Below are 144,179 nucleotides of genomic sequence, written 5' to 3'. Positions count from 1 at the left end.
TCAGGCCCCTGTTTAACCCTTATGTTGCTGGGGGTCATCGATGTCCAGGTCAGATTTATTTATGTATTTCAGGTACTTATATAGCACCGTCAATTTACACAGCTCTTTACATATATATTGTACATTCACATCAGTCCCTAACCCTCAAGGGGTGTACAATCTAAGGTCCCTAACTCACATTCATACTTGGGACAATTTAGACAGGAGCCAAATAACCTACCAGCATGTCTTTGGAGTGTTGGAGGAAACCAGAGTATACCCGCACAGGCACAGGGAGAACATGCAAACTCCAGGCAGGAGTTGCCGTGGCTGGGATTTGAACCAACGACTCTAGTACTGCCAGTTGGAAGTGCTAACCATTTAGCCACTGTGCTGCCTAAGATTTAGCAGCATCTGCATGCCTTGATTTCACTATTGCTCTAGGAGTACTCACATTGTTTACACTGGGTGAGGATATAGATGGCTTTTCTTTAATATATTTTTTTTAAATTAATGCTCAACTCAGATGCCTTCTTATAAGATGACAAATGGGCAAAAATGTTAAAAAGAGAAATGTTTTACTCTCCAGCTTATAATAATTTTTAAAACTTTTTAAACACTTTTTTTTATCGGTTGCATTACAGAATTCCAACATGTTTTAAAATTCTGCTTTGTATAAAGAAGCCGCCTCTAATGATTGTAATCCCAGGTCCAGTTTGCTGCTGTGTAGTGTAAACATGATACAAGATTTTGATACCAGATACTAGAGTGAGAGCTGGCACTGTAATTAAGTGTTCCAGCTCGCATACAGTGCAGGAATCGTGTGGGGTGGCTGCCCTCTTCTCTCTTCCATTCACAAAAAAACTGTATTCTGTTCACAGAAGGCAAAGTGTTCTGTGAATGGATAAAGGAAGGGAAAGGCTAGTAAATGGCAGGATCTCCCTTTGTCCATTCATAGAATGCAGTGCTTTCTGTAAACGGAATACAATGCTATTTATGAATAGATGAAGGGAGAGGAGGGGATGTGTACACTATACAATCCCCACACTGTGTGAGAGCCAGAACTCTCAGTCACAGTGTCTGAAGAAGAGCTCTGACAATAGCATCCAGCATCAACAAAACTATTATTTTTACACTACACAGAATGACCTAGGATTACCTCTTAGATTGTAAGCTCCCAGGATCAGGCCCTCCTAACCCTCTTGTATTGAACTGTATTGTTGCTGTATTGTCTCCCATTATATTGTAAAGCGCTGAGCAAACTGTTGGCGCTATATAATTCCTGTATAATAATAATTACCATCATTTAAAGTAAGTAAAAAACTTCCTGGAGTTCCAGTGCCTGCTGACAACTTCTGTCATTTTGCAAGACACTAGAGTTGGATGCGAATATTGGACGTTTGTATGTTCGGCCAGGTGCAATGTTTTGATGTTTTGGCCAATCACAGCACATGATCATGTCACAAGGGGGTGGGGCCAGCTAGTGACATCAACCCGGTGACCATGCCCCCTTGAGACATCATCACAGTATTTAAGAACTGTCAGTCTGGCGTAGCTGTCAGACGCTGGGAGCCGGCATCGTGAGTGGAACGTTTTTATTTTTGTTTGTTTGTAATAAAGGACTTGTCAATGACTGTCTTCTGTCATATTTTCAGTACACTTTTTTTCTTCGTGAATGAGTATCGGTACCAGGTACTGCATACTCATTCACATGGGGGGGGGGCTGGGATCTGGGGACCCCCTTCTTAAAGGGGTCTTCCAGATTCCAATAAGACCCCCACAACCACCGGCCACAGTTGTGGGGAACAGACCTTTGTCCCCATCAACATAGGGACAAGGTGCTTTGGGGGGAACCCCCCTGCCCCAAAGCATCCCACATGACTGCTTGTGGCCTGGTATGATTCGGGGGGGGGGGGGCTCGTTTGTCCCCCCCCCCCCCGCTTTCCTGACTTGCTGGGCTGCATACTCGGGTAAGAGACTGGTATGGGTTTTTTTTTGCACACCATTTTTAAAAAAAAGTTTGCATGGGGGTTCCACTCAAAATCCATACCAGATCTGAAGGGCTTGGTATGGATGAGGGGAGGGACCCCACATTGTTTTTTTAAAAAAATGTTAATTGCCAGCAATTCTTTTTACATTCAGCTGTCAGCAGAGAATCCCGCTGCCAGCTGAAACATTAAAGTATATTTTCACTACTAAAATACTGCATGACTTAATAATATAACTCCTGCGGTATTTTAGTAGCTGTGCGGTATTTTACTGCATACTCGGATGTGGTAAGATACTGCTTAGTGAATTGTCCCTGTTAGAAGTCAGCAGTCGAACTTTCGTTAGTTTCGAATGTTCGACAGCGAACAGAACAGGGGGTTGTTCTGCACATCTTTACAAGACTCAATAACAGTTCTCCTAACACTTCTGACAAGTTCTCCTGACACCAAGAGAAAAGGGGGGACAGAGGAGGGCGCTCCAGCACACAGCCTGTGATTGATAGCCTTAGCTCTTTTCCTGTGAGTTGTGTGGAAGGGTGTGTGCCTCTTCCCTCCAATCAGATCTCTGACCTCTGCAGGGTGTAATTTCAGCTCTCTGCCCCCTTTTTTCTGAACTCTCAGACAAATTTCAGAGGTACAGAAGAGAAGACAACCTATGTGGGAGGAATTGTTTCAGCTCTGTGTATCACATGAGGCCAGTCACTTCACTAGGCATATGTAAGGGCTTACAACCACTTTAAAACAAGCTTTTTAATACATGAAGCCACACATACAGTACATAAGCTGAATTACAACAAACCAATCTCTTTTACATATATCTGAAAACAAAAATCCCCCAAAAAAGCAATAAAAAGGTATATGTTACCTCTAAAGCTGATGACACAAAGACAATTTTTTTGTTCAGAGTTTAACGCAGAGTTCCGCCCCCCCCAAAAAAAACAAAACTAAAAGTCAGCAGCTACAAATACTGTAGCTGCTGACTTTTAATATTAGGCAACTTACCTGTCCAGGGATTCAGTGGTGTCCTCACCCTGAGCTGATTTTTCAGTCAGCTGTTGGGTGCTGTCGCTGCCATCTTGACTAAGGGAAACTGGCAGTGAAGGCTTGCAGTGTCACAGCCAGTTGCCCACTGTGCATGCGCAAAGCGTGCTGAGCTTTGTGAGAGGGCTACAGTCCTCTGGGACCTGTGAAGTGTCCCAGAGAGTTGGGGGTGAACTTCCGGCTTAGTTCACTGCAGCGAAATGAGCCGGAAGTGGGAGTAGGTACCTGTCAAAAACAAGTACCCGCTCCCCAAATGTGGCAGCAGAGGAGGGGAGGAGGCAGAACAGCAGAGCTACCACTTTTGGGTGGAACTCCGCTTTAATCACTACTAAATAATTGCTAATGTCAGCATGGTATACCTAGCGGTTAAATTGCTAGAGTCGCTAGGCGATTGGCTACAGCATTGGATTGTACTCTGTTACTAGTCAATCTTCTTCAGCAATTAGTAGCTAAATATCAATTTCTATGACAACATTTCATGAAAAGCATTAAAAGCAATTGTCGCTAATTATTTGCCGCCAAACTGAAGCGCCGATAAGCCTCAATCACTGAGCCACATAGTGTCAAATCACTTTAAAAGTTTCACTGTTAGCGATCCTATAGAAAATTATTGGGGGGGGTGGGGGTATAGTGGTCGCTGCAAGAAAATCGCCCGTATGTCATCAGCCCAGTGCTGTCTTTATTATTTTGCAGGGTGTATCTGCAGGATTAGAGAAAGTTTAAAAAAACCCATTAGAGTCATGTGTTGCTTGTTAGATTTACAGACATATTGCAGATTCCATAAAATGTCATTCTCAGGCCAAATGAGGAGGGCCAAGAAATATAGACATTTTCTGGCGTTGATGAAACTGGCAGATTCTGATGACAGCTCAAACATAGAGCCAGTATCTGGATAGAGCTTAGCGATGTGCCATTAATGTTAGCAGAGATTTGCAACATTGTGATTAGAAAGATATTTTGTTGCCTTTTGCCAACAATCAGAGGCATTTACCAATCATACTGCACGCTGTTGTGTCACATGACTCCCACATGAAGCGTTGGATGAGGATGTATTGAATACAACAGAAAAATATATACAGTCTACCAGAGATGAGATCTTTTTTTATGAGATTTGTGTGAGTGGAATTCTTATATTTCATTTAATTTCAGGTACTTATATAGCGCTGTCAATTTACGCAGCGCTTTACATATATATTGTACATTCACATCAGTCCCTAACCCTCAAGGGGCATACAATCTAAGGTCCCTAACTGACATATACTAGAGCCAATTTAGATAGGATCCAATTCACCTACCAGCATGTCTTTGGAGTGTGGGAGGAAACTGGAGTACCCAGAGGAAACCCATGCAGGCACAGGGAGAACATGCAAACTCCAGGCGGGGGGTGCCGTGGTTGGGATTCAAACAAACGACCCTAGTACTACCAGGCGGAAGTGCTAACCATTTAGCCACTGTGCTGCCCTACATATTTAAGTATATAGTTACATTTTGTGTCCCATTCAAGAAAATAGGGTTGCAGCATGGTGGTGTGTTCTTTTGGTGGTTAAAGCAGCCAACATAATACCACCTCACTGCCTGTCAAATGCCCTCTCAAAAGCAATCCACCATGGATTGTTCTTCATAGGGCTATTGATAGTATAAATATTATTAAAGTCTTAAACTGTTGTAAATACTAAAAAATACCCATTGATTCTGCCAGTAATTTAAGCTGGCCATACACATGTAGATTTTCTGACGAGATTATTCGTATGAAAAGTCGTACGAAAATTATTTGAACATTGGATGAATGGACGAATGTCGTTTCAAAATTGACTTACTTTTAACATTTAAGTTTAAAACTAATGTAATTTCTGAACGATAACGACATATGCTGGCCAAAAATTTGTTTGATCAAGAAATGTTTTCCTTCCTGCCCCTTCGAATTTTCCTGTCACTGCAGTCAAAAGCAAGCATCAATTTGACCCCACTAACAATTAGAAAATCAAACGATAATTCTTGAAACTAAAATTCTTGAACGAAAATCTATACGTATATGGCCAGCTTTAGTGTACTTTTAAGCAGGGACGGACTGACCCGAGGACCCGGGGTCAGTACGGGGCCCCATGAAATGCCCCTGATACCTCCTTGTGGGCTTTTTTGGGTATGCTTTGAGTGTAGGCAAGGACACAGGGGCCCCATGATCCCCTATTGCCCGGGGGCCCCATGAGTTGTCAGTCCGCCCCTGCTCCTAAGATTGCATTCACACCTGGACAGAGAAATTTAATCTCCAAACACAGAAATGTTTCTTCACAGTGAGAGCTGTGAACATGTGGAATAGACTCCCTCAAGATTTGGTTCTGGCCATCTCAGTGGATTGCTTCAAAAAAGTCCTGGATTCTTTCTTAGATACACAGAATATAATGGGATACTAACATTTATAGGTAAAGTTGATCCAGGGAATATCCGATTGCCTCTCGGGGATCAGGAAGGAATTTTTTCCCCCTGCAGGAGCAAATTGGATCATGGATCATCAATATAACTTTTTTTTTCTATGGTTGAACTGGAAGGATTTTTGTCTTTTTTCAGCCAGACTAACTATGTAACTATGTAAGAGTGTAATTCTGAAAACTTTTTTTTCAGGTATTTTAAAAGTGTTTTTTGCCATGTATTAAGCTTCAGGTGTTTGTTTCCTGGGCTGGGCAAGGGGAGGAAAGCAGTTCTATAGGACAAAAGGACCTCTTCTGCTGTAAAAACACATTGATAGCTATCTTACAGGCATTCCCATTGATATCTCTATCACCAAAGTGCCTAAATGTGCTAACAAAAAAAGCTCATGTACATTTTGGATGTAGAGCAGAAGGCGACTGAGCAAACATACGAGAACAGGGACAATTTAATAAGAATGAGATTCTTCATGTTGAGCAAAGTCAACCTTCTGGTTTTAGCTTACAATGCAAAGTGGTTGATTTACGAAAGGCAAATGGGCTGTTTACTTTGCAAGGTAAGTTGCACTTTGCCAGGGAATTATCCCCAGAGGTTAGTAATTGTGCAAGAAAAATGCTATTTATATTTTATTTTCTAGGTACATGATTAGGTATTCTTTGTAAAGTGGGATTTCACCACACCAAAAATTGAAGCACCAGGCAAATAACTGCACTGCAAGGAGCAGGTCTTGAACCTAAGGATGTCTTGATACATAAATACTGCATTGTCAGTGTTTCAAATGATTTGTGCTGATTTTTTAAAAAGATCTGCAGAGAATAACCTTCCTACAAGTTAGAAAATAATTTTCAGCTATATCTCTATAGTGTGTCTTCAGTTTTTGCTTTTGTAATTTGGAAGTCACAATTTTAATTCAGGGCAGCACAGTAGTTAAGTGGTCAGCACTTCCACCTGGCAGTACCAGGGTCGTTGGTTTGAATCGCAACCACAGCACCACCTGCCTGAGTTTGCATGTTCTGCCTGTGTGGGTTTTTCTCCAGGTGCTCTGGTTTCCTCCCACACTCTAAGACATGCTGGTAGGTGAATTGCCTCCTGTATAAATTGGCCCTAGTATGTGTATGTGCGTTAGGGACCTTAGACTGTACACCCCTTGAGGGTTAGGGACAGATACAAATGTACAATATACATGTAAAGCACTGCGTAAATTGACGGTGCTACATAAGTACGTGTAATAAATTTTAAAAATAAATAAATGTTCACAAAATATTTTCCTTGCGCCAACATGGCATCATACTACCACATGTCTGCTGCCTAGGAAAAATGTTGCTAAATATTTGATACAATTTTCCATTTTTTGACACCATAATGTGTCTGTTTTAAGCTCTCCACCTTATCATTCTGCTTTCCTTATCATCATGACTTCTGTGACATCATGGAAGATGAGTTTTTCTTCTTTCAGTTGTGCTCAGCTGTAAGATCCTGAAAATCAGGAGGGGCCACACATAAGGGCCCCAACTTTTTTTCAACATGTCTTTTGTTTGTTGGAGGTATGAAAAACCTATACTGTAAACAGTAAGCATTTTTCCTGAGGGTGCACTAGTTTTATCGGCTTAGTTTTGCCTCCACTGGTTTCTCCCTGCCTCCCTTTCATCTACACTGAAGTTACAGTGAGATGTTTAAATAAAACCTTTTCTCTTTCTGGCATATCCCATTATAGACCCAGTGATGTCATTACTGGGCTTCTGTGCTTTCATATGCAAGGCAAGGAGATCCTGGCTTGTGGGAAGGCCTGTTAGGGTGAGAACATTATAGCACCCTTCCTCAGTACACCTCTCAACCCTGAGAGCAAACCCCAAGCAAATATTAAAAGGCTTTGATGGGTGAATGTCAGTCTGGAGAAGTGGAAGTTTCTAAGCAGACTGAATTTACATGCAACTTGCCTCGGTAGCATCCACATCCTGAACCTCCATGACTGAAAGAACAAAATCCAATGAGTAAAAGGTGCAGCCCAACAACAGCCTTGCTGAAGAGGCAAATACTAGATGATACTCGATGTCTTCACCCAGGAAATGAGGCAGGCTTTACCTAACTTGCTGCAGCTTCTGATGCACACCCTGATAAGTTCACAGTGTGCAATGTAAGCAGAATAGGTGATTTCAGTGCAATAGGAACCTGTACATCTGTGCAGGACTAACGGTAAAGCTGGAGTAGGCTCCATGCACACTAGAGTTTCTTTTAGGTTCAAAAAACACTGGTAATAGTATTTTTAGTAGCGTTCAGAAGCGTTTAAGAGCATTAGCATTTTATTAGCATTTTACAGTACATGTAGTGGGGGAAAAAAGCTAGAAAGCTGTTAAGAGTGTTTAGTAGCATTTAGTGTTTTTTTCTGCTGGAAAAACGCTCCAAAAAACTACTAAAATGCTAAATGTTCCTAAATGCTGCTAAATGCTACTAAAATGCTCCTAACAGCTTTTACTAGCTTTTTTTCTACATGTACTGTAAAAACACAAAAAATGCCAACACTCCTAAAAGCTTCTAAAATGCTACTAAAACTCTACTTTTAAAAACGCTATTACCAGCATTTTTATCCAGTGTTTGCTTTTTTTCTCCAGTGTTGTTGGAGCTTAAAAAAAACGCTAGTGTGCATGGAGCCTTAAACAATGAGAAGGATAGTCCGATGTAATAACCCAAATCATATGTGGTTGAATGGTGGCAGTTACAGAGGGCTCAGCAAAAATATTGGATCTTAATATGCTGTAGACAGAAAATTCACTCTACCTCTCATTTCAGGTTTGGTTCCAAAACAGACGTGCAAAAGAAAAACGGCTAAAAAAGGACGCAGGGCGGCAGCGCTGGGGACAGTTCTATAAGAGCGTCAGGAAAACCCGTGTAGGGAAGCCTGGGAAGGAAAGCTCTGCAGAAGATTGTGGAGTTAGTGACAGTGAACTAAGCTACAGAGGTAACTATGAAGTCATTCCTTATCTATAGAGCTGTATGGGATCCATGCTTAGGACAGCTTTGTGTGTCCTTACAGGCTACAAGGCTTTCCAAGAAAGTGTAATCCATGGCAAGCAGAAGTCATCTTTTAATTGATCTGAGTGCAGAAAACTGCAATGGGAATTGCTATAGGTTCTTGTATTGTGTACATTGTCATTGCTTTCTCTACTGTCTGATAATAAAAAACAGAAAAACCTTTATTTAAATATTCAAAGAACAATGTGCTGTACCCAATCAATTATCCTCTTTCATAGGGCTGACTACACTGAACTGTTAGAAGTGGATCTCTGGGTATTATAATGTGAGCTATTGCACCCCAAAACTTTTTAGTTGGCCACATATGTTAAACTCTGTACAATCTTTATACTTACTCCATGCATGAACATACACAGCCTACAACACATAAATTGGTCCCAGATGTTAAATGCACCAAGGACATATCTAATGTGCTTGGTGCTGCAATGGGGCCTAAATGCGGGTCTACCATCTGCAAGAAGAATACCATTGCATATGTTTTTTGGATGAATACGTGAATAGGTAGGCGCTAAAATATATCATAAGACAAAAATAGTTTTCTATCAGTGACATAAAATAAATAGTCCCAGACAGAATATAATGAATAGTGACCATATATTGAGTGACAGTCCCATGGAAATGTAGTCCTGTAGGTCAAGAATTTTCTTTTTTACCACGTGTAAACAATAAGTAAATTTCTCACTCACTACAATCTTTATATTTACTCCATGCATGAACATACACAGCCTACAACCCATAAATTGGTCCCAGATGTTAAATGCACCAAGGACATATCTAATGTGCTTGGTGCTGCAATGGGGCCTACATGTGGGTCTACCATCTGCAAGAAGAATACCATTGAATATTGTTTTTGGATGAATACGTGAATAGGTAGGTGCTAAAATATATCATAAGACAAAAATAGAGTTTTCTTTCAGTGACATAAAATAAATAATAGTCCCAGACAGAATATAATGAATAGTGAACATATATTGAGTGACAGTGCCATGGAAATGTAGTCCCGTAGGTCAATAATTTTCTTTTTTACCACGTGTACACAATAAGTAAATTTCTCACTCACTACAATCTTTATACTTACTCCATGCATGAATATACACAGCCTACAACCCATAAATTGGTCCCAGATGTTAAATGTACCAAGGACATATCTAATGTGCTCGGTACTGCAATGGGGCCTACATGTGGGTCTACCATCTGCAAGAAGAATTCCCTTGCATATGTTTTTTGGATGAATACGTGAATAGGTAGGCGCTAAAATATATCATAAGACAAAAATAGTTTTCTATCAGTGACATAAAATAAATAGTCCTGGACAGAATATAATGAATAGTGAACATATATTGCATGACAGTCCCATGGAAATGTAGTGCCGTAGGTCAAGAATTTTCTTTTTTACCACGTGTAAACAATAAGTACATTTTTCACTCACTACAATCTTTATACTTACTCCATGCATGAACATACACAGCCTACAACACATAAATTGGTCCCAGATGTTAAATGCACCAAGGACATATCTAATGTGCTTGGTGCTGCAATGGGGCCTACATGTGGGTCTACCATCTGCAAGAATACCATTGCATATTTTTTTTGGATGAATACGTAAATAGGTAGGTGCTAAAATATATCATAAGACAAAAATAGAGTTTTTTTTCAGTGACATAAAATAAATAATAGTCCCGGACAGAATATAATGAACAGTGAAGATATATTGAGTGACAGTCCCATGGAAATGTAGTCCCGTAGGTCAAGAATTTTCTTTTTCACTACGTGTAAACAATAAGTAAATTTCTCACTTACCAGACTTATTGACCCCATTTAAGGTAGTCAAATGGCGCTTTGTAATCATAAATGTTGACAACCAGCAGCAAGCTCTCCTGAATCAGGCTTCCTGGTCTCCTAATATGGGATATGGATCTAGGGGGTCAAAGATGACTGCCCCCAGTTAAGTGATCACAAGACTCTGGATACACAGATAGAGGACGGATTTCTAATCCCAGGCTCTCCTCAAAATGAAGATATTGCTCCAAGCAGCTCATAAAACATTTCTCCTGCCTCACAGGTGCCGATGATTTGAATGAATTATGAAGCCCCTTTTTCACATACGTTTTTTAGACTTGAAGCCAAACTCCAGGCAAAAATGAAATTTAAATAGTAATTAAAAAAACTAAAAGGGGTGGGCAGGGGATGTAAAGCCGGGGAAGGAAGCAGTAGCTTCTAATGCACACCATGATAACCTCACAGTGTGCAGTGAAATCAAAATAAGCAGTTTCAGGACAGGAGATTGTACAACAGTACAAGACTAAAGGTCTAGAGTTCATATTTAAAATTTACCAGCAAATGTGAAGAGAAAGGCTTACTCTTACGTAATTTTATTGATATCCAGTAAGGTAGGGCCTCACACCACATAGTTGTTGGTAAGTGCAAAGTATTTGAACAATCAAATCTTACTGTTTGTGACCAATGCTACACTGGAATCTTGTGTGGCCTGTCCATGGATCAAATCATTGGGGATCCTAGAAATGTGTCTGGTTTCTAGGACTGTCAAACACGGCTAGATACATCTCTTTGAAATTCTTTGTTCCTTAGGTTATGATATGACATGTATAACATTAAACTGGCCAACCCATTCTCCCATAATGCCTGTGGTTGGCTAAAAATCAAGACCAGTAACAGCTGGAATGCAGAATGAGTCCTTCATTTAAAAAAGTGCAAAGCAATTCACCAAGGCGAAAAGTTACAGTGAATTATGGCAGTGCATGCTGTGTTGTTATGAAATATAGTGCATTGTAATGAACTTTGTATTTGTCAGCCGGTTTGCTGGGCTGCTAGAAAGTTGTAGGTACGACAGAGCTGACAGCCATCGGTAGTTACAGCTTCCTCTCCATCTCCAGTAAATACCTGAGTAGTATTCCCTGCAGTCCATTTGTCAAACACGGCCGTGAACTAGGCAATTGATCAAATAAATAAGAACGGCGAAGCGGCATTAATCATACCTCTAGTTCAGCCATCAACTGGTTTATGATGATTTTGGTGTGTGTGGAATATTAAGCAGCTTATAATTCAAACTGGTTGCCTATTATTTGATATCAGACTAATTTCTTCATTATATCTATGTTTTAGTGTTCTATAAAGAAGAACGTTAAAGGGGGACTTGTAATGTTTAATGGGACACTAAGGCTACACTGGAATTTAACACAACTTAGCATAAGCAATATTTTGGCTTTGGGAAACCCTTTTTTATTGGCTTATGTTTATAAATAGCCGTTCTTTTTCTGTAGAGATCTGATATTTTAAAGGAAATCTGTCATGAGGGCAACATGAAGCTTCTATTGCTCGATTTTTATTTTAAAAATGATGGTAGCCTGGCTGGCATGCTAATCATCTTGCTTTAGTAGAGATTCCCTAAAATGGAACAAGTATCCAGATATGGAGCCCTGAATTTACTCTGATTTTTTCAGAAGGAGATCAGTAATGACCCCCCCCCCCATATTTTTCTCATGATAAGTTTACTTTAATGCTTGGTGGACACTGATAGGTTAAAGCATCTGATGATGCTTTATATCTCACAGGGACCTCCGAGGATATCTTTCTCTTCATGGCTTCACTGTTATATCATGGCTATTAGGCTTCATGCACACTGGTGCTCTTCTAAACGCTTTTCTCCTGGCAGGAGAAAAACAACTATAACAGCTTCTAAGCCGTGCTCTTTCAAACGCGTTTAGGTGCTTCAAACACTTCAGTGTTTATTAATTTAATTGGCATTAAAATTAATTATTATTCAGGACAAGAGGTGCTAGAGGTTCCAAGATGTCACGCTTGTAGCATTGTCTGTAAAAATGGAAAATACTCTAGTAGATTAGTCTTATTGGATGGACAGAGCTAGAATGTCAGTAATCTTCACACATTGAACAGAGCCCCCACAAGATATACACTATATTGCCAACAGTATTGGTCAGCCTGCCTTTACAGGCACATGAACTTTAATGGCATCCCAGTCTTAGTCCGTATAGTTCAATATTGAGTTGGTCCACCCTTTGCTGATATAACAGCTTCAACTCTTCTGGGAAGGCTGTCCACAAGGTCTAGGAGTGTGTCTATGGGAATGTTTGTCCATTCTTCCAGAAGCGCATTTGTGAGGTCAGGCACTGATGTTGGACAAGTAGGCCTGGCTCACAGTCTCCGCTCTAATTCATCCCAAAGGTGTTCTATCGAGTTGAGGTCAGGACTCTGTGCAGGCCAGTCAAGTTCATCCATCCCAAACTTACTCATCCATGTCTTTAAGGATCTTGCTTTGTGCACTGGTGTGCAGTCATGTTGGAACAGGAAGGAGCCATCCCCAAACTGTTCCCACAAAGTTGGGAGCATGAAATTGTCCAAAATGTCTTGGTATGCTGACGCTTTAAGTGTTCCCTTCACTGGAACTAAGGGGCCAAGCCCACCCCCTGAAAAACAACCCCACACCATAATCCCCCCCTCCACCAAACTTTACACCTGGCACAATGCAGTCAGGCAAGTACTGTTCTCCTGGCAAACGCCAAACCCAGACACATCCATCGGATTGCCAGACAGAGAAGTGGGATTCATCACTCCAGAGAACAAGTCTTCACTAGAGTCCAGTGGCGGCGTGCTTTACACCACTGCATCCGACGCTTTGTATTGCACTTGGTGATGTAAGGCTTGGATGCAGCTGCTCAGCCATGGAAACCCATTCCATGAAGCTCTCTACGCACTGTTGTTGTGCTAATTTGAAGGCCACATGAAGTTTGGAGGTCTTTAGCTATTGACTCTGCAGACAGTTGGTGACTTCTGAGCACTGTGCACTTCAGCATACGCTGACCCCGCTCTGTCATTTTATGTGGCCTACCATTTCATGACTGAGTTGCTGTTGTTCCCAGTTGCTTCCACTTTGTTATTATACCACTAACAGTTGATCGTGGAATATTTAGTAGCAAGGAAATTTCACAGATGGACTTATTGCACAGGTGGCAACCTATCACGGTACCACGCTTGAATTCACTGAGCTCCTGAGAGCGTCCCATTCTTTACCAATGTTTGTAGAAGCAGTCTGCATGCCTTTGTGCTTGATTTTATACACCTGTGGCCATGGAGGTGATTGGAGCACTTGAATCCAATGATTTGGAGGGGTGCCCCAATACTTTTGGCAATATAGTGTGTGTGTATATATATATGTATATATATATATGTATATATATATATATATATATATATATATATACACACACTGCTTAAAAAAATTAAAGGAATCAGAGTATAGCATCAAGTCAATTAAATTTCTGTGATATTAACAACAGGTGCACTAGTTAGGCAACAATGAGACGACCCCCAAAACAGGAATGGTTTTACAGGTGGAGGCTACTGACATTTTTTCCCTACTCATCTTTTCTGACTGTTTTTCATTAGTTTTGCATTTGGCTAGGGTCAGTGTCATTACTGGTAGCTTGAGGCGATACCTGGACCCTATAGAGGTTGCATGGGCAGTCCAACTCCTCCAGGATGGCACATCAATATGTACCATTGACAGAAGGTTTGCTGTGTCTCCCAGCACAGTCTCAAGAGCATGGAGGAGATTCCAGGAGACAGGCAGTTACTCTAGGAGAGCTGGCCGTAGAAGGTCCTTAACCCATCAGCAGGAAAGGTATCTGCTCCTTTGTGCAAGGAGAAACAGGATGAGCACTGCTAGAGCCCTACAAAATGACCTCCAGCAGGCCATTGGTGGGAATGTCTCTGACCAAACAATAAGAGACAGACTTCACGAGAATGGCCTTAGGGCCCAAAGTCCTCTAGGGGGCCCTGTGCTCATTGTCCAGCACCAGAGAGCTTGATTGGCATTTACCTTTGAATACAAGAATTGGCAAGTCCACCACTGGCACCCTGTACTTTTCACAGATGAGAGCAGGTTCACCCAGAGCACATGTGACAGACGTGAAAGGTTTTTGAGAAGCCGTGGAGAATGTTATGCTGCCTGTAACATCGTTCAGCATGACCGTTTTGGTGGTGGGTCAGTGATGGTCTAGGGAGGCATATCCATGGAGGGATGCACAGACCTCTACAGGCTAGACAATAGCACCCTGGCTGCCATTAGGTATTAGGATGAAATCCTTGGACCCATTGTTAGATCCTACGCTGGTGCAGTGGGTCCTGGGTTCCTCCTGGTGCATGACAATGCCTGGCCTCATGTGGTGAGAGTATGCAGGCAGTTCCTGGAGGATGAAGGAGTTGATATAATTGAATGGCCCGCACGCTCACCTGACCTAAATCCAATAGAACACCTCTGGGATATCATCTTTCAGTCCATCTGCCGCTGCCAGGTTGCACCTCAGACTGTCCAGGAGCTCAGTGATGCCCTGTTCCAGATCTGGGAGGAAATACCCCAGGACAACATCCATTGTCTCATCAGGAGCATGCCCCGACGTTGTAAGGAATGCATACAAGCACGTGGGGGCCATACAAACTACTGAGTACCATTTTGAGTTGCTGCAATGAAATTTTAGCAAAATGGACTAGCCTGCTGCATCATTTTTTTCACTTTGATTTTCAGTGTGTCTTTGAATTCAGTCTTCTGTAGGTTAATAATTTTCATTTCCATCAAACAATGGGGCATCCTTACATTCCTAACACATTACTCAGTCCATATCAGTATAAATATCCAGTATGATATTATTTTCCATTGAGATCTGATGTGCGCGCGCACGCACGCACGCACGCACACACACACACACACACAGACACACAGACACACACACACGAGTTATTCTATATTTATACCAGTCTAAGATCAGTTAGGTTTTTCCCTACCACAGGCATCAATAGGCATTATCATTAGGCCACAATAAATTATATTTACTTAAGTTGTATTCCAGGACAGTACATGAAATATAGACTTTTCACACTTGCTGTCCTAGTATATTCTTGAAAATGGACTTCTCAGGTAGCTAGATTGAATACAGGTATAAAATAGACAATGAGACTTTATAGATGTGACCCCTCAGTGAATTATGCACAGGGAATATAAGGTAAAACCATTACCGTTATCAATGCATATAGACACACATAGTATAAAATATTTGTTTGATGATCATACCCTTGAAGAGGCTACATCAGAAGCCAGTGAATATGCTGGCAGGGAAGTTCCACAACCAGCACTATCACAACAGCTTCCCTGCCTAGCTTTGCCTGTGTTGGCAGACAGGATATGATCTACTTGTCAGCTTCCTGTGACTGACATGTAAATCACGACGGAACACTTAGGGACCTCTCATGGAACCCTGGAATTCTGTGGAGCCCCAGTTGAGTAACCCTGCCATAAAGATTGGAGACAGAACACCAGCACATTAACTGTGGTTATCTAAAAACTTAAAAAAACCATTAAACATGCTTAAAGAGTCAAAACAGGGATCAAACTAAATATAGTCTAAATATTACAATGGTAAATCCCCACATCACTACATATGAAAAAATATATATACAATATATTGGCAATAGTATTGGGACAAATCATTGAATTCAGGTGTTCAAATCACCTCCATGGCCACAAGTGTATAAAATCAGCACCTAGGCATGCAGACTGCTTCTACAAACATTGGTGAAAGAATGGGTCACTCTCAGAGCTCAGTGACTCCAAGCGTGGTACAGTGATAGATTGCCACCTGTGCAATAAGTCCATCCGTGAAATTTCCTTGCTACTAAATATTCCACGGTCAACTGTTAGTGGTGTTATAACAAAGTGGAAGCAACTGGGAGCAACTGCAACTCAGCCACGAAGTGGTAGGCCACGTAAAATGACAAAGCGGGGTCAGTGCATGCTAAAGCACACAGTGTGCAGAAGTCGCCATCTGTCTGCAGAGTCAATTGCTAAAGACCTCCAAACTTCATGTGGCCTTCAGATTAGCACAACAACAGTGTGTAGAGAGCTTCATGGAATGGTTTTCCATGGCCGAGCAGCTGCATCCAAGCCTTACATCACCAAGTGCAATACAAAGCGTCGGATGCAGTGGTGTAAAGCACATCGCCACTGGACTCTAGTGCAGATGTGTTCTCTAGAGTGATGAATCCCACTTCTCTGTCTGGCAATCCGATGAATGTGTCTGGGTTTGGCGTTTGCCAGGAGAACAGTACTTGCCTGACTGCATTGTGCCAGGTGTAAAGTTTGGTGGAGGGGGGGATTATGGTGTGGGGTTCTTTTTCAGGGGTTGGGCTTGGCCTCATAGTTCCAGTGAAGGGAACACTTAAAGCGTCAGCATACCAAGACATTTTGGACAATTTCATGCTCCCAACTTTGTGGGAACAGTTTGGGGATGGCTCCTTCCTGTTCCAACATGACTGCGCACCAGTGCACAAAGCAAGATCCTTAAAGACATGAATGAGTAAGTTAGGGGTGGATGAACTTGACTGGCCTGCACAGAGTCCTGACCTCAACTCGATAGAACACCTTTGGGATGAATTAGAGCGGAGACTGTGAGCCAGGCCTACTTGTCCAACATCAGTGCCTGACCTCACAAATGCGCTTCTGGAAGAATGGTCAAACATTCCCATAGACACTCTCCTAAACCTTGTGGACAGCCTTCCCAGAAGAGTTGAAGCTGTTATATCTGCAAAGGGCGGCGCCAACTCAATATTGAACTATACAGACTAAGACTGGGATACCATTAAAGTTCATGTGCGTGTAAAGGCAGGCGTCCCAATCCTTTTGGCAATATAATGTATATGGGTCAAAGGTGTTGTACAGGGGGCAAAAAAGGGTACAAACTCATGATCTCCAAGCAAGGGTAAATCATAACTGAAACAGGGGGAGTTAGGGGAGAAAGTATTACTATCACCTGCACCAAAACTTGATATTACTTTCTCCCCTAACTCCCCGTTTCAGGTATGATTTACCCTTGCTTGGAGACAGACAGATAAATGTCCTTAGTTCTTAGTTCTATTGAAGCTGCCTTTTTAGCTAGCCTGGCAAGCAAATGAATTATACTTTTTCAAAAGCTTTTGAGCACAATATGTACAGTATATGACAGTAACTCATTTAACCACTGTATTTTTTCAACAGATGACCAAATTTTGTCCGAGCTGGGATCTACAGGAGGCATTTACAGTGCAGGAGGGGACCTTGTAAATGTGCCACTGACCAATGGAGGCTTCACGATAGATGCTACTGGACAATCCTACCAAGATCTTCATGATGGTAGTCCGTATGACATTCCTCAGTCACCCTCTTCTATCTCCTCCCTTCCATCACATGGATTGCCATACAATATGGACAATTCAGGGGGGCTTTTACCCCATGCTCCTTTACGAGCACTACCAGCTGCGCCCACATCCGATATTTCCACAGAAAGCAGCATGGGCTATCCAGATTTTCCTACTAGCCCAGGTTCCTGGTTAGACGAGATGGATCATCCTCCATTTTAAAATAAACAAAGAAAGAATCGAGGTCAGAACTTATAGACGATCACTGAGTTTGCCAAACTCTACAGACACCATACTCAGCCTTCAGAAAACTATCAAATAAAACCACAAGCTCCTTCTTAAGAACAATACTATCAAACTGATGCAAACTGCACCAAATCCATCATGTTGAAAATGGAATTGTACAAGCAAGTTGGAGGAGCCTTCAGAGACAATAGATGGAAACACAATGTGATAACACTGAAATGGAATGTTTGCACTTTTGTGGGTCAAGATCTCCCTACCTAATCCTGGGGGGTTTCAATAGACATATCTTCCCACTCTTCTTGGGTCTCTAGGGGCCACATTAAACTGTGCTCATGAGTATTTACACCATCATGCCACGTGAATACAGCTGATGGGTAACCCGGACAATACTGCTGGTCTTCCTAAATGGCATAGACCATTAGTTTTGACATGCAGCCGACAATCTTTACCCATTTTAATGCAGCATCTGTTGTGGGCTAGGATCATATCGTTCCAAATAAATGACATAGAGGAATATGTTTCAATATAGCACCTCATTGTTCACTGAACAAACCTGCAAGACATTTTCATTTTGCTCTACAGCTGCTATTTGGCATCTGTTTCCTTTGAAGACCACAGAACAGTATAGACTTCTAATGTTAGACTGCTGACAGTGATCCTATCACCCAAATCTCAGTTATTTGTTGGAAGGTCAGATATCTGCATAATACATTGACAGAACAATACACTATTTAAATGGGGTAACTCATCTAAACCTAAACCAATATCTAATCTTTTATCATCAAGCATAACCTTTACATAAATGAGCACCACCATACCCAGTTCCTTATTTGTGGTGCATTCATAACACATCTGTACATGAATCGTAATTTATTGGTCTATGCCCCGTTATAGTTTTCAAAACTATGATCTCTCAATACAATACATCATTTTTTGGTTGTTTTTATTTTATGATTTAAAACATCACATTACAGCTTTGGGCATTCAGATAGAAAACATGACAATTACCCACCGTAGTCACAGACTTACAGTATAGAGGTTGTCCAAAATATACTGAAAATGAACTTCGGAAGTTTTGACCGCCTCCTGTGCCATCCCAGCACCTTTGTTTTCTCTAGATGAAAATGGACATTGCAACTTGTCTATTTGTTTGTGAATGCAAATATAGATTATAGATTGATGTTTGGAAGAGATGTACCAAGGTCAAGCATTTTTTGTGATGGCTGGGCAAAGATCAGGCTGTGCAGGAAGTCGCAAATGGGAGTAAAGGGAACAAGTATTTTAGATAGTGTTTGTCAACTGTCAACTGAGATGGAGAGATGATTGCAGCGGGTCCTTTTGGGGTATATATATGTGATCACGGGAATCTCCTGGTTTTTAGTGAGACATCTGTCTCTTTACAGCCAGGCTTAAGACACCCATGAGATGACGGACGGTTTGGCTCTTTTTGTCTGGTTTGGAAGGCGATTTCATAGTTCTGGTGGCTAGAATATCTGGCAAATTCTAAACCCCTCTTGTAGCTACTTCCCCTGCTGATAGGCTGGTGATGGTTTCCTGCTTCTGTCTTCTTTCCTCTCCATGCACATAAACTGTAAAGTCCGCAGAGCCAACTTTATGAGTGTATGGATTGCTCTGCATCACTCTGCAGACAACTAGGCCTGGAGGCGACTGGGTGTTTCATGAACAGTCAGCCTTAAAAGTGAAAATAAAAGAAAGAAAAAGATCTACTTTATATTCATTAGGGAATCCCTTTAAAGTTTTTTTAAAAGCAACATTACAGAACCAGAAACAAATAATAACGTGTATAGGGTTTTATGTCGCCTCCTCACATGCTCTATGCATTATAAGGAGGTTTCAGATAGATGATGGTCAATTAGGAGAAAATTTAATACAATTTAGCCACATTACCTAGCAGGGTCTAATACTGTGCCCCTTTGAACCGTAGTTTATAAATACACATTTTCTGAGCATCACTTTCTCCATACATTTCTGTCTCTTAATAGCACATTTCCACACCCATTCCAAATAACATGTTAAAGTGCACATCCCAATCCTGACCTAGCACAATTTTGTCTGTTCGCACAACTACCCACATAATACAGCTTCTTCTGCACAGTGCTGCCCCCTGTCTGATAACACTTGCATTGAAAATGCTGAAAAAGATTTTTATTTTTGGTTTAAAGAGAGCCCTGGGGATATAAAAATGTTATATTTATAACACTTTGATTTGTAGATGCATCACAGTAGGAAGGATTCTTTCTCTCTTGAGCAGTGGGTACTGATGTGCTCCACCCACATGCACTAAGGCACATTCAGCAGTTATCTGCCTTCTCTAATGTGTCTTCTTGATGTCCAGGACATTGACCAGGTTGCACAAAGTGTCAGCTTTCCTCAATGTGTATATACTGTACAGTCCATGCAGTGAAAGTCTTGTGATGTATTTATTGCTATGTGTCTGAGAAAGTACCATATGTGTCTAATCCATGTAAATAAAACACAGTCTTCTTATCAAGCTTTGCCTTTCTTGTCCATATGCCCGATTGCACTCGGAGAGGACTAAAGTTACCATATGCACTGAAAAACTATACGTATATTGAACAGCTAAAAGTATGTAAAACAGCACATTTAGTCCATCGTACATGTTCTGTTATCACCAATTTGTAGAGGACCTCTTTAAAGTTGCTAGTAGGCTAACGGTAATGTGTTTTGCATTATGGCAGCCTAATTTCTTAAAACTGGCTCTTCATGCTGGTGCGTCTTTTGTTTCCTATATACACTATAGGCACTGGTATGCCATTCAAAATGAATAAGAAATGGGGTGTTTGGTGTGCTGGATCCCTGGTGAAGATGGGTATCACAAAGATTTTTTTATTTTTTTTAATAAGCAACTATGGATAAGTTGTCTGTACATTGTCTTAAAATTGTAAGAACAAGAGGGCCAAGATATTTTTGAAGTGCAGAATAAGTTTATTAGACCCAGTGTTTATTGAAAATGTACATTTCAGGGATTCTAAATGGGCCCTCTTCATCAGGACCTAAATGTAAAAAACAGGAGGATTTGGATGAAGGATTGATATTCTGGCGTTATTAATCCAATTACACAATTTGAACGAATATAAAGAAAATAAGAGGGAAACTATTGCTGACCTCCTGCTTAAATGATCTATAGCAGGAGAGAAACCCAGACTGTGTGTGCTATACATCCATTTCCCAGCAAATCATGTACAACTATGAACAAAATATGTAGTCGTGGACCTTGTGTGGACATATAGAAGAGAAACTGAGTACCATAAAAACAAATTTATTATATGATTAAAAATCTATTTCACAACATTAAAAATTGCTCTCCACATAGGGGTTCACAACATGCAAATATTCCGATTGCAATTCACATGCATTTTGGGAGTCCATCTGCAGGAACAGAGTAAAATCAGCCCGTAGGGTAGACAAATTCATAGCATGTGCATATTGCCCATAGAGGTGCAAATAAGAAGACCAAGGTAAGGCCACTGCGTCTCAGGTGGGAGCCAAGGTAGTCAAGGTGCATATATTCCAAAGACGGGGCTCTTAGAAACAAACTTAGTTCACTTCAATCCAGTCTGTATTGGGTCTGGATTCAATGATTCAAGGTCAGAGGAAGTCACACAGCATGGAGTTTTGGAAGTACAGTCCTAGTGACCCTGTGAAGTGTTCTCAGTATTATGGCTGTATCATAGCAAATTAAGGAAAATTGAGAAAATTGTATGACTTAACCACAGTTGCAGTCATTGCTAAATAGCATCAGTGGCTCAATGATGTTTCATTTGCTGCTTGGATTAGCTCTTGAAGGTACTAATCAACCTTAGCTGATGATGAATGATGGTTAAGTTGAGCAGCCAAACATAACTCTACGAGCACCATCAAATCTTAGACACTGTTGTGGATTATTCATGGGGGCAGCTGACTGATGTAGCCTGCTTGATAGCTACTGCACCCTCAAAATAAGACGGGTCTTGGATGTGCGCACATAGAACAAAACACACATTAACTGAATTTAATATATGTGATATACTGTATATAATTTATGGTCAGTTGATTTACTTATGTCCAGCTGTGCTGGGACATGGGATTACTAAGAGAAGGTTGCCTGTTTTGGCACAGGAAAATACAGAGATTTAATTAGACACCCAAAGCCTTCCAGTGTCTACATAGGTGTGTTTTTGCTAGTCTATACATAATACAAACCTAGGGCTTCCCATACAGCGTGGAAGGCGTATATTTAGAATCAATCTCTAAGCTTTTTGGAGTTATACATTTTAATATGAGAATGATACCGTGCATTAGATCGACCTATTCGGCTCCATGTACACGGGGTATTTATTAACGCTGGTAATGTTAGCTGTGTAAAGTCATGTTAAAAATGTGAGTTTTTCAGCGGTTTTTAGCATTTTTCTTTTAGGGTTTAGTGGCGTTTTGCCACGTTAGCTAGTGTCTTTTAGAGGTTTTTTTTTACCAAAAAAAATTTCTTTTTGGTCAAAAAAAGGTCCAAAGACTCGATTTGACACAATTTACAGTGCTTTACTGTGTTTTTCAGCATTGGAGAATTTTTCAGCTAAAAAAACTCTAGAAACCCACTAGTCCTGGGTTTTTTTTCTAGCCAAAAAACACCCCTGCCAAAAAATGTTGAAAGCACACAGTCTGTGTGTGCATGGACACATGCTGGGGAGTTTACTAGCTGTAGAAAAAAATGTCAAAAGCCAAAAACAGCCGCTGTAAAAACGTCCCGTGTGCATGAGGACTTCAGGTGTTCAGCTAAATTTAACGCAGAATGTGTCTTTTTGTGCACTAAATAATTATAAGCAGCAGGGTACTAAGCAGTTTCATGTCAGGAGCCTCATAAGCCTCTGGAGAGATTCAACACTTCCCCTCCTCCCTCCCATATCACTGCAGATGCTGGTCCCGGCCTCTCTTTGGGTTTTATTTATATCATCTTTTTTAATCATTTTAACATTTAATGCTCCTCAATTAAAGTGTTTTTAGAGTGGATCCAGCTTAAATTGTGCATTAAGCACTTTGGTTAGCGGTAGTTAAGGGAAAGGAGAGGGATTACAGCTGAGCATGTGTGCGTGTCAGTGTATAGATGTTTGCAGAGAGCTCCGCTGTAAAGCAGATTATGCTGCAGCATTTGCAATGGTGAGGGCAGCTCACAAGCTGCATGCATATGGCTCAAGAGGGAGATTAACCCTTTAATGGTAGGTAACAAGGATACACAGTGCTGACACACATAAACAAACAAAATAGCTTTTTCTGCATGTCTGGGATTTTCAGACTACCCGTGTTTTATGCAACAGAGGAAATCACTCAATACAAAGTGCCAAAGTCAATTTAAAAGCACTGCACCAAGGTGAATTAAAAGCCATTCTTGAAAGGGCACCACTTGTGGGAAGGTTTGCTGGCAGTGAAGTTGCAGTCTAAGCAATGCTTTAGAAATTGTTTAATATCAGGCTTATGCATCAAGTGAGCAGATGCTTTGTGTTAAAGTGCACAGGAGCCTTCATTCGGAGAGGGGGGGAGTAGTATGTGAAATAATGATCCTCAATTGGCATTGCTGCATTAAAATAGCCCCTATTCATCTCTGGGTTGAACATAGCAAGTTGAATATAGTACACTGTGTGCACAACTATCAGGCAAATCGTATTTTTGAGAATTAATTTTATTATTGAACTACTACAGTGCTCTCAGTCAATCCAAAATGTTAATAAACCTCAAACTTGATTATTTAAGGAAGTAAAAGTGGTTTTGGCTTTTTTAGGAGAATAAAAATGGCTTGAAAAAGTATTCATATTCCTTGAAATTTTCCATACTTTGTCATGTTATAACCAAAAACATAAATGTATTTTTTGGGATTTGATGTGATAAACCAGGCAGCACAGTGGCTAAATGGTTAGCACTTCCACCTGGCAGTACTAGGGTCGTTGGTTCGAATCCCAGCCATGGCACCACCTGCCTGGAGTTTGCATGTTCTCCCTGTGTGGGTTTCCTCTGGGTACTCTGGTTTCCTCCCACACTCCAAAGACATGCTGGTAGGTTAATTGGCTCCTGTCTAAATTGGCCCCAGTATGTGAGTTAGGGACCTTAGATTGCCATTGCGTACCAAGCGCAACTGATTGTACGCCTCTTGAGGGTTAGGGGGGGGGGTGTGTGTGTGTGTGTGTGTGTGTGTGTGTGTGTGTGTGTGTGTGTGTGTGTGTGTGTGTGTGTGTGTGTGTGTGTGTGTGTGTGTGTGTGTGTGTGTGTGTGTGTGTGTGTGTGTGTGTGTGTGTGTGTGTGTGTGTGTGTGTGTGTGTGTGTGTGTGTGTGTGTGTGTGTGTGTGTGTGTGTGTGTGTGTTTGACAGCGCTATACAAGTACCTGAAATAAACTGATACATAATTGTGAAGTCAAAGGAAAATTATAAATGGCTTTCAACACTTTTTACAAATAAATATTTGAAAAGTGTGGCGTGCATTTGTATTCAGTCCCCCTGGGTCAATACTTTGTAGAACCACCTTTCACTGCAATTACAGGTACAAGTCTTTTTGGGGATGTCTGTACCAGCTTTGCACATCTAGAGAGGGACATGTTTGCCTATTCTTCTTTTCAAAATGGCTCAGGTTCTGTCAGATTGGATGGAGGGCATCTGTGAACAGCAATTTTCAAGTCTTGCCACAGATTCTCCATTGGATTTAGGTCTGGACTTTGACTGGGCCATTCTAATACATGGATATGCTTTGATCTAGACCAGGGGTGGGCAACTGTGGCCCTCCAGCTGTTGGTGAACTACAAGTCATATCATGCCTCTACCTTTGGGAGTCATGCTTGTAACTATCAGTTTTGCAATGCCTCATGGGACTTGTAGTTCTACAACAGCTGGAGGGCCACAGTTGCCCACCCCTGATCTAAACCATTCCATTGTAGCTCTGGCTGTATGTTTAGGGTCGTTGTCCTGCTGGAAAGTGAACCTCCGCCCTAGTCTCAGGTCTTTTGCAGACTAACAGGTTTTCTTCTAAGATTGCCCTGTATTTGGTTCCATCCATCTTCCCATCAACTCTGACCAGCTTCCCTATCCCTGCTGAAGAAAAGCATTCCCACAGCATGATGCTGCCACCACCATGTTTCAGGGTGGTGATGGTGTGTTCAGGTTGATGTGCAGTGTTAATTTTCCACCACACATAGTGTTTTTCTTTTAGGCCAAAAAGTTCAATTTTGGTTTCATCTGACCAGAGCACCTTCTTCCACGTTTGCTGTGTTCCCCACGACTTCTCACAAACTGCAAACTGGACTTCTCATGGCTTTCAACAATGGTTTTCTTCTTGCCACTCTTCCATAAAGGCCAGATTTGTAGAGTGCACAACTAATAGTTGTCCTGAGGACAGATTCTCCCTCTTAAGCTGTGGATCTCTGCAGCTCCTCTAGAGTTACCATGGGCCTCTTGGATGCTTCTCTGATTAATGCTCTCCTTGCCTGGCCTGTCAGTTTAGGACAGCCATCTGTTGGTAGGTTTGCAGTTATGCCATACTCTTTCCATTTTCAGATGGATTGAACAGTGCTCCTTGAGATGTTCAAAGGTTGGGATACTTTTTTTTTTTATAACCTAACCCTGCTTTACATTTCTCCACAACTTTATCCATGACCGGTCTGGTGTTTTCCTTGGCCTTCATGATGCCGTTTATTCTCTAACAAACCTCTGAGTGCTTCAGAGAACAGCCATATTTATACGGAGATTAAATTATACACACGTGAACTCTATTTACTAATTAGGTGACTTCCGAAGGCAATCAGTCCCACTGGATTTTACTTAGGAGTATCAGAGTAAAGGGGGCTGAATACAAATGCACACCACACTTTTCAGATATTTGTAAAACATTTTAAAAATCATTTATCATTTTCCTTTCACAATTATGTGCCACTTTGCGTTGGACTATCACAAAAAATCCCAATAAAATACATTTACATTTTTGGTTGTAACATGCCAAAATGTCAAGGGGTATGAATACTTTTTCAAGGCACTGGTATCTATGTGTGCACAATTATTGGGCAGCTATTGGTGTGCAGAATTATTATGCAACTAAATGAAAATTTTCCCATCTCACTTGTTTATTTTCAGCTGTTAAAGTGAGAGTAATAAACAACTCAAAATTTACAAACATTTCAAAAAACAAAAAAATCAGTAACCAATATAGCCATCCTTTTCATAAGCCTTCCATTCAAGGAGTCTGTCAGTTTCTTAATCTGTCACCTTCTTTGTGCAGCAGCCACAGCCTCCGACACTGTTCAGAGAGGTGTAATGGTTTCCTTCACCATAAATCTCACGTTTAAGAAGGGCCCCAAAGTTCTCAATCGAGTTTAAGTCAGGTGATGAAAGGAGCCATGTCATTATTCTTTCATCGTTAAGGCCTTTACTGGCTAGCCATGCAGTGGAATACTTTGATGCATGCGATGAAGCATTGTCCTGCATAAATATCAGGGTCTTCTTGATAGATGCAGATTTTTCCAGTACCACTGTGCTTGAAGAAAGTGTCTTCTAAAAACTGGCAGTAGGTTTGGGAGTTGATTTTGAGTCCATCTGCAGCCCAAAAAGGTCCAAGTAGTTCATCTTCAATACCAGCCAATACCAGTACCAAACCTCCACCTTGCTGACATCCGATTTGGTTTGTCCCCTGGTCTACTAAAGGTAGGTTTATAAATATTCTGGTATTCCAGCAGTTAAAGCAAACTCATGGCCCACTTTTATGATGGATGTAAAGGTGTGGGGTTTTTTTTTTTTTTTTTTTTCAACCCTGCCTATTTGCAAATATGGGTACCAGTTTTTTGCCATTGCATGGGCACACACAATTTTAAGGCTTTAAATGTTTGATATCTATTCATTTGGTGCAAGCCCATCTTTCATATTTTACCAAAAAAGTGGGTATTACATTGTATTTGCAAGCACTCAAATTCAATTAAATTATGTGTGATTATATGTGCATGATTATTGGGGGGGGTAACCTTTCTGATGCCACTGACATATGCTATACTTGGGGGGGTTTACGCACACTCCTGGCTGTAGTCAGGAGTGTTTGTAAATCGGACAAGCCAACTGTTGGCTATGCAGCTGCCCATTTGTTTTGACTAGCTCCAACAAAGTCACCCCCCTTTTATTTTCCTCACTAAGGGAATTTTTGTATTCCATGCTATGAAGAAAAAAGAAAAAAAACTATGCAGAGATTGTGCAAACATTACTTATTGCTATGCAGGCTGGACTAAGGTAAATAATTCTAGGATCATTATTCATGATGAACTCTAAACCGATGACCTGTATGGGGTTTTAAAGTGTCACCTATGAAGAATTTAGGGTACCAAACTTTGTCGTCGCACAGAATTTTAAGGCTTTACACGTTCTGTATCTATTTACTTGACAAAACTTTATCACTTTTACCCAAAAATTGCATAATATATTATGTTGGTGTGACACAAAAAAATTGGAACGACAAGTTCATTCTCCAGGATGTATACTTTTCTGAAAATACATAATGTTTTGGGTATTTCAGTAATTTTTTTTAACACATGTGCAGCTCTGGAAACAAAGGTTTACAGCAATGGTTTAGTAAAAAAATGCCAATTTTAACATGCATGCAAAAATGCTTAAAATTGTCCTGGTCGAAAAGTGTTTAACCATTTCAATACTAGGCACTTTTACCCCCTTCCTGCCCAGGCAATTTTTCAGCTCTCACACTCTGAATGACAATTGCGCGGTCATACAACATTGTACCCAAACTAAAATTTTATCATTTTCTTCACACAAGTAGAGCTTTCTTTTGGTGGTATTTTATCACCGCTGGGATTTTTATTTTTTGCTAAATTAACAAAAAAAAGACCAAAAAAACCCAAAAAAAAAATGTTTCTTTGTTTCCGTTATAAAAGTCTGCAAATAAATAATTGTTCTTCATAAAATTTAGGCCAAAATGTATTCTGCTACATGTCTTTGGTGAAAATAACCCAAATTAGGATGTATTATTTAGTCTGTAGGAAAGTTATAGAGTTCACAAACTATGGTATAGATCTGAATATTGATCAATCCTGAAGTACTGACAACCAATCTAATTTCTTGAGGTCCAACAATGTCAGAACGGTACAGATATCCCCAAATGACCCCTTTTTGCAAAGTAGACAGCCCGACGTACTTCATAAGAGGTATGGCAAGTTTTTTGAAGTTGTATTTTTTGTCATAATTTTTCGGAAAATTAAAATTTCAATTTTTTTTTTTTTTTTACATACTGTCATCAGTGCAGTACAGCATCATCATCTAACTGGCATGGCGGTGATCAGGGACACGGACTGGTGACAGTATTAAAAATAATAAATTTTTTAAAGTATATATTTTTTCATTTATTAAATTTTTTTCTTTTTATTAAGATTTTTTTTTCACATTTCACTATGACCAAAGTAGTACAATGTTACCATAGTACTTTGGGGAAGTGATCAGTTTTTTTTATTTTTTTTTATTTATTTTTTTTTTTACACAATTTGCTTATAGCAAATAATTACATTGCTATAAGCAAGCATTTACCTGAATGACATCAATTCATTCAGGGGTTTTTTTTGTGCTTAGCTGTGATTTGGCCACGGCTAATCACATGACACAGGTGGGCTGTGATTGGCCCAACTTGTGCATGTGATCGCTGTGACCAATCACAGCTAGACATACTAGTATACAATGGATGGCATGAATGAAGCCATCAAGCCATACAATGGATGGCATGAATGAAGCCATCAAGCCATACAATGGATGGCATGAATGAAGCCATCCATTGTATACAACTGTCATGTGACCTTCTGTGATAGGTCACATGGTACCGGCAACCGGGCCGGTACACAGATCTGTCATCGGCAGTGTCCGAGGTACACGGCCGGTAACAGATTGCGCCGCTGCGTAGCTCTGCAGGAGCATAAACTGCGCATGTCTGGGAGGACACCATATGGCGTCCACCCGGAATGCTGAGGGATTTTGCCAGGCGGCAAAATGTTAAAGTGCTATTAAATCCAAAATGTAATAAATTGCAGTTTTTCTATCATTAGATGTGGTCGCTACATTAGAATTAATTTGTTCTGCTTTTTTTCTCCTGTTTTCACCTGGTGATCCGGCCAGTAACACCTCCTGTATTAGAGTGCCCCCACTCTAGATGGAGTCCAGGAAACACCTTTGGACAACAGCATTGACAGTTTAAGGGGGGTGGGAATAGGAGAGCGTTGGGTGAAGTTTGGCTTCAGTTTTAGTGTCTCTGAATCTGCTAGTACACCCAACATTTTACAAGCAGTTACAGCTGTTTTTTTTTTTCTTTTGGGATAAAGGTTTTACTTAAATAAAAGCTGATCATTGTAAGCACGTGGCTAGTGGTAAATGGTTTGTCTCACCTCTGTAATTGATACATTCTGCCAGAGTGTTTTTTTTTTCCAAAAGAACAAACAAAACTTACTGAAAGGATAACCAGGTGAAAATAGATGTGATGCCTTTAGGATTGCTTTCTTCTAAGAATTGGTAAGCTGCAATGTAGTAAAGGTTTGCTTTTTGGTTTTATACTACTTTAAAAAAAAGGTCCATGGGAGAGAAGTCAACCTCCATGGACATGGCCGTAAGAAGAAAAAAAAATCGACCCCGGACTGAATAGAAGGATACTGAAAATTCTACACAAAGGAAAACTTCAAATGAGATACAAACTGAACTTCAAGGTCAAGTTACATCAGTAGCTGATCGCACTATCTGCTGGTTTTTGGGTGAAAATGGGATCAAAGGAAGATGACCAAGAAGAAATCCACTGTTGAAAGAAAAATAAAAAAGCCAGACTGGAATTTGCTAAAATGCACACTGACAAGCCACAATGCTTCTGGGAGAATGTCCTTTGGACAGACGAGACAAAACTGGAACTTCTGTGAACATAGAGCTGATTGAACTTGTCAAGAAAAAAAAAATAATTGAAGCGTTTTGAACATCTATGAAAAGAGCCGAAACATGCAGTCTAGATAAGGCAACCTGCAAACCTGAGACAGCTGGAGCAGCTTGTTCAAGAACAGAGAGCGAAACTACTTGTTAGCAGGTGCAGAAGTATCATTGATATCTTTAGAGGTAATCATGGCAAACATCTGAAGCCCTCAGATAAGTTTTTAGATATTAAACCTGCCTGGATGCACATTTATACCAAATGGAAGCAGTGTAGAATAATTTACATGGGTCTACATAAAATCAGTTGCATACCTTTTGGATATTCCTATATGCAGATTTTCAATTTGCACAAATACTTGAAAGGGTGTACCCCATGTAAATCTTTCCACCAACAAGTTTGTGTATAAAATATTCTCAAATAAATAAATCAAACATGTATAGCTTTGAAGACACTTCCTTTATTATTCATAACTTGATCCTGAATGTATAAAAGTAACACACAAAATATGAATGGAGACCATTGACAGGTCAGACACATAAGGTTCATACAGAGCAATAAAAAAACACCACACTATAAACTAGGGCAGAAGATAGACTTGTATGTCAGCTTTATTTTGGAATTTAAAAAAGGCTAGGGGGCTTGTCATGTTCCCCAAATGAGGCATGTTGCTTAAGCATATCTGAAATTGGCTTGCTGTCTGTTGCCTCATGTGGCTGAAATCCATCATTGTCCACAATAGAGGGGTCAGCACCATGGTCCAGAAGAAGGTCCACTATATCAGTAAACTCACAAGCAGCAGCTGCAAGACACAGAACAGTTTACAGCACCACAAAAAGCAATAAAATTACAAAATCAGTAGAACATTGAATTACCAGTTTATCAGATATTAGGAGTCCCCATTGTGGTATCAATCAGTTCACAGTCCCAACAATACACATCATTTTAAAAGGGACATCACCACTGCAGACTTTCTTCCAAAATATGTAGACTGACCTCCCTCTGAAAATACTATTTGCCTGTCCATCATGCTGATCCTATGACAATAACAATTTCTCAGTCACCAAGCTAAAACAGTTAAAGAGGTAAAAAGTCTGGACTTTGTTTACGGCATACTCGTTCTAGAATACGAGATCAACTGGACAGTTGAATAACCATCTGTTTCAGGTCAGGGGAGGGGATGGAGTGTCCATGTTTGTCGAATGACAGATTTCCCTTAACACAAAGCTGATTTGACAGTAAATTTCTATGCATGTTAGCTTACCTGATTATGTAAAATGTAGGAGATACAAAATAATATAGATGGTGATCATTAAGGACCTAAATCGCTCTCAGGGGCTATGGTAGCTATGACCTTTACAACAGACAAGTAGTGTTTCACTTTCCCTGTTGGACAGTTTATATTGTAATATTACAAGAATAAAGCATGAAGAATGCAGCAAGAGTTCAGAAATGGGCTCAAAAAAAAAAAAACATTTAACATCTGCAAGAAAGCATTTAGAGCAGTCCAGTCTTCAACTTAAAAATGTAATTAAGTCCTCAGGGAACAGCCTGCAGTTCAAAAGTAATGTACCTTCAGTCTAACATTGTGGAGATCAATGTGATCTTTGTTCAGCACATTAGATGCTTCCCATCTTTTTCTATGCACACCTAGAATTATCCCTTGGGTAGCCACCACATTGTGTGACGTAAATGACCGGGTGCTCACCCACAAGGAAATATCCAAACAGGCATAGAGGCACTCATGGGTCTCGTAGCCAAGATAAAATCAAAGCAACAGCAATTTGTTATTTAGATGGCTCAGTCCATTTTTCTCAAGACGCTCCTAGAATTAGAGAGTTGTGTAGAATATTTTGTGCGTGAACGTTAATTAGTTTGTCAGAAAAGACATGCCCTTTAAGACTTTATTTTAAAAAAGGCTATTGAATCTATAGATACCATAGTGTGCACAGATGCCTCTGACAATTTTTATAGGTGCCTTTGAGCTCCACTAATTCTGTTGGACAAAAACTGGTAATACAGGAGCTTTGGCGTTCACCAATATTGTATTTTGTGTACAGTTGTGTTCAAAACTTTGCATACCCTGGCAGAAGTTGTGAAATTTTGGCATGAATATTGAAAATAGAACTGGTCATGCCAAAAAACTGCCTTATTTAATGATATTGATCATATGAAGCCATTATCACATAGTTGTTTGGCTCATTTTTAAATCATAACAAATCACCCAAATAGCCCTCATAAAAATTTTACATTTTGGTACAGTCCCACAAGGTTAAAATGGCAATTAAAGGTTAAATTTTGGTTAAATTGCAATTAGTGTCGGTGTACAAACAGTCAATAAGTTGCTATCTGTGCAAAATCATAATACCATTCACTTAATACAAAAAGATGCAATAAGCCCAAAATGTAGTGAAACCTTGTGTATACCTGCACCATATGTGTGCATTGCATTATTTTTGTAGCTGCCCCTTTAAGAGCACCTTGGGTGCTCCTAGTTGTAAAAGTGAAACTATAAATGGGCGCTTACCTACCCCATAGACACCCCACACTCAATCTCCAAATACCAGGAACCAAATGCAAATTAAAAATATAAGAGATATGGTGCCTTTCCTTCAAGCTAAATTGCTAATTAGCAATTACTAGTAATTTAACTTGGAGGAAAGGCACCATATCTCTTATATTTTTAATTTGCATTTAGTTTATTTGGCTCATGGTATTTGGAGATTGAATGTGGGGTGTCTATGGGGTATGTAAACGCCCACTTATAGTTTCACTTTTACAATGCGCTTGATTGCTCTCGTGTGGATGCAGGCTAGATACTGAGCCATGGGGAGCAGAAAAGAACTGTCAAAAGACCTGCATAACAAGGCAATGTAACTTTAAAAAAGATGGAAAAAATTATAAAAAGATATCCAAAGCCCTGAATATGCTAGTCAGTACTGTTCAGCCTCCTTTTAAGAAGTGGAAAATTCAGGGATCTAATGATACCTAGCCATGGTGGTCAGGTAGACCAAGATTGCAGCCACTACTGCCAGAAGAATTGTTCGGGATACTAAGACAAATCCACAGATTTTGAGGAGTCATTTAGTAATCCTGGGTGTAATTAGGTGGAAATGATGAGAGTGGTGGGGGAGCGTTTTCCTCCCACGTTGATTCTGGCCTAGTGCACAAGGCTTGTCCCCAGTTGTAGGCAAGACTCTCATCAAGCTAAGTTCTGATGCCTTTCTGGTAGGGATGGGGCTACACTGGTCTGGCCGAGGGCCGGGCTGAGAAAGAAGCCTGTAGTGTATGTGCCCCTGGAGTGCAAATACACCAGAGTATGCAGAGCCATACAGGAGCTGACAGGGGAGAGATCTGTATTGTTTACATACAGGTCTCTCCCCCGTCAGTGATACTCAACAATTGTCGGCTGCTGGCGGGGAATCACTGACCGGGAGCTGGTGATCGACGGCTGAGGCCGCGTATGGTGGGGCGGCACATGCCCCCCTACCCGGAAATGCAAAAACACACACACTATTTTGGGCAGGAAGTCTGCCCTGTAGCATTGTTTCTGCTATAGGGCAGATTTAAAGTGGTTTAGTATTGACAAGCTGTTACATTTTTGTATTTGTGTTTACATTTACTACTGCTTTAATGTCACTGTTCACATCGATGCATTTTTATCTAGTACATTTTGCATGCTGAACAATAACAAAACACATCTCTCAAAGTGAGGAGCAGACTGCAAAGAAAAAATCACAATGAAGGAAGAAAAAAAAAAAAAAAAAGCATTCTGATGCAAAAAATATTTTCAATCTGGAAAACATACAAATATTTCTGAATATGTAACACATACTATAGCATGTATAACATGCATACAAATGCAAGTATTATGGAGAGTAAAATGGTGAGCCAGTGTCTTTCAGTATCTAAACAGAATTCTAACAGCTCACTGTCATACAGAGAGTAAAAATTGTCTTGACCAAAGCCTGGCTATGTATAATATATGTATATATTCTACTTATATTTAACAATGTGCATCTGGTTGCAGCACTGTTACTATTCATTTTTGCATCTTCAACAGCTATATATAGATGTACAGCACTGTTGGTAATGTGATGCTCATTGGATGACATCTTTAAAAGGCTGCTCAAATAATATTGCAAATATTCTTTGGAATAGATTTTTTTTCCCCTAAGCAATGCAGCCGCTTTAAAATCCTGATTGCACTTTTCACAGTGATGACAGGAGAGATGTATATTGCCTCCTCCCCATACCAGATGGGTACTGGTCTGATATCAGCTCTCTAGCTTCCAGAGAACGCTGATTTCCACTGGGAGATCAGGAAAATAGTATTTCATACCCCTATTTCAGGGGATTTCCAGAATGGAGGCGGCAACTGGAGGGAGGAGAACTCTATGCTGACCTTGGATAGTCATAAGGAAGGAAGATGGATTTACAGCCATTTTATGGGGTGTGTGACCTTTGCTATTACCACTTGCTGTCAGGTTGCAGATAACTCATGAGAGCGGAGCTGCCCAGCACATAAAGAGTTTAGGGACAGGCAGATGTTACTTCAAGGTCCTGCTGTACAAAGACCTTAAATTCTGAGCAACAGGCCATTGCAGAAAGAGGTATGCTCAGTGCTACCCAAACATCCAGAAATCATCTTCTCCACTGACATAAAAAGTACCATGAAAGAATATGGTCACATTCTTAATTCAAAGGTTACCTCTACTACAGAGCCACTACTAAAGATGCCCTGTTTTCAGGTCATATTCCTTTATTTGAACCCATTATTCAAAACTGCAAAAGGAACATACTGTGTACCAGATAGTTTCCTCATCCCCTTATATTTACTTTCTGCACCTGGAGATTCATATAATTCTGGGAATCCACCAACCCTCAGCCACGGGTTCCAGCAAGGCCTGTCCTGAGGCAGACAGCAGAGCCACTTGAAGGCAGCTGTAATGTAAGCCCAGCCATCATAGGGCCCTGCCAGGTGTGGAGAGACTCCCTTTAAAAATTAAATCCGAGAATTAAGTCAGATCTCCATGATGGCAAACCTTTATTTACAGCTAGATGTCCTGCAGTCAGTATCAGCTTGAGACTTTGTGGTAGTGGATCCAGCTCCCTGCAGGCATGAATCGACCTCTGAGTTTCTCCAGAGCACTGTGCAAGCAATATTTTGCCGTGTCATTAGATTCCGACACTTCTGTAATTGTTGGATTTTTATTAACTTTGCAGCCATTGTCACAAAAAGTAATAGGCAGAACAAGCAAATGAGAAAACTATTGTAGACACATTGTATATAGAGTATAAGGCTTTCACACTGGTGTGCTTTTGCGGTGCTTTTCCAGGGTGACAAAAGCACAAGAAAACTATTTTCCATTACATGTTATGCAACTCTTCACACTGCAAGCGATGTGCTTTGAAAAGTCCTGCATGATGTATCTTTGGTGCAGTTTTTTTAAAAGCATCTTCCATTGTAAGTCCATGGGAATGCATCAAAAGCGCATAAATGTGAAAGGGACCTTAGTTTTGCAGCTTTGAATAAAGGATTCAAAAGAAAGTCTTCTTTAACTTGTACCAGATTTTGGATGTGCTGCGCATGCCCCAAAACAGCCATCGTTATACACAGGACTCGTAGCATGTGCATTACTTCTGTCCTACTGCCAGGACCCCCTCCCAGTACACAAAATTCTTGAGTCTGATTAACCACTTCAAGTCCGGACACTTTCACCCCCTTCCAGTCTAGGCCAATTTTCAGCGCCATCACACTTTGAATGACAATTGCGTAGTCATGCAACACTGTACTTATACAAAATTGTTAGCATTTTTTTGAGACAGAAAAATTTTCTTTGTGGTATTTATTCACCACTGGGATATTTATTTTTTTTGCTATATAAATAAAAAAGACCAGACGTTTCTCGTATAAAATTTTGCAAATAAACAATCATGTTTCTTCATAAATTTTGGTCAAAATGTATTCAGTTTTTTTTTTTTTTTTTTACAAAAAAAACAACCCAAATTAGTTTGTAAAAAAAACAAACGAAAAATCTAAAAATGTAACATTTTTTGAAACTTTTTTTATATACTGTCACCCTAGCAGTACAGTGTCACCATAGTGACACTATACTTACTTGTGGGGGCTGATTTTTTTTTTTTTTTTTTTTAAACACAGACCTATAAAAGGCCATAATAGCCTTGTGATCATTCACAGATTTCACAAGTAGTAAACAATGTCAGGAAGTGACATCTTGTTTACTACTGTTCATGTGATCATTGATTGGCCAATCAGTGATCACATGAATCGGGACAGAGGTCCCATACAGCGATCTGTGTTCCGATGTGTCTGGCGGATCGTGGCGCTGCACGCTCCCAAGGTGCGCACACAGGCAATGGATGCAGGGGGATGTTTAGAAACGTTAACCTGCATCCTGTCTTCCCATTTATCGGCATGTGCTGGACAAGAAGAGGTTAATCAAAACCAGAGTTGCCCTGTACTCAGAGAAGCCCTTAGCAAAAAAAAGAAAAAAAAAAAAAAAAAAAAAGAAAAGCAGCTGTCCGACAGTGTTTATCGACAACACTGTTAACCTAAATAGAAAGACACAAAATAGTTACTTTTGTATTTATTCTGTTCATTCATCTGCAGACCAAATTCGATCTACAGATGTCAGTTGAAGCAACCTGACAAACAGAGGAACATTTTATTTAAAAAAAAAAAAAACTCTGTTTAACCCCCTATTAACCGTTAATTTACTCTAATCGGCCCTAATTAACTCATTCTCCTTTGCCATTTAATTAATATTTTCCTGCCGATTTTATTTTTATTTTATTAACAATTAAAGCAGTAGTAAACCGCCCCCCAAAAAAACAAAATAATGGGCCCCCTGCAGGTTTGGGTCATAATATACTAGTATGCACTGCATACTAGTACATTATGACAGACTTGCCTGTACACGGAGCCCTCCAGTGCTGCGTTGTCACGGCTCCCCAGTGCTGCCATCTTCAACCGGTCCTTCCTTCTGGGTTTACTGGCTCCGGCAGTATGAATGGCTGGAGCCGCGATGACGTCACAATGTGCCAACCCTTCAGAGTTCATGCACCACTGACATCACCGGCTGCATGCTGTGTGAATATCTCCTGAACAGTACAAAGTTAGGAGATATTCACTGTACCTACAGGTAAGTCTTATTATAGGCTTACTTGTAGGTACAACTTACAGTGGACATTACTTCCACTTTAATATCTAAACATATTTACACAATTCACATTTAAAAAAGCTTAAAATTGAAAAGAAATACACTATTTCATTTGTAAATAACTTTGCAATGCTTTGTACCAGAATCATAATTTTAGTGTCATTTTAAAAAAGGCACAAAGTAATCATTGTAGCATGTAAAAATCAAAAATATTTTTATTAAGATTAAAATTGCACTCACAAAATGCAGGTGGATAAGTGTGGGAATCATGAGGGACCACTGGAACGGAATCAACAAACCTTGATATGGCCATCAAGAAAATTGAAGCAGTAACCAGGCACTGCTGGTTGTTATGGACATCAACCAAAAGGGCACTGTGACAGGTATACAGAACCTGGAACCCTGACATCCCCTTGTGGCTCTCTTGACTCTCCCTTGATGGATTGGCTGGGGGGGAAGTTTCAAGAGAGCCGCAAGGGGATGGTCAGAGTTCCATATACTTGTCACAGCGGCCTCTGGACGCTGTTCATAGCGGTCAGCCCCACCTGCTTCATCCCCAAGGCTGGGGTTTGTTGATGCCCTTCTGACAGTCCCCCATGATCTCCATACTTATCCGCCTGCACCTTGCCGCTTTTGTGAGTGCAATTTTAAACCTAAATAAGTTATTTTATTTTTTTTATATGCTACACTAGGATTTGTTTGAACCTAGTCTTTTCCTGATTCCTCAGCAGCAGCATTTTCACTTTCAATAAGTTTTTATTGAAGTTTATACAGGATACAGAGTGCCAGCAGCATTTTCATAGTCCGAGTAGTCACTCGGAATTAGTTTCAGGCATACCCATGCCCATTTAGGTTATTGGCTCCTATGTATGTTTACACTTACACACATGTACATATTTTTTTAGTGGTGCGTTTGGCTGTTCCTTCGACCATATTATTTGGGCTTTTATGACACCTTCTCTACCTGTCACATAAGGCTATTCTGGTGAGCACTGTATGTGCCATTCTTTTTGAATGGTATAAATTAAATAAAATGTGCAATCTTTTATCTGCCATTACATTATTTTTAACACAGAAAAAAAAAAAGTTAAAAAAAAAAAAGGTTTCTTTAAGGATTGTGAAAAAAAAAAAATTACTGCAAGACCATATTCATGAAAATAAAGCCTTGTTTGTCCTTAAGATAACAAGGTAATATGTATATTGCTTTTTAAGCAATGACAAAGTTATCGGCAAATAAACAGGTCCATAGCACAATTATAAAAATTGCTCTGGTCCACAGGGAGTGAACAGGTTAATGAAACTACTCCATCCAAATCACTGCAGTCAAATATGAACATTCATAATGACTCATACATAACCAACCTGTTGTGTCAGTCAGTGTTCCCTGGTTCAGAGTGTTGCATTCTCACTTACGCAAGGTCTAGTATGTCACAGAAGATTCCTGTGCCATTTGTCTGTCACCTCTTTCTGCAATCTACTCTATAGGTGAGGACAGTTTCACTGTCTGGTAAGCAAAGAAAGCTGAACAAGAAAAAAAGGGTCACTTTCCTAGCTGTGTAGTGTGGCAGAAGTTTGTGATTCACAAGAACGGCTGATCAGATGCAGACACCCCATGAACAAGCCTTATGTGGGGGGGGGAAGAAATAACAGACAGCCAATCAACTTCTCTCACAGAGAGTCAAGGGTATCACTAGGAAGTGGTTCTAAAAGGCAGAAGGTTTTTTTTACCTTCATGCATTCAGGTAGAAAAAAAAAAAAAAAATCTTCTGGATGCAGCTCCCCCCTCAGTCCCCATAATACTTACCTGAGCTCCATCTCGATCCAATGATGTGTATGAGAGCTGATGCTCTCCCAGGTCGGTCTCTCATTGGCTCACACAGCGACAATCACAGCCATTGAGCCAATGAGGAGATAGTTGTGGAGTGGGGGCAAGCCGTGCTCTGTGTGTCAAAGGACAATGTCCATTCACAGGAGCACGGCTTGGAAGGGAGTCTGCTCGAGTGCCCCTATAGCATAAGGCTTGCTATTGGGGGCACTTGGCAGTGGGGAGGAGCCAGAACCGCTGATGGGGGACTAAAAAAAGAAGAGGATCGGGGCTTCTTTGTGCAAAACCATTACACAGAGCAGATGAGTATAATGTTCCATGTTTAATTATTTTTATTTCTTATATGTAATTAAAATGCGCAAAAGCTTAGAGAGAAGAAAAAGACCTTACTTACCATAATGCAGAGGTGTCTGCCCTTCTGAATCCTGGGAAAGAAAAATATACACAGATCAATTGCGTGTACAAATTTAAAGTATAGTTGTGCTAAATGGATTGGCAAAACTCCTAAAGATCCCTATAAGAGTTGACCAGGTTCAATGTTTATTGATAAAATGTCACATCAGAGGCCAGGAAAGCATTAACGTATTCTGGTTCCCCAGTTTGGAGAACGATACATTAGACTGATATATTCACAATCTGAAGCCTTCTCCTAAATAAGCTACAAATTGTATTTAAGAAAAACAAAACAAAAAAACTTTATATTTTAAATCAATGAAACTGCTACTTAACTGTAGTACCACATTAGGGTTGTTATCAAATATAAATGTAGTAATATTCACCTGTGCATCAAAACCTGTTAGAGCAGACACTGGCTCCAAATACACATATTTTACTAAAAATACCCCCTTTTGCCTTTGACAGACATCTAGAGCAGCAGCACCATGGACAGGGAAGACCGTTGTCTTTACACAATTTTATTAGATCCTGCAAGTGAAAACTGCTAACGTACAGGAAAGAAAAAGAAAAAAAAAAAAAAGTAAGGATGCTCCACCAAATTCCCATTTACCTTCTCCATGACAAAGGGTTTTAGCTTTTACACAATCCAATAAGCACTCCACAGCAGATATCAAGGGGGGCCTAGTGATCAGTGTTTTCAGTACAATATTCCAGTTCCTCTCTCCTAGCATTATCGCAGGAAAGGGCAAAGACCAAACCCGACAAGTTAAACATAGCATACAATGAAAAATGACAAACAGAAGCAACCTTCCGTGAATAACCATGAAAACATCTAGCAGATGCAGTGAAGCAGGCAATGAAAGTTATATGCAAATCTTCCCTTTTTCTGTAAATGTCGTACTTGGTCACAACCCCTCTCCATCGACCGAAGTTGTGAAATAAAATGGCATCAACAGGAAAGTTTTGTAAGTGTGACTGAACTCACTTTGCAGAAAAATGGAGGTATTTACTAAAACTGGTGCAGAAAATCTGGTGCAGCTGTGCATAATAATGAATCAGCTTCTAACTTTGTTCAACTAAACTTTGACAATAAAACCTAAAAGCTGATTGGTTGTCATGCACCGCTGCTCCACATTCTGGCTGCTCCAGTCTTAGGCTGGCCATACACTATACAATTTCCTGTTCAATTTCTGCCGAATTCCCTTTAGATTTACCTTCAACTACGTAGTGCAAGGGCCTGCCTAACTGGATACAATTGAAAGTGTTTAGAAAATTGCTTTAGATTTACCAAAAACCATATAATATGAGGTCAAACCTAAACAAAATTGTATAATGTATGGCCAGCCTTAGTAAAATACCCTCTAGGTCTATCTCCATATCCATTTTAAATAGTCCTAGTTTACACCCCCCCTGCAACCCCTTCCCCCCTCTCCCAAAGCACTTATCAGTGAAAACATACCTACCCCTGACTACCTTACTAAAAAGTCCTAATACTTTAAGTGAGATGCTCAGAACACAGTATCACAAATCTCAGGAGAAGATGCTACAACACTGTTCAGGAATATCTTTTTTAGGAGTCCTATGATCTCACCAGCAGGATCAAGAGGTCACCCATGACAAGGTGCTCCAGGTGGAAACCAGGGGTAAGGTAAGTATATTTATTAACCATTTCACCGCAAGTGTATGGGGATGGAGGCTCTGATTAATAAGCAGGCTTTGGTTTTAAGTGGAAGGTCTCCTCTGAGAACTGATTGTTTTAACATGTGTGGAGAACTGCCCATTGTGTGCCACAATTCCAATTATTTTTTTGTACCTACTGCTGACAGCCTTTTCTTTGTTATATAGACAGACATTCACAATGACTGGAAATTCACAAATATTTATATTAAAACTGAACTAGAGCCACATATAAAACTAATTTTTGTTCTGTATTTATGAAAACTTCCTTCAATTCCTTGCGTACAAGCACTGTATGTATTGTGCTGCAATGCTCATGTGCTAACAAGGGACATGCTGACAGAAGAAGACAGCAAAGTGACAGTCTGACTGGACAGTGAAAGGCAACATACTGTACTGATTGTCTCATCTCTGACAGAGGAACAAGACCTGCAAGTGTTCCTTAAATGCTGCACAGAAAAATAGGCTCTCCTGCTCTGCCAGACAGGGCTGTGTAAATCTCAGAAACGAATGAGCAAAATACAAATCCTTTGGCAGGTAAAACAGTCCAAGTTCAACTCTGGCTATCCTATGGAAACATTTTGTGCAGTGGGAGTACAATATGCACAAATCATTTTTACATGTACTTTTTCTGTTCTTTCACTGTGGCTATTTCCTAGCAACAATAACTTTACATTAGGACATATATTTTACATACCTACAAACAAGTGCTTGAGATTCAATAATAAACTGCTTATTGTGTGTATTGTTTTAAATCAGATCAAATCAGTTACAATGACACGAACAAACAATCAAATTAATGTGATCGCTAGACTGGAGGAAAGCCTTAATTGGTAGTAATAAGAGCATTTACATTCAGCTGCGCATAATCCTATATAAAACCTAGAGAGCTTCTTCAGTTCCTTGTGTGAAAATTAAAATTCAGCAGCTGCAAAAACCGTAGCTGCCGGCTTTTAAAAAACATGCACTCACCTGTCCAGGGATCCGGCGCCGTGCTCACCCGGGCCACTTTCTTCACTGCTAGTCAGTCCCCAGAGCTGACATCTTAACTGTATGCAGCTGACTGACTACTTGCGGCTTCACAGCCGGCTGCCTGCTGCGCTTCACCTTGTGAATGTTCCCGCCGTCTCCTGTTACGTTTCCCAAGATACCGCGGGGAGAAGCAAACTTCTGCTCAGATTGTCTAGGCAGTTAGAGGTACCTGCCAAAATGAGGAGAAGGAACAGCGGAACGTCCCATTTTGTGTGACATTCTGCTTTAAAGATTTAGAGGTTTGTTTAGGCGTTTCACTAAACTTTAAATAGTTCATTTGGACCAAGCTGGTCCAAACAAACTATGTAATGCACTAACAGCTGCATCAGCTGGAAGCGCTGTATAACCCGTATGTAGTCTCAGCTACACGTAGTATTCAGCACTATGTTCTGGCAGCAGGACGGGGACTGTCTCATTCCCAGAACAAAATCAAGTCAGGCTCAGCACAGCAACATATTAACACATGTAAGGATAAAAAAAAAAAAATCATACACATAAAATGCTACAGCTCTATTGTGTCACAAATGCTTTGTACAAGTAGCAGTGCTACACTGAAAATACTGACAGACTGCAGACCACCCAGTATCGCAGTGGTTAAATTAAACTGACAGCAGCTTTAATAGGTCGTCCCAAGAGCATGATCACAGAGGTTAATGAATACAAAGATACACAAAGCTGCACAGTGCTTGTGAATTCCACCTGACCCAGGCGGAGGGGGAGACAGAAAAGGGGACAGATGATGTGGGTGGGAGGATGGGACGGGAGACTCGTGCCAGCCCTTAAACAGCCAAACATCTGAAGCTTGCCACGCGTTCCTGATTGGATTAACATCTTAGCTCCCAACAGACGAAGAGTGTGTCTGAAGGGATCACGGGAGGTAACAAAGGTCTTGTCCCATCATCTACTGTGCATATGGCCTGGGAATTGCAGAAAAATAATTTCAAAATGGTCTGATGCTGCTAGTGAATTTACCAGAAATACAAACACATTAAGAACTAAAGCTGACACTTTAATCAGTAAACATCAGAGCTTGCTTAAAAACAAAAAATAGTTTAGATGATCATGACAGTGGCGTGGTATAGTATGGTATAAAAAGAGTGAATTCCTCCCCTGCAGAAGGGTATTCGTCTTTCAATTCCTATAAACTACATTTGCATTGAAGAAAATTCTGACTTTAGAACATCCCCTGTACAAAAGCCTGAACCCAAAATGCTGGATTTTCTCGGTCAATGAAAAAATGTCCTAGGTCAAAAAGGTTGTCATATTTAGAACGATAGACAAAACTAATGCAGACCATAGACTGTTTATCGGCCAAATTTTCATCCAAAAGAATAATCGGCCGATATTTGCACCGTTAATGAGGCAATGTCGTTGGCCGATTTTCACGGTTTCTCCTCGTTTCTTTTATCGGTCATGCTGCAAAATTTACGAAAAACGGACGATTTTCGTAAGCATTGGTGGCAACAGAACGACCGATTTTTTGTTTTTCGGCCAATTAATGCACTGTCTATGGCCGGCATTAGTAGATAAGGTTTTGGATCAGGTGGTTTACTATACCATGGGCAGGGAACAGTTTTGAAGAGATCATCCATTATACTGGACATATTTCTAACAGTTTTTGTCTATTTTCATTAACCAGCCTCATTTCTCCAGCTGTTAGAGGAACTCTTAGTCTGTCAATTTCTAGAGTAATTTCCTGCCAGTTTTCCACCTGCAAAGATAGTAAATAAGCATGTATAAAGGGGAAGCAGCAGCAGCTCATTGGCAGAAACCTTGATCTATCCTTTTCACCATACCTCACTATAAATGCACTGAAAATGCATGTGCACCAACATGCATTTTTATAAACAAGGCCACACAAAGCCAGCCAGCCTGAGAAGAGAAGGAGGAATGCTTTGCTGTCAGGTTATACATTGAAGGCTGGCCATGCACTATGCCAATTTAAGCTGGTTCCCAATGAACGAAAGTCGCTCCCTGGGTAACCCTGTAACCACCCTCCCACCTACTAATCTTTAACTGAAAAAACAAAGTAGCAGGGCAGACAATTGTTGGCTGAACAGCAAATGCATTCAATCGACTGCAGCCACCGTTTGGGTATTCTGACAGCCGCTGGTGCTGGCTATTAAAAATACAAATGGCCACAGCAGGAGATTTGTCCATTTGTGCTGTATAACACGGCAGGAGGATTCGGTTAGATTATTTATTGTTCAACCTGTGGGCTGAAAGGAATAAAAAATCAAAACTGTGAATGGTCAGCTGATGAGAGGTTTGCTGCTGGCAAAACATGGGCAGCAGCAGAATTACCAAAGAGAAAAAGACACTTCCCTTAATGGCCAATGACAAATCTCACTAATGTGGAAGTGACATCTAGTTGGTCTAGGTAGTCATGGAGCAACTCAATAGCAACAAGTAAGAGCTCGGTTAGTGATCCAGTTGCTGAAAAGTTGTCGGAGACAAGGAGGACATTAAAAAAAATAAATACATAAATACTTACTGGGGTTTTTCCTTCCCTACTCTATTTAAAAACAATACAGTTTTTGCTTCAGTACTTAATATTTTTTACAAAAGGTATTTTACATTAACATAAAGGTACATAGTTCTAAACATCTAAAATAATAGAATGTGTAAATCCCACAAATGTTACTTTGCTCCTATTTTATCTATATGAAGACTTCTTTAAGCTCAGAAATGCCCCATACAAATGTTTCACCAATCTCTCAAAAGAGACAATAGTTCTTCCTAGAAAAAGTGGTTTGTTATATAAACAAAAAAAAACATTTTAGTAGACAAATCCATTTTAGTAAAAAAAAAAAGAAAATAAAATTCTGGATATTTTCTTTTATAATAAATGTGTAAGTAGTTCAATTTCAAAAAGGGAATTCAGCTTTTCATCCATCTCTAATGACATTATCAATTTTTCCAGAAACCACAAGACCAGCAATTCTATGAGTCCCTCCAAGAGAAAATAAAATACAAAAAATCTCCCATTCCCAAGAAACAAATTGAGTTGCAGAATTACATAAAGTAGCATGAGATCATAGAATAGACTGCTGCACGGAGTATGGTCCATACAAGTAATATCCTAACTTATCAATTACATTGTTAGATCCGATAATCTAAAGGGCAGGAATGGCCAGTCCAAAATGACAACATTTTTTCTATAGACTTCTAGCCCACAGACTGGTCTAAAAAGTAACAGGAGAGACTTGCATTATCTCTGCAAGAAAGGTGGCACAGGCATGCAATGTCCAGTCATGCTGGCACAATCTGTCTGCCTGGCTTGGCTGAGCATGCAAGTTTAGTGAACTGGGAAAGGGGTAAAGAGAAATTACTGATTTCAGGTTTCTTGGGAAACCAGTTAGATGCAATTTGTCTTAGAGGAAAAGACTGTTCCACATGCATGAAATCAACAGTTGACTACCTGTAAGCTAGCCATATGCTTGAGATGACAGCCAGCTATCCCCTGTTTCTGCTTACGACCAAAATAAATAAATAAAAACATAAAAAAAAAAAAAATGCAAAAGTATCACCAACCCTTGGTTCTTGCTGAACACTTTGGGGGAGGGTTTACCAAAACTGGTGCACAGATAATTTGGTGCAGCTGTGCATGGTAACCAATCAGCTTCAAGATTTTATTGTCAGCGCTTAAATTGAACAAGCCGATTGGTTACTATGCACACCAGATTCTGAGAGCTCCAGTTATAGTACAACAAATCTCCCTCTTTGTCATCTTTCCATTTGGATTACCTTCCATAAGATCAAGAACACAATTTGCCACAACATAAAAGCTTGGCAAGTGAAAAACACAAACAGAACATTCTCCTGCCACAGCAGAACCACTCATGATCTTTATGTTACGGCATTTTGACACAAATCTTTACCTTTGACATTTGCAGTAATGACTAATAGTCGTACGATCCTGTGTGATGCCTTTTGCACTGTAACAGCTATTTCCATAAGACAACTCTGGTCATTATAGGAGGAGAAGGAGTACACCCTACGTGGGCTGTTCACATTGATGGTACTGTCATGTCTATTTGTGGATCAGCCTATCTTGGTATGAGAACTTAACCACTTGCCTACTGGGTACTTATACCCCCTTCTTTACCAGGCCAATTTTCAGCTTTCAGCGCTGTCGCACTTTGATTGACAATTGTGCAGTCATGCAAGATTATACCCATTTGAAATTTTTATCATTTTTTTCTCACAAATAGAACTTTTTTTTGGTGGTATTTAATCGCTGCTGGGCACTTTACTTTTTGCGCTATAAAACAAAAAAGTAGTGTGCAAAAAATTAGAAAAAAAAAAGTCTGTTTCTATTATAACATTTTTCAAATAAGTAATTTTTCTCCTTCACTGATGTGCGTTGATGAGGCAGCACTGATGGGCACTGATAGGTGGCTCTGATGGGCACTACTGAGGTGGTACGGATAGGCGGCACTGATAGGCAGCACTGATGAGGTGTCACTGACGATGGGTACTGATAGACAGCACTGACTGGCAGCACTGCTAGGCACTAACTGGTGGCAGCACTGCTGGGCTGCATTGATGGACACTGGTGGGTGGCACTGGTGGGCACTTCTAGGCACAGGTGGGCGGAGCTAGTGGGCAGCACTGCTGGGCACAGGTGGGCGGAACTGGTGGGTGGCGCTGCTGGGCACCGATCATCAGGGCACTAATCATCAGTGCCGATCCCTGCTCTGACGACTGCTGGTTCTCGGCAGTACTTTCCTCACGCTGTCAGAGCATGAGGAAAGTGCAGCCAAGAAACGGCAATTGCATTTTCCAGTGATCAGCGTGTCATTGGACGTGGCTGATCACGTGGTAAAAGGCCGCTGTGATTGGCCTTTTACCACATCACGTTTGCAACCTAAATTTGGGATGTTAACATTGATACTAGGGATGCACTGAAAATTTCAGTGGCAGGAACATTTCGGTCAAAAACACCCCTTTTAGCCATCCGACGAAATGGGGAAAAAAAAAAAAAAAAAAAAAAGCACTGATACAGGTGCTGAAAAAACCCCACCCCTCGCTGCCGCAACTGGCCTCTGCTTGGTGGTTCAGCCTTACCAGAGAAACCATCGATTCCAGCACTGGGCATAGAGATGTGTGAAGGAAAGATGGCCGCCACACATCTCTATGCCCTTGGAGGACCAGAGTGATGTCACTTCCGGTTCTGGCCATTTTTTTTTTTTAAAGCACTAGATCAATGCTTTTTTTTATCCAATGCTTTACATTGCAGAGGAGAGATGTGGGGTCTTATTGACCCCATATCTCTCCATAAAGAGGACCCGTCACTAATTATTTCTATCACAAGGGATGCATGCATTTCTTGTAAGAATAAAAGTTATTACAATTTTTTTTAAAGGAACAGCGCAAACAAAAAAACAAAAACAAAACATTAAAAAATTAAAAAAAAAAAAAAAAAAAAAGTTTAAAGTCCCCCCGTCCGCGCACATATTGGTGAATGCATACGTAGGCCATGTCCACATAGCTAAAAGGTGTTCAAACCACACGTGAGGTATTGCCACGAACGTCGGAGCAAATGAAATAATTCTCGCACTAGAAGTCTATAAAAAAAAAACCAAACCAAGCAAAAAAACACAAACAAAAACAACCCAAACTTTACACTGCTAACCTGTAGAAATTTTTAAAGCATCACCCATGGAGATTTTCAAGTACCACAGTTTCACGCCATTCTACAAATGTGCACAATTTTAAAAAGTGTGACATGTTGGGTATCTATTTACTCGCTGTAACATCCTCTCATATTTTACAAAAAAATTGGAGTATATATTGTTTTTTTTTAATACAAGTGTATTTTTCAAAAAATCTTTAAAAACTGCTAATTTCGGTTTTCGGCCAAGTGCATTTTTAATTTTTGGTTTCGGCAACAGAATTTTCATTTCGGGCACCACTAATTGATACCACCTGCAAATCATAACTGCACTGAACATTTTGTGATATTCTATTCAGTTAGGAAGGATATTGGTAATTTCTACTGTTCAGTTGATTATTTTCTGTCACAGCATATATTACCTTCTGTCAAATATAAAAGTGGCGTTATACACATGGTTCTATGATATGACAGAAAAAAACATGGTCTCTAAATGAAAAGCAAGTGCCTGCAAACCATCAGATGCCATGCCTGGTTTAACCCTGACCTGCTTATACTAATCGCTACAAATTGGTCTGGTGTTCAGTCTGACAACACAGAGTATACGCAGACTAATTCCTGCAATAGTCCTTTTGAATAAAATCTGCAGCATTTACCTATATTCAGGTCATATTCCTTGACTTGCAGCAGCCTTGAATTACAACTGTTCGGAATACTTGATAAGGGCTTATTTACAGCATAGTGCATAAGAAAATGTGTGTTATAGTGCATAAATGTTATAAAGGTTATGGCGGTATACTGCCAATCATTCAGATTTGCACTTAATGCACATATACAGTGCACTGTATCACATGCTTTGTGTGTTGCATTCCAAAAATTAGTGCAGGTGCCATTTTGTATTTAAGCCCCATTGATGGTCTATTCAGTGCTGCCTAATGCAACACGTCTCAACAGGAGAAAACATATGCACCTTAACCACTTGCCCTCCAGAGGATTTACCCCCCTTCCTGACCACGCCATTTTCTGCTGTTCGGCACTGCGCTATTTCAAATGGTAATTGCGTGGTCGTGCAATGCTGTACCCAAACTAAAATTTATGTACTATTTTTCCACACAAAGCTTTCTTTTGGTGGTATTTGATGACCTCTGCGGTTTATTTTTTGTGCTATAAATTTAAACAAAAAAAAAAAAAGAAAAAACAAACAAACTATATTTTTCACTTTTTGGCTATAAAAAAAATATCCAATAAACTCAAAGTTAGTCATAAATTTAGGCTAAAATGTATTCTGCTACATGTCTTTGGTAAAAAAAAAATATCTAAATACATGTATATTAATTGGTTTGTGTGAAAGTTATAGCATCTACAAACTACGCTATATATATATTGGAATTTACACAGCTTTTACGCTAAAATGCCAGGACAGTACAACCCCCCCCCCCCCACCCAAGGATTTGGAAAAGTAGAGACCAAGGATTTTGCAGAGAGGCATGTTGAGTCCATGGAACATTTTATTTTTTGCCACACAGTTTTTGATTACTTAGCAGCCTACCTACATACAAGCCCCCAAAATCCAATGACCACCTCCAGGTTTTAAATGACATATTTCCTCATATCACTTCCCCACTACCTATCACAGTTTCGGGGGATCTAAAATAATCCAGGATAGTACACCCCCCCCCCCCCCATGACCCCTTTTTGGAAAGTAGACACCCCAAAAATTGATAAGAGGCATGGTGAATATTTTACAGATATAATTTGTCACAGGTTTTTGAAAAATAAAACAAAAAAAGAATTTCTTGGTTTTCCAGTAAAATGTGGCAACAAATAAGATCTGCAAAAAACACTCATCATGCCTTTTAGCAAATACCTTGGAATGTCGATTTTCCAAAAAAGGGGTCATTTGGAGGGATTACTTCTACTCTCCTGGCATTTCAGGGCCAATATTAGAAGCTTATGCCACACATCACCCACTCTTGAAGACCAAGAGTTCTCTGACACTTTGTTCACATGAAAAAAATTTATTTTTTTTGCTAGAAAATTACTTTCAACCTCCAAACATATATTTTTTTTTTTAAAGCAGAGGCCCTAGAGACTAAAACGATGGGTGTTGAAATTTACTATGTCACAGTATTTGCGCAGCGATTTTTCAAATGCAAATCTTTTGGGAAAAATACACTTTAGAATTTTAATGCACAAAAACACAATATATTGCCCAATTGTTTGATAAAATATAAAAGATAATGTTGCGCTGAGTAAATAAATACCAAATATGACATGCTTTAAAATTGCGCATGTCCGTGCAATGGCAACAAAGTACAGGGGGGGTAAGGGTGCTTTTTTTTTTAGTTATTGATTTTTTTTCTTATATTTAATCACTTTTAATGCTATCACAGGGAATGCAAATATCCCCTTTAACTTCAATGGGCATTGTCAGATTCATTGTTTTTGTTTTTTTTTTTTTTTTTTTAGAAATCTGGGGTCTAGCAGACTCTAGATATCTCCTCTGCCCTTACATTGTCTAATCTCACCAAGATCGGTGTGATCAGATGTTTTCCCAATTTACAAATAGCGCTGTTTATATCCTGTGAAACTAAAGTGATGAAATGCTCGTAGCTCCCGATTTTAGACTACAGAGAGGATTGGAGCCAGTCTGGTCTCTGACCAGCTCTATGGTCAGCCAGCTGAACTGCCGGCTGAATTCTCGGATTCCCCTGTGGGACAGGAGAGACCACGAAAATTGTGGAAGGCAGCAGAAAGGGGGGGGGGGGGGGGGGGGGGGGGGGAGGTGTCCCTTCCCGCTGCTCCTAAAAACAATTCAGCAGCTAACTGGCCACTAGGATTGCTTTTACATGAAAGCCGACTGCCAGCTTAAAAAAAAAAAAACAATACCAAGATGATGGCAGTAGCTGCAGGCATCATCCTGGTATAACCATTCAAAGTCCAGCGACGTACCAGTACATTGCTGGTCCATATATGTAACAGAGAACACAGGCATATGATGAATTGGCTCTGTGGATCAATATGATCGCAATTCATTCTTTTTTGTAATGTCCATGTTGAGGGTTAGGCACAAACGAGTTTTAAATTCAGAAACCTTTCTATGCAAATTGTCTGGCAAGAGCTGAATTTGGATGGGCGGCGATGTATTGTTGTGCATATAAAATTGCCTTGGCCCACAATCAATTGATACAAATCTTCCGTGAAAAACAGTGGAGGGGCTAAACACTAGTGTTGGCAGCGAACGGGGCCACTATACAAAGCAGGCACTAGCATAGTTCTGTAAGTGATCAATATTTTGATCACTACAAACACTATACTAGTAATGGCGGTGATCAGCAACCTATAGCATGAGTGCGAGATTGTGTGGGCAATCTAACGCTAGCTGACCCTGGCTAGGTGGGAAGCTTACTGACCCTGACGTTATCTGATGTAGTTAGTGGCAGTAATACAGTGATCAGTGAAAAATTCTATATACTGACACTGTACTAATGGCACTGGTTGGGTGATGAGGTGATCAAAGGGTTAATAGGGGGCGATCAAAGGGTTAAATGTGCTAATCTAATGTGCGTGTAAAATGTAGTGCTTTTACTCAGTGTCGTGTTCTCTCTTCTCTCCCTGGACCAATGGGTTGGGGGGCACAGGTGCGTTTACACCCCAAAATAGGAAGTGACCCAAGATTATATCGCATTGCCAAGAGTTGCTGCTCGCCCGAATAATGCAGGTAAGCGGATTGCAAGTAGTTAAAAAAAATTGAGAATTTTATTTTCAGAGTTTTGTTTTGTTTTTTTTTTTTAATACTTTTATCAGAATAGTACAATGTTAGCATAGTAACATCAGGGATTTTTTTTAAAACACTTTACTTTGCAGGAGAAATAAAGATAATTTCTTCTGCAATGCAAAGCTTGCTGTTATGAACCTAACTCATTCATGAACTGTCATGAATGAGTTAAATTTTGACAGCTTAGGATAGTGATCTGTGATTGGCTGTAGTTGGTCACATTGTACAGGGTGCTGTGAGTGGCCCCATTATGTGACAGCTGTGGGCCAATCACAGCTCACTAGGAAGAGGAGCAGAGCTGTTATGAATGAGATTGATTCATAACACCTTTGCTTACGCATAGCGTTCACATGATCACTGGGTCCTGTTCACCTGGATCTCCATTCAGCTGTGTCCGCTGGACACAGCAGTCGTGAGGGGGGAGTGCTACACGCCCGCTTGGGTGCTCAGCACCACCTTGTGTTATTACAGCCAGAGGGACACAGGTACGTCGCTTTGCCTGTAGCTGCCAACCTGCCGCAGCACATTGCGGGTGGGCAAGAAGTAGTAAACACACACGGTGTGAATTGTAATTATAGATCCAGTTCTACATCTTCTTTGCACACCAGTAACACAGCACATCTGCACTTTGCTGTTTTTAGTAAAAGGAGTACCCCTTTACCATTAATTTGGTACTGACTAGTATTCCACTGTTTCTCTTCTCCCTCATTCAGCTAACCTAGTCCCAGTACTGATGGAAAGGGGCAGGGAATGGGCAAACAAGAACATCTTCAGGATGGCAGCTGGCCCACATGTTGCCCCAGGTTGTAATGTAGTACAAAAGAAACCCGTGGGTTGTGTAACAAAAGAAAGGTAGGCGGCTTCATCCTGTTTTTTGTTGAAAAGTTTTGGGCAATTTTTCAACCTTTTGCCAAGGCACCCCTAGAAGATCCAGAAGGCACCCTGGTTGAAAATGAGCTGGTCTATTATCAGACAGGATCGATCTCATAATTGCTGTAAAATAAGGGAATCTGTATACATACCCCTGTGTACTTCCACAATGGATGAACTTCAAGCTACGCCTATAAATAATGTTTTTCATACATACGTAAAAGGATACGTTCACCTTTTCAGGCAGTATTTCACTTTTCATAATAAATAGAAGCGTTTTCCAATGCCATTTCTGGCACAGCCATCCCAATGTGCTTTTCTCTCTCTTACCTCATCCACAGGAGCTTTAAAATATTTGCAGTTTATTTGCATTTTTTAAATTTTAAAGATACCAGCACTTGTAGATGGCCTCTCAGCATTCACTTCCCGTAGGCCATCTCCCAGAAGCCTTCACTTCCTTGTGGCATCACAAGTGGGTGTGACAGGGTGTGTTCCCTCATTACAATACTACCTTCCACCCACTTTCTATACAATGTGATTGTACAATCTCCTTTAGAACTACCATCAGATAAACAGTACAAGGGCCTGTGATTTGATACAGATTGAATAGATTGTTCAGGTGGGCCCTCCTATTCCATTGTTCTGATAAATCTAAAGGAAATTGTATAGATATTTTACAATCAGATTGTATGGCCATCTTTATAGAAGTACATAGGAGGGAGTGGATGGAGACACTCATTTGTCAGGCTCGGTTTGCATCTCCATATAGTGAAAACTCACATTCCTGCATGCGGTTGTTTTTGAGCATTTTCACTTGTCACACAATTGCCCCAGGGAAGCTCCAGAACTTTTTTTTTTTTGGAGAGAAGTATGACGCGTTAATGCAGTTTTTGGTGTGTTTGCCACACTTGGGGTGCCTTTAACATGTAATGACAACACAAACACGATACACATTTGCAGCGTATTTTTGAAACGCATGGCAAAGAATGCATTTTCTGCGCAGTTTGCCATGTGTACGAAAACACAAAGATGTGAATGGAGCCTCATTCTTGTGTAAACAAATCAATTTCACTTTCAGGCCCCATTCACACCTAGGAGTAGTGGGAGCACATGCTTTTTTTTGGCTCCTTTTTCCAATGACACACATAGGGCAACCAGTGATTTCAATGGGCTGTGCTACACGTGGCAAAGTAGCTCATTGGAGTGGTGTGAGTTGTACGTTTTATACAGCATGTTTTGCTGCATTTGTCAGTTTTTTTTTTTTTAAGTGGTAAAATGTGTGTTTGCTTCTGTGTTTGGTGTGCCATTAAAATTACCTAGTTGTGCATTCAGTGTCAATAATTGTTAGGTGTTTAAATTTGTCCATACGCTATACAATCTGATTGTACAATCTCCTTTAGATTTACCAAAACTATATAAATAGGAGGACACACCATCTATGCAATCATTCTGTATCCAATCAGGCAGGCCCTTGCACTACATCAGGGCTGCATGTGGTCCCAGGGAGTTTAACATGAGGCCTGAGCCAATCTGAAGGGACGCTGGGGAAGGCAGGCAAATGCATGCATAGAGAGATGCCGGGGATGCCGTGAAAAAATAGCTGATGGGTGAAGGGTGTGCGTTTTAATGAGGCCAGTGCAAGAAGGGTGTGCGTTTTAATGAGGCCAGTGCAAGATTTGTGTGTTAAGGTCAGTCCTGGGTCTTACTGGCTTCTCCATCCTAAATCTACATACCAGCAAGCGATAAAGCTTTCTAAGAAATACAGCAAGGGCTAAGGTAAGGCCTTGTTCTCAAAATCAAAGATCGCTTTTATTTTTCTGCAACCAAGGGACATTAAAAAAAAAGAAAAAAAAAGGAAGGGAGGTGCATGCACCTTTTCCAAGGTACATCCGCAAGAAAACTGCCTGGTCCTACTGACCATTCAGTATCGACACCCACGATTGGCTGTGGGCTGAGATGCACGGGGGGGTGCCATTCAGAATGGCAGGTGGCTGCAAGTGTGGGAACAGGTGCGATTCCTACAACTGCAACCTGCGGGCTAGTGTGAAGCTGGGTAAGGGTCTAAATCTCCCTTACCTCTGAAGCCCAAGGCTACGGGCAGGCAGTGAGGAAGCGAAGCAACCCCTCCTCACCACCCGTTTTAACTCCAGTTTTGCAGACAAATGCGCCGCAACTGCATGCAGTTGCAGGGCGTTTGTGGTGCTTTCCCATATAGTCCCCCAGGATTTTTTTTGTGTGTGAAAAACAGATTTCATAAACATTTGCCCAACTATTCCGGGGCTAAAAAAAAAAAAAAAAAAAATAAGTGCCACCTTTTTTATCCTACTGGTCATGTGCTTTCAGAAAATATATGGTTTGGGAGTCTTACAAACTCTGAAAGCTGTAAGTGAAAAATTAAAGCCTTAGATTTTTAAACAAAGTTTTGCGTACGTTCAATTTTCACCATTTCAAAAAAGGCACAATTTAAAATTTACAAATATTTGTGATTTATAAGCGCAATGCAAGTGAGGCTTTTTATATTTAGTACGAATTTAGCAGGCATTTTGAAAAATTGTGTCTAACTAATAACGATTTTAGTATATTTTTAGCAAAAATATTGTTTTGATAAACATTTGCGCAAATACTGCAGGGCCTTTAAATTTAAGTATCACCTTTTTATTCTACTGGTCATGTGTTTGTATCTGCTAATGATTTAGTGTATTTTTAAAACATTGTTTTGATAAACATTTGCGCAAATATTGCAGGGCCGTAAAATTCAGTAGTACCTTCTTTTTATTCTATAGGTCACTTGCTTTCAGAAAATATATATTTTTTTAAGTGGGTCTTTTACAAACTCTGAAAGCTGTAAGGGAAAAAACAATGGAAAAGGAAAAAAAATGACAAATATGGTCTGGCCACATGAGTTTAAAGTTTTACTAAACCCAGGACCCTGCATTCACTATATCTGGTCTTCCACAGTATACAGAACATGAAAATGCAATTATGTTAGTAAATATAAACTGCTAAATACCTTTTTTCATCAGCATTTAGAATAGTCTTGTGACATCTATCAGTGTCCAGCAAAGCACTGGTTACAGATTGTAAGAGGAGTTTTAATTCTGCTGTAGGAGGCTGCAGGACCCCTGACCCTGTTTGGAGAGTGCTGATTGGCCCTGTGCTGTTCACATGCACGCTCCCCAACCCCCCCCCAAAAAAAAACTCTAGCAATACACACCAAACTGAGCATGTGCAGCTTGCACCTGAGCCTGTTCTATCAGGAGATATTTGGGAGACACCGGACGAAGGGGAGGATCATTTGTTTATACAATGTGGATTAACCCCTTAGGTTCCACCGTGAGTAGAACAAGCATGCTTTACAGACAGATTACTGTTGTGGGATTAGTAACACTTTAAAAGTGGAGCGCAGGACCTGGCAGCCAAAGGATTAACATGATTCTAAAAGCTTAAATTAAATAAAAAAATAAAAATACATGTCTATACTTACCTGCTGTGTGCTGTGGTTTTGCACAGAGCAGCCTGGATCCTCTTCTCTGGTCCCTCGCCAGTGCTCCTGGCCCCTTCCTCCTGTTGGGTGCCCCCACAGCAAGCAGCTTGCTATGGGCGCTCCCAAGCATGCGCACTCCCCAGCCGCTGCTCCGTGTGTCCATTCACACATGGAGCGGTGGCTCGGCCCCACCCCCTATATCTTCTCATTGGCTCACTAGCTGTGATTGACAGCAGTGGGAGCCAATGGCCACTGTGGTCTCAGCTAATGAGGAGAGGGAGTCCTAGGATAGCCGAGACTCCATTGCACATCACTGGATCTAGAAGGGGCTTAGGTGAGCATTAGGGGGCTAGGGGAGATGCTGCACAGAGAAGGTATTTTTGCCTTCATGCACGAAGGCAAAAAAAAAAACAAACCCTGGAGCCTTTATAACCACTTTAACAGCTTTACAAAGTCAAAACTTTCTTTTCCAGTCATGGAGAGAATGGAGAGAGGTTAGAACCACTATTTTACTGCCAAGACCTTGTCCCCAACAAAGGCAGTGAGAGAAAATATCCATTAGAAATTGTAAACCCCCCCCCCCCCCCAAAAAAAAAACAAAAAAAAACACAGATGGAAGTTCTAGCCTTCCCCTACTTTCCCTAAAAAAAAGGCAAAATGTAATTGCTGTATGTGTCCCTGTTGGAGATTTCACATTCACTTCATGTCCCGGTAAGATCATTGTGATAATAGGGAGAACTGATAAACCCCAAACTGTGTAGGGAAAGTGGAGAAGTGGCACTAAACACCATGCCATCCTCAATTTCCCAAAATTTTTAATTCATTTAAGTCTGTGTGCGCTTATGCAGCCATGAAAAATCAACACACTTAAAAGTATAACTACAGGCAAAAACTTTTTTAGTTTTGGATAGCGCGAAGAAGGAATAGAACACGGTCAGTTTTTATTGCCGTCGGTGTCCTCATTAAGGATTTCCCTTAATTTGCAATGGTTTCCTTTCACTTTCTGTTTGGCTATGGGACCAGAAGTGAAGGAAAATCTCAATAGGACACACAGATAGCAAAATAAAATATCTAACAGGGGTTATAGCCTTCCCCTGCTCTATCAAAGATGTATTTGGCTATAGTTCTACTTTAGGAGGTTAGTAGAAGTATAGGTTTAGCGGCAAAAAGCCTTTTTGAAGCTTAAATTAATTTACGGTCTAAAAAAGGAATTCTGATGAGGCCCTGTCAAATGGTCATGATGAATGTCATGAAGGATAGTTTTCACTGGGCATTTTAAAACACTCCAGCACAACCACACACATACCACTCAGACATTTTGATAGGATAAGGAAGAGGAAGCTCTGATCACCGTACTTCAGGGATAAGAAAAGCTGACTTCATGGACTAATGGAACTACAAAGAATTACTGAGAGGCACTATGTGAGGGCCAGTAACTCTTGCAACTTCAGACTGGACTTAATCTTTAAGTGATCCAAATTCTGTACCAAAAGACCAGATGGACGATAAGTATCTTTCAATATTTATTTTAACTTTATTGCTGATTAGGTATGTTTTGTGATATTTTTTCTGTAAATATTTCTTAAACCTCTTTTCATTCTCTTTTTATATAACAAAATTCCAAAATCATTAAAGCCCATCTCCAGGCAAAACAAAAATTTCCCCATGCAGTGGGGCTGTGCCCACACGGCAAGGGTCAACTGCTCATTTTGTCTAGGGGGTGACCAGAAAGTTTATACTGACCCGATCCTTCGATCCACTGGAAACAGCGCTCCCCAACAGTCCAGCGGTGGACTGTTCCTGGTCTATGGAGCCTGCTCTGAAGTGGTAATGTCAGGAACAGTCCACTATTCAAGACTGCTGGAGTGCAGGGTGCCAGACCGTCTTGTACTGGGAAGATCAGGTATGTATAACTCCGCCCTCCTCACAAACAGAAAAAAATTAGCAGTTAACCCATGCAGTGTGGGCACAACTCTGGAGTTGTGCTTTAAGCCTAATGGTTGACCTCTAAGGGCCAGTTGTATCTATCTGTAACACTATATAAATGTATCTACGATTTATCTTTATTAAGTCTTAATAGACTTAAGTTGTGAAGGGCATGTTCACACTGGCATGGATCCCACCAACACTCCTGTAGCAGATGATGCAGGTTTGAAAAGGTGGGTCGCGTACCACTGGTTTAAATCCACAAGAAACTTTATTGGAGACAGCTCAGATAGAACATGGTTTGCTATGCTGTTCTGTCTGAGCAGCCTCCAATAAAGTAAGTTTCTTTTGTATGACACCAGTCGTATGCTACCCTCTTTTTCAACAAGCATAGCATTGTATTCCCATAATTATAAGCAGATGTCTAGAGCACCCCCCCCCCCCTTACATCAGATGTCAAGAGCTCCCCCACCATCAGAAGTCAAGAGACCACCATCCTCCCTTGCATCACAGTACCCCCCCCCCCCCCCACCTTGTGCTGCTGCTGGGAAGAAGCTGGGGGCGGAGATGTGAGACAAAGTACAGGATCTGGAGGAAGACCAGAGGAGAGCTGCCAGAGCTAGCTGAATGCTGAGAACAGGGGAGGAGAAGCAGAGGGGGAGTTTGGTCCTGCACTCTGCTGGCGACTGCCGAGATGGAGGGATGGCCTTGGGCATAAGACAACCTTGTCATTATGAAGTATGAGGAGAAGCTTTTTAAAGGAAAAGGGCTGGCAGTTCAGAAACACATCTGACAGAAGTCATGGTGGCCATAAAGTCTATTTTGCAGAAGAGATATTCCAGGGGAATATACCTGACAGGCTCAAATGGGGGTTTCTGCAAGGCAGAGATCCAAGTAGAGATCCCAAGGAAGCACAGATTGCTGCAAGGGAAGCTTGAAGAATATGTAAATCCAACATTTCATATTCCTGATATGTGCTTGCTGTACCATGTACTTGTATGAGAAAGTATCCTGTTCTCTCAGTATTGCTTCCTTTGTGTGAAATCCCTAGTGTTCCTGCTAGACCCTCTGCTTTCCTCCTAAAAATTGACTCCACTAGGCAGGAGGAGAACACAGCCTGCTTTCCTCTAGTGCTTAAAGGGATATTATAGTTTTTTTTTTAAAGCAAATTATATAAAATATTAAAAATAAAAAAAAAAGTTATACTTCCCTGTCCTGTGCAAGGATATTGCACACAGCGGCCCCATACATTTTGGAGTACCCTGCCGGTGCTCTCCACTCCTTCCAATCACCCCCTCAGCACCCATGCAGGCACGCTCCCAAGCCGAGATATGTGCATCTATAGAGACACATACACTGTGGCTAGGCCACGCCACCCACTCCCTTCTGATAGGATTTGGCTTAGAGAGCCTCTTGTGAGAAAAGAAAGAACAGCGCTGCTGCAACTACGGAGAGCACTGGATCATGAAAGGGCTAAGGAAAGGGGACCAGGTATTGGAAGGTTTTTCTGCTTAATGCAGAGAACGCATAAAAGGTAAAAAAAAAAAAAAAAAAAAAAAAAAAAAAAAAAACCACAAATGCCCTGCAGGTTCATCTGAAAAAAAAAATAAAAATAAAGGCACATTTTTTTTCCCTGCCAAAATACATGCATTATTTTTTTCTTACAGGTAAAAAAAACTTATACTTTAAAAAGGCCAGATTTCTATCTGAGGAAATGTGAAATACTGTAGATGCAGAGAACTCTGCTTTTGTCAAATAGACCACTAATTGCGTGCCTGAAATATAGCTAGAATTGGATGCCAAGATTGGTGTTAAGCTGGGTATACAAGTCTCAGATTCCTGCATCTACATAAGTGATGTGGATGCAGGAACTCCCCACTGCGCTATTCTGACAGTGGTGACTTTCCCCACTCAAAAAATACATTGATCAGTGGCTGACTGGATGCTTTTTTTCCCCAGCAGGACCATTTGACAGACGCTGGTCTAATAACCGGTTTCTGTTGAACAGACAGGGCTACACACTGGTTCCTGCTGAACTGGCCAGTTTTCAGATATGTGTATACCCAGCTTTAGTGCCAGCTTCTGCTCCAGTGCAAGGAACACATTGTCACTGTATACGTCGAGTGCTGTGCTGGCCTTTGGCAGAACAAATATTTATCTGTGGTTTTGCATTGACTCCCTTTCACATTTTCTCGGTCATAGCTACAAGTGAGGGTATTCCCCTGTGGGGTACTCATGGAATAGGGGGCAGAGTATAGGGTAAGCATGCCCATTAGTGGTAAAAGGTAGCACCTGAGCACCTTGTAAAGACTCTAGGCAGAAGTGGCGGTAAAGTGTGCGACCAGAGGTGGCATTCAACATCTGGTAATCTACCTAAGGCTTAGTTGAGTGGTTTAGTTTTAGCACCAATTTTAAAAAGTTTACACTGCAATCAAATCCTATTTTTACAGTAAAGGTCAAAAAGATACAAGGTAACTCTGCCCTACCTGTATACAACCCTGGTCTGTATGTAAAGTCAAGGCTTTACTTATCACGGTGGGCATACACCCAAAAGGATTTTCTGGGACTGGGTTCCATAGCAATGGACCATGACATTGGAGCTGTATAGTGCTCTTTGGCTAACTCAATGCATTTCACGAAGTGGCATGATAAGTGCCCATGCAGGATTCAGTGCCTATTACAGGCCATACCATTGCGAGGTCTGGATGCACTGCTTGTATGTCGACAAAATAACACATATAAGCTAGTTAAGCTAAGGGTATTGTTCTCCATGAAGAAGGAAAGGTCCATCACCTTCAGGCACTAGCACACTGACCAGTGCTGACTGGTCTTCAGCTCCCCCCGTGTCCTACTTGTTCCTGTACAATTCCTCCGTTACCGACTCGGCTTGTTCCTGACCAGACTTCGATTACTCTAATGATACTGGTTCCTGACTTCGGCTCTGCTCCTGACCTTGGCTTTTCCTTCTAATTCTGCACCGTGCTGCCCGACTGTTGATGACCCTGGCTATTCCACGACTCTGCTCCTGTCGCTTGTCCTCACTACCTGCCTTGCTCTGCTGCACGCCTGGCAATCTATAAAACCTGCTCTGCTTATTACTACAGTGCCCAAATCAGAGGATCATCAGCCTTCCAAGGTCATCATCTGCAAGAGCTGCAAACAACCACTAGCGCTCTTGTCCCCCTGGTCCCTAGATTCCCTCTGTTCCAACTTCAGCGGGATCGGGGCTAGTGACACAAGTGAGGCTGACCTCGGCAATTCAGTCTCCCATCAGGTACGTGACAATACCACCTAATTTACCTTATTCTGTGTAGTCCCATGTAGCTAGATCAGTGGGGTTTTCACAGAGCATTTAAGTGGCACTGTAGCTTCTGGTTCACATACTGTATAACAATGTGTGAGCTTGCAGTTGGTGAAAGAGACCTCATTGTATGAAGATACACATACTCTACAACCAGATTCAGTGCTATTCAGAACCATGGTACCAGTAACTTTTGTAATTAGCTGCCAATGCAACCACCTACATACATTTAATGGCAGAACAAAAGCTAGACCTGGCTGAGTCATAATTACTTTGTGATTTTACTTGTCCTTTATTCAGAAAGGGACTGAACCCCCCTAGAGTCTGTTACATCATCAGCAAGCCGCTGATCTTATGAAAACTATTTTGATGGCCAAGATGGAGAAAGCACCAGCATAATTTCACCCCAAATAATCTGCTCTCCTCAGCCCTGAATCCAGGACACAAAACGGGGGCAAGAGGAAGATAGAAGGAGGGGACAGGTGGGAACTGCTGGGAGCAGACTGCAGCTTTTACAAATACATACAGAAATAATTAAAATCTAAGGGGTTTAGAAGGGTTAATCTGCTTTGTATAATCTGAAGCATAAAGCCAGCACAATCGCAGCTCAAGACCGGCTGTGCCATATCAGAGGCGGGAGCACAACAGGAGGGGGGATAAGGGTGTAGGGAGGATTAACAAAGCCTGGAGAAAGGCAGGGAGGCCTATTAGAGACATATATTCAGAATGAGGTTGTGCTGCAGTGTAGCAAATGACGAGAGCAACGGGTGACCTGAGCAGCAGTGCTAGAAAAGGGAGATGAAGAGGCTGATGGGGTAGCAAGGTACGCTAGCCCATATGTAGCATCAACAGACCCATCTCCTCGTCAGGCTCAGCAGCAGGTTGAGGGGGTCAGCAGAGAATAACTTTCATCCTGTGGCAGCTGAGAGTGCTCAGCTTCTGCAGATGGAATCATGGAAATTGGATTGCGCCCATTTACCATCCTGAAGTAAAGCACTGTATTTATCCTATTACCAGGGACATTGCAAGAGCAGTTCCATTACTTCCCCCCCTCCCTGCTCTGGCTAAGTGCTGGGCCCCCAGCAAACCTGTCACACTCACTGAATACCACTCCTGCCTTAAAGAACTCTAAACAAGAACTTTGACATAGTTTCTGGCAGAAGCGTTTAGAGCTCGACATATATCCAGTTACTGCTATCCACTTTTAACGATAGGAGGGCTGTTAATACGCAAATTAAAATTATTTACTAAAATAAACTGCAGCAGAATAAAAGATTGCCGAGAATCATCGACTGCGTTAGCCACCACTACTGCATCATCACAAACAAGACATGAAGTGCAGATTGGAAGCTCCTACTGGTTCAATTTTCTTATTCAAAAATTTGTTTTTTATAGATTTCAGTTACGGTCAGCTCAGGTGTGAGAAATGCTTAACAAAATCCCTGCAGATGGGTAACAAACATGGTTCTGAAAACCAAACCAAATGAAATAATGGATATATTGGTCACTACAATTACATTTCATCTGTCAAATGTAACAAGAAATAGAGGATACCTCCATTTTTAACAAATCTCTTCCCTACAGCATAGTACAATACAGCAAGTCATCTAAAGCAAGTTTTGGTGGAGTCTAAAAAGTTAATAAAATCACACACAGTAGCACACACGTAAATGGTGTAGGTTTATTTGAAAAACATAACGGAGTACATTATCCAAAAAAGGAGTGCCAAAAGCCTAAGCTTTATACTGCAACGACAATTTTTCACATATCTTAAGCTGAGTTTACACTGTTGTGCCACAGTAACGTGCACATAACCGCAGCATCCAAAAAAATGGATTTTTTTTTCTGCACACTTACCTGAAAAATACATTTCTTGGCGTACATCACGGGACACAGTAGGCTATTCATGACTATGTGGGTTCTATGCCTCCTATTGGTGAATGGAAACTGGCCGACCAATCAGAGAGGAGGTCCTCCCCTATATAACCCCTCCTACACAGGATGTACTTCAGTTTTTGTAGCAAGCAAATAAATTCCAGAAAGGGGGTGGGACCTCTGTGTCCCATGATGTACTCCAAGAAATGGATTTTAAAAGTATGTAGGAAAAAAAAAATCCAGTTTTCTTTATCGTACATCACTGGACACAGAGCAGGCTACTCATGACTATGTAAGAGGTCCTAAAGCAATAAACAAAATTTGATGGGAGAATGACACCTTGATAGCCACTGACCTCAGGCCAAAGGTAGAATCCTCTGCGTCCCTGACATCCACCTGGTAAAAAAAACTTGTGACTATATGGACCGAAGACCATGTAGCGGTCTTGCAAACCTAAGCCACTGACGCCTGATATCCCAAGACGCCCCCACACTCCTGGTAGAGTGTGCCTTTACCAGAAAGGGTAGGACCTTACCTTTCAAACCATAGGCTTGCATGATTAATAGCACGTAGCACATCCAAGGTATGCAGAGATCTTTCTCTTGGTGACTGAGGCCTAGAAAAGAATGAAAGCAAAACGATGTCCTAATTGAGATGAAAACTAGAAACCACCTCTGGTAAAAAAAGTCGTTTGAGGTTGCAACACCACCTTATGATGCAAAACCAGAAATGGTTCTCTGCAAGAGAGCTGTCGGCTGCAACACCCTTTTTGCAGAAGTGATTGCCACTAGAAACAAGACCTTAAGAGTCAGGAGACAGGACCAGTGGAATCTCCCAATAGGTTCAATGGTGGTTTTTGCAAAACCTCCAAAACCAGGTCCCAAGGACACAAAAGGTTACCTGACAGGAGGAGCAATACGCATGACTCCTTTAAAAAAGTGCAAACCAAAGAGTGAGATGAAATGGGCATCTGGGAAAAAAAACAGCTAATGCTGAAACCTGGCCCGGTACAAAAACAGCCAATTTTTTCTCCAACCCTGTTTGAAGAAACTACAGAATCCTACCAATCACATACTTCAGGGTGTCATTTCTGGACCTCACACCAGGAAATGTAAGCCTTCAAAAGGTCTGTAAATGTTCCTAGAGACTACCTTTCTAGCACCCAAAATGATGGAGATGACAGAATCCGATACTGCCCTATCCTTTAGGATCTGGGTTTCAATAGCCATTCCGTCAAATTTAGTGACCGTAAAGCTGGGTGCAATATAGGGCCTTGAGACAGCAAATCTGGCCGATACGGCAGGGACTACGGCCCGTCTACTGTCATCTTCACTATGTCCATGTACCAGGCCCTCCTGGGCCAGGCCAGGGCAAATCAGTATTACTGGAATAGACTCCTCTCGAATCCCACGTAAGAGACGTGGCAGTAGCTGAATAGGAGGAAAAGCATAAAACAGTGAAAACTGGTTCCAAGGAATCTACCCCTGCCATGCGAGAGTACCTTACCCTGGACACAAAAAGACCAACCTTGTTTTTGAACCTGGATGCCAATATATTTATGTCCAGGCAAACCCATCACTGGCAGATTCCCTTGAAAACTTTGGGATGCAAAGCCCATTCTGCTGGAATCAACCGCCAGCGACTGAGATAATAATTTTCCACCCCCGAAATGAACACCGCTGACAAACTAGTAACATATCTCTCTGCCCAGGTCAGAAGGTAATTCTCCTCCTCCTGAGCCCCTCGACTCCTGGTACCACCCTGGTGGTTGATATATGCCACTGCTGTGGCATTGTCAGACTGAATCCTTACAGGTCAACCCTGAAGCCTAGATGTCCAATACCTCAGAGCCAGCCTCACTGCCCAAAGGTCCAAGACATTGATGGGTGAAACCCTTACTTGTGGAAGTCATGTTCCCTAAACTGTGGCCTCCTCCAGGAAAGCCCCCCAACCTGAGAGGCTGGCATCGGTGGTTACCAATGTGCACACCACTGGCCGAAAGGATCTCCCTCTCTCCAAATCATCAACCACCAATTCAGGCTTTGCAGTACCTCTAGAGACACACATACAGTAATCTAGGCTGTATCTGACTGTTCCAAACAGTCAGAATGTACCTTTTGCAGCAGTCTGGAGTGGAATTTGGGCATAGGGAATAGCTTTGAACAAGGATACCATCTTTCTCAGCAACCTCATACAGAGGCGAATTGAAGGATACCTCTTGGCTTTTAAACTGCAAACCTTGTTCCTCAGGGCGCAACGTTTCCCTGGAGGTAGAAATACCTTTGCCTGAACTGTGTCTAGGACCATCCCCAAATACTCCAGGCTCTGTACTGGCTCCAGGGCCAACTTCTTGAAGTTGAGCACCCAGCCCAGCTGTTCCAGGATCTGTATCATAGGGACCACATCCTGCTTCAGACCTGGCACCAACCAACCTGAGTAACAGATAGTCTAGAATAGATATTATAACAAAATTGGTGCTGTGCTCCCACACTTGTACTTATATAAATTAAATCAAAATGAGGTTTCAATTACACCCCTTGTGAATCCTCCTGTGTATAATTATCACAAATGCAATTCTTCATATTATTATACAATCTTATACAGTGATGTTTGATAAACCATATGAAATAAAATATAAAATGTGCAAAAAACACATTAAAAAACAATACATAAACCCACTTGTGTTCCTAAACAAGGTGAAATCACTAACATGTACTAAACCTCACGTGATAAAACACTTGGCATAAATGAATGCCCAAAAGGTGCAGTGGAAATAAACTGACAAACGGTACTATTGTGCTTATAGAAAAACAATAGGACGGTCAGGATAAATTAACCCTGACTATAAGACAATCTACAAGGACTAGAATAAATCCTTCAACATAAACGTGTGACCACCACTAAACAAGTGCTCACATGTACCAAAGTGTAAATAGCCATGCTCTAGGAACCCAATGAGGTCACGTGATTAGTGATGCAGCTAGTCGGACGAGAGACTGAGACGTGGTGACATTTCCGGTGGAAGCACCATCTTGAGCATTTTTTTCTCATAACACGTGAGTGAACATTTATAGTATTCTTTTACATCAATAAATGAAAATATCACACGATGGAAGGACGATTCTTCTTGTTTTATAAACACAGATGAGGAAGCTGAGGTACAATTAGATCATATGAAAACCATCCAGATAACAGGAGAGGTGATACCTGCAAGTTCTGAAGGGGGATACCACCGGTTGTGATACCGAATCGGACGTGGAGGATTGAGCAGTTGGCTGTGCTTAATAGCAAAAAAGCGTTTTGACCCTGTGGGGTCATTTCATGAAGGTGAGGAGGCAATCTTACCGGTGAAGGATTACACTTTGTTCACCTGCCAGATTTATTATTTATCGCTGGAGGTTTCTATATATCCAGCCATATTAAAGATTACACACGTGGACGATTTGTTTTTTGTTTATTAATAAATGGTGGCATGTGTTTTTGTGGACTTTCATAAATCGATTTAAGTTATGTGTTTATTATAGAGTGTCACTGGATTTTCATTTGATTTAATTTTTTTTTTTTTGCCATTTATACAGCAGTATAGTGGGGACTAGAGCATGGCAATTTACACTTTGGTACATGTGGGCACTTGTGTAGTGGTGGTTGCATATTTACGTTGAAGGATTTATTATAGTCCTTGTAGATGGTCTTATAGTCAGGGTTAAAGTATCCTGACCGTCCTATTGTTTGTTTCTATGGGCACAATAGTGCCATTTGTCAGTTTATTTTCACTGCACCTTTGGGCATTCATTTATGCCAAGTGTTTTATCACGTGAGGTTTAGTACATTTGTGATTTCACCCTGTTTAGGGACACAAGTTGGTTTATGTATTGTGTTTTGCACATTTATATTTTATTTCATATGGTTTATCAAACATCACTGTAAGATTGTATATTAATATGAAGAATGGAGTTTGTGATAATTATACACAGGAGGATTCACAAGGGGTGTAATTGAAACCTCATTTTGGTTTAATTATTTATATAAGTACAAGTGTGGGAGCGCAGCACCAATTTTGTTATAAATTTGATCCTATTCTATCCAGGTGAATAGCCAGGTGTCAGTGGCAACCCATTCCTAGAACAGTTTATTCAGGGTAGCGCAGGTGGTTCTCCATGGTTTATCAGATCGTCTAGATAACCTATGACCAATACCCTCTGAGTTCTGAGCAGTCCAAACACTGGAGCAAGAAATTTAGTGAAAACTCTAGGAGCTGTGGCCTGACCAAACGGTAGTGCTATGAACTGGAAATGCTGAGTCCCTACTGCAAACAGCAGAAATCTTTGGTGAGGAATGAAGATTGGCACATAGGTATGCGTTCTTGATGTCTATAAACGCAAGGAGAAGAAAAAAAAATCTCCTCTCTTTAAGGAGGCTACTACCAAACCGATTTCATACGAAAACACCGGACATTTAGAAACAGATTTAGCCCTCTGAGGTCCAAAATGGGCTTTACTTCCCCATTTGGCTTTGGGACTGAACAGGTTTGAATAAAGCCCCTGAAATCTCCATGGTCAACCCCTGAGATAAAATGCGATTGAGTGCCTGTAACAAAGCTCTTCTCAGGATTCATCTGTACGTTTGTTTTTAAAAACCAGGGAGAGGGAAAGATCCCAAATGCTAGTCTGTACCCCAGAGAAATCGTGGGAATGACCCACTTGTTTTGGTTTAGAGCCCTGCAGACCGCAATAAAATGTAAAAGTCTTCCCCACACCTGAATGAGTGGGAGCGCCCCTTCATAAGGAGGCAGACTTTGGAACTGCCTTGGATGACTTTTGCATCCAGGGCCTCCTTCGGTTTTGATTCCGAGTTCTACCCCTGGAGGCTGGGACCTGTGTGCGGCAAAATGAATGCCTGGTAGATGAGGGGCCAGCAACCGAAGCTCCTGACACCTTAATAGAAGGACGCTTGGTTCTCCTTTTAAAAAAGGGTAGAAGAGAACTCTTTTCCCCCAGAAATATTTTGGATATACTTGACTAAATCTTCACCAACCAGCCACTCTCCATGCAAGGGAAAACCTGCCAATAATTTGTTGCATGGCAGTTCTGCTGACTAACTTTAGCCACAAAACCCTGTTCATGTGTACTGATAAGAGAGCCAAGCGAGAAATTTGTTGAACTGAACCCTTAAAAGCATCAACAGCAAAACAAAGCATGTGGAACATCCTCCAATTCCTCGGCCGAGTATTCCCCCTGCGCACTGATGGTCTTCAAAGCAGTCCTTTTACACGGTCAGAAAGACTCTGGCAAATGCCAAAAGCTGGCTGTATGGCAAAACCTGCCAGGGAGAAGGTGGCCTTAAGGAGAGACTCCAGTTTATTATCTGCTGGATTCTTGAAGGCCTGAACATTATCCACAGGACATGTTAAAGACTTATTCAGGGATGAAACAGATGCATACACTACAGGCATACACCATTTTTTAAACTTCTCTTCCAAGGAGTACAAAAAAGAAAAAAACTTTTTAGTGCAACAAAACCCCTGTCTGGGTGATCCCACTCAGCATACATACAGTCAAGTCCATAAATATTGGGACATCGACACAATTCTAACATTTTTGGCTCTATACACCACCACAATGGATTTGAAATGAAGCGAACAAGATGTGCTTTAACTGCAGACTGTCAGCTTTAATTTGACGGTGTTTACATCCAAATCAGAACGGTGTAGGAATTACAACAGTTTGCATATGTGCCTCCCACTTGTTAAGGGACCAAAAGTAATGGGACAGAATAATCATAAATCAAACTTTCACTTAATACTTGGTTGCAAATCATTTGCAGTCAATTACAGCCTGAAGTCTAGAACGCATAGACATCACCAGACGCTGGGTTTCATCCCTGCTCTGCCAGGCCTCTGCTGCAACTGTCTTCAGTTCCTGCTTGTTCTTGGGGCATTTTCCCTTCAGTTTTGTCTTCTGCAAGTGAAATGCATGCTCAATCGGATTCAGGTCAGGTGATTGACTTGGCCATTGCATAACATTCCACTTTCCCTTAAAAACTCTTTGGTTTCTTTGGCAGTATGCTTTGGGTCATTATCCATCTGCACTGTGAAGCGGCGTCCAATGAGTTCTGAAGCATTTGGCTGAATATGAGCAGATAATATTGCCCGAAACACTTCAGAATTCATCCTGCTGCTTTTGTCAGCAGTCACATCATCAATAAATACAAGAGAATCAGTTCCATTGGCAGTCATACATGCCTACGCCATGACACTACCACCACCATGCTTCACTGATGAGGTGGTATGCTTCAGGTCATGAGCAGTTCCTTTCCTTCTCCATACTCTCTCTTCCCATCACTCTGGTACAAGTTGATCTCGGTCTCATCTGTCCATAGGATGTTGTTCCAGAACTGTGAAGGATTTTTTAGATGTCGTTTGGCAAACTCTAATCTGGCCTTCCTGTTTTTGAGGCTCACCAATGGTTTACATCTTGTGGTGAACCCTCTGTATTCACTCTGGTGAAGTCTTCTCTTGTTTGTTGACTTTGACACAACACAAATACACTTACCTCCTGGAGAGTGTTCTTAATCGGGCCAACTGTTGTGAAGGATGTTTTCTTCACCAGGGAAAGAATTCTTCGGTCATCCACCACAGTTTTCCGTGGTCTTCCAGGTCTTTTGGTGTTGCTGAGCTCACCGGTGCATTCCTTCTTTTTAAGAATGTTCCAAACAGTTGTTTTGGCCACGCCTAATGTTTGTTATCTCAGATGGGTTTGTTTTGTTTTTTCAGCCTAATGATGGCTTGCTTCACTGATAGTGACAGCTCTTTGGATCTCATCTTGAGAGTTGACAGCAACAGATTCCAAATAAAATAGCAGATAAAAAGGTCCAGAGTTCATTTCAAGTGTACTTGTAATTGGGATAATGAGGGAAGAACACACACCTGGCCATGGAACAGCTGAGAAGCCAATTGTCCCATTACTTTAGGTCCCTTAACAAGTGGGAGGCACATATGCAAACTGTTGTAATTCCTACACCGTTCACCTGATTTGGATGTAAATACCCTCAAATTAAAGCTGACAGTCTGCAGTTAAAGCACATCTTGTTCGTTTCATTTCAAATCCATTGTGGTGGTGTATAGAGCCAAAAATGTTAGAATTGTGTCGATGTCCCAATATTTATGGACCTGACTATTTTTCTCTAGAAAAGGATGCACTGGAACAGGCCTGAGTACTCTGTGGAGGCTTCAAAGAATACAGTAGTACAGAGTACTGCCTGACCTTCCTCCAGTTCTTTCTTCATCCTCAGTTTCCACCCATTCCTGCTCCAGGATTGGTGGTTCCAGTGACTGGGATCTCTCCGGCTTCTTAGTCCCCTGAGAAACCGATTAAATCATCCCTGCAATCTTATCCCCAAACCCCGCTAAAGCTGAAGCAAGATCATCCTTGGTTACATATGCCCCAATAGTAGCCACAATGCCAGATAAGCGCAGTGGTTCAGACTGCCCAGTCGCTTCTGGCCTCTCAGGAGAGGATATTACAGCAGACATTCGGCTAGGTTCCTCAGGACCTGGTGGTGGCACATTAGTGACCCTTCCTGCTGTGACTCCCCCACTCCACTTTCTGGAAGACATTACTTCAGATAGTGTAAAAACCTGTGCACCTCCAATAGCAAAGGCAGACCATAAGATACAGCTATGCAAGTAGTGTGCTGAAGAAAACACTCAATGTAAATTGCTGACCTTCTGGGCCACCAAAAGTCGGCTCCTGACTGACCGGCCAATGCTCCTTCCCCCTCAGGAGAATACACACGTGCCCCACTGATTAGCCTGCTCTGTGTCCAGGCCACAGGAATCTACCCACAGCAGCAGCCCACGTGTTCCCAGGCCTCCTGATAAATAAATATGGCCGACTTCCATTTCCAGCCGCTACTGCACATGCGTGCGTGCACACACGGCCGTGCACGTGCCCCAGGGCCAATGGCTGGCTACAGAATGTTCCCTCTAGTGATCACAACAGAAACAGGCAAACATGTCCCGGGCTAAAATGCTGTGAGCACTCCCCCTGGTGGAAAAAACTTTGGCCAAACAAACACCTCTCCTTTTACCTCCAAATCTGAACTTTTTTTTCTCCTTACAGAGACAGAGGGAGAGAGAAAAAAAAAAAAAAAAAAAAAAAAAAAAAGCTTACCAGTCCCCACCACAGGTCCCTGACCTCCGCCAGGCACCAACTTTCACCCATCACGGCAGGCAAGGTCATACAGATCTTCAAAGGACATGGTCCCCATAATGTAGGGCCACTGCCTCTGACCCATATATCACCCTGCTGGAAAGCGCCTTGGTCAGGTTTTAAAACTGCACAGGATTCCATCTACGCGGGGTTCAGTGCAGTAAGGCTGCATTACAAGCAAAACCCGAGAATTCTTAGCCAAAATGGATGGTAACCGAGCATCGCTGGATAACAGCTCTCCAAATGGATTCAATTAAAGTCCTCGATTCTACAATAGAACCATTCTGGACCTTCAGGTATGCGCCAAGAGCACATGCAACAATTTCAGTGAACATCCACCTTACAGACACTGACGGAAAAAACTGATATACTGCCTGTGTAGGTGGGGTTATATAGGGGAGGACCTCCTCTCTGATTGGTCAGCCAGTGTCCATTCACCTATAGGTGGCATATAAGCCACATGGTCATGAATATCCTGCTTTGTGTCCCGTGATGTACGATAAAGAAATGTGTTTTGGTGTGCCATTCATTTGGCACCCCAATGCACCTAATACCCGGTATCACAACTCAAAGAAACAAACTACCCTTTTTTGTTACGTTTACATTCATCTGTACCTTGATCCACCATAAAAGTGTGAATTCAGTCTTAAAGCCAAAACTTTCTTTAGCTTTGGATCGAGTGGGGAAGGATTAGAACTCCCATCAGATTTGACTACCATTGGAGGAGTTCCTTTACTTTCTGTTTGGTGAAAAGGTCTTTCCCAGGACAGGAAGTAGGGGGGAAATGGCAAAACAGAGGTAATTTTTTTTTTTTTTTAGTGTAGGAATGCGAGAACCTCTGTCAGCATTTTATTATTTTCTCAGTGGCAGATTTTCCCTCACATGTCTGGTAAAACGGTTGTTCTTAGAACAGACAGTAAAAAAAAAAAAAATATCTAACAGGAAAACCAGTAAATTCTAACCTTTCCCCCCTTTCTATCCAAAATTGTATGCATAAAATATACTTTAAAGCAACCATCAGGCTGAGAGTATTTCAGTATTTTTCCCCTGTATTTCAGTGATGAAGACAATAAGCATTGGTTTGTATGGGATAGTCAATTAGGCCCGGTCAGGGGTTCTGAGATGGTAGAATTTGCGGATGTGACTGCAGGTATTGGTGGGATGATGTAATGTCAAAAGTAAAAGTCATAGGAGAAATACTGGCTGCCAAAGCTCAAAATGAATGTCGCCTAGGTCCTGTACTTTCTGAAATGCCTTCACAAGTAGGCAAAATCAGGAAAGTCAAAGAAATGTTAGAGGTTCGCTCTCATTATTATTATTATACAGGACTTATATAGCGCCAACAGTTTGCTCAGCGCTTTACAATATAACAGGAGACAATACAGCAACAATACAGTTCAATACAAATGGGATAGGAGGGCCCTGCTTCTTGGAGCTTACAATCTAAGAGATTGTTACCCTCTGCAACATCTACCTTTAAACCTTGTAGCTTAGACCTATCTCTACTACAAGCAATCTGAAAAAGTAAACTACCTGAAGGATCTCTAGCAAAAGCGGTCAATACTGGACTCAAATGCCACATACTAATGATGTTGCAATAAAGCTGCATTTAATCTGTTACTGATAATTACTAGGAACCAGTATGCAAGTCTGAGAATTCCAGCCTTGCAACAGATAAATTTTCTTTTTGGGCAACATCTGCATGGATAAACTAGGACTTATATAAAAATTACTTGTCATTGCAGCACTTTAGCCAGATTCTGACCCTGGTACGCTGCTGTTACAAAAGGCTGGCAACTATATCCATAAGACACACACGTCCCTATGTTTTCTTCCCAGCATGGCCTCTTTTTTTTTTTATTGGTGGATTTACAATGAACATATTTTTTCCATAGAAATGCAAAGAAAGTAATAAGTATTTTCAATGCTCATAATTGCTTCTTAGCTCTTAGAAATTATCCAATACATGGCCTGATAGAAGCAATATTATCTGCTGCATTAGTTATGAATATTGTGTGTTTGGGTAACCAACATTATACAAATGCCAAAGAAGATTTCAAGATGTTTCTACCAACCACAAGTAGATTCGCTGAGGCTGAAGCTGAACACCAAACAGGCAGATAACTCCGACAATGCCCACTGAGATACCTGCTTGCCCTCAAACTGCTGTACTGCAGGGACAGACTGACTTGTTCTTTTTTTCTGTAAGGAATGATTGATGTTCCGTTACACAGAAATTATCTAGTAAAATGAAAACCTCACAGGAGGAAATTTATAAAACCTGCAGACAGAATCTGGAGCAGATGTGGATGGCAACCAATCAGCTTCTAGCTTTCATTTTCAAAGCTTAGCTGAACAAGCTGAACATAAAAGCTGATCGGTTGCCATGCACAGAAGCACCAGTTCTGATAAATTCCCATCATTGTGTGTTGAGGATATTCTTTAAAGCCCATAAGCCTTATTTATAGCCCCAGATGAAGGCTCTACATTAGCTAATCATTACAAGCAATGCTTAAGTCAGGCACATCGTTTCAAAGTCTAGATCATGTGTGAGTTAGCGCCAAGTGGGCAAATTGACCAAGCCTAAAAAATAGACACTGGGGTTGATTTACTAAAACTGGAGAGTGCAACATTTGGTGCAGCTGTGTATGGCAGCTAATTAGCTTCTAATGTCAGCATTTTCAATTAAAACTTTGACAAAAAAAAAACCTTGGAAGCCGATTGGTTTCTATGCAGAGCTGCACCAGATTTTGCACTCTCGGGTTTTAGTAAATGAACCCCACTCGGTAGTAGCTGTGTTAGTCTTCAAATGTATCCCTCAGAGCCCCATGCATCCTGGGCCCACAACAGACAAATCTACAGATAAGATCAAGCCCCACCCCCTTAAAGCATAAAGCTCCACTCTATTCTTCTCCTGCCAAATAACCAAGTCAATACTTTCCACTGAGGTTTATGAAATAGATGAATTGCACAGGGTGGGGTTTTAATCTGGATATCCCATTTGAACCCTGGGTGTAGAATCCAAAGTGTGCAGGGATCAATTTGAAGGCTAATTCAGGTATATTCTGACACCACAGTGTACCTGTACTTCAGCATGTATAGTACCTTGGGGTGCTTTAGTCACCTTTTATGCCGAAAAAAAAAAACAAAAAAAACCACACACACACACACACACACACACACACACGCTTAGTACATTACTGTAAAACTGTTTATTAATAAAAATGTAATTCAAAATGCTCACAAAAAGAACACAAAAGCGTGTCATAGACCAATTGCCACCAGACACATCGCCATCAGGTAAGGTGCCCCTGACGAGTTTCGAGGGACAACCCTTTTCCTCAGAGCTAACTGAAGCAAAGCTTCAGTGCATAAAAACATTGGCAGTTCAAGAGGGTGGATACATACAGTGTTCCATTTTGGGAGTTCCAGCTGAAAGATTAGTCCATTTGGGCCCCCTGACAATTGAACTGGAAGGAAGATTGCTACGCCAGTAGTGCTGACTTTACACACTTTTACCTTTTATGTCAGGTCAAGTTCACTTTAAAACGGAACTGGATATCTGTTCTATGATGGTGCAGTACATTTCTACAGCACCATGCACATACCTGCCCTGAAACCAGCACTGCTTTTGAGCAATGGCAGTTTATTGTGACAGGGTTCGAATCTTGGTGTTACATGGCAACAGCTGGATGACAAGTTCCCTTTAAACAGGAGTCATCCAATTTTATTTTCTGGGCCTGTTAATACTAATCTTCTACAAAGAAAGTTAAATACCGTGACTTACAAGAGTGCCAGGAGAGCAAAAGTTAATTCAAGCAGCAAGCATAATGCAGGACCAAGCTACAACTCAAGAGCCATTTCTGTACTACAAGTAATAACAATATCGGCCTCCCTTGGGATTTGGAAATATAAAAGAAGGGTAAGGGGTTTTAAGAGGCTCAGAGGGAGTGTCACGGTGCATGTTTTGCTATCGCCTGCTAATCCTCTCTGAGAGTTTCCTAATCTGCCTTGTGAGATGTCAGAATTGAGTTTGAAAAGAGAGCACAAGATGCTGCAATGGTTATTGGAGTGAGGGTCTGTGCTAAAAGGATCAGGAGGTGCTGGCTGGAGGGGGCTGGGTAAAGGATAAAGCTGGAGGTCTAATCAAATCAGCTGGGAAAGCTGCAGTCTCTCAGCAGTAACCTTGCCAATCAGGGAGGGAAAGAAACATGCCTGCGCACACTAATCCCTGGGTGTCCTTCACCCCATCCGAATCACATGGCAACCCCCAAAACACTATTACATAGTAGCACAGTCACATTCAGAGTTTCCCATAGTCCTGGACTTTTAGGTAAGAGGAGAGTGCAACATGGAACAGAGATCAGCAGTTTTAAATGCAGCTCATAAAACCATGAGCACAGCTGTAACCCATTCTAACGGCACGCAATAGGCCCACTGACCACAATATAAAGCTCGGTGCACTGGTAAGTGTGTTTTACTGGCGTGACTAGTCTTACACCTGTAGGTCAGGCTTTAGTTGTATGCTGGGAAGGTACAGATGGGAGGTGGAGTGATGTCCTTAGGGAGAGATATTTATGGTTATTGATCTGTGGTGAGAGCAGTAAGGAGGGAGGACTCTGCCCTCAATTAACTTATGAATCTGAATCCAATACAGCCGGAGCTCTGACCTCGTGCCTCGCTCTGCCTGTGCTCATTACAGTTACTGAGACCTCTTTACCCCCTCCCGGACCTGAGCCGACGAGCAGACTGGGAACCTGACTGATAGCTGGCCTGTGACATCACTCACTCACTGCCAATACCAATTGACCAAACCTCTATGGCATCACGTATATATTAAGCTGCCAGCTGGACATGGATGATGAAGGGGAGGGGGGACAAGGTTCTTCCTACCATGAATGCTTGAAGAATCAAGTTTCAATAGACGTTCATGTGGAAATATGAAGTATTGGAGTGTTCTTGGGATCATGTTCCCAAACCACAAGAGGAATAACTAGATGTGTTACCCTTAGCAACCAGTCTTGTATCTGACTGGATTGTATTTGTAACAAACACATCATTTCTCACAGTTTAAACCAAGTATGGAAGGAAGAAAAAAAAAAAAAAAAAAAAAAAAAAAAAAAAAAAAAGGGGGGAGGGGATGGGAGTGTTTCTCCCTGACTCACATCTTACGGTTTACCAATGAACAATGAAGGCGCACAGGGGGCAGATTTGGACAGCAGCATTGTCAATCTGGAGGGAGGGGAGTGTTAGTTGTACTAGCAGATTTAAATGAACTAACAAACTAAAGTTGAACTCTAGCTAATACGTCAAACATTTCCAAGAAACAATGTTTTTCCTCCTGGGATAAAAGTTTTACACCAATAAATAAAACTGATCATTGTAAGTACCTCTACCGGTGTTAATTGCTTGTCTTATCCCTGTAACCTGATACATCTGTAGGACAGCAAGTACTTTTGAAAAACAGACTTACTGGCTGGATCACAGGGGAAAAAAAGAACGAAAGCCTAAAAAAAAACAAATGTAGGCATCACATCGAAGGATTGGTAAACGGCAATGATTTGCTTTTGGGTTTAATACTCCAATCCTGCACAGCAAAAAGATAAATACATTTTAGTACATGGCTTGCCTTTAATGGTAAATTATACCATCAAGCCTGGATGAGACCTGTCATGGCATTTATGCCAACTGTATATTAAAGCAGAATTCCAGAAAAGAACTTTTAAAACTTATGTTGGTCCAGCTTGACACAATGATCTGATATCTGGAAGGTAACTGGGGATGTTGAAAAATCACTATAGTTGTACATAAGAGTGATAGCTGTGACCTTCCAGGTGCCAATCCAGCAGCTTCCCCTCTGTACACTGAACACAGTAGGGAAGATCGAGGGAGCAGGGAGGCACTCTGTTGGCACTGCCACCATTCAGAGTACTTATACCCAGGGGCGGACTGACAACTCATGGGGCCCCAGGGCAATAGGGGATCATGGGGCCCCTGTGTGCTTGCCCAAACTCAAACAAGTCTATGAAAAAAGTACCAGGGGCATCTCATGGGGCCCCCTACTGACCCCGAGCCCTCAGGCAGTGCCCGAGTTTCCAAATGGTCAGTACGCCCCTGCTTACACCTTGCGTTTTCTTGAACGAACACAAGGTATTCTCTGTTCGGACAAAGTTGAGATCATGGCACCTTTCAATGGCTCTCTCATTTGGCACTCAGGAAGTAAAAAGTATTAACAATACATGTTCAATCTTCAGTAGAGTAGCAGCATGTACAAAAAGGTTTTGCTAAAATCCTTGAAGCAAACTGTAGATAATAAACTTGGAGAGGATTTTGTTTTCACAAACAAAAGTGCAGTTACACTTTTTTTAAAGTCACCTGCAGGCTTCTCTTTCAACATCACAAGCCCCTATGTTCTGGTTGGCTACTAACATACAATTTTCACTTCATGCTTTGTATACTGCACAAGGCAGAAACCTGTAGAGTATTTACAGCACTGTACATTGTAGTAGAAACAGGATAGCCTTATTATTTTTCTACACCAGGTACTTAATTTGTTTTTGGGCTTGTCCGAATATGGTGGGAGTAATGCTGTTTCTGAGCTTTCCTTCACCACTGTCAGCTGATGACACTAAACAGGAAGGAATAGTCACACACAGCTTCTAATTTGTTTTTTATACAAAATTTGTACTAACACTAAACTCTGGTTTAAAGTGGAAGTAAACCCAATTTTATAGCCTTTACCTACAGGCAAGTCTTTATTAAGGCTTACCTGTAAGTGCTATAAATTTCTCCTAAATGTGCACCATTTAGGAGAAATTTACTTTAGAAGCGCCGGTGATGTCACCGGCGCATGCACACTGCGCTCCCAATAGACGGCATGCTGTCCATCGAGAGAGCCATGCCACAGCCAATCGTGCACGGGAGTGACATCGCCGCTCAGCCAATCAGATGGCTACTGCTTGCGAACCTGAAAGGAAGACAAGGTGAAGATGGAACCCTCAATGAGCAGTGACAGCACTCTGCTGGAGGGCTTCAAATTTCAGGTAAGGCTTTCATAATGTGCTAGTATGTGATGCATACTAGCATATTATGCTCTTAACTTGCAGAAGGTGTTTGTTGAGATTTTTTTTTTTTGTAGTTTACTACCACTTTAAAAGAAAAAAAATTTCAAGAATTTTCTTATAAAGTGATTGTAAAGGCTCCAGGTTTTTTTACATTCATGTATTCTATGAAGGTTAAAAAAAAAAAAAAAAAAAAAGTGTGCAGCAGCCCCCTAAATACTTTCCTGAGACTCATCGCGATCCAGCAATGTGCATGAGAGCCTCGGCTCTCCCTCCTTATTGGTTCCCGGTGCTTATGCTGTTACACAGTTAATATTTATGTTAATGTACATGAGAATTCATATAGTTTAGTCTTTGTACCATTTCCTATGGATATTTCTATAGTTAATTATATGCTGTCACCAGTGGCCTTATTTGGTAATGCATTTGTTTTTCATATTGCCTCCCTGAGATCTATGACAGTTCCTTTGTATATGAAGCTCCTCCCTTCTTGAGTTCAGCACTTCCTGTGTCATGGAGGCAGCTAACAGTCCACATGTAACAGGGACACATGTATTCTGCATAGTACGCTACAGAAAGTATCATCTTGACTGCATAATACTGGAAACCATTCATTTTGCTGTATCTTGTTGTCACATGTACAGAATAAAGCAACTTCTGGATGAACACAGTATTGGTGAGTTCAGCTATCTGATAAGGATTGCCCACAGTGATTATATCTGCTTATACAGGCTAGGCAGAGGTCTCACAAGGGATAAATTGCTATCACCACAATCCGAGTCAGAATAGTGCTGTCAATCACAGCTAGTGAGCGAATGAGCAGAGATAGGGGGTAGGGACAAGCCACGGCTCTGTTTGTGAATGGACACACAGACAAGTGGCTCAGGAGTGAGCCTTCTTGGGTGCTGCCATAGCAAGCTACTTGTTCTACTTGGGGCAGGAGCGCCAGCAAGGGACCTGAGAAGAGGAGGAAGCCAAAACCATGACACAGAGGAGGCAAGTATAACATGTTTGTTCCACTGTAGGTAAGAACATAGCCACACTTTTTGCTTGCTCCCAAGATGGACCAGGAACTATGGACCACAGGATGTGTAGCCTGCGTACAGAAGTGTGCATGACAGCAACTAAAGTGCACTTCTCCTACAACCGAAAGTGAGGGGCAAGAGGAGAAGTTTAAGAGCTCACCGGCGTTACATGGATGCAGAAAAAACACAGTATGAGTCAATTTAATGAAAAATGGATTACACGGCCATTAGGTAATGGATGTGTATGGATTACTTTTGGAGAATAAGCATATCGTTTAGTGTCAATTTAGGAATTTTCAACAAAAGCTAAGTATTTTTGTTGACATGGAAAGATTTGCTGCTACTCTGTAGCTTACACGGGCATACAATTTAAGACTTTTATTGAATATACATAAAGGGTTCCACTGTAGTAAGAATACTTCAATATAACCTGAACTGTAAATGTGATCCAGTTATTTTATTATATGGGGAATGGAAATCTATCCAGCAAGACCTGGAAGCAGGAGAACCTCTGTGCTCTTAGGATGTCTGGGCTGCAAGTTGTTGTCAGTAATGAGATGGATTTGGCAATGGATTGAGCGCTCAATAATAATGTTGTTTGTGAGAATCTCTCCCCGTGGAGACGCTCACTCTGCTATTTATTATCTCTGGATTGTCTTCCTCTGAAAGCTTCAAAAAAGACCCCCACCCTGCTACTTGTTTCATCCTCCATCCATACAGCACCATTTATTTATAACTACTTCTACCATCCAAGTTCTGTATGGGAAGGGGGCTGTATTTTAAGGGGGTATCCTGTAAAACTGGTTCACAGTGTTGTCTGAAAAGGTTCCAGAACAAAGCTTCAGTGCAACACAACAAAGCACTTAGGGTTTGGACTAAAACAGGAGAAAAATGACTTCGCCAGCACAATGCCTACACTAATCATATACTGCCTACCTGCTACCTGGATCAGGCACTCATCTCATCAACACAAAAGAACTACTTATGTTGACTGAAGATTGCTAGATTAACAAATAGTTGGGTATGCAGTAGAAAAGATTTGTTCATGGAAATAAATAGAATACTACTTCTGACAACCTTTAAATGGGAATGTAAAATCACAGTTGATATTTTGATGTTAGATTGTAGAGAACTGAATAATCTACCAGCTTCACACATCTCCTGTACAAACAAGCAAATACCATAGAACATTGAAACATGAAATGCCTCCTCGGGTGTTCCAAAGAAGCCTCTGAGCTTAAAAAAACAAACACTTAATGTAAAAACAGATGGTTACCCGCTATCCTGCCTGTTAATAACAGGACAAAAAGGGGCTATGCACAGCACAACTGTCGGGTAATATGCAAAAACAGTATACAGAACTAAATCCACAAATGGCCTGAAGGCAAGTCAAACATAATGAAGGACACTGGACAGCAGGTACATGGTGGAGAACACTGGACACTAATGTCTGTTTAGTGTTGGTCTTCATACCATTACTGATAATATTACTCAAAATAAAGTCCAAACTGCTATGATACAAGGATAGCCATAGAGCACCATTTCCGCTGTAGGACTCATTACAGCATCATATTTCACCAGGAAACAGATGCAGGCAAAATATAAAAGTTCCATCCTACAGCATTTCACCCCACACAGCATTATTCAAAGTGCATTATTGTATACAACGCACAAGCAAAAAATGCAACATGTCCTGCTTCTTTTCAAAGCACATCAACTCAGCTCCCTGTTACATAATTATATAGTTAGTCTGGCTGAAGAAAAAAAAAAAAAAACAAAAAAAAACAAAAACCAAACACCTTATAATCCTATACCCACAGTTGATCCAGAGAAGGCAAAAAACCCAGCAAAGTATGATCCAATTTGCTTCCAGATCAAATTAGATGAACTATATCCATAAAGGAAGAAGGCAAATTGCAATCTTCTTCCAATGGTAGGTGGTTTGGCAATGCTGTCCAACACTGCCGGTGTAAATAAGCCCTGCATGCTTACCTGCATGTTTATGTGAGCATTATGGAAGAGAAGTGTAGACACTAGTTGTGTGTGTCCTCTATCACAGGCCCAGTGGAGGAGGCCGCGACCCTATAAAAAACAAAAACACAAATATACAGGAATTTATAAATAAATGTGACTTCCAATTGATCCTTTACACAAGCCCTCCAAGTATCTGAAATAATGACATTGTAATGTACCCATAAATTGTTTACATTTTTTTCTTCATTGAAACCTTAATTTTCAATAGTTGGTCTAAATCGGTTTAGATTCTTCTTCCCCCCCCCCCCCAAACATCAATATCTTGGTTATATAGGCCTAGTGAACAAGAGGCAATGTATGAGTGTGAAACAAAAAAAAAAAAAAAAAAAAAAAAAAGTTGTTGAACATTAAGTTCATCATAACTAGCTAGATCAAAATCTCACATATTAAAAAGGTGGACAGTATTTCTTCTCAGTTTTCGCTCACTTTTATATAACATAATTTTCATTATAGTACATGAAAACTGTACTGTAGTTACAGAAACAAATTTGGCCATTCTAGATCACTGTTTTGAGCTTTATAGCCAAAGACTAAAGGCTGCCCATACAATACCCAGTTTTTTTGTTTTGTTTTTTTTCTTTCCTTCATTCAGTCAGCCAACTAAACAAAAAAACACAAAAACAAAACTGAGCTGGTTTTTCCATCCACACATTTGAGGTGGATGGGGAACTTCTCCCTGCTGTTTCATAGTATTTTGACTGCAGGACTCCACTCTTCTGAACTGGTGGAATTCCCATCCAGGTGTAACCAGCTTTAGAACCAAGTCAAAAGGGATGCATTAAACTCTTGTTTCTTTTAAGTGAAAACCATGACAGCTCTGCGACCTGCTTCCTAAAAAAAAAATAAAAAATAAAAAATCTATTGCAGATTCTATCCTTTCTTTGAAAAATCAGGCAAACGAGTTGCGTTGTGTTTGCTACAAAACACGCACAGCCCACTTCAGGTACAATCCTGCATGAGCGCCTCCTTAGCAAGAGGCTTGCTATGAGGGCACTGTGAGAAGAGGAGCCAAGATTGCCAGTGTGGGACCCCAGAAGATGAGCTTCAGGGCCACTCTGCGCAAAAACCATTGCACAGATCAGGCACATATAACATATTTGTTATTTTTAAAAAAAAAAGTCTTTACAATCACTTTAAGTGGCTTTAAAGCAAATCTGTTGCTTTGCTCTTATATACCCACCATATAATTTCCTTTGCCCCCCCCCCCTTGCTCCATTCAATGCTAGGAGCTAAAGAAAATAGCATGTACTTCCGAGTATAAAGTGGCATGCAACTTAATGCATATTCCAGGCCACTCAGTGCTGTGACATGGGGGTCCATAGCCAAGATTCCAGTGACTTGAAGCAAAAAGGTTTAAAGTCCACTGCCCAACTAACCCCACAATTCTTTGCCGTTAGACTTTGCCTCATCAAAAGGCAGCTATGGTTGCCAAACCTTTTGTAGTTCTCTGATGAAATGAATAGAGGCCAAAATGACCACTAAACTGTATATTTATAATATTAAACTATACTGAGATTTCAATATAGCTACTTTGAAAATATTTCACTGCCACTTCTACTCACTAGATTAATAGAAAAAATGATATCACAAGTATGAATGAGCCGACAGTCTTTAGGTAAAATGACTTCACATCACAAATAGATAAAATATGCAACCAGTGGGCTGCTTAATGTGAAAGTCTAGATCATATCACCAATACCTCAGGGAGATACATATAAAATGGTAGGCACACAGTAACCCCTCCCAATCCTCATTAATTCCCTGTGTCTCAGGCCATGAATTGATAATTGTGTCCCAGACTGAAAAGAGAACATATGCAGGAACTGCTGAAAGCAGAAGAAATTAAATAGATACATCATAATATGAGTCAAAAATTAGGCTCCTTTCACACAAAGGGTCTGATCAAGTCCACCTGTCCGTTTTTCAAGCAGACCTGATCGGATGGTTCATTTACCCCCATGGACTGGCAGGTATAAAATGGACTGCTGATCAAAATGAAGTCTGCCCCATGTGAAATGGGCCTTAAACATACACCCAAAACAGTAAACCAATCAGCAAATTATTTAAAGTAGGAATTATTGAGTTAGTGGGTAAATTATGTCCTATAATTGGAGGTGCGGCTTTAAAAAAAAACAAACAAAAAACCTTGACTTATAACATCCAAGTGAAAGACATAACACCATGTCAGAAAACCCCCCCCCTCAAAAACAGACTCAGTTGTAAAAAAGATTGAGTCGGTATTTTGTTGAACCACCTTTTGCTTTTATTACAGCCTTTAGTCTATTGGAATAGGTCTCTACTAACTTTGAACATCTAGGATTTTTCAATATGTGACAGCTCTTTTTTGCAGAATTGCTCAAGTCCAGTTAAATTGGATGGTGACCGTTTGTGAACTGCAGTCTTCAAGTCAAGCCACAGATTTTCAATGGGGCTTGAGTCTGGGCTCTGACTAGGCAATGCAAGGACATTCCTTCAACCACTGTGTGGTCATATTTGCTGCGTGCTTTGGGTCATTGTCATGTTGGAAGGTAAACATTCTTCCCATTGATGACTTTCTGGCAGAGGGCAGCAGATTTTCCTCAAACATTTGACAGTGCTTTGCCTTCTAGTACAAAGTGCTTCAGTCCCTGCTGCAGATAAACACCCCAATAAAAAAGGATATTACCACCTCCATGCTTTACTGTATGAATGGGGTTCTTCTGGATGGTGAGCTGTACTGTATTTTCGCCAGACATATCGTTTAGTGTTGAGGCCAAATAATTAAATTTTAGTCTCATTGATCATAACACCTTTTTCCATGTGGTCATGACTGCACGTGGCCTTTCTTGAGAAGTATTTTTTTCTTGCAACCCTCCCATACAAGCCACACTTGTGGAGAATTTGTGATATTGTTGTCACATGCACACAATGACCACTCTTTAAATTCCTGAAACAGCTTCAGAGTTGCTGTAGGCCTCTTGGTAGCCTCCCTGGCCAGTTTCCTCCTGGCTCTTTCATCCAGTTTGGAGTGACGTCCTGATCCAGGGAGGGTCTGTATTGTACCAAAGACCTTCCACTTCTTAACAGACTTCACTATGCTTCTAGGCATTGATAAAGCCTTTGACATTTTTTGTAACCATCTCCCGACTTGTGCCTGTCCAAAATTTTATCCCAGAGATCTTTTGACATAGTTGATTGGTTGCATCAGCTGCACTACCAGGGAATGAAATGCTATATGTATAATGCTAAATGTATTATATCTTTCACTTGGATGTTATATGTTGTACTGAGTAAATACAGCCAGATAAGAAAAAAACGTCCGTCTATATTTGAATCTGTATAGGAGTGGTTTTATAATTATAAATTAGCTGCTGCACCTGCAGGGCATTAATAATGAAAATTGCAGGGCCTGCATCCCTTTAGACATGATTTCTCATAGGGAGAAACTCAACAAAATTTTTGTTGCAGGGGGAAACCAAAAATCTGACTTGTATCCTAATGCAGACTTTAGGGAAAAATCAGTAAGCCAATCACAAATAGAAAATTACATTTTCAGGGGGCGTTCTGTACATAGTTAGTCTGGCTGAAAAGACAAAAAAGTCCATCCAGTTCAAGCATAGAAAAAAAAAAAAAAAGTTATTATCCTATACCCACAGTTTATCCAGAGGAAGGCAAAAAAGAAACCCAGCAAAGCACGATCCAATTTGTTCCTGCTGGGAAACAAAAATTCCTTCCTGTTCCCCCGAAAGGCAATCAGATGTTCCCTGGATCAACTTAACCTATAAATGTTAGTATCCAGTTATATTCTGGATATCGACGAAAGAATCCAGGCCTTTTTTGAAGCAATCCACTGAGCTGACCAGAACCAACTCTTGAGGGAGTCCATTCCTCATTTTCACAGCTCTCACTGAAGAAACCTTTCCGTGTTTGGAGATTAAATTTCTTTTCCTCCAGAGTTATTCACCCTGAGGTCAACACAGAGTTCACTATATGAACTACTGATTTATTTATAAATGTTGATCATATCCCCCCTTAATCTCCTCTTCTCAAGAGAGAATTCAGTTCCTCTAATCCTTCCTCATAGCTGAGCTCCTCCATGCCTTTTATAAGTTTGGTTGCCCTTCTCTGTACTTTCTCAAGTTCCCCAATGTTCTTTTTCTGAATTGGTGCCCAAAACTGAACTGCATATTCCAGATGAGGTCTTACTAATGATTTGTACAGGGGTAATATGATATCCCTCTCTCTGGAGTCTATACCTCTTTTTATACAAGAGAGGATTTTGCTCGCTTTAGAAGCCGCAGCTTGGCATTGCATGCCATTATTATGCTTGTGATCTACCAGAACCCCCAGACCCTTCATTGATTTCCCTAGTTGTACTCCCCCTAGTATGTATGATGCATGCACATTCTTAACCCCCAAGTGCATAACCTTACATTTATCAACATTAAATCTCATTTGCCACATAGTTGCCCAATTAAACAGTGCATTAAGGTCGGCTTGTAAGTTGAAGACATCCTGTAAGGACGTTACTCCACTGCACAGCTTGGTGTCATCTGCAAAGACTGAAACTGGATTTTTAATCCCAGACCCTATATTGTTTATAAATATATTAAAAAGTAAGGGTCCCAACACTGAACCTTGAGGTACACCACTGATGACCCGAGACCAATCAGAGTATGAATCATTAACCACTACTCTCTGAATACGATCTTTTAGCCAGTTTTATATCCATTTACATACTGATTTTTCCAAGCCCGTAGACTTTACCGTACACATTAGCAGTGTGTGGGGAACTGTGTCAAACGCTTTTGCAAAATCCAAGTATACCACGTCCACCGCCACCTCACTGTCCAAGGGTTTGCTAACCTCCTCATAAAAAGAAATCAGATTTGTTTGACAACTGTCTTTCATGAATCCATGCTGTCTGTTGCTTAAAATATTTTTTTCCCAGCAAGAACTCATCTATGTGGTCTTATTAAACTCTCCAGTACCTTCCCAAATATAGAAGTTAAACTAACAGGTCTATAATTACTTGGTAAAGATTTTGACCCCTTTTTAAATATTTGCACCACATTAGCCTTACGACAATCCAGTTGTACTATGCCAGTCATTAAAGAGTCCCTAAAAGTTAGAAACAATGGCTTTGAAATAACAGAGCTCAGTTCTTTAAGGACCCGTGGGTGTATGCCATCCAGTCCGGGTGCTTTATTCACCTTTATACGGTCTAAATATTTTTAGATCATATCAATTGTGAGCCAATGTGGATCATCTGGAGCTGTGTCAATACCATGCCCATTATGGACAAGAGCTCCCCCATACTCCTTTGTATACACAGAGCTGAAGAAGGTATTAAATAAATTTGCCTTCTCTTTGTCCCCAGTCCACCCACTCTAGATTAATTTTGTAAAGGGCCCACATGCTCAGACCGAACCTTTTTACTATTAATACATTTGAAGAATTTTTTGGGGTTGGTCCTGCTATCTTTTGCAATCGGTCGTTCATTTTCAATTTTTTCAGCCTATATTTCCTTTTCGCATATTCTGTTATATTCTTAGTAATGTTTAAAAACGATGATAGTGTTCCTTCTTTCTTATATTGAATAAAAGCGCTTTTCTTATCATCTATAGCTTTTTTAAACTTTGGCTGTAAGCCACATAGGTTTGATTTTTAGCCTATTAAACTTGTTGCCCATGGGAATATATTTTGCAGTGTGTTCACATACAATCTTTTTTGAAGAACTCCCATTTCTGTGTTGTGTTCATTGATGCCAGTATTCCCTTCCAGTCCAAGTCTTGGAGAGCAGCTCTCAGCCTTGGAAACTTACCTCTTGAAATTGAGCGTTTTTATTTTTCCCGTACGTACTCGCTGTTTACAGCGAACAATAAATTAAATCATGTTATGGTCACTGCTACCCAGATGTTTTTTTATATGGACATTCGTAATAAGCTCTGCATGGTTTGAGATTACCAGGTCCAGTAGAGCATCATTCCTAGTAGGGGCCTCTATGAACTGTACCATAAAATTGTCCTGTAGCAGATTTAAAAATTTTTAACTGTTCCTGCAGTACCATAACTCCAGTCAATTTCCGGGTAGTTAAAATCCCCATTATCACTGTACCAGCCCTTGCAGCTCTTTCGATCTGTGCAAGGAGCAGAGTCTCCACCTCCTCATTAACACTGGGAGGCCTATAACAAACTCCAATGATTTCCTTTGTAGTACGCACCCCCATGTGCAGTTCCACCCACACTTCAGCTTCATCACGCTCTCCATCAACTAGGTCCTCTTTCACACTCGCTCTGAGATCACTTCTCACATAGAGACCAACACCACCACCTTTCCTATTTACTCTGTCTCCTATTTACTCGTCAGGAATTATAATGGCCCAGTCTGCGAAGAATGAAGCCAAGATTCAGCAATTCCGATTAAATCATAGCTCTCTTTATGCAACAAAGCTTCCAACTCACCTATTTTGTTTGGCAGACTTCTGGCATTGGTGAACAAACACTTTAAATTGATTGACACCTTGTTCACACGTATTTTGCATATTTTTTAGTTTCATACAAAATGGTACCAATTCCACTGGTTGTTTTTAACATGGGAACCTTCTTATCTGTCATATCCTTCCCCCCCATCTTTTCCCATTCCACCCACTAATAAGTACTGACCCTGACATACTGTGTACAGAACCCCTCCAGGTAGCCATACTGTATTTTACAGAAATGTACAGCTCCGCAAATTAAAAAAGGAAAGGTACATTTTTAATTGCAATGGGACTTAAGTCGCAATTGAAACGCTACTTTGTTTTTCTATTTGCTACTTTTTTCCATACAAAAGTGGAGTTACCCTTTAATACTGTTTAAATTGCTTAACTGAAGCAAGTATTTAACCGAAGAGGCCTGACAGTTTTCTGATATTTACAGCATGCAGGCAATCTGACATTTTCAGTAAAAAGGTTTTCAATGGCTGCAGCCCTTGTATTTTTCTTGTGATACTGTAACATAAGTAAAACACCCCCCACCCCCCCTTTTTTTTTTTTTTTTTTTTTTTTTTTACAGGGTGCTGCACTACAGCAGTGATATGTTGCTTATTCTGGTGTAGTGTTTGGGTACAATTCTAAATGTGAGGAGCTGTGGAATGTGCATTTTACCAAAAAATTACAATTCACAGTTCTGAATGTGATTTAAAGAAAGTAACCAATGCATACCTCATCATCTGCCACATTCACCTCAATTGCCCCTGTAGCCAGGGCATGTGATATTCGCGAGATGTCATTCTCCCGGCAGTAGTCAAAGATGTCTTTATCTTCATCCCTGCGAGAACAAAGATTTGCTGTACATATGACTCATTAATGGCACACATTTTGACATGGATGCAACAGTAAAAACTTGAACTCTGAGCACCTAGTTTGATTCATGGAAACCTAAAAAAGCATCCATGCGGTCAATAATAAAACAAACAATTTAGACATTTTCTAAATTTTCTAGAGAAGTCCAATTGGTTATTATCAAATATGATATTTTGGTTTTCATACAGACAAGATTAAATGGAGTTTTCAAAGCACAATGGCTGCAGAGATGTCTAGAAACCTATATGGGAAGCCCGCTAAATCTGAGTCAACTGGATCTGACAATTTAAAATGAAACAGGAATACCTCTGCTCCAGCTGTCACCACACAGCCTGCACCACCATGTTTTGCACATTAAATGCCTTTATTCATCACCCAGAGTAGTCTGAGCTCTTGAGGGCACAGGTATGACAGTACCAACCAGACTTTCAAGTCAAGTGCCTAGACCCAGCTTCTCCCACCAACAAAATCTCTGTTGGCTCAAGACTAGGATGAATAGCTTCACCGACCAACTGCATTTCTTGGGAGGTAGTAGGTGGGACAGGGCTCTTGACCAGGAAATCTGGTGAGCATTAATCACCACTGTGCCAGGAATTAGGGGCACCAAGGCCCCTGAATAAAATTATATAGGACCTGGCATGTGGCACCTGGATGTGCTTGCTATATCGTGACACTAATGGTAGGTGTATTTTTATTCCATTTTCGTCTCACTTCAAGGTTAAATCATTTGGACTGACTAACACATTTGCAAAGTTTTCCAAAAGGAGTAACATCTAATACACTGGTTTGTTGCCTTGCATTTAATCTACATAAAATATGATGTCGCAGTTAAGAAAAAAAATATATCTAAAATAAGGTAATTTCTAACCGATAAAGCAGGCACAGAGAAAAGGAAAAGAAGCGTGTAAAAGGTCCTCATATAACTTCCTCCTGGTACTCTGGGGATCAGAATCACATCACCTGTAATTATTTCTAGTCTTTAATCAGCCAATGCTCACCGCCACTTAGGGACCAATAGAAGCAAAAGCTCATTAAGAGCAGCGTCCACAGCCCCTGGTAGCGCAGTGAGCTTTTAATTGCTTAGTGTGATTAAAGCAGTGGTGCGAGTGTGATCATTTTCATAAGAATGGGGTAATGTGGGCAAAGGGGGGTTTGCCATCCCTGGGGTGCCCAGCATACACACACTGGGCAATCATGCAATTATTCACACCAGCTGATCAGTTCCATGGCTGCATGAACACAGTGCTGAGCACATTGCAGGAGGTGGGGGAAAAGCAGTCTTAGAGGATGATGGGGATTACTCTGAGCCCAGTAAAGTAGACAGAATATGCAGTTCAGCAGGACTTCAGACTACTACCTCATAATTGGATATACTGTAGTAGATCTAAAATGGCTACTAAATACAGAACTGCAGATAACTTCACACTCAGTTCAAGCTAAGCTGATCACAAACAAGCCAACCTTCTATTAAAATGACAAAAAAGAGATCTACTAGGCCAGACATGTCAAACTAGAGCTTTCTGGGCCACATGTGGTCCACTTTCTCCTCTTTCCCAAGCTAGTTTAGTAATTTCAAATGAATAAGATCCTGGTCTTTTTACAGCTCAAAATGGTGATATTCCCTGTCAACTGTTAGGAGACCTTAAAAAAACAAAAAAAACAAAAAAAAAAACCCCAAAACCAACAACCACACACACGGTACAAAAATAAAATGGACAAATAAAACAATTTAAATCACTTTTATAAACATGGCTTTATAAAGAAAAAAAAAATCAAACCCTAGAATCATTGTAACATTACTTCAATGTAAGTGTGTCCCTTGCAAAAAAAAAAAAAAAAAAACACTGAGGATCTCTTTGGGATAGCTTATTCAACTTTGGCACTTTATTTCATTTGAGTATGGCATGCATTGTAATAAATTTTGGATAGATGGATACTAATAACCACTTTTTCACCCATCATAGCACTGCTGCCAATAGGGTATCACCAGCTTTAGACGCATGCAAGCTTACACATTATGGCACAGAGCAGTGTGCAAAAATCACTGATCCCAATGCAGTTTACAGAGATAACATTTGTTGCAGTACCTTACACATGATTCTTACCCTCTGTACGGCTTTACTGATTAAACCCAATGGCTGCCACGTGTTTACACCAATAAAATTTCATTTGTCAAATAAGGTAATTTATATAAAACTTAGTTGTGATTTTTACTCATATGTTATATGGTCTCCATTAATAAAGCTCTGCGTACATAATCAGTTCCCAGAAACCGATACAAGTCACTTGTATGATCCAATGCATGGCTAGTATGAATTCTGCTGGTCTGTGCACAGCTCCGTAAAAGCAAAGGCCTAACTGCCTGGCCACACAGACTGACCTGTGATACTTAATGCCAAAACAGTCCATTTATCTAGAAGAGTAACTAATCAATTGCAGAGCCCATCAATCATCCCTGGTGGAACTAGTCGGGTCTGAGCAGAGAGGAGAGGACAGATGGCTGCCCGAGAGAGAAGGATTAATTCAATTCTGATAGATTACTGCAAAGCTTCATGGAACAGAAAAGAGGGGGGGACGAGAGGCACAGTGGAATGTGGGAGACCCGTTATGTGAACAGAATAAAAGTAGTATAAAAAAGCCACAGGAGATATGACAGGTTTGCACATTCATAGAAAGAGGATAAAAGAAGAAGAGAGGATTTCCCTTGAATTACCTAAGTGTTTCCTGCACCTGATAAAGGCAGCTGACCACTCGTCCACCGAAGCTTGCCTTGTGCTCTTCAACAGGATCCTCAAATGACTGAAAAAGAGATATATTTGGCACATCAAACTCTGGAAAACTACTAAAAAAACAAAAACAAAAAAAAAAACCAAACAAACAAACAAAAAAAAAAAAAAAAAAACTTCAACATGCTACTTTTACTAGCCGAAAAACACAGCCTCACTTCTAAAAACTCAACTTAGAAGTGCATGAATAGCCAAATTGTTTTTGGCTTTGCATAGAGTAGAAAGGGTCAGAATGTTTCAGGTTTGTTGGGTAGATTCACCATTTTTTGTCCCATTGACCATGGTTTCTGAAAAACAAAGTGAAGAGAAATCCAAAATGTTTTCCTTGCCACCATAGCAAGTTTAAATATTTTATAAGGGACATGTTCTAGTGACAACTGTCTGAAAAGGCAAAATTTCATCCCAGTTCATTTGGATCAAAAAATAAATAAATAAATAAATAAAAAGACCATTTGCTATATAGAACTTTTAACTTAAAAATTACAAACTAAAAATACTTGTTTCCCTTTTCTTTGAATGTATATAAAGTTATTTGTTCTATACAGGAGTCCCAAGGCGTTTCTAAATAGCAAGCATTGCTTTCCAACTCTCTGGTTAAAACTCTACAGGGCCTGTTTGTGCTCCCATCTTGTCTTGGTTGTCCAGATACAGAACAATGAGGGAACATTGTCATCCTAGGATTGGTAGTATGTTCCTGGCAAAATCACCAGGTAAAAATGTAAAAGAAAAGAAGCTTGAGAAGAAAAACAAACGCCGCTACCACATCTAAGGACTGAAAAGCTGCCATATATTGAATTCTGCTTCTGAGTTTCAGTTCATTTTTATTAGCATATTTTCACTTTTGTCAGACGTAAGTGGAGAAAATCCCACCGAAGTTTGACAAATAGGTGGGGTGGACATAACCAAAACTTTTCCATGAAATAATGGCCAAATAGCAATGGCGACCATTTGTAAATAGGCCTTTTACTATAAAGTAGGATCCCAATAGATCGTATCTCAAACAAAATAGGAGAGCCTTCTTCCAAAGCTCCTTAATTTATGGGGATTTTTTTTTATGTTTGTTCAAGAGATTAGCTAACCTGTGCTCAGCAGTCCTTCCGGCACTAGAAATATGGTTAACAGTGTACATTTAGAGGCTTACAATACTCGGCCATTAAAAAGGTTTTAGAAAAAAAACAAAAACAAAAACAAAAAAAAAAAAGGTACCCACATTAATGGAAAGCTATAGAACCCCAATCCCACAAGTTGCTCAAAATACTAAGCACATCAGCCACGCCTGTGCAAGAACAAGAATTTGCATAGCACAACGTTTAAAACATACACATTTTCAGTGACAGCCAAAGCTGTATTTCAAGTGTCCATCTGCAGCAGAAAGAGTGTAATAAATAATGCTGTAGAGCCGTAAATTACCAATGAGCAGGACATTAAAAGGCAGCAGGCAAGTAAACATGAACCAGCAAAGTAAGGGAGGAAGACTTCCAGGTTGCATATATTATACGAATATCTTTCCCAGTTTATAAATGCATAGATTTCCTATAGTTTAAAGCACCACAACATAACCCAATCTAAAATGAACATCTGAAATCTAAGCAAGCCCGTTTTTTGTGCAATATATTGTTCATTCACATCAGTCCCTGCCGTCAAGGAGCTTACAATCTAAGGTCCTTTACTCACATTCACACATACTAGGGCCAATATAGACAGGAGCCAATTAACCTACCAGCATGTCTTTGGGGTGTGGGAGGAAACTGGAGTGCCCGAAGGAAACCCACAGGCACAAAAAAATAAATAAATTTTGGCAGGGCGTGCCATGGTTAGGATTTGAACTAATGACCTTAATGCCACTAGGTGGAAAATGCTAACCACTTAGCCACGGTGCTGCCCAGGAGCACCAGAGGGGGACCTGACAAGAAGATTGGAGCTGCAAAAAGTAGGTACATATGACATGTTTAATGTTTTATTGTAAACCTTCTACATTAAAATAATAAAGCTAGCAATGGATTCCAAACTATGCAAATATCAGAAGTAAAAATTAACACCCCCCTCCCCAAAACAGGATTCATTTTAACCAAACTAGAGCGTGATGAGAGAGGATACGTCAGGACAACTTCTTTGGGAGCTGAATGGTAAGCTTGGTTAATTGGGAGTCAGTGACAAGCACTAATGTAAGATCTCAAAGACATTCGAGCCAAACTTTAGGTTGGGTGAAGCTTTTCGTGATGGGAAAGATTCCCAATACTTGAGCCAGTTTTAGTAAGCAGTAATAAAGTTCCTTCAACTTTGTTTCAGGAGGGTGAGAGATACAATCCAGCATTTGCAGACAGCCTGTATAACAAAGAGAGACAGGAGTTGAAGTTAAGCGGGAAGGACACTGAGCCTAAGCAGGTTACAAGTCTGGAAGGAGCCTGTTGGAACACCCGAGAGTAGATACTTGTTCTTAGGAGTGAAGATAAGAAATGTTCCCAATGGGGTAATAACTTAAGGCCAAGAAGGCAACTCAGGTGACAATCAAAGCGCCTTTGCAGAACAACAGGATAAGGAGGTGGGTTTGACCTGTATCCAAGGGTCCCAGGTAGGAGGTGCAGTGAGAGAAAGCATCAGAGGTTCTGACCAAGGAATTAGCTCCATCAGGGAAAGATTCAAACTCTTTCTGAATGTATGTCATCGGGAGAGTAGAGAACGTACGTCCAGATGTTCTTATGAGCAAGGAAGTGGAACTGAATCCTCAGCAATAAGGTATGTTTCTCCTCTGTCATGGCCCATTTCAAGGGGAGTAATGTATGTCCTTTAGCTATAGAGGAATGTGTGCTCCTTTGAAATATAGGGTGCCCTTCTCCCTAGCTTTAAGAAGAATCTCCTCTTTCTTGAAAAAGTAGACTCTGCACAGGACATCCCACGGCAGAGTAAGGTTTGGGTTCCAGTAGCTAGGCATTCAGATGATCCTATGGATATCTATTGAGTCCACCTTGTTCCCCACGAATATGCTGAATATTCACTGGACTGGCAGTAGAAGGTCATCTTGTCCTATCGCTTCTGGGATGCCAATCAAGCGGTTATTATTCTGTCAACTGTGGTCCATCAGGTAATCAGCATGAGATCACAGCATCTGGTGCTGAAAATGGTGAGCCCGTATGGTCTGTTGTAGTTCTGACTGTATGGTCAGAGACAGACTACAATCTTTAATGTCTCTATGCAGTCATGGAAGCTTTGCATGCAGCGGAAAATGTTCTCCATGTCCTGTTTGGTTGGCAGGAGGGGGAAGTACTGCTTCATAGGATCTTGTAAACTACACTTTTTCCTGATCACTACTTGATTCTGAGGAGGCTTGAAGGTGTGAAGTTTGAGAGCAAGATCAGGTAGGAGAAAGGAAACCCCTCCGTTGGGCACCATATTGGCCAAGTGAAAATGATCGGCAGAAAAAAAAAAGCCCTAACATCTTTTGTGGCAACCAGGGAATCTCTTGAATCCATCAGTTGGGGCATCTTATTTTAAGTTTTACCCATCTTGGGTGCATACTCAAGATTAGGACTGGTCTAAGATATGAAGGCCACCGACAACCTCCCCTCCAACTATTTCAATTTATACTGTACAGCCACTAGCAGAAAATCAGGTTTAGTTGAAATTACCTAAAAAAGTATGAATCCAAAATGATTCATCCTTATACATCACCTACTCAACAAAACCAAGAGATTTACAGTACACGTGCCCAAAAAACACCAAGAAATCTAGCCTTGCAACCATAATTTTAGGTTAGATGCCTAGCATACGCAGATCATTTCTAAAAACAGCCTGGGTATGGCTGGCTACACAAACGGATTTATAGTTAAAATCCCAAATCTGCAGCACTTCTTACAAACATAATGGGGGCTAAAGAAAAACTGTACTTCACTGAAAAAACAGATTTCAGTCTGCCATACCTGGTGGTAAATAAACTCACATGCTGGCCTTATATCTTTCAGGTGCTCTACTGACAGACAAATAATGTGTTACTGCCATAAAATGATTTACCATAACCAAGTATTGCACAACACTTTTTTTGTACTGTGTATGGACTGTACTCAAGTCGTTGTAATAGCTCACTAATACTGCTACAGTCACCTTCAGAAATCACTATACAGTCTTCAATCCATTCAGTATATGCCAAATCAGCCATAACATTATGATGACCCACCTAACAGTGAGTAGGCCCCCCTGTTGCCACCAAAACATCTCCTTTTGCAGTCAAAACAGCCTTGACCTGCTGCGGCATGAATGTAACTAGACCTCTGAAGATATACTATGGTATCTTGCACCAAGCTGTCAGTAGCATATCCTTTAAGTTCTGTAACTTGCAAGGTGGGGCCTCCATGAATCAGACTTCTTTTTCCAGCACATCCCATAGATGTTCGATGGATTAAGATCTTGAGAATTTGGAAGTCATTAAACCATTTTCACAGTGTGGCAGGGCCATTAGCATACTAAAAGAGGCCACTGCCATCAGGGAATACAGTTTCCAACAATGGGTATACTTGGTCACCAACTATGTTTAGGTAAGTGGTATGTGTCAAAATAACATTCCATCAGAACATTGCTCAAAGCATCAATCTGCCTCCGCTGGCTTGCCTTCTTCCCATTCTGCATCCTTGTGCCATCTTTTTCTCTGGCAAGTGATGCACTCGCACTAGGCCATCCACATGATAGCCACATATGGGTCCATCAGGAGCCTATTACAGCCCAGTTGGAACTTTAAAGCTTCATGCTGCACTCTGTCTGAAGGCACCAGCTGAACTTTGAGCTGCATCACCTCCCGACACCAAACAAAATGACAGAGTCCCTGCAGGTGGCGAACCAGGTCAGAGGAAAAAGATAGAAGTTTCATTGTCTCTTAAGAAAAAAAAAAAAAAAAAAATTTGGCAAGTGAGAATGGAAGCATTGTGACCAAGTCATTTTGTTCCATTTTCCCAAGCCAGACCATTGAGTAATGCAGATCTGCACAAAGAATTTTTAAAAAGTTGGAAAAGGTCTGTGCACTAGTAATCAAGTAAAAGAAAACAAACACCCTATATCTATAAGCTGCATGAAATCAAGGTAAAATGTTGTGCAGAGCAGGTGTGCGAGGACAAAATACAAGAGACTAGACAAAAGTTTTTTTCAACCTGTCCAATCGCTTTCTCCAGCAAGAAAAGCAGGACTGTTGGAGATCAAGAGACTAAAAGACATTGAAACCTATGCAAATGCATAAACCAATAGGGATACAACCCTTCAGGCTCCACTAGGGCAGGGACTTCAATTAGTGACCTTATGTACTCTGTAATGTGCTGAGCAACACAACTATATTAGAATGCAACAGACAAACAGTTATTCCTGGGTGTTTTTTTTTTTTTTTTTTTTTTTAGTTAGCAGCTCACAGCCACTCTAATGTCCATATTTAGCGGTAGGATTCCTTGCCAAGATCTGCACTTTCCTATACCAAATCATTTTGCCCCTGGCGCGTGCTTTCCCCAGCTGAGCAGAAGGAGGGGTACATGGATTGAAGAGACCGATGTGGCCCTGATAAACAATAAAGCAGCTCTGTCTCTACAGACTTCCCTGGTGACAGATGTTTCTAAATGGTGCTGTTATTTTATGCAAATACACGTCTGCTCCGGTTTCTCATTTACATACCTGAATACTAGCAGCTAAGAGCTTGGCAATAAACCCGCATGCAGAATTATTGCCACAGGTTGCAATGTGCAGACCGCATGGGGGGGGGGGGGTGTAACTCCTTATGTGCCAAGGACATTTTGCAGACAGTTATGATTCCTATAAACTTTGGTCAATGCCAGTAAAGACTGCATTGCAATCTGTTAATGGAAAGCCCAGCAAGAGGTTAGCCTAACCCCCCCCCCCCCCAGCATAACAAGTCTTTACATCTTCAATCTAAGGATGACAAATCAGGGAATGGCACCAGCATTTGTTCCAGAAGAAATGCTGCTGTCAAGGAGTTACAAGGCAGATTGCCTTCCATATGGGGGCAGAGAGGAACCGGCGTGAAACTCAAGGGGCTAACAACAACCTGTGATTCTCCAGCTACTGCTAAAACTACAATTCCCAACACTGCTTGGATGCCAGTAGATACAGGACAGCTGGAGAGCCACAGGTTCCTCACACCCAGCCAATGTTTGGTAAATTAAATCTGTGTGCCCATTCACATCTGAAGGCTTTTCACTTGCCGTTTTAACTCATTACCGCTGAACTCCAGGCAGATAAAAAGAAATTGCTAGTCGCTTGGTTGTTCTGTTGATTCAACAAATAATTTCTAACCAGAAGCTCTGACTTTAATGACTACATACTTCTTCCAGATCAATAATTATGTTCTGAATTACCATGGGACATGGCCAGGGGCGGACTGACAACTAATGGGGCCCCCGGGCAAAGGCAAATCATAGGGCCCGTGTCCTCTCACACTCAAACCACACCCAAAAAGGCCTATGAAAAAAAAAAAAAAAAAAAAAAGTACCATGGGCATCTCATGGGGCCCTCAGGCAGTGCCACAGTGACTAAATGGTCAGTCCACCCCTGGACATGACAAGTAACATGCTCACACACAGGTCAGCAATGTCTGCCTTCATATTTCCCTCAGCACAAGTTTTCTTAAAGTAGCATTAGGCCCTCAAAGAAAAAGAAAAAAAAAAAACAAAAAAAAAAAACTTCCTTCCTATTAAAGGCTATATCTACTTTTAGCCCTGTTCACACCATTGCGACTTCAGATTTACAAAAAATAAATAAATAAATAAATTGCGTCTAATATATATCTGTGGCACGGTCTTAATAGGTACGATTTTAAGAAGCGCAAATTCAAAAATAGTTCCTGCATTACTTTTTCACCATTTAAGTGCGATTTAACTCTTATAGATTAAAAAAAGTAAATGGCAATGACTATCAGTGCTACTTTAAAGTTACACTTTAAATGGGAGCAAGTAATACCACTTTGAAAATCACATTCAGTGTGAACCAGGGCTTGGAATCATGTTACAGCAGTATTTAGGTTGTAAGAATCTGCTAAGCACACTAACTCTCACCCCTTTAGGCTGCACCCACACTTGAGCGTTTTGTACCTTGAAGCGCGAACCTCCAAAACAGCTTAAACTTAAAAAATGAATTGTTCTCTATGGTGCCTGTTCACGCAATCAGGTGTGAACAGGCACCATAGAGAATTGATTTTTTTTTTTTTTTTACATTTCAGCTTTTTTAGAGCTTCAAGCTATAAAACGCTCAAGTGTGAATGCAGCCTTTGTTTTTGCCCAGGAAGAGTATCAGACTTGTTTCTTTTAGGGTACCTTGAGTCAAGTTCCCTTGACGGTTTATGTAATGCTGCTGTGGCATTGTTCAACTGTAACTTGGCTGGGTGACCTTGCAAGAGGGAGGTCAAATGATGTAGAGATTATCTGTTGGCTCTCATATCCAGAATGTATTTTTGACCAGTTAGAACCAAGTACCGTATTTTCCGGCGTATAAGACGACATTTTAACCCCTGGAAATCGTCTACAAAGTCGGGGGTCGTCTTATACGCCGGGTGCTGTGCTGAAACCTTACCGTACTTCCGGGTTGACGCTACTGCGCATGTCTTCGGCAGCAGTAGACGATCGCGGATCACCGTAGCTCGCAGAACTGCATGAGACGTCGGATGCAGCAGTGCTCGATTGAGCTTGACTGAAACTGTGATATGCAGAGAAGAGATACACAGTGATTCTGCGCATGTCACAGTTTCAGTCACGATCAATCGAGCACTGAACGGCTGCATCCGACGTCTCATGCAGTTCTGCGAGGAATGGTGATCAGTGATCGTCTACTGCTGCCCTAGACATGTGCAGAAGTGTCAGCTCGGAAGTACCGGTATGGTACTGCTGCATCCGACCTTGTCCCCTTAACTTCTATGAGATACGGTAATTATTAATATTATAATGTCTGTGGCAGTTCTGTGCAATTTATGGTATCTTGGAGACAGGCAGGGCTGGGCAGGCAGGGAGAGCTGACCCACCCAATCCAAGCAGGCTTTGTATGCAGTGTGCACAGAAAATACTGGTACATTGCTTGCCGTGATTGGTTGGAAGAGGGGGGTAGTCTTATACGGCGAGTATAGCCCAAACCCTATATTTTAACAGGAAAAGTAGGGGGGTCGTCTTATACGCCGGAAAATACGGTACCTTGACAATCAGGGAACTGCAAACTCTGCCCCAGGCTATACAGGCTAGCATCTATTGGAACCAGATTCCAGGGCAAGTGAAGAAAAGCATTTTCTTAATCTAGGACAGGATTGGGGATCCGCCATCTCAGGGAGATCTTTGGCTGGACAGAAGAACTGGATTTGCTAGTCCCAGATTGTATGTTGGATTAAAAAGATCCAGAATGAAACTGGGCAAAGGGAATTTCCCAAAAAAAAAAAAAAAAAAAAAAAAAAAAAAAAAAAAAAAAAGGAGGCGGTTACCATAAAGCCCAGAACCCTCATGCAGAAGAAGTGAGCTGAGGGATGCTATTTTGGCCTGAGGGTCCTCATAAGGGACCTTGAGGAAGCAAATATTTCCTGAGGAAGGAAAATTCTGGTTTAGGGTGTGATTTGGCCCAAGAACTCCAGGCAATGTTTTGGTTGGATAGTAAACTTCCTATAGTCTGCCCTCCAGTCCCAAATATGAAGGAATTGGATAATAATTTGTAAGTAGAATGAACAAAGTGAAAGTTGTCTTACAAACCCTACTCCAAGGAAGCCATGGCTTACATACACCTGAATGTATGATGACCAACATATGCTGTATGTGGTCTAAAATCTACATAATTTCAATATCAGACTATGTCTGCACTATATGTCATTGGTTCTAAATGTGCCTTTGCCCACTGGGGCATAAAGGAATGAGTTGTATGGATCTGTCCACTGACCTAAAGCAAGTAATAATCTTATTTTGGGATATGTGACTGAACAAGACAATACTTTTTGTTCCAAAGGAAGCTCCATTGTATTGAAAAGTAACTTTGACATAGTACGGTAGTTATATTTGTGTAATTATATCTATCTGCACAAAAAACTATTGTCAAAAAGTATTGCGACACCTCCAAATCACTGGATTCAACTGGGAATAGCAGCAACCTAGCCACGAAGTGGTAGGCCACGTAAAATGACAGAGCGGGGTCAGTGCATGCTGAAGCGCACAGTGTGCAGAAGTCACCAACTGTCTGCAGAGTCAGTAGCTAAAGACCTCCAAACTTCGTGCAGCCTTCAGATTAGCACAACAGTGCATAGAGAGCTTCATGGAATGGGTTTCCATAGCTGAGCAGCTGCATCCAAGCCTTATATTGCCAAGTGCAATGCAAAGTGTCAGATGCAGTGGTGTAAAGCACTGCACAACTTGACTCTAGAGCAGTAGAGACATGTTCTCTGAAGTGACGAATCCCGCTTTGTCTGGCAATCCGATGGACGTGTCTGGGTTTAGCAGTTGTCAGGAGAACAGTACTTGCCTTATTGCATTGTGCAAAGTGTAAAGTTTTGTGGAGGGTGGATTCTGGTGTGGGGTTGTTTTAGAATATTAGACTGTTCAAAAAAATAGCAGTGTTTGTATTTTTCTTTACAATCTCAAACATTCACTATAAAAACTGAAAAATGTTTGAAGATTTTGCTTTCCTTTGAATCACTTAATATTTAGTTGTATAACCACTGTTTCTGAGAACTGCTGTACATCTGTGTTGCACCAACTTCTGGCACCTGTGAACAGGTATTCCAGCCCAGGATGATTGGACTACATTCCACAGTTCTTCCCCATTTCTTGGTTTTGCCTCAGAAACTGCATTTTTGATGTCACCCCACAAGTTTTCTATTGGATTAAGATCTGGGGATTGGGCTGGCCACTCCCTAACATCAATCTTGTTGGTCTGGAACCAAGATGTTGCACGTTTACTGGTGTGTTTGGGGTCGTTGTCTTGTTGGAACACCCATTTCAAGGGCATTTCCTCTTCTGCATAAGGCAGCATGACCTCTTCAAGTATTCTGATATATTCAAACTGATCCATGATCCCTGGTATGCGATAAATAGGCCCAACACCGTAGTAGGAGAAACATCCCCATATCATGATGCTTGCGCAACCATGCTTCACTGTCTTCACAGTGTACTGTGACTTGAATTCAGTGTTTGGGGGTCATCTGACAAACTGTCTCCGGCCACTACACCCAAAAAGAACAATTACTTTCATCAGTCTACAAAATGTTGTGCCATTTCTCTTTAGGCCAGTCAATGTGCTCTTTGGCAAATTGTAACCTCTTCAGCACATGTCTTTTTTCAACAGTGGGACTTTGCGGGGGCTTCTTGCAGATAGCTTGGCTTCACATAGGCATCTAACTGTAACAGTACTCACAGGGAACTTTAGACCTTCTTTGATCTTCCTGGAGCTGATTGTTGGCCGAGTCCTGCCATTTTGGCTATTCTTCTATCCATTTGAATGGTAGTTTTTCACTTTCTTCCACATCATTCCGGTTTTGGTTGCCATTTTAAAGCATTTGCAATCATTTTAGCTGAGCAGCCTATCATTTTCTGCACATCTTTATAGGTTTTCCCCTCTCCAATCAACTTTTTAATCAAGGTACGCTGTTCTTCTGAACAATGTCTGGAACGACCCATTTTCCTCAGAATTTCAGAGAGAAATGCACTGTAACCAGCATGTACAACATTTGCTGCCTTCCTTCCTTAAATAAGGGCAATAATTGCCACCTGTTTTTCAAAGAATGAATGACCTCACTAATAGAACTCCACACTGCTATTATTTTGAACATTCCCCTTTCAATTAATGATTCAATTACACAGAATCAGCAGCATGCATGTCATGACTGTTGGATTTCTATTACTCTACTACACCTGCTAGTAAATTATTTTCCATGTAGAAATAGCATTTCTACCAAAAACAGTGATTGATCCGGTTAGTGATGTCTGACTGCTATTTTGAACACAACTATTTATATCTATCTACATCTCCATCTATATCTCTATCTCTCTATTTCACACACTGTACATACATATATACACAAAGACCATGCTGACACAAGCTGAGAAAACAACAAACTTTATTAGACTGCTGCTACTCCTTCACAGCTCCAGGCTGTATTACATAACTTTAGTAGCAAAAAATCAGGTTTTGGTTTTGCAGTCTAGCAGTGTTGAAAAAAATTTAGTAACTGCATGGACAATATTACAAATCCTTTGGCAGGTAATAGCAGCTCCCCTTTTTATCTTTATCATAACCAACTCTGTCTGTACTATGCAGCAAGTTGTCATCCGTTGTAAACTAGACATGCATCCCGTTTGTCCTAGCAAAGGGTTAAAAGTGTTAATTTTTAATAAAAAAAAAAAAGATCCCTCAATCTGTTCCCTAATTTCAAATGAAAGCTACTCTTAACAGTTTCAAGCTGCCTATAGAGTCATATGCATTAACCTGCTCCAATGAAACCGGGCACATTAGGTGCACCTGTTCAATTGCTTGGTAACACAAACTGCTAATCAGCCAATCATATGGCAGCAACTCAGTGCATTTAGGCATCCAGCGGTGTTGAAAAAGACTTACTGAAGATCAACCTGAGCATCAGAATGGGGATTTAAGTGACTTTGAATGTGGCATGGTTGTTGGTGCCAGACAGGCTGGTCTGAAAATCCCAGTAGATCAGCAGTTTTTTTAAATACTCACACACAACCATCTCTAGGGTTTACAGAGAATGGTGCGAAAAAGAAAAAATATCTAGTGAGCGGCAGTTGTGTGGACAAAAATGCCTTGTTGATGTCAGAGAATGGGCGGACTGATCCGAAATGATAGAAAGGCAACAGTAACTCATGTCAATAGTGACCAAAATCTGAGGAATGTTTCTAGCACCTTGTTGAATCTGTGCCACAAAGAATTAAGGCAGTTTTGAAGGCAAAAGGGGGTCCAATCTGATACTAGTAAGGCTACGTTCACACTAGCCTTGTGTGCAGGCGGCAGAGAGGCGTTTGGGAAGCGTTTTTACCGCTTCCCAAACGGCTCTGCCAATTCTGCACATTACAGCACATGGTGCTGTTTTAATGGGAGCGTTTGCGTTGCTTCGCGGCAAAACGGACGCCTCTGGTCGAGTCAGGAGGCTTTGAAGCCTCCTATTCTCGTCTATGGTGCCGCTCCGCAAACGCCCGGCCGGCGTTTGCGGTGCGGTAACACCACTCAAACTGCATTATAGGAGTTTGTGGGGCGTTAACGCTCGACAAACGCCTAGCAACCGCCGCTAAACCGCGCATGCAGCGTTTGCCGAGCGTTAAAAAACGCTCAGCAAACGCCGGACCAACGCTTGCCAAACGCTATAGGGGCGTTTGGCAAGCGTTGGTAAAACAGCCAAGTGTGAACGAGCCCTAAGGTGTACCTAATAAAGTGGCTGGTGAGAGTATATTTATAATTGGTTTTAGATGTGTTGCGTGAATGGGAACACATACCAAACCTATAGTGGCAATTTCTTAAAATTTGACTGCAATAGTGGAGACATATTTGAAGGGTAATTAACCACTTTTTGACTGCGCTATAGCCGAATGAGGGCTACAGCACAGTCATCCAGTTCTGGGAGGGCATCATTTGACATCTTCCCAGAACATGGCCCCAGCATTCTCTGATCGCTGTGTCCTTTGGATAATGTGGCTCACATGACATGGTAAAAGGTCAATCATAGTGGCCTTTTACCACGTGATCAGCTGTGTCCACAATCACAGCTGATCACCATGTAAATACACCTGTCGGTTATTGGCAGTACTTTTCTAACACTGTCACAATGTGCAGAAAGTACTGCCAATAACTGGCAACTATCAAAGAAGACATCTACAATTATAATCAGGGCACAGATTATCAGTGCAGCCCCAAAAACGCCCATCAGTGCTGCCAAATTTGTGTTGCATATCACTGCCGACTATCAGTGCCCATCAGTGCCTCCTATCAGTATCAGACAGTGCAGTCTCATCAGTGTAGCCATATCAACAAACATCAGTGAAGAAAAAAAATTACCTTTTTGCAAACTTTTATAAAAACAAAGAAAACCTTTTTTTCATTTATAGTGCAAAAAATAAAAACCCAGCAGTGATTAAATACAATGAAAGCAAAGCTCTATTTGTGTGAAAAAAAAAAAAAAAAAAGAAAAAAGTGCGACAGCACTGAAAGCTGAAAATTGGTCAGGGCAGGAATAGGGTACAAAAACAGCTATTTATATCTATTCACTATGCAAGATTAATGAATGGGCAGGATATACGATCCTACATAGTGAGAACTCAGCATCCCTTTGCCAACAGTCTGGCATGGAGACTAATAATTGACGAGGCAGACCAACAGATCAGTAAATGTGTAAAATAATCTACAGCTGAATCTTCCTGTAACTAAACATTTAGATGTTTTATGATCTGAAGCAACGTAAGGCCAGCACAGTCCTAAATGGCCACTGAGCCATATCCTTTATCACTCCTCCCTCCTCCCTCTTCAATATGATTTGTATTCCAACCATACTGACACCAAACCCATAATTCAATTAGTTGGAGAGGAGAGGATCCCCCAGGAGTAGCATTCTCCTGGCCCAAATCCCTGCATTTCTTTGTCAGATGACAGCGTGTGCTGGTGGTGGAGGGGGGGGGAACAAAGAAGACGAACAGTGACAGGGCTGGTATACAGGAATCAGACAGCCCACTTACCCTCTTCGGTTTTAACTTGTCCCATAGGGGATCTGGGAAATGATGTGCACACAGCAGAGATGGGCAGTTAACAAAACACAGAGAGACAAATAACTCCCACTGCAACCATAACACATTAATTTACAAACTGCTCCCTTGGGAAGCCCACGTGAAGTATCTGAGCTGGAAGAGGAGGGGGCAGAGCACAAGCAGATGGCTTCATGTCTTGTGGGATCATTTTCCAGATTAAAGAGCAGTGTCATCAGAGCGGTGCCTAGAGAGATTACGAGCCATGTCACCTTTCCCGACTTTCTGAAAGTTACAGAAAAGTTTATATTAATGCAGCAAGGACCAGTCTGACTCAGAAGAGTGAGTCAGTGGCACAATAGTGCAGAGATTCCCTATGACCTCAGTATAGGAGGCCATTAATCGTGGAGAGCAGCAGTTGGCGGTTTTTATGGTCAGTCACTCAAACAGATAGCTGTTATTCAAAAATGTCAACCTGAAATGTCCCTATGGATTCACAATTTGATGGTGGTAGACGTTCCCAAGACACAGTTCTCCTCTCACACAAGATAAGTAAAAAATATAAAAATGCCCAAATTAAAAGCAAGTGTTCATTATCACCCTCTGAAAATGATCTTCCATCAACAAATATTTCTGTTTGGGTATAAACAATCTGGGACCAGAGCATACAGTACGGCATTGTTAGATTCTTATGACAGATATACAATGTATAGATTTTTAACCACTTCAATACAGGGCACTTTCCCCACCTTCCTGCCCAGGCGAACATTCAGCTTTCAGAGCCGTCACAATTTGAATGACATTTTGTTTCAATTATTTATTTTTCATTTATGTGTACTTGTTTGCGCTGCAGCATTTCCTGTATCAGACTATTTTTGCTCTGCCACTGTATGATTTTGTACTATATGAAAAGGTGAGCGTGGTAAAAAAAAAAAAAAAAAAAAAAAACACCGTTTATAACTTTTGTAAATAAAGTTTTTTTTTTTTTTTTTTTAAATAAAGTGAGCGGCTGATAGCAGCTTCTAATAACCCACATGGCTGTCAAACTGGGAGCCGCAGCTGTGTCCACAGGCCACTGCATCCCAAATGACATGTATAGAACTGCCTGCATTTAACACCTGTACATCTTCTTGCAGGGAAACACAGCCCTCACATGGGTATACACTGTAGTACGCCAGTGTGAACAAGGCCTAAAAGGAAGAGTTAATTAGCTTGCAGTAAATGACATAAGAAAGTATTTAGGAACATTTAGAAAAAAAAATGTTTGCAATTCAAAACTAAGGAAATGTGACTATACAAATGACACAATAAAAAAAATGCAGCAGTAGTCACCTTGAAAACTACACAAAAACTCAGCGCAAAATGCTAAATACAACACTCAAAGAACTTCCCTTCTAAAAGTCAGGCTTGGCCCCGCCTTTTCCCAACTCCTTAATGATCAGTAAAATTGCTCATTAAAATAAGGACCACCAGGTCTGCCCTGCAGAAGAGGGGGGACAGTCTTTCACAAGAAAACCAGTCATTAGCAAATTACTTCAGCTGATTGTTTTGAAGCCTTTACTTGCATGATATACGTCCATATAGCATGATCATTATGAATAGCCCATGTTGGTGAGAGGTTTGCTTGAAATATAATCCACGAGCCAAACGAACATTTTGTGAACCAGGCAACATAGCCCTACAATGAAACCACTTGGAATGACGCTCGCTCAAAAAAGTTAGGGGCCAGCTATAATTATGATATCATTTTATTTTTTTTTTATATAATCATTTAGCAGCCCTGGCTGCCCGAGTGACTGCTACAGGTGTCTAGCTATAATAGTGATATCCAACTTACTTGATAAAGGTGGCCCCAAGTGAGGCCCATGACAATACTAAGGGGCTGCACGTAATATTCATTGAGTGTAACGCTACAGAAAGCTGTAGACATGCAACAAGAGATGGTCAGAGACTACAGGAGACTATCAAAGACTGCTACAGAGGTCGTTGGGGACGGATAGCACGCTTCAGAAAACACTCAAGACTGGAGACATGTTATACAAGACCGCCAGTGATCACTGCTGTTACAGCCTCTTTCTGCTTTCTACAGCCCCCTTTAAAAATATTTGTGCCACATTTGAGGTTTCATTTACCAAGATCCATTACAAAAGATCACAGCCAAGTAGAAAAAAAAAAAAAGTAAGTGTGAAAAATAAACCACACCACTTCTGGAAGTCAGTCTACAGAATACTTTCCTTGACCCAAGTAAGCACCAATGTAAAAAATAAGTTTGTTTTAGGAGCCCTGAGGATTGCACAAGTGCAAAGGTATGCACAAGCTGTAGTATATACTGTATGATTGGGATAAAGTTTTAAGGTAAGTGTCCAATCTGCAAAGCTTCAGACCACATAATACTGCAAGAATAGGGAAAATAAATAAATAAAAAAAACAAAAAAAACAAAAAAAAAAACATTTCAGAATCCAGAAGATACAATCTAGGCAATTTTGAGGATCCAGGGTTATATCTTCCTACTGACACAAATACAAAATACTGAAAGTGCAACTCCAGGCAAATAGTTAAAAAAAAACCTATATAAATTTACTGCCAAAGGAATGTTGTAACTCCAGACAAATTGCATAATAATTAAAATACCTAGATTTTTACGAAGAATTTTGCAACTCCAGGCTAATAGTAAATTTATAAGTATTTTAGTTATTACGCTGACAAAGGAATTTTAATTCTGTTTAGCTATGGTTGTAATTCCCACTAGGCTTCACATTCAGGAGTCTGTGGGCAGTACAATAATAGTACAAAGTGGTTAGCACTTAGTCTAGCAGCACTAGGGTCATCAGTTCGAATCCCAACCGCCTCCTGCACTGAGTTTGCATGTTCTTCCTGTGCGGGTTTCCTCTGGGTACTCCAGTTTCCTCCCACACTCCAAAGACATACTGGTAGGTTAATTGGCTCCTGTATAAATTGGCCCTAGTATGTATGAATGCAAGTTAGGGACCTTAGATTGTAAGGTCTTGAGGGCAGGTACTGATGTTAGTGTATTATACATATGTAAAACGCTGCGTAAATTGACGGCGCTATACAATTACCTGAAATAAAATTTCACTATTTCCAGGTCTAGCTTTACTACTATTATTACACTATTTTGACAGAGGCAGTGAAGTTAGTATCTTAAAGAGAAATTAACAGACTGACAGCAAAGGAGGCAATATCCTGCATTGCTGAGGCAGGAAATAAGCGCATCATTTGTATGGCAGATGTGTAGATCACAAGATTGGCTGCATAAAATTACAAGTAAAACAGTAAACATGTATCAATTAAAATGGTTTAGCTGTTTGCCTGCAATTGTGCTGTTATACTTCCAACTGCACTGCTAAAAAAATAAATATTCTGAGCGTTCCAAGACCATTTGAATGACCACTACCACAGACAACACCGTACCGTTTGAAACCTGCATGTTAGGCTTATTTAATCAAAAAGGAAAAAAAATTGTGCAAAGTTTAGGCACCATTAATTCTGCATAACTATTACACAAAAAACAGTCAATGAGAAAAGCCTATTGAAAGATGGATGTATAAATCACTGTACAATACACTACTGCCACCTACATGTGAGACTTGAAAGTGCATTAAACACTGTGCATCCCAACATTTCATATTCCTGAAATGTGCCTCCTGTACCATGTACTCGTGCTAGAAGTATCCAGGGCTCTTTGTATTGCTTCCTTTGTATGAAATACCTGGTGATACCCAAAAGGTTAAAGGCACTGGTGGGACCCATTCATATGCTCACAAGAATGACCTGGACAACATTACATGGAGACTTTCTGGATCTACCAAAAAGTCATTGGATTAATGCCGGTGTAGGAGAGTGTCCATGCTGGTGGATCCAGAGAGCTGCCACGTTACCCAGCGGTGGCCTTGACCGCCAGGGGTAAGAAACATGGCATTTGTTTTTGAATGGGCCAATTATTACCGTATACCCTCATCCATGAGGAAGACATTGTAAGAAATACTTAAGGTGTACCCTAATTTAAAGGAAATACATGCAGAAATACCAAAGTTGTTCATGCATAATCCTTTCCGGGTTGCCTCTGGGTATACAGTACTGTATTGCTGTACCAAGACACATGAAATGTATAGAAAACATGTCAACCATTATGTGATTTTAATATATTTATGTCATTAAATAAAAATGACAGATATTATGATATAGCACCTTGTGTACAATAGCCGCTGATAAAGTCCCCTATTGAAATGTTAGCAATTTAGTGATTCAACCGATCGAAGTAAAAGGGATTAACGTGACAGCCCACCAGTTAGCATTTTCAGGAGTGGTCAGCAATAGCAGTCTCTAGGTTTCTCCTATGATAAATTAACTCTGAATACCCCAAAGAAATATGGTAAATACTCAGATTCATGTTAAAACTACACAAAATTGGCTTTTGTAGCATGAAACCAGATTTCCTGGTCCCACAGCAGCACTCAGTGGATAATAGTGGTATTACAGATCAAAGGGCAAATACTGCAGAAGATTTAAGTGTTGGCGTAATGGGAAAGCTTCCTAGAAGATGGCAAAAGGTTAATACAGCAAGGGAATTCAAAACTGCTTTGGCCAGACATGAAGCTTTCTTGAAAATAACAAAAAGCCAATGACCAGAAGTGCCTGCAATCTGGCAGCACTTCCTTTTCTGTGTTAATATCCACCAATGTGACAAAAAATACTTGAGGTAACATGCAGAGTTAACAAACCTGCAGGATCTCCTGAGCATGCTCTTGTGCTGGGCTGTCCAAATGACAGGCCCTCTTTGGCCTGTAAGGCAAGGCTGGGCTGCCATGTCCAGGACCAAGTTGTTAAACTGACCAGCACTGTGGATTTCACAGAGAGAATTGATCTCCTGTGTAATTGGCAGAGGTCCTTGGTCAGTGACCGCTACCTGGTCTGCACAAGGATGAACATAACAGAAAGAACAGCTATCACAGAGTTCCAATGTTTACACTATGGAAGCCACTCCCCTGTAAAAATATAAAAGGACCAACTCGAGTTGTCTGTTGGAGGGCCCATTCACACCTATCGGTCGGTTACTGTTCAATTGACTCAACTTCCAATGCCAACAGGTTTCTGATATACAGTTGTGTTCAAAATAATAGCAGTGTGTTGAAAAAAGTGAATAAAGCTCAAAATCCTTCTAATAGCTTTTATTTCCATACACACAAATGCGTTGGGAACACTACACATTCAATTTTTTTTTTTTTTTTTTAGAGGAACACAAATTTGATATAGTTCATGTTTTGATTTGGAATAGAAGAAAAGTGAATATTAGACTGTTCAAAAAAATAGCAGTGTTTGTATTCTTCTTTACAAACTCAAACATTCACTATATAAACTGAAAAATGTTTGAAGATTTTGCTTTCCTTTGAATCACTTAATGAATATTTAGTTGTATAAGCACTGTTTCTGAGAACTGCTGTACATCTGTGTTGCATGGAGTCAACCAACTTCTGGCACCTGTGAACAGGTATTCCAGCCCAGGATGATTGGACTACATTCCACAGTTCTTCTCTATTTCTTGGTTTTGCCTCAGAAACTGCATTTTTGATGTCACCCCACAAGTTTTCTATTGGATTAAGATCTGGGGATTGGGCTGGCCACTCCATAACGTCAATCTTGTTGGTCTGGAACCAAGATGTTGCACGTTTACTGGTGTGTTTGGGGTCGTTGTCTTGTTGGAACACCCATTTCAAGGGCATTTCCTCTTCAGCATAACCTCTTCAAGTATTCTGATGTATTCAAACTGATCCATGATCCCTGGTATGTGATAAATAGGCCCAACACCGTAGTATGAGAAACATCCCCATATCATGATGCTTGCGCAACCATGCTTCACTGTCTTCACAGTGTACTGTGGCTTGAATTCAGTGTTTGGGGGTCGTCTGACAAACTGTCTCCGGCCACTAGACCCAAAAAGAACAATCTTACTTTCATCAGTCCACAAAATGTTGCACCATTTCTCTTTAGGCCAGTCAGTGTGCTCTTTGGCAAATTGTAACCTCTTCAGCACGTGTCTTTTTTTCAACAGTGGGACTTTGCGGGGGCTTCTTGCAGATAGCTTGGCTTCACATAGGCGTCTTCTAATTGTAAGAGTACTCACAGGTAACTTTAGACCTTCTTCGATCTTCCTGGAGCCGATTGTTGGCTGAGTCCTTGCCATTTTGGCTATTCTTCTATCCATTTGAATGGTAGTTTTTCGCTTTCTTCAAAGTCTCAGGTTTTGGTTGCTATTTTAAAGCATTTGCAATCATTTTAGCTGAGCAGCCTATCATTTTCTGCACATCTTTATAAGTTTTCTCCTCTCCAATCGACTTTTTAATCAAGGTACGCTGTTCTTCCGACCAATGTCTGGAACTACCCATTTTTCTCAGAATTTCAGAGAGAAATGCACTGTAACCAGCATGTACAACATTTGCTGCCTTCCTTAAATAAGGGCAATAATTGCCACCTGTTTTTCTAAGAATGAATGACCTCACTAATAGAACTCCACACTGCTATTATTTTGAACATGCCCCTTTCAATTAGTGATTCAATTACACAGAATCAGCAGCATGCATGTCATGACTGTTGGGTCTGTTGGATTTCTATTACTCTAATACATGTGCTAGTAAATTATTTGCCATGTAGAAATATCATTTCTACCAAAAACAGTGATTGATCAGGTTAGTGATGTCTGACTGCTATTATTTTGAACACAACTGTAGTTAAGGTGCCCCTGATAATGAATGGCATTGCAAGGTGATAGAGTGAGTATGGTGGATTCCCATTTATTATGGTAAAATGTGCATTTAGTGCAACTCAATGGTCCTAACAACTCAGTCCTGCTCTATCTAATCCATTTATAAAGTATTACGTGTAAGAAATGTTTGCAAGCTTTTGTGGCCCTTGGTATCCTAATCTGGGGATTTGAAGTCTCCTTATCCCGGTGCTGTTACAAGGCTTATTGGGAGAGGTACTAATTTAAAAATGTGGCCCCCACTTCCTCTTGGTTCACACCTATGCCTTTGCTAATTCATTCTGCAGCAGCATACTACAGTCCATTTAACATGGTTTCTTATTGATCTAGTTCACATCTGTGCGTTTTGAGCCAGTGCATTTTTTTGGAAAGGGTCAGGGAATTTTTTCCCCCGCAGCAGATTGCATTTTGTAAGTAATAGACTTCAATGGAGCCGCACAAAAACCGAAGCATTGCGGGTTTTATGCATTTTGCCTTTATTGGCTTATAGGAAAGTATGACAGTTTAGTAATGTAGTGCAACTTTGATGTGACTTTACACTCTCTGGCACTCATGTAGCAAAGACATGCAAAAACCTTTATATGTCCAAACTCACATTCGTTTTGGCGAATAGGAAAGTGTGACAGTTCTGTTTATGTAGTGTGACTTTAATGCTACTTTACACTCTCTGGAACTCGAGTTGCATCAAAGTAGTGCAGGAACCTTTATGTGTCCCAAGTCGCATGTTAGGGTTAAGGGCAAGATATTGTAAAATGTCTAGTGTCACATGGGCTAAGAGAAGCTACAGAGCTATGCATGAATTAATGAGATCCTGAAAAAATTCAATAATGTGTGGGAACTTCCTGCTATCTTCCTGACGAAAAAAAACATGGAAAGAAAGAAGAGCCTGCAAGGAAGAGTCATTGGGTATTTTAGTTTTGTCATTTGGAAATTGTTTTGAAAAAGGTGCCTTTACTTTTTTGGGAGTAAAAGGCAGGATAGGAACATCCTAGGTGAAGGTTGCTATAAGGGTATGCTCACAACAGCCACTGCATTACAACACAGTGGCTAATGTGCAGTGCAGTCTGGCAGGATCAGAGTAGTGCTGATAACTGATCTTGGCGCATCACACTGTATACTATTTTTTTTTTTAAACAAATGTTACTGAAGTGTCAAAGACATTTCAAAAAGTTAAACTGGCCACCATACAGTGTGAGGCAGTGGATTGCAACACACTGCGCTGCACACAGTACTTTTTTTTCCACCGTACACCACCGCAATGCAGTGTTTTTTTTCTGCATTTTGGGTAGTATAACGGGAAGGTTATAACCCTTTTTGGCCATCTGTATACCACTGGGAAAACTGGGATTTTCTTTTACTTTCACTTTTGAGTATAATGCTAAACATGACAAAAAGAGGGTGAATCTCCCTAATGGGGGGCATGGATAGCAATAAAAAACCTCCAATCTATCCTATTCTCAAAAAAAAAAAAAAAAAAAAAAAGTGGTTTTCCTTTAGTTACAATTTACACTGGTTGTAACACTCAAACTTTTTTTTAACTTAATGCATTCCTTGCATGAAGGTAAAGAATGTTTTACCACTTGCTGCACCCTCGCCCAAATATTTGCCTGACTCCAACATCAATTCTCTGGTGTCCCTGGCTGCAGTTTTTCTCTTCCCTTCGCTCCCCTCTCTCACAGGCTTTGCTGATAGCAGTGAGAGCCATTGGCTCCTGCTGCGGTCAGTCAAATCCTGTGAGCAAAGAATGATTGGTGGACCAAGCTGCTTTGTGTGTGCCCATGTGTGCATACAGCCAAGCTGTCGAATACACAGAGCAGGTGAGTAGAACAGGTCTATTTTAATCTTTTGCCTTTAGAAATGGTCTATATTGATTAACACATTAATTGATTTTTTTCTAATTGCGATCAGTATAAGTATCCGAATTTAAGCTAGTGAACAAACCGTGTGCAGCAGAGCTCAGATTGAGAGCGGCATAAATTGCACAAGGAACCAATAAGTTGTGCTGCAGTGCTTATGGGTCAAAGGATATGCTGGTATGAGGGGAGACCATAGTAACTTTTTCTTTTCTGTGTTACCTAAAGAAGTGATAACCCCCACAGCATTTTTAGCAAAAGCACAACAAAATACATATTCCCCAGTGAGTGACTTGTTTAATTTCTTACCCCAGCACTTGCAGTTTGCAACTTTCAATGAGGAAAGAACAAACAGAGGGCGCACAGGCCTAGTGCATTACCATAAAAAATGTTTAATAAGAAATAAAGTAGGTGTTGTACTCACAAACGACAATAAAGTCAAGGCACGTCATAAAACAGCTGGGTCAACACCGCGCTGAGTAACAGTCCGCAATAGGGAGTGTAGACATCCAATAGGCTGACGCGTTTCGAGGACTTGCCTCTTTCTCAGAGCCCAGAGTCTGTCTGTGCACACAAACTTTTAGCAGCGTTTAGTAGCTGGGGCTTTTAGAGGCAGGAAAAGAAAACCACTGCCAGTGCGTCCAGGAGTAGCAGAGCTTTGGCAGAAAAAAAAAAAAAAACAGCACTTGTAGATGTATCTAGGCGTATTTAGCGCTAGAGTGTTAATTTTATTGAATCGATGAATTTCAGATAATTATTTCTTCTGGCCATTAAAAATAATTAACACCCAAGAGCTTGACGCCTGTAAATGCATGTAAAAAGCGTTACACTGTTTTTAGAAACGCCAGTTTGTTTTCTGCCACGTCGTTACTGACAGAAGGAAAGCCTTTTGGGGAGCTTGCAAAGCATCCTGTGTGTATGAGGTCCTAATATCACTAACGTCAGGAGAGAAACAGTAAGACTTCTGCCCCGCCAGACAAGACAGAGCTGTGTAAATCTCAACCGGATGGGGGAAAACAAATCCTCTCTTAGGTTAAGCAGTTCCCATATTTCAACTATGCATATGGCTACTGCCTGGCAGTCAGCTTTAAAGTGAATCTGTGTTTTAAAAGGTTCTAAGCTTCCAATATGCATGCTATAGGTAGCCAAAAGGAGCCTGCATGTATTATCACACACGTGCACATCAGAGGTCTGCTGCATTTAGGATGGCTACAAAGTTGATGTCTCACCCAAGGCAATGGGATGTTTGCCCATGCTCAGTAGAACTGCTGCGGTGCCTGGCTCTATTTCAGGTTTTTACAAAAGTTGCTGATATGTTGAAGAGGCATGCAACACGCACTTACTGTGCTCTAAGCTGCTCTGTTGTTCTGTACTCTGGGTGGGCCAAAAGCTGTCATAAGTAATGCTTACTGCAAACACAGCAATAGATGGCAACCCTGCTAGAGAAACAGAAGCTTACAAGAAATCAATGACATCCCAATAAATCTGTATAAGACTGGAAGAGCATGGAATGAGAGTTCAGAAAAGAAAAGAGGTAACCAATACTAAGTCATAAGTTACTTTACCATAAATATAGAATACAGGAGGTTATTCTTTGATATCTTTACCTTTGGGGTCCAGTCTGGATCAAGCTTTTTTATAGTCTCTATATAATCATGCATTGCTTGCTGCCGACTGTAATCGCCCAGTGACTTCCATGCATCCCTGCAGGAGAAAAAAAAAAATAAAAATACAGAAAATCACATATGAAACATGTAAGCAAAAATACAGCATACTGCTATCAGAGCCAAAAAGGTAGCAGATATTACAAAAAGGGTTATTTTTTTTGTCACCGTTTGTGTTTTTCCTGACCCATTTTAGATGAAGTCACTGAAATTCATCAATTAGTATTAGCTTCCACTCCAGATTTCAAATGGACAGAAATTCAACAAAGGGCTGAATCAGAGTCAAGGAAGTACTCATGTACACTGTTGCTCCTAAAAAACACGAGTTTAGGAGCTTTTGACTTTTTTGCCAAAGCCCATGAACGCAACTCAAAAGCCTACGTGTCCATGTACACATAGCTTTTACCAGAGTTTAGGGGCCGTTAAACGCTCCTCTTCTGAGCGCAGAATAATAGAGTTCAGGAGAGGAACACTTTGGCCACAAATTGCTGAACGAGACAAAAACACGTGTACATGTGGCTAAATGCTAGCCACATTTAGTGCTTGGGCGTTTATCCATGTCAATGGAAAGTACTCTGGCCAATCAAATGAATTAACGTCCAAGTGGTAAACGCAGTACCGCGTTTACACAAGTTTAGCGTTTTCCTGCTGACAGGAGAGTTTAACGGCTAGGTGAGTTCATGTGTACATGAGGCCTAAAGCTTCCGTTATTGACGTTTGTCCTGGCGTGTTCCAAACACTCACTGCAATGCACTTTGTGTTGATCTAGGTTTTAAAATGTTTTTAAACTGACTGGTAGCAGTTTACTCTAGGTATACAATTTTTAATACAAAAATTAAATCCATGAGAATTGATTTTCAGAGCAGCAGGGGTGATCTAAAAAAAATCTAGCACAGTAGAAGCTACTTGTTTGTCTAAAACCTTAGACTGGGCCCTTTGAGAAGAGATGAGCACTGCAAAGAATCTCAGTTGTGTGTGTAAATTGCAACTTCATCTACTGAACTTTGTAAACATTTTTTTTTCCTTTTTACTACATACTATTAAGTAGTCTCTCAAAACGTGAAAAGACTGAAGGTCCACTGGCTGCAGAATATTTGATGTAAGAGCCAACTCACATTTTAGAAAAGAATATATCTTTGCTTCTTTCTAGGACAGTGGTTCTCAACCTTCCTAATGCTGTGACCCTTTAATACAGTTCCTCATGTTGTGGTGACCCCCAACCATAAAATTATTTACCCAGTAATTATAATTCATGAGTGTCGTTTTACCTCCAATATTGCTGCTTTAAACACAGTAGCCGCTTTTAACAGAGTAGCTGCTTTCAACACAGCAGCTGCTTTCTACACAGTAGCTGCTCTTTACACATTGGAAATATGTGTTTTCTGATGGTCTTAGGGGACCCCTGTGAAAGGGTCGTTCGACCCCCAAAGGGGTCACGACCCACAGGTTGAGAACCACTGTTCTAGGAGAACAGATCTAGGTAGCCTGGCAGCCCTCTGACAAAGAAACAAAAAGCAGGCGCTTCTAAAGCAGTTAGAAATGACCTAAAAGCAGAGTTCCATTCATTTCTCAGAATTGCCCACATTTAGAATTAAGGTTGGGATATTGGTATGTAGAAATTTCTGAAAAAAAGTATCTTTTTTAGTATTGTCCCATGACCTCTAGCTGCAGCCGCCTAGGCGGTTACATAGTCAGCCTGGCCCACTGACGCCTGGGATATCCATGTCATTGATCCCTTGATCCTTCGAGCATCTAATGCAGGTACACAAAGTGCGCCTCGCAGTGTCATTACTGCGCAGATGCGAGATCCAGAAGTGTATGTTGGGTAGCCAACTGCACGAAATCCAGGAAATGAAGCCAGGCTGGCTTCAGCTGCCCAGATCCTGCATGCCGCAACCAGAATTGAAGGGGACAAAAGAAAAATAAATCAGTTTGTAAGTAGTTACAAATGTGTACATGGGCAACATCATCAATTACGCACATGACGAATTACAACAATGTTTGAAATGCGATGTGGGCTTGGAGACTGGAACTACGCTTTAAAGTTCTAAATTCTCAAGGTTTTTTACTTTCAGATTTCCCCAATGGCATCAGTAGAATGCATGTGGTGTGACGGAGCAGGAATTGGACTAATCTGAACAAGGGTAAGTTATCAGTTATTTTACCACCTGATCATTGATCTTTGAAAGCTTAATAATCATTTCTTACTATTATTTAAGTATTTTTCCTTTGTGTGATTGATAGTGTGAAGTTGACTTTTTTTAACATATAAAATCAGCACTCTCAATTTCTTTGAAAACATTTTTCGGCACACTATGCTCAAAAGGTTGCCCATACCTGGTCTAGGTTATGGCTTAACCTTTGGGTATCTCTAACAACATTGTCTAGCATTGTTACAAATGGTGGCTTTTTGTTGCCTCTCTATTGACACTGATCACTTATCCCAGATTTTGATACAATTTTAGCAGGTTTCCAGCTCAGATACCAGCTGTCAACTAATTTATTAGGCTCATTATCAGTTGCTTTTTCAATAGCTTGGACTGGGAACAAGCGTCACAGGCAGTTTTTTCCCCCTTTCTGGAGAGAGATACTAAGCATTAGTAAAATTCTCGTATGATCCAGTATAACTTCCAACTTGCATAGCAACATACCAACATGTAATCAAAAGTAAATGATGTCATGTACGTATGAAAATCATTTGTTATCTTATGAGAAAAAAAATTTTTAGTGATTGTCCCTTTGGATAATTTCACATGAAATGTCGTGTTCGGCTCTCGAAAGCGGAGAACCAATTAAGTGGACGATTGCTCCGAATGTGGTCCCCCCCATCTGATTTTCTCATAGTTTGTACTAGACATAAGTCTCATCTTATACAGAAGATCTGGAGATGTATACACACACAGGTTACACAAATTTATGACAACACCAGGTAAAAGAAGGAAATTACCCAATATGGTGTTGGATACCACTCTTCATGCAAAAATCATTCCAGTACAGGCAGAGATGCCGGAGCCAGAAACCAAGCCCACACCTCGTTCTGCAAAATTGACCATAGTGGCTCTATGATTTTGAGGTCCGGTGACTGCGGCACCCAGAAAAGGTGCAAGACTGACTTTGTCTGCATGCTCATCAAACCATGATTTTTACAACAGCAGCTGAATGAATTGGAACATTGTCTTGGCAAATGTCGCTGTCTTCAGGAAACAAAATCTGCATCACTGGGTGAACACAAGGTCAGCCAAAATTTGTGCATAGCCACTGGCAGTGACTACCATTCAAGGTGATGGGGCCTGCAGAACATCAAGATATGACTTCCTAAACCATAACTGTGGCACAACCATGCTTCACCGTTGGCACAAGACAGTCCTGGTTGTAATCTTGGGACAGTGTTCGCCACACTAACACATCCAATGGTTGGGAACAGTGTTAAGCTCAATTCATCGGACCATTTTACAGTCTTCCATTGATCGACAGTCCACAATTTATGGGTGTTGCACCTCTCTCCCTCTTCTGAGCATTAATGTTGGTCACTAATGGTTTGGCAATCGCAGCTTGCCTATGAATGTTTTGCTTATGGAGTTCCCTCTGCACAGATATTGTGGGCACAGGCTTTGGAAGACTGAGCTTGATGACTGCAGTCACTTTTGCAGCAGTTCTTATTCCGGGTCACAATCCTGTGCAATGTCCTTTTGTCTTTCGGACAGTTGACAAAGTTGACTGCACTTATGCTTATCAGACGATGTTTACCAGGGAACTATATATGCTGTCAGAACCTTTGCCACACCTGCAACTTTTGTAGCGTTTCCAGATTTTTGTCTAACCACACAAACACACACCTCAAAAAAATTAAAGGAAAAGCATACATGCACAAAATCTCACAGAAGTGAGTACACCCCTCACATTTTTGTAAATAAATTATTATATCTTTTCATGTGACAACACTGAAGAAATGACACTTTGCTACAATGTAAAGTAGTGAGTGTACAGCTTGTATAACAGTGTAAATTTGCTGTCCCCTCAATATAACTCACACACCCTTAAGTAAAAATGTCCAAATTTGGCCCAATTAGCCATTTTCCCTTCCCGGTGTCATGTGACTCGTTAGTGTTACAAGGTCTCAGATGTGAATGGGGAGCAGGTGTGTTAAATTTGGTATTATCGCTCTCACTCTTATACTAGTCACTGAAAGATCAACATGGCACCTCATGGCAAAGAACTCTGAAAAAAAAGAAAAAAAAAAAAATTGCTCTACATAAAGATGGCCTAGGCTATAAGAAGATTGTGAAGACCCTGAAACTGACTGCAGCACAGTGGCCAAGACCATACAGCGGTTTAACAGGGACAGGTTCCACTCAGAACAGGCCTCACTATTTACTCTGTTATACAAGCTGTACACTCACTACTTTACATTGTAGCAAAGTGTCATTTATTCAATGTTGTCACATGAAAAGTTAATATATTCTAATTATTTTTACACACACACACACACCCCCCCCCCCCCCCCCACACACCCCCACACACACACACACACACCAAAAGTATTGGGACGCCTGTCTTTACATGCACATGAACTTTAATGGCATCCTTAGTGTGTAGGGTTCAATATTGAGTTGGTCCACCCTTTGCACCTGTAACATCTTCAACTCTTCTGGGAAGGCTGTCCACAAGGTTTAGGAGTTGTCTATGGCAGGGGTCTGCAACTTTTAAGACATAAAGAGCCACTTGGACCCGTTTCCGAAGGGAAAAAAAGACTGGGAGCCGCAAAACCATTGCAACATTTAAAACAAATCCGACACTGCATATATTGTGTCTTACCTTAATGCTATATACAGGATCGTGCAGTTAGCTTCATCCCCCATATAGTAATTCATCCCCCATAGTAATTCATCCCCCATATAGTAATTCATCCCCCATATGGTCTCAATTCACTTACCTTTGCTCCGCGCGTTCCTCTTGCTGTGTTCCGGTCTTCAGGGCGGACTGTGAGGAGAGGAGTTCGTCACGCTGCCCCGCCTACATCCTGGCTGCCCCGCCTACATCCTGACAGCCAATGTTCCACGCTCCGCGGGCCGGATTAAAAGAGTCCCGACTTTTGAGGCGGCCGCCCGAGAGGAGGGAGGGGAGCGGGCGCCCGGCACACAGAAGAGCCGCATGTGGCTTGCGATCCGCGGCTTGCCGACCACTGAAACCCTATTGCCTGTCACCTGGTGGGCAGTGTGCTCCGGAGCCGCAGCAAAGATGAAAAAGAGCCGCATGCGGCTCTGGAGCCGCGGGTTGCCGACACCCGGTCTATGGGAATGTTTGATTATTCTTCCAGAAATGCATTTGTGAGGTCAAGCATTGTTGGACGAGAAGGTCTGGCAGTCTCCACTCTAACTCATCCCAAAGGTGTTCTATCGGGTTGAGGTCAGGACTATGTGCAGGCCAGTCATGTTCCTCCACCCCAAAACACTCTCATCCATGTCTTTATGGACCTTGCTTTGTGCATTGGTGCGCAGTCATGATGGAACAGGAAGGGGCCATCCCCAAACTGTTCCCACAAAGTTGGGAGTATGAAATTGTCCAAAATGTCTTGGTATGCTGACGCCTTAAGAGTTCCCTTCACTGGAACTAAGGGGCCAAGCCCAACCCCTACCCCTGAAAAACAATGCCACATCATAATCCCCCTCCACCAAACTTAACACAACGGAGTCAGGCAAGTACCGTTCTCCTGGCAACCACCAAATCCAGACACGTCCATCTGATTGCCAGACAGAAGCACGACTCCAGAGAACACGTCTCCACTGCTCGAGTCCAGTGGCAGTATGCTATACACCACTGCATCGGACACTTTGGATTGCGCTTGGTGATGTAAGGCTTGGATGCAGCTGCTCAGCCATGGAAACCCATTCCATGAAGCGCTCTACACACGCTTGTGCTAAGATTGTAAGCTCTAATGAGCAGGGCCCTCTGTTTCCTCTTGTACCAAATTGTATTGTAACAGTTATGTCTACCTTCATTTTGTAAAGTGCTGCACAAACTGTTGGCGCTACATAAATCCTGTATAATAATAATAGTAAAGACCACAGAAGTTTGGAGGTCTTTAGCTACTGCCTCTGCAGACAGTTGGTGAATGCTGCGTACTGTACACTTTAGCACGCGCTGACCCCGCTCTGTCATTTTATATGGCCTACCACTTTGTGGCAGAGTTGCTGTTATTACCAGTTGCTTCCACTTTGTTATAATACCACTAACAGGGAATATTTAGTAGCAAGGAAATTTCACAGATGAACTTATTTCAAAAACGTGACAACCTATCACAACTGAATTCACCGAGCTCCTGAGAGCGACCTATTCTTTTACAAAATGTTTGCAGAAGCAGTCTGCATGCTTGGGTGATTGATTTTATACACCTGTGGTCATGGGAGGCGATTGGAACACCTGAATCTAATGATTTGGAGGAGTGTCCCAATACTTTTGGCAACACACACACACAGTAGTGTTCAAAATAATAGCAGTCAGACATCGCTAACCTGATCAATCACGGTTTTTGGTAGAAATTATATTTCTACATGGCAACTAATTTACTAGCAGGTGTAGTAGAGTAATAGAAATCCAACAGACCCAACAGTCATGACATGCATGCTGCTGATTCTGTGTAATTGATTCACTAATTGAAAGGGGCATGTTCAAAATAATAGCAGTGTGGAGTTCTATTAATGAGGTCATTCATTCTTTGAAAAACAGGTGGCAATTATTGCCCTTATTTAAGGAAGGAATGCAGCAAATGTTGTACATGCTGGTTACAGTGCATTTCTCTCTGAAATTCTGAGGAAAATGGGTCGTTCCAGACATTGTTCAGAAGAACAGCGTACCTTGATTAAAAAGTCAATTGGAGAGGGGGAAACGTATAAAGAAGTGCAGAAAATGATAGGCTGCTCAGCTAAAATGATCGCAAATGCTTTAAAATGGCAACCAAAACCTGAAAGATGTGGAAGAAAGCGAAAAACTACCATTCGAATGGATAGAAGAATAGCCAAAACGGCAAGGACTCAGCCAACAATCAGCTCAAGGAAGATCAAAGAAGGTCTAAAGTTACCTGTGAGTACTGTTACAATTAGAAGACGCCTATGTGAAGCCAAGCTATCTGCAAGAAGCCCCCGCAAAGTCCCACTGTTGATAAAAAGATGTGCTGAAGAGGTTACAATTTGCCAAAGAGCACACTGACTGGCCTAAAGAGAAATGGCGCAACATTTTGTGGACTGATGAAAATAAGATTGTTCTTTTTGGGTCTAGTGGCAGGAGACAGTTTGTCAGACGACCCCCAAACACTGAATTCAAGCCACAGTACACTGTGAAGCATGGTTACGCAAGCACCATGATATGGGGATGTTTCTCATACTACGGTGCTGGGCCGATTTATCGCACACCAGGGATCATGGATCAGTTTGAATACATCAGAATACATGAAGAGGTCATGCTGCCTTATGCTGAAGGGAAAATGCCCTTGAAATGGGTGTTCCAACAAGACAACAACCCCAAAACACACCAGTAAACATGCAACATCTTGGTTCCAGACCAACAAGATTGATGTTATGGAGTGGCCAGCCCAATCCCCGGATCTTAATCCAATAGAAAACTTGTGTGGTGACATCAAAAATGCAGTTTCTGAGGCAAAAACCAAGAAATAGAGAAGAACTGTGGAATGTAGTCCAATCATCCTGGGCTGGAATACCTGATCACAGGTGCCAGAAGTTGGTTGACTCCATGCAACACAGATGTACAGCATTTCTCAGAAAGAGCTTATACAACTAAATATTCATTAAGTGATTGAAAAATGTTTGAAGATTTCGCTTTCCTTTTGAGTTTATATAGTGAATGTTTGAGTTTGTAAAGAATACAAAAACACTGCTATTGTTTTTAACAGTCGAATATTCACTTTTCTTAAAATTTCTTTTTAGAGGAACACAAATTTGATATAATTTTTCTTCATGTTTTGATTTGGAATAGAATGTGTAGTGTTGCCAATGCATTTGTATGTATGAAAATAAAAGCTATTAGGATTTTGAGCTTTATATACTTTTTTCAACACTGCTATTATTTTGAACACGTATGTATGTACACACACGATGGAAAAAGGTATTGATCCCCTGCTGATTTTGAATGTTTGCCCACTGACAAAGAAATGACCAGTCTAAAAATTGAATGGTATGTGTATTGTAACAGACAGAAAAGCAACAAGAAAATAAATTCAAAAGAAATGCATGTCTAACAAATTATGCAATGATTTGCATGTTCATGAGGGAAATAAGTATTTGATCCCCCATCATTCAGCAAGATGTCTGGCTACCGGGTGTCTTGCATACAGGTAACAAGCTGATATTAGAGGTAGTCTCTTAAAGGGAGTGCTGCTAATCTCATTGTTACCTGTATAAAAGACACCTGTCCACAGGAGCAAACAATCAGATTCCAAACTCTCCACCATGGCAAAGACCAAAGAGCTGTCCAAGGATGTCAGGGACAAGATTCTAGTCCTACACAAGGCTGGACTGGGCTACCAAAGTATCGCCAAGCAGCTTGGTGAGAAGGTGATAACAGTTGGTGCAATCATTCGCAAATGGAAGAAACACAAAACAACTGTCAGTCTCCCTAGGTCTGGTGCACCATGGAAGATCTCACCTCGTGGAGTGTCAATGATAATGAGAACAGTGAGGAATCATCCCAGAACTACACATGAAGATCTTGTCAATGATCTCCAGGCAGCTGGGACCACAGTCACCAAGAAAACAATTGGTAACACACTACGTCGACAAGGATTGAAATCCTGCAGTGCCTGCAAGGTCCCTCTGCTCAAGAAAGCACATGATCAGGCCAGTCTGAAGTTTGCCACTGAACATCTGAATGATGCAGAAGAGGACTGGTTGAAAGTGTTGTGGTCAGATGAGACCAAAAACCGAGCTATTTGGCATCAACTCAACTCGTCGTGTTTTGAGGAGGAGAAATGCTGCCTATCACCCTAAGAACACCATCCCAACTATCAAACATGGTGGTGGAAACATTCTGCTTTGGGGGCTTTTTCTGCTAAGGGGACAGGACAACTGCAGCGCATCAAAAGGGACGATGGACGGGGGCAATGTACCGTCAAATCTTGGGTGAGAACCTTCTTCCCTCAGCCAGGGTATTGAAAATGGGTCGTGGATGGGTGTTCCAGCATGACAATGACCCAAAACACATGGCCAAGGCAACAAAGGAGTGGCTCAAGAAGCACATTAAGGTCCAGGAGTGGCCTAGCCAGTCTCCAGACCTTAATCCGATTGAAAATCTGGAGGGAGCGGAATGTTGAGTTGCCAAACGTCAGCCACCAAACCTTAATGACTTGGAGAGGATCTGTCGAGAGGTAGGCCAAAATCTGTCCTGAGATGTGTGCAAATCTGGTGGCCAACTACAGGAAACATCTGACCTGATTGGCAACAAGGCATCTGCCACCAAGTACTAAGTCCTGTTTTGTGAAGGGGATCAAATACCGATTTCCCTAATGAACATGCTAATCAGTGCATAATTTGTTAGAGGAGCAACAAAAAAATTCTAAAGAAATTCATGTCTCCCAGTGTTACAGAGAAATGATCAGTCTAAAAATCAAATGGTAGGTGTATTGTAAGTGGGCAAGCACTCAAAATCAGCAGGGGATCAAATACTTATTTCTGAACAGTGTGTGTGTGAGATATATATATATTTATTTATTTTACACATATACACGCATCAGGTTAAAAATCTTAAAAAAAAAAAATTAAAAAAAAAAAAAAAGGGGAAGGAGGAAGGAGTACTAAACACCAACATTTTTCTAGGTAAACACATTTCTAAAAGTATATTGACGTGAAATTTTCACCACATGGTCGGTAACAACCCATGTAATCCATACATTCAAAGAAAGCAAAACAAATAAGTTGAAAAATTATGTAATAAAATGGAATGACACATGGAAAAAGTATTGAACAAGCTGACTGAAATGTATTTAATACTTTGTACAAAATGCTTTGTTAGTAATGACAGCTTCAAGATGCCTCCTGTATGGAGAAACTAGTCACATGCATTGCTCAAGTGTGATCTTGGCCCATTCTTCCTCACAAACTGTCTCCAAATCATGAATGTTCTGTGGGCCTCTTCTATGAACTGTGATCTTTAGTTCTTACCATAAAGTTCCTATTGGATTCAAGTCGGGTGATTGCCTGGGCCATTCTAGCAGCTTTATTTTCTTTGAAACCAATTGAAAGTTTCCTTGGCTTTGTGTTTGGGATCACGGTCTTGCTAAGATGTCCACCCTCGTTTCATCTGCATCATTCAGGTAGATGGCAGCAGATTTTAATCAAGAATGTCTTGGTATATTTTTCCATTCATCCTTCCTTCAATGATATGAAGTTTGCCAGTACTGTATACTGAAAAACAGCCCCACACCATGATGTTCTCACCTCCATGCTTCACTGTTGGGATGGTGTTTTTGGGGTGATGTGAAGTGAAATTTGACCTCCAAACATTGTGTGTATTATGGCATCCAAAGCGTTCAGTTTTGGTCTCATCTGACCAGAATGTATTCTCCCAGTATTTCACAGGCTTGTCTAAATGTTGTGCAGAAAATTTAAAACAAGCCTCAACATGCTTTTTCTTCAGCAATGGAGTCTTGCGTGGTGAGCGTGCATACAGGCCATGGCAGTTGAGTGTATTACTTATTGTTTTCTTTGAAACAATTGTACCTGCTAATTCCAGGTCTTGCTGAAGCTCTCCACAAGTGGTCCTTGGCTCTTGGATAAGTTTCTGATAATTCTTTTCACTCCTCTGTCAGAAATCTTGCGAAGAGCACCTGGTTGTGGCCAGTTTATAGTGAAATGATGTTCTTTCGACTTCTGGATTATGACCCCAACAGGGCTCACTGGAACATTCAGAAGTTTAGAAATGCTTCTGTAACCAACAGCCATCAGTATGTTTTGCAACAATAAAGGTTGTGAAGGTCTTGAGAGCTCTTTGCCTTTACCCATCATGAGATGTTTCCTGTGTGACACCTTTTTACAGGCCATCAGACTGAACCAGCTTATATTAATTTGCACTGACAAGGGGCAGGATTGCTTTCCAATTACTGATAGATTTCAGCTGGTGTCTTGGCTTTCCATGCCTTTTTGCACCTCCGTTTGTTGATGGTGCAAAATGGTGATGTGTTCAATACTTATTTTACACTATATTTGATAGATAAATCACACACACAATAGATATACATCTGCAGTATTAATCAGGTGCCAGATCGATATAGATAGATCTATATTAGATCAAATTAGAATACAAGCATAAGTTGAATCCAAAAGCCATTATGCATGTTTTTATGGCAGGGATTATATGCTTCTAATGACAATAGAAAATATACCATATATACTGGAGTATAAGCCGACCCGAATATAAGCCAAACCTAATTTTACCACAAAAAACTGGGAAAAACTATTGACTCGAGTATAAGCTGAGGGTATCAGTGGGAGGAATAGTGCCCCATCATTGGTGTCAGTGGGAGGAATAGTGCCCCATCATTGGTGTCAGTGGGAGGAATAGTGCCCCATCATTGGTGTCAGTGGGAGGAATAGTGCCCCATCATTGGTATCAGTGACACCAATGATGCGGCACTATTCCTCCCACTGACACCAATGACACTTGCTGACCCCTGTTGCAGTATGGTGCTGCTGCAGCCAGCATATGTGGTTGCAGCAGCACCTCTGCACTGCACACTTACCGGCTTTTCCCTCACTCGATTTTTGTGGGTCCGCTCGGCTCCGCCTCCTCGCCCGTGATTGGCCGCCTTTGTACCTTTCCTGAGCTACAGTTCTGGCGGCCAATCACCGGTGAGGAGGCGGAGCCTAGCGGCAGGAGTGAGGGAGTGGCCGGAGTGACGGAAGGAGCAGCACTTCCTGGATGGATCATCGTGGGAGCCAGGTAAGAGACAGCAGCCCTCTGCCCACCCCTGTACGCGCCCCCCTTGACGGAGCCTCGCACCCCCCCTGCAGACGTTGACTCGAGTATAAGCCGAGGGGGCCGTTTTTCAGCACAAAAAATGTGCTGAAAAACTCGGCTTATACTCGAGTATATACAGTAGTTAGGACCAGACACTTTTTTAGGCCTGCTGGCTAGTCAGCTCCTGGGAATTGTCCAGTCCCATTTCTGACTGCTATCTGCATTACAGCAGAAAAATTAACAATACAGACTAAATGGAGCATATGATATAAAAAGTTTCTATTCAATTAATTTTAGTGCTGGAAAATAATTAAAGGAAACTATAATGTAAGGTGAATGAGTAATTACCCTTTCAAGTAGGCCTGTCACAATAAATTAATTTACATTATGAAATAGAATAGATTATGAAAATTATATTACTTTAGTATTTGAATCTCAAAGACAGTATTCAGCAGCCAATGTGTGGCAATATCCTTGTGTGTGAAGTCAGGGACCTTGCCGCAACTCCATCTATCGACTAATGTATCTATGCGTGTCAATCTGTCACTCTAAAAATCAGTATTTTGGAAAAAATCAGGTAAGTGAAGACACTCCAGAGAATACTCATTAAGTGTGGCAGCAAAGCACACATATACAACAAGACCTACTTTTACACTTGTGATTGGGGTGGGGGGGGGGGTAAAAAGGTGGTTGAGATAGGCTTACACAGACCTCCTTAAGCTCAATATGCTGTGGGCACAATACTTTTGGTCACAGCAAAAAATTATCTCTGCTGCTATGTTCAGGAGGCAGTATCACCAGCAGACAGGAATCATTAAAGTGAATAGGGCCACGCTGCAACCAATGCTAGGCTTATGGTCGCAACATGGTATCCCGTTGTAAAAGCCCATTCGATTGTCAAAAACACAGACATCCAAAGAGGCAGCAGTATCACCTCTTGAATGCCTGTCAGCCACCCACTTGCTGCTCAGTGAAAAGTGATTAACCATGGATCAGTTTTCACAGAAAGTCTGCAAAAGTGACTTGTGGCTTCTCAATAGAAAATATCTTCTGCTTAAAGTGATACGAATGCTAAAAACGTTTTTTTCCTTAAAGGTAAACAAGGTTTTCCATTTCTCTACCCCCCTGTGTGAAGGGGAAGAGGGGAGTAGAGATCCAACACTGTGCATGGCTGCATCTCTTCTCCCGTCTCTTCCTCTTCACACAGCACGCAAGCAGCAGCGCTGATGTCAATCAAATGCAGTGAGGAGGAAGTGGAGGGTGGGGTAAGTCCCGCTGTACAAAAACTATGGAGCGGGGCTCCATAGACACACAGCTCGGGAGCATGTAGACTGTGCCGCCATAGCAAATGGCTTCCTATGGGAACACATGAAGAATAGAGGGAGCAAAGATCGCTGGCAGGGGACCCGAGAAGAGGGGGATCGGGACAACTCTGCACTACCACTACACAGAGCATGTTTATTATTTTAATTAGGGGAAAAAAATGTTTTGACTTTAGTAACACTTTAATCTTAAATTTATCAGTGTAAAATATTTTTAAAAAATATTTTCTGATGTATTTTGTAAGAGTGTAGGCTTTATTTTATTTCCGTTTTTATTCCCTAGAGACAGACTATTTCAATAAAAATGTTCCCATAAAGGGCATATTTGACTGTCAAACATTCACTGCAGTTGAATCTTCTTGGAGAATTTAAATAAGCAACTGATCCACTACCAGTGAATGTTTGGAGAGGAGACACTGGATGTACAGAATCTGATTTACCTGCAAAGCATTTTTTGTGGAGACATCCAAAAGGCCTGAAACTACTGCTGGGAGCTATGATGTCAGAGGCCCCAGCGATTCAGCGCTGTCGCTGAAGTGAAACTCAATAGTATTTCACTTGACTCCTCCCCATAATGTGAAAAAAGAGGTGGAGCCAACAGTAATTAAAACTATAATTTTAGAGGGTACAGGGGCTGAGCCTGCTTCCGGATTTGTTTATCCAACTCTAGAAGTCTTCTGCATGGATGTAGATTAGAAAGAAAACATCTCCCACACATCATGACTTCCTTGATGTTTTTGACAGACAAAGGGCTGATACTCTATCACACGGTATCTGACTGTTCAATCAAGCCCCTTTCTGGTGCAGACATTCTGTTAAGCTGAATCCATCCCCTGTCAAAACCTGAACTGGCTATTCTTTAAGAGTATATAAACAAGAACCTGAAAACAGGGTTCACCCGGCCTTCTACCTCCCTGGCAGGGGTAAGTATTACGCATTGTTTATCGAGTTCTTAACAAGATTACCAGAAATAAAAAAAAAAAAAACACTACTCACTCAGTCCCAGGGAGCTTTTCCAGAACCTTTGAACAGCCAAAAACTTCACAAGTTGGAACTATGTGGAGCTTAGAACTTTAAAATAATTTGTGAAAGAATAAAAAAAAAAACAAACAAAAAACAAAAAAAAACACGGAGGATGGCCTTCCGTACCAGGTTTTGGCACGTTAAATATCTTGTGGTGCCCTTTGCGCTCTGTAATGCCCTGGACACTTTCCAACATTCTGTTTATGACATTTTCCAAGACTTTATCAACATCTTCATTGCTGTGTCTTAATCTTCTTTACCTCCCTGCTGAAGACCAAACTGCCACTACACCCTGTTCCAAATTATTATGCAAATCCTATTTAAGTGTCACAAAAGATTAAATATTTTGTTTCAGTTTAACTCAGGGATGGCATTGTGTCTCAGGGCTCCTTTGATCACCGAAAACAATCTCAGACACCTGTGATAATTAGATTGGCAGGTGAGCCCAATTTAAGGAGAAACTACTAAAGGAGGGTGTTTCACATTATTAAGCAGAGCACCATTTTCAAGCAAACTGGAGAAGAAAAAAAGGATCTCTCTGCTGCTGAAAAGAGTGAAATAGTTCAAAGCCTTGGATGAGGTATGAAAACATTCGATATTTCACGAAAACTTAAGCGTGATCATCGCACTATTAAGAGATTTGTGGCTGATTCAGAGTGCAGACGGGGTCGTGCAGATAAAGGCACATTGAGGAAGATTTCTGCCTGATCCATGCATCGGATCAAGAGAGCAGCTGCTAAAATACCATTACATAGCAGCAAACAGATATTTGAAGCTGCTGGTGAATCTGGAGTCCCACAGACATCAAGGTGTAGAGTCCTCCAGAGTCTTGCAACTGTGCATAAACCTTCTATTCGGCCACCACTAACCAATGCTCACAAGCAGAAACAGCTACATTGGGCAGAAAAATACATGAAGACTAATTTTCAAACAGTCCTGTTCACTGATGAGTGTCGTGCAACCCTGGATGGTCCAGATGGATAGAGTAGTGAATGGTTGGTGGATGGCCACCCTGTTCCAACAAGGCTGCGACGTCAGCAAGGCGGTGGAGGAGTCATGTTTTGGGCCGGAATCATGGAAACAGAGCTGGTCGGCCTTTTTAGGGTCCCCGAAGGTGTAAAGATGACCTCCGCAAAGTATGTGAAATTGATGACTGACCACTATCTTCCCTGGTACAGAAGGAAGAACTATGCTTTCCATAATAAAATCATCTTCATGCATGACAATGCACCATCTCATGCTGCAAAGAATACCTCTGCATCAATGGATGCTATTGGGATAAAAGGAGAGAAAGTCATGGTGTGGCCTCCATCCTCCCCTGACCTCAATCCTATTGAGAACCTTTGGAGCATCCTCAAGCAAAAGATCTATGAGGGTAGGAGGCAGTTTACATCCAAACCGCAGCTCTGGGAGGCTATTCTGTCATTTTGCAAACAAATGCAAGCATAAACTTTCCAAAAACTCACAAGTTCAATGGATGCAAGACTTGTGAAGCCGCTATCAAATAAGGGGTCCTATGTTAAAATGTAACGTGACCTGTTAAAATGTTTAAAAAGTTAAAATGTTGTTAAACGTTAGATTGAAATAGCTTTTGATTTCAGTAAGTATGCTGCAAACACAACAAATGACAATTTTCAGTTCATTACAACCTATAAAGTGTTTTGAAACTTACTGTGCATAATAATTTTGAACACTGCATTGTACATTTTTTATGGTTAAAAAAAATACTGTTATTAGGTTTGTTCAATAAAATTTGAATTGTACTCCTAATAGTTGATAACATGAGAATTATGCTGTTTACATCAATTATTTAGGTAAATGAGAAAAATATCATTTGCATAATAATTTTGAACGGTGTAAAGCTCCATATACATGATCAGAAAATTGTAGGAAAAATGCCCCTTTCAAAGCGATAGTACAATAATCTGATAGTTAGTACACAGCAATCATCCGAAATTACTCAAAGAGACATGCACAAAAAAATTGTCATCCGATACCAGATCATAAAATGTTCGTTTAACCAGCACAGTTTTCTTCTGAAAATACAATACAAATACATCACTTCTGAATTTTTATGCTGTCTTACGAACATTTTCTTAACTTCGATAACCTCTTCACTTTTGATCTGAGACTAGCATGCAAAAAAAAAAAAAAAAAGAGACAATCATTCGTCCGACGTTCTCAACGTGTATATGGGGCTTTAGACTAGGTGTATTGGGTGAGCTTGCATTACCAACAATGGGGACCTTTTAGTTGCCACTGACATCTGCCATACCTTAGCAGCAGCAGGGGGTTTTACACACTCCCAGCTGCTGTATGTAAAACTGACAACCTGTATATCAGCTGTCAGATGGATGCAATGATCCATTGCTTTTACACACCCCAGCAGGAGTAGGTCTCCTGGCATCTGAACCAAGTCTTTTTTCCAGTTTGGTATTTTTAGCCATCTTGACTGGCTGGCCCAGGATCACAAAACTTATGAAAATATACAATAAGCTGTACATATATGGTACAGGTAGATAGCTTTAATGCAGAAGAGAAAAAGCATGTCTCTTCTGCATTAAAAATCCTGCCTGTCCACCCATTTTTATTTTTTACCTAAAGTTCCACTTTAGCTTTAAAGAGTAACTCCACTTTTAACAAACTTTATAGCATAGTCCTACCTATTTGTTCTTAAAATGTTACTAAACCCATGGCCCTGCATTCATTATATCTGGTCTCCCACAGTACACAAAATGGAAATGCAATTATTTTAGCAAATAAACTGCTAAATACCTTTTCTCATCAGCAGTTAGAGCAGTCTTGTGACTTCAGCAGAGCACTGGTTAAAGCTTATAGGAGTTTTCTTTCTGCTCTAGGAGGATGCAAAACCCTGACCCTCTGTCTGGCCCTGTGCTGATCACATGCCTTCGCCCAAGAAAAAAAAACCTCTCTAGCAATGCACACTAAACTGAGCATGTGCAGAGGGGCTACAGGCTCAGTCTGTCTAATCAGTGCGGACATTTGAACAAGATGAGGGGCAGAAAAGATGGGATCAAACATCCTTTTTACACAATGCAGAGGATTAACCCCTTAAGTTCTACAGTGATTATAACAAGCATGCTTTCTGCATATACAGACTGATTTTACTGTTGTGGGTTTAGTAACACTAAGAAAAAGCTGTATGTTGTACAATGTCCTAGTAAGTCTGGTCCCTGAATGGGAGTGTGTGTTCAATCTAATCAGCTGATCAACTTTCTGTTCTAATGAGGATATTAGTGTATGGCCACATTTATACAACTAAAATGAACTAATCGTGCTTTTGGTGCCATTAATTGTTAACGGCACCCAAAATGTGGAAGCAAAAACACATATTGCTCCATGAAAAAAAAAATGGGAGGCAAATGCAGAAACACACAAAAACCATGCAAAATGCAACACACCCAAACATCCCATGTGCCGCTTTGCTGGCTATAGGGGAGCCATTGAAATCAATGGGCTGCGATATGCATATCCTGTAGGGAAAAAAAAAAAAAAAAGAGAACCAAAAAAAAAAAAAAACGTATGGTCCCACTACGTAAGGTGTGAATGGGGCCTGAAAATTCAAATGTTAATGGCACCCAAAGTGTAGTTAACAGACTTTGTTGCACAACAAACGTGCTGCAAACGCACCAAAAAGCCAGGTAAAGGAAAAGTAGCATGCTCTATGCAAAAGAGTTCTGAAGCTTCTTTGGAGCATTTGTCATGCGTAGTGCAGTCCATTCAAATGAATTGGCTGCCCTGTGGGCGATGAGCAAAAAAGCTCTAAAACAACCCTCCCCCGAAAAAAAAAATAAAAACTCACATACAGAGATATGAATGAGACCTGACAGCTGAGTGTCTTTATCCACTAGCTCCTATGTACATGTATAAAAGTGGTCACACACTACACAATCTAATTGTACAATTACCTTTAGATTTACCAAAATTATGGAATAGGGGGACCCACCTATCTATCCATTCACTCTGTATCTAATCAGGCGGCCCTTGCATTATATCAGGGGTATCCAACCAGCAGGCCACATGTGGGCCCATCTGGAGGGATGCTGGGGAAGCCATGCAAATGCACATGTGGAAGAATGCTGGGGATGCTGTGCAAACGCAGTTGATGGGTATTTGTTTTATTGAGGTCAGTAAACTCTTTCCTGTGTCTTACTGGCTTCCTTTCTCCTAAATCCACAAGCCAGTAAGTGATGAAGCTTTCTAAGGCCCCATGTACACCGGACACTTCTGAACAATGGAAACTGACTGCTGGAAAATGTAGGTTAAACTTCTGTTTAGCTGCATTTGCATAACGTGTTTATGCACGTTTGCAAGAGTTTTTTTTTTTTTTTTTAAAGAGAAGCACAGGAGAACCTCCCAAATGCCCAGAATGCACTGAAAAGTGGTAAATTAACTATTTCAGAGAAATACAGACAAGAAGCAAAGACAGCAGTACCTGTTGAGATTAGCTTAGGAGTGAGTTGCTCATTAACATTTCTTGTTTCCAAGGGTGGGAAAGGTGTCTGCTGGAGTGAGTCATTAGGACACCCGCCAGGGGGTCCTCATGAGGTTTTGATGTGTGAATGCCCATTAACAGATCTATTGTTACTAAGGGTGGGAGAGGTCTGAGGTGTGAATTGGTCATTTCAATGTGTGACAAGCTTGGTAGAAATATCCTGTTTTCAGTGCTTTGTCCATCTGAGTACCTTGAAAACGCTTTGCATGCATTTTTTCATAATGAAAAAAAGGCTTTGGACAGCATCGGGAACTGGAAGAGTTAAAAAAAAATTTCAGACGCAAAAGCTTATAAACATGATTTTCCGCATTTACAATCGTTTTGCATTTGAAACGCTGATAAAATAACTGCTGACCGCAAGCTTTCTGCGGTCAAAAAAAGGACTGTAAACGAAGAGGTGTACATGGACACATAGGAAAACAGGGCAAGTTCAGGGGCTGCTGAAAAAAACGCTGAACAGCTCCTAAACTGTAGTGTACATGCGGTACACTACAGTTTAGGACAGCTGCAGTGGATGAGGCCTAAGAAATACAGCAAAGGTAAGACATTGTTCTCAAAAATTGAAGGAAATGTTTATTTTTCTGCAACATTTGGTATATTGGTACACAGGGGAGCTGGAAGTTAAAGGCTAAGTGCACTTTTTTTTGCTTGCTCTAACTACTTGAGTGGAACGTTTACCCCTTCATTAACAATTGTGCAGTCATGCAACAATGTATGCAAAAAAAATAATTTCAGACTTTTCACACAAATAAGAGCTTTCTTTTGATGGTATTTGATCACCAGTTTGTTTGTTTTTTTTTTTTATAAAAGACCAACTTTTTTTGGGGAAAGAAAAAAAAAAAAAAAAAAAAAAGTGTTTGCTTTCAGTTATCACACACACACGGAAAGAAGTATTTGATCCCCTATTGATTTTGAATGTTTGCCCACGCACAAAGAAATTATCAGTCTAAAAAATCGATTGGTAGGTACATTGTAACAGACAGAAAAGCAACACAAAATTCAAAGTAAATGCATGACTAACAAATTATGCACAGATTTGCATGTTCATGAGGGAAAGAAGTATTTGATCCCCTATCATTCAGCAGGATTTCTGGCTACCAGGTGTCTTTCATAGAGGTAACAAGATTAGAAGCAGTCTCTTAAAAGGAGTGCTGCTAATCTCATTTTGTTACCTGTATAAAAGACACCTGCTCACAGGAGCAATCAAACAATCAGATTCCAAACTCTCCACCATGGCAAAGACCAAAGAGCTGTCCAAGGATGTCAGGGACATGATTGAAGACTTACACAAGGCTGGACTGGGCTACCAAACTATCGCCAAGCAGCTTGCTGAGAAGGTGACAACAGTTGGTGCAATCATTCACAAATGGAAGAAACGCAAAACAACTGTCAGTCTCCCTAGGTCTGGGGCACAATGCAAGATCTCACCTCGTGGAGTGTCAATGATCATGAGAACAGTGAGGAATCATCCCAGAACTACACATGAAGATCTTGTCAATGAACTCCAGGCAGCTGGGACCACAGTCACCAAGAAAACAATTGGTAACACACTACGCCGACAAGGATTGAAATCCTGCAGTGCCCGCAAGGTCCCTCTGCTCAAGAAAGCACATGTCCAGGCCAGTGTGAAGTTTGCCACTGAACATCTGAATGATGCAGAGGAGGACTGGTTGAAAGTGTTGTGGTCAGATGAGACCAAAATCAAGCTCTTTGGCATCAACTGAACTGGCCTAGCCAGTCTCCAGACCTTAATCTGATTGAAAATCTGTGGAGGGAGCTGAAAGTTCAAGTTGCCAAATGTCAGCCACCAAACCTTAATGACTTGGAGAGGATCTGCCAAGAGGAGTGGGACAAAATCCCTCTTGAGATGTGTGCAAACCTGGTGGCCAACTACAGGAAAAGTCTGACCTCCGATTGCCAACAAGGGATTTGCCACCAAGTACTAAATCATGTTTTGTGAAGGAGATCAAATACTTATTTCCCTCATGAACATGCTAATCAGTGCATAATTTGTTAGACATGCATTTCTTTTGAAGTTTTTTGTTGCCATTTTGTCTCTCAGTGTTACATTACACCTACCATTTGATTTTTAGACTGATCATTGCATTGTGAGTGGGCAAACATTCAAAATCAGCAGGGGATACACACACACACACACACACACACACACACACACACACACACACACACACACTATAGTCAGCTGAAAACGGGTCACAGGAGGGCACAACGAACTGTACTTCTATGACCTACAGGAGAAGTATAGCCAAAAGAGCTTTGGCCCTACTTCAACTCCTTGCCACTGGCCGCACCCATATATGCATCCTCTCAGCGGGTGGGCCTCAATGCCGAGAGTCCACATATAAGCGTACCCATAAAAAAACAAAAACTCTGCCAAGAGCACACACACAGTGCATACTCCCAGCAGATTTCCCTTCACTTCCTGTCTCACAGCCAAACAGGAAGTGAGCGGAAATATGTGCAAATTAAGGGAATTCCTTAGGGACCCCCAGGTCACCAGAGCTGGAATCCCCATAGGAAGACCCCACTATTACTTTTCTGGGAACAATCTAAAATTTGGAATTTTCTTTTACTTTCACTTTTAATGATAATGGTAAACAGAACAAAGGGGGAGGAATCTCCTAAAAGGGGGCACAGACAGCTATATAAAACTGACAAGTTCTAATCCCTCTCCACTCTACCCAAAACTAAAAATATTTTGCCTTTAGTTATACTTTAATGATAGAAGAGCAGAGAACTCCTTTATAATCTGCTGAATTACTCATACAGCTACCCACAAGCCCACCCTGACTTTCTTAGGCAACTTCCAAGAGCCAGTCCACTAACAGACCATTAGCTGAGGGCTCTCGGAAGAAGTGTGGCAGGTCAAGCCTACGTCAGATGGTAAAGGTGCAAAACTCAACAAATCTAGGAAAATTGCCAGTGATGCCATATTCCATATAAGCTGCAAAAACTACCAATAATTTGATCTCAAGCCCTTTACATACATCTGATAGAGGCAGTGAGCCATTTCACACAAGCAAGGAGAGCACTAAAGACTGATGGTATGTCTATGCAAGATACAGAACTGACATTTGTTGCAGGCCAAAATAGAAAGGAAATTCTAATGTTTATTTACTAATTATGTTTGTAACAATACTCTTCAAAGGATTAGTGTAGGAAAGGTACACTTCCAGTAATGCAAGGCCAAACAACAAAGTATCAAATGTGGTATCACATAGCAACCAATCACATACAAACGGTCATTCTCCCAAGTTTGAATCAAACTGACTGCTTTGAGAAAAAACACAGAGCTCCTACTGCAGACACTGGTTTATAATATATGCAACGAGTTCTTACCATTTTTGTTTGCCTTCATAATCGAAGAAACCTGGCTTTGAAGTAGTGCATTTCCCAACCTTCACCTGCCAAGAAAGATAAACATTGTTCAATGTTGCTATGTATTCAACTAATGGCTCAGGATCACGCAGAGCATCAAATCTTATCCCTTAAAGAATACCCATAATTAGGGCGGAACATGTAACATGCTGCAGCAGCTGCCACCTCTCCCTCTGATCCTTCTTACCCCATGACAGCAGACAGGGGATCTTCTCTCCCTGCACCCACTGTCATTTTTTCATTTTTAGAAAAAAAAGCGCAGCTGTGCAGTGCGTTGCCCACACAGAGAAAACTGACCTCACAGATCTATATTAGAACAAATATTATACTCCTGTTATTGAGTAAGAACTTGATAGCAGGGGAGTGGTGTTGCTCCTGAAACGTGTTGGCTGTTTTTAGACTTTCTTCATCAAGAATATTTCTTCCAGTTTTGGTCTGGCACTCCTTACTGTATTTGTATGGTTTGAGCTCCTGTTGAGTGCCCATTGAGGGAGGCCCTTGCTGTGTGGGAGCCACCTCACCCGGGCTATGGAGCTTGTTTGAAGTTTTTCCTCATCTGACTACACTTACAAGTCTGAAAGTTCCCAGCGCCTAAGACTTATTTTACCAGCAACTAAAACAATTATGGATTCTCATCTGGTTTTAGTATTTCTATAGTTACAGATACAGAATATAATGGCTGTAGGAGGCAGGGGACACAAGATGAATGGACCTCTAAGGCTCATCACCTGTTGTCCCTGACAAAGTGCGAGGGGCTTTAAAGTGAAAGCGGGACTTTTAATTTTATAGGTATATAAAGGGATGCTAGCATGGCGGTAATACACGCAGTAGTAAGTGGCAAGTGTGTCCTATTGATAGGTGGCGCACATGTCGCAGGCCAGTCCAGAGACCATTCATCAAGATGGCAGATAAGAGTGATAGTGTGTGCACGGAACAGCATTTGATGACGTTTCTTGCGAACCAAGGTGTAAAACCCATGGATATCCACAGAAGACTTCAAGCACAGTACTGTGATGAGACACTCAGCCGCAATAAGACATTTGAATGGTGAAAACATTTCAAAGATGGCTGTACGTCCGTCAGTGACGATCTTGGCAATGGAGGTTCCCAAGATTCTCTTCTCTGTGGTGCCACTGTCAACAGTGAATATTACATTTGTGTCCGGAGTGCTGTGCATACGAGTCTGCGGAAAAACAGCCTGGATTGATCATTAAGGGCGTCCTGTCTCTAGCACAAACTCGTACTGCTCACCACACAAGGTGCACATTACAGCAACTCAGCTGGGAGGTTTTGCCACATCCCCCTTACAGCCCCGACCTCGTTCTGAGTGATTTCCACCTGTTTGGACCTCTAAAAATGTTCCTCCGAGATCAGAATTTCAGCACTGATGATGAAGTGAAGCAGGCGGTCCTAGAATGGTTCACGTGTACTGACAAATCTTTCCAGTCATTAGCTAAACGCTAGCATACATGTATAAGTGTAGCAGGGGAGTATGTTGAAAAATAAATGCAGTTTCCACTCCTTAACATTTGTCCTTTTATTATATAAACTTAAAAGTCCCGGTTTGACTTGAATGCCCCTCATACTCCTAGCAGCCAGGATCATGCTAGCACCTTGCTGGAAGCAGAAAGTGGTTAACATGATTATGTCAAACTGGTTAATGAGAGACTCAATTGCACCCTCTGCGATGATCTTTCTACATTTCAGAAGACATGGGACCCTTGGATTGCATACATTTTACTGCGGATCAAAGTGGACGGCCCCCTTTTCTCTTCCTTATAATGTGGCTTATTGAGGCACCTTTTTTGCTCTCTTTTCCGCTTGTTACTTTAGGCTAACTTGGAATTTACTTTTGGTGAATATCACTTTTACTGGCACCCTAGTTATACTCCAAAGGTAGGTACCCCTGCCTTAGGGCCTGCTCAAATTGTGCCTTGTGGTGCCTCGGCCCTACCTTTTGCCCTCACTGTGTGTTGAGTATTGAGTACCTTGATGTCTGATTTATCAGGAGGTTGATTTTATTAGTACAGTCATTGTTACTGCTGATATGGATGCCAAGTGGGGGCACACGATTGGTGAGGAGGATCCCGGAGGGGGGGGGAGTGGGGGATGGGTCTGCCTCATCCGTTTATCCATGCCTCGAGTTATATGTTTGCACCTGGCATATACATTAAAATGGGTGTAGGAGGGGACACATGGAGGATGTCATATAGGAGGGGACACATGGAGGATGTCAATATCTGCTTGTACTTGGCATAACGTATTTGGAGGACGTAATAATGTAATTTGGCATAAAGTATAGTGGGGCCACATGGAGGATGTCAGGTATAAGGGGGCACATAGGGGATGTCATTACCTGGCATACAGTATGGGGGAGGTAGGAGGGGCCCGCATGATGGAGGGCACCAGGTGGGAGGGGCCCCACATGATGGAGGTCACCAGGTGGGAGGGGCCCCACACGATGGAGGATGTCATTACCTGGCATACAGTATGGGGGATATAGGACAGGACGAATGGAGGGCACCAGGTAGGAGGGGCCCGCATGATGGAGGGCAACAGGTGGGAGGGGCCCACAAGGGAGGTGCCGCATGGAGGGCATCGGGTGGGAGGGGCCCCACATGGAGGATGTCATTACCTAGCATACAGTATGGGGGATGTAGGAGAGGACGCATGGAGGGCACCAGGTAGGAGGAGCCCACATGATGGAGGGTTTCAGGTAGCAGAGGCGCACAGGCAGGGTGGCAGGAAGGAGGGGCCCACAGGCAGGGTGGCAGGGGCCCACAGGCAGGGTGGCAGGGGCCCACAGGCAGGGTGTCATTACCTGTTTGTACCTGGCATACAGGTAGAGGAGTTGCTCTGTGGTGGCCACATGTGCCAGGTTCTGGGCGTGTTTGGCGGCCTGCTCGAAGTGAGCGCTCAGCTCATCCTCCTCGGGCCGCTGCTCCAGCAGAAAGTCCACGATGTCCCCGCACCCCCCTGAACAGGCCTCCCCGGAGCTGGAATCCTCGAACACCTCAGGAGACGCCATGTGCGGAGCTCACACACACCCCGCCTGCATAGTCTGCCGGACCCCGGAAATGGACCGACACCTGTCTCTGCACAGCACCGGCACCGAGTGACATCCGGGTTTTTAAACTGGTAAAAGGGTACCGCGCATGTGCAGAGCCCAGTACTGGGGGGAAACCGACAATGCGGTGTGCGCATGCGCGGTGCTGATACCACGGGACTGGCCGGGTATTGTGTGCTGTCAGTGCAGTGTCATGTATACGATGTGGATAATGATGATGTCATCACAATGAATCTAATATAATCATCTCTTCACATTCTATGTCCTCATCTACATGGAACACGACATTCTGTGACTGCAAACACCATCTGTCAGCTCTGAACTGCAGCTCTTCCTTAGTATAGATCAGTGTTTCTCAACTCCAGTCCTCATGGACCCCCAACAGGTCATGTTTTCAGGATTTCCCTCAGATGAAACAGCTGTGGTAATTACTAAGGCAGTGAAACTGATCAAATCACCTGTGCAAAATAATGGAAATCCTGAAAACATGACCTGTTGGGGGTCCATGAGGACTGGAGTTGAGAAACACTGGTATAGATCTATATACACACAGCGTGTGTCGGGTGGACTGACAACTCATGGGGCCCCTGGGCAATAGGGGATCATAGGGCCCCTGTGTCATCGACCAAACAAAAAAGCATATGAAAAAGTTACCAGGGGCATCTCATGGGGCCCCCTACTGACCCCGGGCCCTCGGGCAATGCCCGAGTTTCCAAATGGTCAGTCCGCCCCTGGCGTGTGTATATACACAGTATACATATACACATATTTTATATATATATATATATATATATATATATATACACACACATATTTGCAGCAGCAGAGTGTTGTATTAGCCATCAATTTGGAGTGTAAAGCCCAACAAAATGCTCCCTTGCACTAGGACTGTGCCGGCACCGTAAGGGTTAATTTCTGGTTTAGATCTGGAGCAACAATGAAAGGGGATTTCCTTACCTGATCCTCTGCTCCCCTCTGCAGCTGAACTGCTCCCTGCAGTGTCCTCTCCTCTAATCTCCTAGCACCCCAACATCATCAAGACCAGAGCAGGGTCCATAGCCCTGCATTGGATGTGAGCATACCAAAGGACAGTCCAAACAAAGAGCATGGGGGAGCTCCATCTGGCGATGGAGCAGAGGATCGGGTAGGTAAACCCGTTTCCTCCTCTCCCATAGGCTAAATGAGTAGTTAACCCTTGTGGTACAGTCACAGCCCCACTTCGAGGGATCATTTTACTGGAGTTGGGCAGCAGAACTAAAGTCACAAGCCTTCCTTCTGTCTTCCTCCATGCTCTGGTCTTCAGCTGTCTTCTTTGCCTGGAAGTGGATGTTGCTATTCCATTTGCAGGGGTCAGTCATCACACAGGGATCATGCACAGGGCAGCTCATTTTACACGCCACAGAAGGCAAGCAGGTTTATTTTGTTGCAGAAGAGACTTTGCACATCCCCACTGTGATAAATAGCCTGCCTTCAGTTCCCAATTAAAGGACAAGTTCACCTTTTGACCAAAAAGAATAAATTCACTTTTTTTGCAGGTAAAATAATGTGCATTATTTTTGGTTGCAGGTGCCTGGAAAGCATTGCACCAGTGGTCAGTAGTTCGGGATGTACGGACAAGCAGATACACTAACAGGGAGAATCAATGAACTACCACAGCGCCGTGGTAGTTCATTGAGAACTACAAGCCACTAAGGCTGTCAGGAATTGTAGTTCATTCGTTCACAGAACTCTGTGAATGAATTACGCAGCCATGTGGGCCGAGCCCTGCACAGCCGCACTCTATTCAAATAGTGACAACCTGTACAGGGAACTTCTCCCCATACTGATGTCACAGGGAGGGGAGGATCGGGCAGACGCTGCAGCATGTTATATGTTCCACCCTAAAAACAGGTGGGACATATAACATGTTCCCAAGGGTGAACTTATCCTTTAAGGCAGAGGTCTCCAAACTGTGGCCCTTTGCCAGCCTTTATCTGGCCCATGGGGCACTATTTCTCAATGACATGAGGCTCTATTCCTTCCACTGATGCCAAAAATGGTACACTATTTCTTCCAGTGATGCCAAAGATGGGGCACTATTCCTCCCAATAATACCAATGATGGGGCACTACTCTTCCTCCTACTGACCACCAATCCTGAGGCCATGTTTATTTTCACTGATGCTGGGTCCAGGACATTTTCTACTCCTACTGCCCAATATCCGGCCTTCCTAAAGGCTGAATTACATTAAAATGGCCCTTTGTTTGAAAAGTTTGGAGACCCCAGCTTTAAGGCCTCATTCACATGGGCATGTTTTCCAGGTTTGCCCACAGAGGGATGTACAGGTGTTCCATGCATTCCCATGTAGGCAGTCCCAATCATGCCAATTGGGATGCAATGACTGCACGGACACAACCACTGCACTCTATTTGACAGCCATCTGGTTTCTGGTGTGGAACTGCAAACGCAGACAGCGGTGTGCTTTTGGGGAGACGCAACAACATGCGTGTCTAATTGGGAACAGTGGCTGTGTCCATGCAGCCACTGCATCTCAATTGACATGAATGTCTACACGGGGGTGCATGGAACACCTGCATCCCCATGCAGGCAAACATGGCCCTTACACAGGCCTATGCTTAACCACTTGCCGACCGCACTATAGCCAAAAGATGGCTACAGTGCAGTCGTCTAGATCTGGGAGAGAGACTAAAGATGTCCTTTCAGAGCCATGTCCCCCTCTTTCACCAGGGGTGCGCATTAGGCACCCTCTGTGATCGCTGTGTTCTTTGACCACAACTGATCACATGTAAACAAATGTGTTATCGGCATTTCCTTTCCTCACACGCTGTGAGGAAAGGAAAGCCAATAACCTGCAGTCCTGTGACAGCACACATTTACACTGATAATCAGGATACTGATTATCAGTGCAGCCCTATCAGTGCAGCTTATTAATGCCCATCAGTGTAGCCTCATCAGCACTTATCATTGCAGCCCCATCAGTGACCATCAGTGCAGCTTATTAATGCCCATCAGTGCAGCCTCATCAGCACTTATCATTGGAGCCCCATTAGTGCCCATCAGTGCAGCTTATTAATGCCCATCAGTGCTGCCTCATCAGCGCCTATCATTGCAGCCCCATCAGTGACCATCAGTGCAGCTTATTAATGCCCAATAAGGAAGGAAATAAACTCTCTTGCGCTCTATGACCCAACCAGGGGTAGATAGATGGAACCAGGACTTGAAAGTTTCTACCACCAGTGCATATGGGGTTGTGCAGTTCCAAACAAGGCTGGGGAAGCCCGACCAATACTGCGAAGCGAGAACAAACAAAAAGCACACAAACCTTGCACATTACCTCAGTAAACCAAAATGTATTAAATACAGAATAATACAAACAACAAAGTATATCAAGCATGTAAGTCCTCAAGGAGACTAAGGATTAGTGCAGCCTGCACGAGTCCCATCATAAGAGTGGACACTCAGGGTACAGCTGACTCGTTTTAAAGGGCATCCCTTCCTCATCAGCGCCCATCATTGCAGCCCCATCAGTGACCATCAGTGCAGCTTATTAATGCCCATCAGTGCCGCCTATTAGCTCCCAATAGCGCAGCCTCATCAGCACACATCAGTGAAGAAGAAATATGACTTATCAAAATGTTATAACTGTTTCTAA

At 41.3% G+C, this 144,179-nt stretch overlaps 2 protein-coding genes across 2 annotated transcripts in view; one reads left to right on the top strand and one right to left on the bottom strand.

The window, feature by feature from the left end:
• Nucleotides 1–20,424, top strand: part of LHX4 (LIM homeobox 4) — a 102,159-nt gene extending 81,735 nt beyond the window's left edge. The window contains exons 5-6 of the mRNA XM_089671483.1: nucleotides 8,220–8,388; nucleotides 17,527–20,424. Coding sequence (XP_089527609.1) covers nucleotides 8,220–8,388; nucleotides 17,527–17,888 — 531 coding nt within the window. The 3' untranslated portion in view covers nucleotides 17,889–20,424. The remainder of the gene's footprint in view (nucleotides 1–8,219; nucleotides 8,389–17,526) is intronic.
• Nucleotides 20,425–30,287: 9,863 nt separating this feature from the next.
• ACBD6 (acyl-CoA binding domain containing 6) lies at nucleotides 30,288–140,635 on the bottom strand. Its single transcript, XM_089671482.1, has 8 exons — nucleotides 140,282–140,635; nucleotides 137,422–137,486; nucleotides 115,180–115,276; nucleotides 91,180–91,265; nucleotides 88,326–88,431; nucleotides 81,101–81,190; nucleotides 39,251–39,281; nucleotides 30,288–30,649 (listed from the first exon to the last, which is right to left on the bottom strand). The coding sequence occupies exons 1-8, from the start codon at nucleotides 140,486–140,488 to the stop codon at nucleotides 30,471–30,473; spliced, it is 861 nt and encodes a 286-aa protein (XP_089527608.1). The 5' UTR covers nucleotides 140,489–140,635; the 3' UTR covers nucleotides 30,288–30,470.
• Between the last annotated feature and the right edge of the window lie 3,544 nt (nucleotides 140,636–144,179).

Source organism: Staurois parvus, unplaced genomic scaffold (genome assembly GCF_062004578.1).
Source record: "Staurois parvus isolate SC_StPar_1 unplaced genomic scaffold, SC_StPar_1.0 ptg000106l, whole genome shotgun sequence".
NCBI lineage: Eukaryota > Metazoa > Chordata > Amphibia > Anura > Ranidae > Staurois > Staurois parvus.
This window is presented reverse-complemented; position numbering and strand designations above follow the sequence as displayed.

Coding starts and splice junctions, on each gene's coding strand:
- ACBD6 (XM_089671482.1), bottom strand. CDS start 140,488: ATGGCGTCTCCTGAGGTGTTCGAGGATTCCAGCTCCGGGGAGGCCTGT. Junction 88,432..91,179: donor CAGGTGCAGGAAACACTTAG/GTAATTCAAGGG, acceptor TTGTTCTCGCAG/GGATGAAGATAAAGACATCT. Junction 81,191..88,325: donor TGAATGTGGCAGATGATGAG/GTATGCATTGGT, acceptor TGTTTTTTATAG/GGTCGCGGCCTCCTCCACTG.